The sequence below is a fragment of the Cryptomeria japonica genome, chromosome 2, assembly GCF_030272615.1.
Source record: "Cryptomeria japonica chromosome 2, Sugi_1.0, whole genome shotgun sequence".
Classification (NCBI taxonomy): Eukaryota; Viridiplantae; Streptophyta; class Pinopsida; order Cupressales; family Cupressaceae; genus Cryptomeria; species Cryptomeria japonica.
In genome coordinates, this window is record NC_081406.1 from 673,567,778 (window position 1) to 673,711,956 (window position 144,179).

Below are 144,179 nucleotides of genomic sequence, written 5' to 3' on the forward strand. Positions count from 1 at the left end.
GCCTTCTCCACAACCGCTCCAGCGTGGGTGACACGATTCTAGACTAGAATAACTTTCGAGCTACTTTTTCAACACTCCCTCCTAGTGAGGAAGGTGTTCTCTACGACACCTAACTTGTCCCTGAAGAACACAAATTTTCTTTTCATCAAGGCCTTTGTTAAGATGTTTGCAACCTGTTCATCTATAGATATGTATTGTAGTCGAACTAATCCATGTTGTACACAATCCCTGATAAAGTGATATCTAATGTCAATATGCTTTGACCTATCATGAAACACAAGATTCTCAATGAGTTTTATGCAACTCTGATTATCACAATGAATGATGGTCGATTCTAGCTCCTGACCAAACAGTGCCACTAACAGCTTTTGAAGCCATATAGCCTCACATGTTGCCATGCTCGCTGCCATGTACTCTACTTCCGCAGAGCTTAATGCAACAGACTTCTGCTTCCTGCTGTACCAAGAGACAACCCTTGATCCCACACTGAAACAACACCCCAAAGTGCTTTTCTTGTCTACTGCATTACCTGCCCAATCTGCATTCGTGTAGCCAATCAACTTGATACCATCATCCCGAGTATATCTCAGCCCATACTCAACTGTACCACTTAGATACCTCAGCACATGCTTTGCTGCTGTCCAATGTACTCTCTTTGGTTCTACCATGAACTGACTAAGAGAATTGACTGCAAAGAAAATGTCTGGTCTTGTATTGACCAGATACATCAATGACCCAATAAACTGTCTATACAAGGTGGGGTATACTACTTGCTACTTTGATGCATTGATCTTCTACCAATTTATAACCATCAGTGTAGATATGGGTCTACAATCCAACATTCTGAATCACTTCAAGATCTCCATATCATATTTCCCTCGACCAAGGAAAATCTCTCTCTGTTTGCCACACCTCTAGTCCCAGAAAATAGTGCATCAACCCCAAATCCTTCATCTCGAACTCTGCTGTTGGGTCCCTCTTGCAGTCCTCTATGAGCCTAGGTGAACCTGTCATAAATAAATCATCCACATACAAAACTAGAATGAGTGGTTCACCTGCCACCATGAGAGAGTAAAGTTTGGAGTCCGTCTCACTCTTCACGAATGCCATGCTCTGCAAGTAACTATCTATGCACTCATACCACGCTCTGGGTGCCTGCTTAAGTCCATATAGTGCTTTCTTTAACCTGCAAACATGAGAGTCACTCCCATGCGCCACAAAACCTTTCAGTTGTTCGATGTACACCTCCTCCTCTATGATTCCATTTAGGAATGCCATCTTGACATCCATTTGATGGATCTGTCATCCCATTTATGCTGCTAATGAGATCACAGCTCGTATGGAGGTATAACTGGCCACTGGCTGGAGCGAATATATCGTCATAATCGATTCCCTCCTTCTGAGAGAACCCCTTGGCCACAAACTTGGTTTTGTATTTCTCTATGCTACCATCTACGGCATGCTTGATCTTATAGATCCAGCGAGAACCAACCACTAACTTATCTATAAGCCTTGGCACACTACCTCCCAGACTGATGGAGTTGTATTCCTCCACCATGGTATCTTGTCAAACCTGCTGCTGTGCAACCTCCTGATAACTGGAAGGCTCACTGTCAATGAGCTTGCTCATTAATGGCACATAATCAAAATATTTAGCTGGTGGTCTCCTCTCACTGCCACTCGTTCTAGGAGCTCCCATAAACTCTTGAGTGTCTCGCACAATCTGAGTTTCCACTTGGCTAGTCCTTCTAATTAGAATAATATCTTTCTCTGTGTAATTAATGGTCATTTAAGTTGTTTCTAATTTCACCTCTAGTTAACGATTGTTTCTTTTAGAAACATCCTCTTTGTAATTCTATTTAAAGGAGCTTTGTCTCCTCGATTAGTTGAACAACATTGGTTTTTTGAAATCCATATGCTTTTGCATCTGTATTATGGTATCAGAGCAGAAAGAAAATTTTTGTTTTTTCTAAAAATTTTCGAATGAAATTTTATATCACTGAAAAAACAAATCTAGGGCTTGTGATTTTTTCAGAATTCGAAATTCAATTTTTTTTTTCTAAAGGGTTTTCTTTCAGGCGGTTTTTTCTACTATTCTTCGTGTTTTCTGTGGCTGATTTTTTTAGACCTTCGTCCCGCGACGCCATTAATCCTTTGCACGTGACGCGATTTTTTCCACCTGTAAATTTTTTTTCTACCAGTTTTGGACGGAAATCTGCATTTTCAATTAGGGTTTTTACCCTTCAGATCAAGTCAAAATTTTTATCTGATTGCAGATTCTTGGTGGGTTTTTTGAGAGCTCAACTGGGTTGTTTTCAGAATTTTGTGGGTGCATCGTTTTTCGTGCCTCGAATTTCGTGCCAGTAGATTTCAATTTTGATTTCAGATTCTTTCTGGGTTTTTTGCAAGGATTTCTGGGTTGTCTTTGGATTTTTTGGGGTCAGCCATAAAATTTTCTCGAAATCTGTGCCAGCCGTACTTAATCTGTTTTTTGAAGTTTGTACTTGTATCTGCCTCTATTTTCTGCATTAGAATTTGTGCCTGGACTTGTCTTAGTGCATTGAACCTCGTACCTTAGGTTTTGTGCACTTAGCATCTTCTCAGTACCTTGTTTTTCGTGCCTCAAAAAGCGTGAAGATGGCTTATGGGCATCGATGTTTGTTTCGGTTTTTAATATTTTTTTACTTGAAAAAAATTCTGATGGGTTTTAATATTTTTTTCCCTTAAAAAAGTCTCTGGGTTTTTAAATATTTTTTGTCCTTGTAAAAAAAATCATGGGAGGGTTTATGATTTTTTCCTCAAAAATTGTACTTTGCTGCAGTCTGTTTTTCGTCACACTTGGAGTTGTTGTGCGAACATCTGCACTAGTCTCTTATTTGCAGTCTATTTTCGGGCATCTTGCTCATCTGCAATAGTTTGGAGGGTTTGCCGATTTTTTCTTCAAAATCGTGACACTTGTTCTTGGTGTGTATTTGGTTACAGGGAGGGACAGTTCTCCAACATCAGATTGGATGGTTGGTGTTGTTTTGGGTATCTCCAGAAGTTCTGTAGTTTCTGGGAGGGTCGGTGGCAGACTCATCTCAAGTGGCAGAGTTAGTGGCAGGCTCTTGTCATCTGTTGCAGCGTGTTCTAAGAAGAAGGGGGCAACCTTCTCTATTATTTCTCTTGGTAGTTAGAACAATGACTATTAAGGGAGGGTATTAGAATAATATCTTTCTCTTTGTGTTATTAATGGTCATTTAAGTTGTTTCTAATTTCGACTCTAGTTAACGATTGTTTCTTTTAGAAACATCGTCTTTGTAACTCTATTTAAAGGAGCTTTGTCTCCTCGATTAATTGAACAACATCGATTCTTTGAAATCCATATGCTTTTGGATCTGTATTACTTCTCCTGTCGGTAGGAGATACAAAAATAGGTGGAACTTGCTGCTCCTTATTCTGTTGCTCTAGATCTTGAGGACTGGACTCACCCAAGGTACTTGTATCTACATTTGTTCCTATCACAGTTCCCTGTACCTGAGACTCTTGATCCACTTTTGGAGCTTCAATCTGCTATAATAAACCCCCTTAATTTTTTTTTGATTTTTGCAATAAGATTTACAAAATAAACACAATAACCCGTTAAGGTTAGAGAAATAATCCAAAGCAACTGAAGGGAACCCTTCCACCTTTTGTTCACCGAGAGCCCAATCTGGGAGGGTGAGAGTATACGGTGTTCCGGGGATCGTTAGCAACAAAACCAACTGAAAATTACAATGCACGGGCGGCAAGCCAGCCCCTTCTGCTTATCCAACAGAATAGAAACTAAACTTCTTGGCGGTAAACCAGCCACACAATCACTCCACCGCGTCTTTCAGCGAGAGGATAATACATAAACTAATCACTCTACCGAATATTTTAGCGGGAGGACCATATCACTCAACCACTTATTCAATGGGAGGACAAAAGTACAAACTGAAATTATAAACTCTAAGGCGGTCCAGCCAGCCTCTTCCACTTATGCAGTGGGGATTACAATGAGCACTTCATGTTCAAATAAGAGGTTAGTACTACTAACCAATGATACAAAGATGATTATAGTGAAGTACTACAAGAATACAATGATCAACTACAGCAGATTTTAAGTCACTAACACAAAATTAACCAATCTGATATAAAATGACAGCAACTCCCAAACTGGACCAGCAACACTGAAAATGCCCACAATTCACTCCAAACCACACTGAATCACACCAAAATGGAAGCAAATGAAACTAACAACTAAGGTGAACTAACTCAAACCTCAAACCAGCCCAAAGGAAGCCTCAACTGTGATGCATGCAACCCAATGCACCTCCTTGAATGGTACGGCCTGCTGCAAAATTCGATGTGCCACCAAAAATCCAAAACACCTCGTCCCAATCTGCAATTTGGAGAAGTATATCGCCTTGGGGATTTGGTGAGATAGAACCGATACCCAAAATGCAACGTTCGACAGGCAGGGAGATATGAATGAAATGAAGCTTCAGCCACCACGTCCAGCAGCTCCAACAAATCACAGCAGCAAATAACTTCTTCAAATCCACACCAACACAAACCACATGAACACCAAGCGAACACCAAAAACTAACTACAGCTAGGAGTGATGTTTCACACTCAAAACTGCAAAGGAAAATCTAGGAGGTTTTCACCCTTGAAGAAGTCTCGAGTCATTCCGACAGCATAACATTATAATTTCTCTAGATGCTCAATTGAGGAGCCAAGCACCTATATATATAGATTTCCAAGTCTGAAATTCAAATTCAACTCCCTCCAAATTCACCTCTCAAATTTGCATTTCATTTCAAATGATGGACCCAAGCATGGCACCCCCTTCCTTAGTCAAAAATCGCGCCTAGCAAAGAGGACCACGATTTTGGCATAAAATAAACTTGGCCAAATAAAATAAAGTCTTCTCAATATTCATTTTGGCATCCCCCTTCATCACACCAATAATTCGCCAAGCAGAACTTAGGATAAATCAAAATATGCACAATTCCCAATATCATTAATCAGTAATAGAATAATTAAATATTAAAGCTTGGGATAAGGAAATAATATTTAATTGAATAACTTATAACTCCGATACTGATTACCACAAAATCCAGGATGAAGCTGAGCAATGAAGACCACTGAACTGCACTGAATCAGGACCCTATCTAAGACTGCTAAAAATAGAAATGCCCAATATTGCCACTTACGAAAAAATGGTAAGTCATGAAATACTGCTCCGAAAAGCATGATCTTTGCACCCAGAGAGAGCTTGGGAAGCTCAGCAAAACTGCATCATCCAAACCGCCAAACCCTAACTTACTAGAAATAGTAAGTTCACATTTCACCAAAGAGTCAATTGCATGTTATGCCACACTGGAGTTCATGGAAAACCCAGAAGGAAACCACAAGCAGGACTGAAGAATTCCCTTTTGACTAACCCTAACAAGCTTGTGCAGAACTCCACAAAAGTTGGAAACCCTAATTCTCCTTTCCACATAGCCCACGGGTTTCTAGAATAAGCCAATTGACCACTGAATGCATCATCACTGAGAAGGGGACATTACATCTGTTGACTTTGCTCAACTACTGGCAAATCCTGAGATTTTCTAAAGGCTTTGTCCTCCAAAAACTTCACATCTCGTCTCACTATGATCCTCCTCATCCCTGGAATAAAGATCCTGTATGCCTTGGAGGTTTCACTATATCCAACAAAGAAACCTTTCTCTGCATTTGAATCTAACTTGGTTCGTTTCTTTGATGGTACGTGACAGTATGTTATGCTGCCAAATATCCTAAAATGCCCGACCTCAGGCTTCTTCCCTATAAAGGCTTCTTTTGGTGTCATTTTCCCCGAAATTAGATGAGGTACTCTATTCTGAATATAGACTGTTGTGCTGCAAGCCTCCGCCCAAAGATACTTAGGCAAATCCTGATCAAATAGCATAGCCCTTGTTGCTTCAACAATTGCCCTGTTCTTATGCTTAGCAATCCTGTTTTGTTGTGGGTTGTAGGGAACAGTCCACTCTCTCTTGATTCCTACTCTGGTGCAGAACTCTTGGAAGACTTTTCTTTTATACTCACCCTCGTTGTTTGTTTGAAGAACCTTGATCTTCTTGCCTGTCATATTCTCCACAAAAGCTTTGAATTCTTGGAAGTGACTGAAGACCTCATCTTTGGCCTTCAAGAAATATATCCAGGTCTTCCTAGAGAAATCATCAATGAAGGTTACGTAATACTCATAACCCTTCAAGGACTGAGTAGACATGGGACCACAAATATCAGATGGTATCAAATCAAGAACACCTTTGCTTCTATTGTCACTTCTAGGAAAGGCTGCCTTTGAAAATTTCCTGAGTGCACATCCTTTACACTTGTCACGGTGCTTTGCACTCAACTTTGGAATTCCTATCACGGTTTCTCTGAGCAATTTCAATGCCCCATGGTGTGTATGTCCCATCCGCCTATGCCATAACTCTCCTATTTCCCTGCTGTTGTCATTGCTCATTAGTGCCTTTGGAGTTTCAAACTGCAACTTGTATAAATTGTCACTTCTAACCCCAATCTGCTTCGCCTTCTTGCAACCCTTGTGTTTGAAATACACCTTTTGTCCCTGAAAGAGTATGTTGTACCCTTTGTCTTCAAGAGCAGATACTGAAATCAGATTCATGCACATCCCTGGCACATGCAATACATCTATGATCTTAACTCACTGCTTGACTCCCTCTGAAATGAAATAGTCCCTCTCCCAACTGGAGTGCATGTGGACTTGTTTCCCATTTTTATCTAGAAGCCTATCTCTTCTGCTTTGTAGTTGGAGAAGTGTTCTCTAACTCCTATCATATGGCATGATGCACCACTGTCAATATACCAAATCCCTACAGTGCTTGAGCTAGATAAGCAGTTTACAAGAGCACACTCATTTCTAATCTAGAGGATAGCTCATCAACATCCACTGAAGCTGCCATCTGCTTCTTCTTGTCTCCTTTCTTCCAATTCGGACATTGATTGACATAATGTCCTAGCTTATCACAACCATAACATTTAATTTTGCTCAGGTCATTCTTTTTCTTCTTGTTGCCTTTGGAAGTAGACTCACTGCTTGAGCCTTTCTTGGCTTTGCTTTTGCTTGCAAGAGCAACATTGTCTTCCACCTCACCCTTACGACCACTGCTGTTGCCTCCATTAACATAACTCATTCGTAACACTTCCTGGGTGAAATCAGTCCACCAACAATCCCAATCAAGAATATCTTGCCGTCCGGATACAACTTTGACAAAGATGTCCCATTCTTTTGTGAATCCTGCCAATGCAATCCTGACAACCTCATCATCTGGTATTGCTATCCCGACAGTTACCAACGCATCTTTTACTGTTCTGATCTTGGTAAGATAGTCCACTGCAATCTCCCCTTTGTTCATTCTGGTGTTTCTCAGCTTATCCCTAAGAATCAGCTGCCTGTTCAAATTTGAACTTTGATATAACTTGAGTATGGCATCATACATCTTTTTGCAGGTGTCTAATTCTGCAATATGAGGAACAAGGTGATCCTTGACCCCATCCATAATGATGTGTCTAGCTTTGGCATCTTCTCTCCAGCAGGTCGCTAGTAGCATAGCATCTGTCGGAATAGTAACGGAAGTGGTTACGTATTCCTTCAGACTATTCTACTCCAATAATAGATGAACTCTTGCTTTCCACATGCCAAAGTTTGAAGCCCCCTCAAGTTTGTCTGAATCTCTTAATCCGGTTGCTGCCATTACTGAAACCCTTGAACTTAAACTTCCCTGAACACAAAAAGAAAATCGAAACTTGCACCTATGTGATTAAACCCTAGGTTTCTCTTTCAGAGTATTCGCTCTGATACCATGTGAAAAATACGCCTCCCTTATTGGTGTTGTGAAACCCAGCAATAAATTCACTATTGTTTAAACTCAGATTTGAAAAATAGAAATTAAATGACTGAAACAATGAATCAAAGCATGCACAACACCATTCACTAAAAATACTGAACACAACAGAAGTTAGAGAAAACCAATCACACTTTGACATAGTGATTAACACTAGAAAACCCCTAACTTTGGGGGAAAACCAGCATTCAATGAGAGAGATTTTATTTTAACAGAAAAGAGGAACTTTAAAATAACTGCCAGAACTTGGCATAATCTGATTCTGAGAATTGTCCTGGGTTGAATTGACCAAACCCACAACAATACTGCAATCCCAATCTCCCTTTCTCGTGTCATTCCCTGCAAAAACCTTCAATTTTTCTATTTCCAGCACACACATCAATCTCCTTTTATAACCTCTGATTCACCAGCGGTGGAAGAAGGCAGAGATTAACTTAGAATAAAACAAAGTTGTTTCTGAAAGGAAATTGCCAAACTGGAAAGTGCACAGGAGATCAGGAGGAAAAAACAGGAAATTGGAGATACCTTCTCCACAACTGCTCCAGCTTGGGTGACACGATTCCAGGCTGGAATAACTTCCAAGCTACTTAGCAACAAAAACATCTATTAATATAAAGTTTATAATTTTACATTTAATATATGCACTCTAAAATGCAAAAGGAAATCTAACTTCTTTTCAGTACATCTAATCATAAACAAATTAATTGAAAGTATTTTGTGATCCATGCATCATTTTAACAAGTCAAATTTTGTATGAAAATATTTCTCTTCTTAAACTATATGATAATAAAACACAACTACTCTATATTTTAAATGCAATTTTGTAAAGACATTTTTCACTTAGATTTTAATTTTTGTAGTAAATGATTTGCATATATTTTAAGTCATTTTGAATTTCATAGAATCAAAATGTATGACTTAAAATATTTGCACAAATTTTTATATACTTAACATCAACATATGGTGAAAAAATGTTATTCATGTAATAACTACTTTAAGTTGTCCATTAAAGCTTCTAAATACCTAAACATAAATTGATGAAACCTAAACATGTTTAACATAATGACTACCTAAATTTAGAAAGAAATAATGATCCCTACATGATATAAACATCCAATTCAATTTTTCGGATAGGTACGTTAGACACCTCACCATTAATACAAGATTCCTTCTACTTTTAATGTCTAATTGCATATTATTTCAATATAATGAGTGTGTTTATAAAATGATTCTATACCATTAATACAGGATTCCTTTTAATGTCTATTTGCATATTATTTTAATACAATGAGTGTGTTTATAAGATGATTTTATATTCCCCTTCTATAATAATATGTTCTATACTAAACAAACTTAAATATTTGTTGACAAATAATGAATTAAAAAGAGAAAATCAATATGTTTTGTTTGGTCTAGATTTCCATTTAAAAATGACATTATTTAAATTTTTATTCTATTGTGGTGGGGAATGACTATTCTTTTCACAAAATGTATCATTGACCATCATATATGATCCCTTAAAAAAATCGAAATATTATTTACTTTCAAATAAATGTGAGAAAGTATTGAGTAACATTGCTGTCAATGTAACAAATTAGTTAAGATATTATTGATTGAATGTAGATTATAAAGTCAAATTACAATTGAATAAATGTGTTTTGTAGGGAGAATAGCTGTCTCCTATAATGCCATGTTCCATGCCAAACGAACTTCAATTTCCCCTTTTAAATTATTGTGATAATTAAAAAAGATAAAGCACCTTACCCAAAGCATGGATTTACATTTACAAGCCTGTGAAAGGGCACTGTTTCTTTTTATTTAATAAATTAAATTGATTTTAATTATTTTGTACATATTTTCCATTCAATGAATTATAAAATGAATACTGCCTTTATATGAATTGGCAGATCAGTTTCTTTCAAGCTCAGAAACTATGAGAGCAGTACTGCCTTTAATGCACCTTTTCCGATTTGGCTGGCTATCCATGGATTCCATAGGCTGTTTGGCCTCGTTATTAAAAGCATTCATTCATTCCATAGACGAATAATTCAGGTTCATTAAAGACAGTTCTCAAGGCCTCATAGTTTCTGGTCTTTGAGGGTGGTGTAGAAGTAGGACAGGACTAGGGGTGTGTACTCCATAGTCGTTTTTGCTCTGAGTAACTAGCAATTACAGCAGACTGGGCTTTGTCATTCAACATAGTTGCAAAATGTCGAAAGTAAGCGTCCAAATCAATGTCTTCCACAACATGGATGGAATTGCCCTTGTCATGGTCAAGGACAGTCCATCCATCAGTCGCCACGTCGCCTGTTTCCACCACCTTGACAGGCATTTGTTTGGTCTTTATGATTAGTTCTGGCCCAATCATGGTTGCAGCACCCACCACATCTCCCAAAAACATGTCCTGCAACAATGAGGCAATGGCAATCAATTTAGCTTAGATATTCATGTTCGTGAATGATAAAAATGTTAATTGTTGTTGCTGTTTTTGAATTAGATAGTGTATGTTTATTTGCTTCAACATGTCGGATCACACTCTGTGATCCATCATCTGAAATGAAGTGAAATGATGGAACACCACCCTGAATTGCAATATTAAAAATATGAATTTCAACCCAATTATGAGATAAGCCAAAATTAACTCAGTTTTATCATCGAGTACTATACAATATACATACCAAGTGCTTGTATACATGACTTGTCTGATGTAGATGATCCATATCTGAGAGAAGGTGGCGCACAAACTTCGCTTCAGGTGTCTCCTTGGACGTCTTTAGTTCTTGTAGAATTCGCAAAAACGAAGCCTTGCGTTGGACAGATAGAGGAATTAGGGTTATATTGAGCTTTGTTGCTATAACCTGCTTTGCTGCCTTTGGGTCAAGAAACACATTGAATTCTGCATTTTTGTTTGAGGGCATGGTGAAGACATTTCCATTTGATGACTTGTTGCATTTGTCAATATTGCCACCAACAATGTATATATGCTGCAAAAGTAGGAGAACAGAAAAACAAAGGGAAATTTAGTAGAAAAATGATGGTACAGGTAGAGGCATACAAAAGTTTGCCCTAAAATTTTAGTAAATATTTCATCCAGGCAGGTCTTTAGATTTTGGTTTTCAGGAATTTTTGTTAAAAAGAAACACATCATTAGTAAAAACTAAAAGCCGAGAGAGTACATAGTTATGTTTATGGCTATCACAATGGATTATGTTATAGAGTTATAGGCAAATAGAAACACAGATAGATCAGATATATCTACAAGCTCCATTTGATAATGTATAAGATTACTGAGTAATGTGCTACCATGGCTAATATCAGCTAATGTTTATGAGATTAATCATTCATTTTTAAATGTTTTATTTAAAGCCTATGGATTCTATTACATGTCATTCATATGATAATCCACTAAGATAGCACCACAGACACCATTATTTTTTTCTTATTTCTTTCATTCATGTAAAGTGGCTTGCTGTCAGTTGAAAAACCGAACAAGAAGAGGGCGTTAAACATCAATGAAAATATAAAAACTCAGATTTCCACTTGTGAAAGTAATATGAAATTTTCCCTTTGAGATATGTCATACAGATTAATAATGAAACTTCTTCGTGTTACTACGGAAAGGGACACGGACCTCAATCTTGGAACTTGAATTTGTGTCAGAAGAGAGTAAATTCGCTATGTTTGTTAGCGGACCAGTGGTCAAAATTGTCACTTTTGATCCTGGCTTGAGCTCCTGTGAAACATTCTGCCAAATTTCTTCTGCTTTGGGTTGTCTTAATTCAGGGTGATCAGTATTTCTTGGAGCTCCATACTTCACAGAATTGTGGGCAGTATACCTGCAGTTTTCTTATCAGGAGGAATAATTATCATATAACTCCAAGGCATCTTAAAGATAAATATGAGATTTAAGAATGCATATGTTTCAAGATTGCTCTCAAGTTTATGATATCAATTTGTCAAACAATCCCATAAACAATATCCATCCAAGAAAACTCTCCTTGCAAAATTCAAATGAAATAATTCCTATTGAGTTCAACATCTGCACAAATGGAAAAGTCTTCAATAAGGTTTAACATTGTTCAAGAAAATTTGAAAATTCGTGATAGGGTTACAATACATTTTTAAATATAGTTTCGTGATGAAATAGTTTAATTTAAATCCTATTTAAGTTTTTCTTGAATAAATGGAAAGTCTAATCTACAAAAGCATAGAAACGTGATCATCAAGAAAGAGCTCCTTGAAGATTAATGAGAATAAACTCATAACACTAATACAGTATAGAAACTAAATATTATTAGCTACCCAACAATTATACTCCATGTCATCATATTTCTCCTATTGAGGATATGAAGAGACTGATTTTTGTAAATATGGAACAAGCTCCTCATCACAATTTAGATAAGTTACACTAAAAATTTCAGCTTATTTAGATTTGTTTTGATTAAGTTATTGTCAATAAATATTTTGGTGGCATCATGATAGGACCACAGACAAGAGGCCAAGGAAAGAATTCCTACACCCCAGAAAAAAACTCTTAACAAAAAGGATATAGATTCAATTAGGATCAAATAGGATTTCAAATATGATGTTATTTACATGGGATGATAAAGTGGGTCAGCTTGAAGACGGTATGCACAAGGTGCAAGGAAATTTTGCTAACATACAAGGAGAAATGGCTAAGGTTCAATGAGATTTGGTGGACATCAATATAAAATTGCTCATTATCAAAGATTCTATCCAGCTGCTCGCATTATCACTACAAAGTGCCCAACAACATACATCACCTATTCCTGATATTTCAGTCGATCAAGGTGGATCATCAAGACAATCAAATGCTCGCATGCATTCTAGATCTCGAAATCTACTACCAAAGTAGACATGTGTAAGTTCTAGTCACTTCAAGTAAGCAAATGGAGATTATATTTTTGTATAGATCGGATTCCATGTGGACAAAAGGTTACAGTGGCATTCTTATATCTAGAACCTGAGCAATTCATTTGGTAATAGGTATAGATTGTTGTGTTCTCAAAAGAAAAAGAAAACTCTTAGTGTCACTTGGTCAATTTTTACAAAGGAATTACAAATGCAATATAGCAATAGTGTATTACAGAATTACTTCAGCCCATTAGTAATTGTAATGGTGAACTACGACCTATCCAAGTGAGTAGAAACAATGGAGGAAAATTTGAATGACTTGTTTCTTGGTGGGCTCAAGGATCACATCCAACATGAGGTATGGATGCTTAATCCTCTTACTATATATATTTGAATAATTTATCATGGCTCATAGGGAAGTGGAATTTTTTGGGCTTCTAGAAAACAAAGGATTAGTAGAATGAAAGAGAAGGACTTCCCAACACAACCATTCCCTCAACCTAATAGATTGACTTTTGGACAAATTGAAGAAACAATGGCAAAAAGGGTTATGTTTTTAACTACGAGAGCAAACACAATCTAGTACATATATGTGTTGAAAATTTCTTCTACATTTAAGGGGGCTCGTCAAGAAGAAGATAAAAAAATTATTAGGGATCATTGGTGAGCCATGGGGGGAATCAAGAGACACCCAACCAACTGTTATTTGTCATGCAATTTTAGGAATTAGCATCCCACAAACTGTCAAAGCAGTGAATTTTTTAAGAAAAAAAGAGTAGTAGGCTTGATAGACTTAGGAAGTGCTCACAACTTTATCAACAAGAAGATTGCTTCTTGTCTATATTGTTTTGTCTATCTGGCTCAAAATTTTGGGTTATGGTGTAATGTCCCCTTCTCAGTGATATTTATTCAAGTGGTCCGTTGGCCTATTTCGGAGACTCGTAGGCTATTTGGAAAGGAGAATTAGGGTTTCCAACTTTTGTGGAGTTTAGCACGATCTTTTTAGGGTTTGTCAGGAAGGAATTCTTCAGTTTTGCTTATGGTTTCCTTCTGGGTTTTCCATGAACTTTAGGGTGGCATAACATGCAATTGATTTTACGATGAAGTGTGTACATACTATTTTTAGTAAGTTAAGGTTCGACTGTTTGGATGGCGCAGTTTTACTGAGCTTTCCAAGCTCTTTCTCTGGGTGCAAAGATCATGCTTTTCGAAGCAATATTTCATGACTTACTATTTTTAGTAAGTGGCAGTATTGGCATTTCTATTTTAAGCAGTCTTGGACGGGGTCCTGATCCTACATAGTTCAGTGGTCTTCATTGCTCAACTTCATCTTGGATTTTGTTGATAATCAATATTGGAGTTATAAGTTATTTAATTAAATATTATTTCCTTATCCTAAGGTTTAATATTTAATTATTTAATTATTGATTAATGATATTGGGAATTGTGCATAATATGATTTTTCCTAAGTCTGCTAGGCGAATTATTTGTGTCATGAAGGGGGATGCCAAAATGAATAAGGAGACTTTATTTTATTTGACAAAGTATATTTTATGCCAAAAATTGTGGTCCCCTTTGCTAGGCGTGATTTTGACTTAAGGGGGGACGCCATACTTGGGTCCACTTTGGAAATGAAATGCAAATTGGAGAGGTGAATTTGGAGGCAATTGAATTTGAATTCCAAACTTGGAAATCTATATATACAGGTGCTTGGTTCCTCATTTGATCATCTAGAGAAATTATAATGCTATGTTGTCGGAATGATTCCAGACTTCTTCGAGGGTGAAAAGCTCCTAGATTATCCTTTGCAGTTTCGAGTGTGAGACATCACTCCTAGCTGTGGTTCAATTGTGTGGATTTGGAGAGTTTGGTTTGCTGCTGTGTTTTTTCAGCGTTGCTGGTTTGGTGTGGCTGAAGCAAAGATTCGATCCTACCTCCCTACCTGTGCGACTTATCATTATGGGTATTGGCTCGAACTATTTCTATACTTTGGGCAATATGTTTTGTAAGTTTGTAGCCCCTAATTTGGAGTCTTTGATTTTATAATGCAAATCATACTTTTCCAGCTTAGGCGTGGGTTTTGGGGTGCATTGGGATGCATGCTAGGTGTTTGGGGGTATTTAGAAGCTCATTTTCAGTTTGTTTTTAGTTGCATTGTGCCTAGTGTCAGTTTGGGTGAGTTGTGGGGTATTTTGAGTGAGTTTGGAGCGAGTTGGAAGCATTTTAGTGTGATTTTGTGTTGCTGGTTATGCATTTCCAGCCTGCTGTTATCTATATCAGATTTTAGGAAGTTGGTGTTTGAGCTGGTTTGGTGATAGTTATCTTCTGTGATCAACATTATTCTTTTATTCTATCTTTCCTCTCTTTTGTAAGGTTGAATAGTAGTACTATCAACCATTTATGAATTGTAAGCATACCCCTTGAAAAGTGGAAGAGGCTGGCTTGCCGCCTATATTTGATATTTGTAACTTAGTTCTCTCGCTGCATAAGCGGTTGAGTTGAGCTTAGTTATGTGTGTTCAGTCCTCCCGTTGAAACATTGCGGTGGAGTGATTCGTGCTTTGGAGTGTTTGTTCACTTGACTGGTTTAGCGCCAAGTTCCTTTGTTCACCCGTTGGATAAGCGGAAGTGGTTGGCTTGCCGCCCATTATTGTATTCAGTACTTCAGCAGTTTACTTCTAACGATCCCCTGCTACCGTATGCTCTCACCCTCCCAGTTTGGGCTCTCGGTGATCAAAAGGTGCAGGGTTCCTTCTTGTTGGTTTTGGATTTCTTATTCTAACCCTAACGGGTGTGATTGTGTGTAATCTTGCTAAAAAATAAAAATAAAATTAAGGGGGTTTATTACATATGGTAGATGATAGTGCAATCATTTGTTTAGGGGAATGTCATAGCATTAATCTCTAAGGTAGAAAAACGACTAGATTTCCCTATGTGCAAACACTTGTCATAACCCCACATTTTTGTAATTAATTAATAAAAGAAAACATTTATACCTTCCATTATTATTGTTACCTAATCAGAAATGACTCCTTGTTTTATATTAATATAATGATCATATTTTAATTATTAACTCTTAATTGAACTTTACCATAAAATGTTGTTAATTAAATAAACATAAAACAGATATATAATTATTGATACATAACATAATATTATATTTACCATATAATGTGTTACTAAATAAATATAAACTATAATATTAATATACAATATAAATTATCAAACTTAATACATTATAATTATTATTATGGAATAATATCATATTACCATACAATATTATTAATAGAACCAATATTAATATACAATATAAATTACTTATAATATATTAGAAATCAATACTTTATAATTAACACATCCTAGTTATACCTTAACTACATTAAAAAGGGTGTATCACACCCAGCGATCGCATTGTATGGGATGCGGTGCATGTAGAGGGAGCGGTGACTCCAACAGTCACCACCGCTCACCTCCTCCTTCAGCAACCACGACCCCTGGATGGGTCCGCTCCAACACCCCCCCCCCCGCGTATTAAAGTGCATGCCGTGAGGAGGAAGAGGGCAGAAAAAGAGATACGCAGGAAATAGTGACAGGTTGGAGGGTAGCCAGAGACACAGGTAAGAACCTATACCCACTCGTGTTTACTTTGTAGTAGGAAGTATAGAGATCATGGGAATTCATACGTAAGGATATGTGTATAGATAGATAGTCATTCAATGCATGGGTACAGGAATATATATAGATATTAATTCAATGCATTTATATATATAGAGATTTACTGCAATGTATTTGTATATGAATAAAGATTAATACAATGGATAGCAATATGATACATCGATATATATATATATGTGCGTGTATACGCAGGTGTATAAATGAACCCCCATATGTTCCATTAACCAATGAAAGAATTACAACTATGAGAGATTTAAATGAATGGCATTGTCAATTATAAGAATAGTAGGAATAGGTTAAGATATTAACACAATGATAAATGAGACAATTACATATCCAAACCCAGTGAGACATATGACGAATAGAGCAGCAAGGATAGCAGGAACTAGGCCTCTGTCAGGTAGGCCACCCACTGCGGATGACTTAAGGTCTACCGCAGTTGGGCCGAGGGGGAGTGCACCGCCCTTGGGCCTGATAAGCGCTACGGGCATCCTACTGCATCTAGCCCTCTTGGTCTCATTAGGAACTAAATATGATATTGACTTATTGATAAAACAATAACCTTAAAAGAATTGGCTAAACTATACTCTAGATCAAACCATTCATATCACAAATAAATGTTAAATCGCAATTTTTTTTTATGTTTATAGATTGCGGATTTTTGGAACATTACAATTGGTATCAGAGCCTGATTCTGCCATCCTGTTAAGGGTTGTTAATGCAAACTTATCAAAGGAGAACCAGGGGAAATAGTAACCACATGGGTGAACCATTGGAAAATGAACTTAGAACATTTATGGAAAACAATGATAGAAAAACTCAAGCTTTGATAGAGCAAAATGAAAAAACAAGCCAGACTTTTCTTCAAGCCTTACAAGATATGAATACCACCATGAATAATCTTAGGAATCATTGCAATGGCAGAGAAGAAAACTCTAATCATTCTGAAAACACTCATTCTACATCTTCCAGCTCAAGGATCCAAAAACCCAATTTCCTACCTAGAGAGGGAAACAATAGGGAAGAAACAAACACTAACTCCTCCATGAGTAACACAGAAGAAATGGCCGTGGCCTACGCTAGTTTGGAGCCAGGAGTAAGAGAGGTTGTATCTTTTAGGGAATTTTGTGAAGGAAAGAAAAATGAGACCCCTAAGAGGAAACCAATCGGCAGGGATCTAAAACATAAAGTTAATAAACTATCACTACCTAACTTTGATGGCTCAGGGAAAATATCAGCTCAAGCATGGATCCAAAAACTTAATACATATTTAAATCTCAGCCCCATGACTGAAGTCGATGTAGTTCAATTTGCCATTTTACACCTAGAAGGTTTAGCCCATGAATGGTGGTATCATGGCACCCTCACACAAGGTCATGATGGTATAACAACATATGATGAGTTCACTCAGAAGCTCATTAACAGATTTGAGAGGAAACATCCACAGAAAGATTTCAAAGAATTGACTCTTTTAAGACAAAAGGGAAAAGTGGAAGAATACATTACTGAATTTCAAAAAATTTCTGTAAGGGTCTCAGGAGTGGATGAGGACAGGCTCACCTATCTTTTTGTGGAAGGACTCAAGGAGTCCATTAAAGGATTGATGAGAGCATTGAAACCCCCTACCTTGGATGATGCCATGGATAAAGCTTTGGGCTTAGAAGACACTTCAACTTGGGAGAAACCATCCAAAACATTCACTAAAAATACACATACAAAAGAATGGCCTAGGAAGGGAAACACCTCAAAAGAAAAAGAACTTAAGAGAAAAAACTTATGTTACCATTGTCATGAGAAGTGGGAACGTGGCCACATTTGCAAAGAGGGTAATGAAAGAGATATGCTTAGGAAAAAAAATCTGTGTTTTAAATGCAAAGAAAAGTGGCAGCCGGGTCACATATGTGGGAGGAAGAGCCAAGCACACAACTTGGAAGCCTTATCTAGCGATGAAGAAGAACTTAATGAACCCCCAAGCAAAAAGAAAAAACTTGCCGAAGACGTACAAGTATCATTAGCAGCAATTTCCGTAGCCTCAAAACACCATCCCTTTAGAATCAAAAGTGTGATCAAAGGGCAGAGAGTAATTGCACTACTAGTTAGCGGGGCTACCCACAACTTTATTGATAAAAGTTTGGTTAAGAGATTGAAACTGGCAACACAAGAGTTTAAAGGGTTCCAAGTGGCCCTTGCCGATGGATCCACTTCCTCATGTAACAAAAAATTACTTCAATTAAACATAACAATAGAGAAACATCCCACCAAAGAAGATTTCTATGTGGTCGATTTAGGGGATTCAGATGTAATCCTAGGAATCCCTTGGATACATTCCTTGGGAAGATTCTACCTCGATCACCCCAAACTAGAATTATGTTTCACTCAAAATGGGCAGGAAATGCTAATCAAAGGGTTGCATGATGGCACAACCAGAATGGTAACGTCCAAAAGGATGGACAAGATTTTTAGACGTAATCAAGGAGAGTGGGCTGGCCAATGCATGGTACTGGACAAGAATTCAACCCAAGGGGAAGCCATTCATATTGATATTAAGCCCATTATTAGAAAGCATAAAAAGGTGTTTGAAGACATTCCAAAGGGGCTGCCACCCAAAAGAGGTTTTGAACACACTATTGAACTCGAAGAAGGTGCAAAACCAGTAATCTCCACCCCTTACCGCCATCCAAGGGGCTATAAGGAAGAAATTGAGAAAGCTATCAAAGAGCTTCTAGAAATGGGGCACATTCAACCTAGCTCTAGCCCTTTCGCCTCCTCCGTTGTATTGGTAAAAAAGAAGGATGGACCCATGCAAATGTGCATTGATTATAGAGCACTCAATAAGAAGACTATAAAAAACCGATACCCCATCCCTAGGGTGGATGAACTTATAGATGAATTACATGGAGCAGTATACTTCTCGAAAATAGATTTGAGGTCGGGGTACCATCAAATAAGATTGATGAAGGAAGATGTACTGAGGCACACTCAAGAGTGCATGGTGTGTCAAAGAAATAAAGAAGAACACACTTTCCCTTCAGGATTACTCCAACCACTACCCATCCCAAATAAAAAATGGGAGAGTATATCCATGGACTTCATAACAGGACTTCCAAAGGTACAGAATAAGGACTGCATTTTTGTAGTAGTGGACAGGTTAACGAAATATGCACATTTCATGGCCATTCCTTCAAGTTTCGGAGCCTCACAAGTGGCTGATGTCTTCGTTAAGGAAATCTTCAAGCTACATGGCTTACCCAAGAATATTGTGAGTGACAGAGATAGACGATTTCTTAGCATATTTTGGCAAGAACTATTCAAATTAGCAGGAACAGAGTTAACGCCAAGTACCAGTTATTACGCACAGACCGACGGGCAAACTGAAATTGTCAATAAATGGATAGAAGGTTATCTAAGAAATTATGTTTCAGGTCAGCAGAATGCTTGGGTAAAATGGCTTCATCTTGGAGAGTATTGTTACAACACAACCCATCATATGTCAATTAGAATGAGTCCCTTTAAAGCTCTCTACGGGTATGAAACAACATCCTTTGGGGATCTCATCTGCTCAGAAAGTCATGTACCGGGTGCAAAAGATTTCCTCCAGCAAAACACGGATATCATGAATGCCTTTAAAGATAATCTTCACCAAGCACAAAATCAACAGAAACTGTATGCGGACAAAAAGAGAATTGAAAGATCTTTTGAAGTAGGAGACTTGGTATTTTTAAGACTTCAACCTTATAAGCAGTCATCCATTAAAATCAATGGAGCTGAGAAATTGAAACCGCGATTCTATGGTCCTTATAAAATTTTGAGAAGGATAGGTGAAGTGGCCTATGAATTGGATCTACCTAATCACAGTAAAATACACAATGTATTTCATGTATCCTGACTGAAAAAGGTTTTGGGCCTACACATTTCCCCCTGTACCGAGCTACCTCCAATTGATAATGAAGGGAAGTTGATTTTGGAACCTGAGCTCATTCTTGACAAGCGAGAAAGAGAATTAACGAGGACCATAATGAAGTACTTAGTCAAGTGGAAGAACCTTCCTAGGGAAGATGCCACATGGGAGGGAGATGAGACGATTAATCATCTTAATCCCAGATTGCTTGAGGACAAGCAATTTTGAGTGGGGAGGACTGTCATAACCCCACATTTTTGTAATTAATTAATAAAAGAAAACATTTATACCTTCCATTATTATTGTTACCTAATCAGAAATGACTCCTTGTTTTATATTAATATAATGATCATATTTTAATTATTAACTCTTAATTGAACTTTACCATAAAATGTTGTTAATTGAATAAACATAAAATAGATATATAATTATTGATACATAACATAATATTATATTTACCATATAATGTGTTACTAAATAAATATAAACTATAATATTAATATACAATATAAATTATCAAACTTAATACATTATAATTATTATTATGGAATAATATCATATTACCATACGATATTATTAATAGAACCAATATTAATATACAATATAAATTACTTATAATATATTAGAAATCAATACTTTATAATTAACGCATCCTAGTTATACCTTAACTACATTAAAAAGGGCGTATTACACCCAGCGATCGCATTGTATGGGATGCGGTGCATGTAGACTAAGGCGCCCGAAAGGTAATACTGGTAGATCAGGGAGCGGTGACTCCAACAGTCACCACCGCTCACCTCCTCCTTCAGCAGCCACGACCCCTAGATGGGTCTGCTCCAACACCCCCCCCCCCCCCCCCCCCCTTCCGTTGGTATTAAAGTGCATGCCGTGAGGAGGAAGAGGGCAGAAAAAGAGATACGCAGGAAATAGCGACAGGTTGGAGGGTAGCCAGGGACGCAGGTAAGAACCTATACCCACTCGTGTTTACTTTGTAGTAGGAAGTATAGAGATCATGGGAATTCATACGTAAGGATATGTGTATAGATAGATAGTCATTCAATGCATGGGTACAGGAATATATATAGATATTAATTCAATGCATTTATATATAGAGAGATTTACTGCAATGTATTTGTATATGAATAAAGATTAATACAATGGATAGCAATATGATACATCGATATATATATATATGTGTGTGTGTGTGTGTGTGTATACGCAGGTGTATAAATGAACCCCCATATGTTCCATTAACCAATGAAAGAATTACAACTATTAGAGATTTAAATGAATGGCATTGTCAATTATAAGAATAGTAGGAATAGGTTAAGATATTAACACAATGATAAATGAGACAATTACATATCCAAACCTAGTGAGACATATGGCGAATAGAGCAGAAAGGATAGCAGGAACTAGGCCTCTGTCAGGTAGGCCACCCACTGCGGATGACTTAAGGTTTGCTGCAGTTGGGCCGAGGGGGAGTGCACCGCCCTTGGGCCTGATAAGCGCTATGGGCATCCTACTGCATCTAGCCCTCTTGGTCTCATTAGGAACTAAATATGATATTGACTTATTGATAAAACAATAACCTTAAAAGAATTGGCTAAACTATACTCTAGATCAAACCATTCATATCAAAAATAAATGTTAAATCGCAATTTTTTTTTATGTTTATAGATTGCGGATTTTTTGGGACATTACAACACTATTTTAGGAGTCTATTTTCCCACTATATTGAGAACAGTTGAGATGAAACTCTAGGAGCTATTCATGTGTTATCACTCAAAGGGTGCGACAACTCGAATTGAAATGGTTGCAAGAAAAGTCTTTGTAATTGGTAAAACTCCCATCAAATGGAAAGATGCTTAATACATGGGCAAATGGACTTGTGGTTCAATTGTTTTCATCAAACGCATAACAATCAATGGTTTATGCAGCATCAAAGTTGCAAGCAATTGTTGATAGGCACTAAACTATTTTTAGAGATTTTCCAAAAGGATTTCCTCCCCAAAGAGCTCATGATCATGCCATTTGATTATTACTAGGGAGGCAACTAGCCAACATTAGGCCCTACAACTACCCATATGTACAAACTTGTGAGATTGAGATGATGGTATAAGAGATGCTAGAGATACCTATTACCAAGCATAGTTAGAATGCTTGTTCCTCTCCAGTAATAATGATGTGCAAGAAAGATGACACCTAATAGATGTATCCCAATTATAGAGAGCTGAATAAGTATACCATAAAAGATAAGTTTGCAATTCTAGTTGCTTTGATGTCTTAGATGAGCGAAATGGCGCTATTTATTTTACAGAACTTCATCTTTGCTCTATTTATTATCAAATTAGAATCAAAGGCATCGATATATATATATATATATAAGACAACTTTTATAACACATGAGGGCCACTATGAATTTTGGTGATGCCTTTTGGGATATATATATATATATATATATATATATAAGACAACTTTTATAACACATGAGGGCCACTATGAATTTTGGTGATGCCTTTTGGGCTCACTAATGCACCATCTATATGTCAAAATTTGATGACCTCTATCTTTAGGCCATTTCTATGAAATCATTTTTTGGTATTTTTTATGGCATCTTAATATATAGCAAAACTTGGGAGGAACACTTGCAACAAGTGAAGCAAGTTTTGAACATTTTTGAACAATATTAGCTTTATGCCAAGCCATCCAAGTATGTCTTTAGAGTCAAAGAGAGGGGGAGTACCTAGGTCATATTTTTCCTATGTGAAGGGAGTCAATGTGGACCATCACTACCAAGGCCATTAAAAATTCCTCAACCTACAATTGATTAGAATTGTTAATTTGTAAAAAATTGTGGCAACACAACAACACCACTCCTTTCTTTATTTTTGGGAGAACTAGTAGTTGATTGGATGACCACCCGGAGTACCTCGGAGTAGAGCAGGAGCCTTTTGAGCAGTTTCTGGAGTTTGGAGTGAGATCCCTATTTTTTAGGGCGATTTCCTATTTTTTATGAGGAACTGTTAGCCTGCAGGACTTAGGTGGCATCGGTGACCATAGTGCTTCAAACAAAATTCAGATCTGAGTCTCGGATTACATTTTATGAGTAAATATTTCCTAAGTTATGGATTTAAATAAATTATATCAAAGTGATATTATAATCACTTTATAATAAAATAACTTATAATAAGTTGGCCCCCTTTTTGCTAGGCATTTGAGGCATAAAATGTTGAAATAAAAAGGGGAAAACATTATAATAATAAAATATAATGCCTAAGGGGTTGATTTTTAAAGGAAGACTTGTATTTTTATTAAAAATAATAAAGTGAAATCATAGAAACCCTAAAAGTGATGACCTAGGGTTTGGAGCCTTTTAAAAGGCATTTGGAGGCCATTTTTCATCATTCTTGATTATTTTTCTTCATTGGTAAATCTGAAGCAAAGCTTTGGTTGGGAGATGCAGCAGGATTCATCCTCAGGAACGAAAACTTCTAAGGAAATAGGTTGGACATTCCTCCAATCTGGCTACAAGATATTATTTGGTGACCAATTCAGCTTATAGGAAGCAATTTGGGTCATTTTTGGTGTTGTTTGTTGACTGATATTAGCAGATTAGGTTATGGTAATTATTATTAATGTTGTGGAAGGACAGATCAGTGATAAAAAATGATGAATTCAATTGCAAATCAGCCCAGGCAGGCCGTACACTGTGGAGACTCCTGGGATGCCAAATAAATAAATCAGCAATGATCAGGGTTTGAAATTGATTAGAAATTCATTGTTAGCAGCAGGAATAAGAAAATAAATGTCCTTAGGAATATCACAACACAGGTGGATGATATGAGCAAATCAATGGGAGAATTAGTCAAAATCCAGAGATCTTGCTTGGCAGCTTTTTGGGATTTGTTCCAGATGTACCTATTTCAGAAATAAAAGTGTAAGATAATTGTATTTGATAAGAATTAATCACTTTGGAGCAGTTGAAACCCTCTAGAAGATCCTACATTGCATTATTCATCCATTTAGTCAAATAAAAGTACACCTCCAGGTCAGCGCTGGACTCTTGGTATGCCCATTGTGACTCTGGATGTTATAAATTGTCCATTTCTTGTTATTGGTGTTTGCTGCAATAAAAATCAGAATTCTGATTTCCTGATCATTCTATTATTTTATAATAGAAAAGTCCAAAAACTGTCATTGTTGTGTTTATTTTCCATTTCAAGCATTGTATTACTGTTTGGCATCATAAAACTCAAAATACAAACCAAATCCAAACACTCTCTTCCGCTGGTCAAAGAAAATCAGACAAGAAAACAAACCAAAATCAGAAAATTTCAGCTCAGGGTAGAAAGGGAATCTTACATTTAGAAGTTGCATGGGGCTCCAAAAGTCATAGCAAGTGATAGTGATCCTATATTTACAAGTAAATTTTGGATTGACATTCTCATGTTTGCGAGTTCAACTTGCTCATATCTCATCATATCATCCCCAATCAAACGGATAGATTGAGGTGGTCAACAAGTGCTTTGAGGGCTATCTCCAATGTTTGGCTTCAAATAAACAAGAGAGATGTGTGCAATGGCTACCACTTGCAGAATGGTGGTATTACATTTATTTCCACATTTAATCGAAAATGTCTCCATTTTTGGCACTATATGAGTACCATCTACCATCCATCAAATCTTTATTGTAGGCACATCCAAAGGTTAGAGCAGTTTAAGAACATATTCTACACCAACATTTACTCTGTAGTCTTAGGGAGAATTGAGCAATGGAATAGAATAGAATGAAGTAGCAAGCTGATCAACATTGTAGTGAAAGGAATTTTGAAGTAAGAGACTTGGTCATTATGTGATTACAATTTAAAGCCATATAAGAAAATGTCACTAAAACGAAACAAGAAGGTAACAAGATTGCACCCATTTATTATGACCCTTATAAGTTTCTACAAAAGATTCACAATGTAAAATGTAGATTGGAGTGAACTAAATCAACAAAGACATTTGACCTTTCATGATTCTTGCTTGAAAAGGCTACTGAACAAAGAGTTTCAACCTACTCAAAATTATTAGATCTTGATGAGGAGGGAAAAATGATTTTGGAACCTAAGGAAATCCTTCAAACACATAATAAGAGGTTTTAGTCTTGCGAATGAGGGCAATTACAAAGTATTTGATCAAGTGGAAGCATTCTCTTGTTGAAGATGTTCCGTGGGAAAATGAAAATTTTATGCAAAAGGATCTGTAGTTGATCTGCATTGAGGACAATGTTTCTTTGAATATGGAGGCCATGCTATTCTCTTAGCCTATTGATTGTATTGAGATATGTGTATACGACTTATGGCTAACATAATCCCTTGAATAGGTTATATAGTGCCATCCATGGCATAAGTATGGTGTACATAAAAGGTAATGATTGGTTTATTATCATTTTACTGTGGATTTTGGTCTTATTGGAGACTTTTAGAGGGTTGCATCTTTGGAGTGGTTTATTATTAAGTATTATCAAGCATTTGCATCTTATTTCCTATTCTATTGTTCTCTTGTGCAAGTAATTTCATTATGCTTCATTCAAAGATTAATATGATGAAATATAATTATGTTAATATGCATCCTAACTATGATAAAGGGGCATGGGATCCTAATATTTTGTAACACTATATTCAATAGGTTATATGATGGCATCCGTGGCATAAGTATGGTGTATATAAGAGGTAGTGATTAGTTTATTATCATCATATTGCAGATTTTGGTCTTATTGGAGAATTTTAGAGGATTGCCCCTTTCAAGTGGCTTATTATCATCAAGTATTTGCAACTTATTTCATATTCTATTGTTCTTTTGTGCAAGTAGTTTCATTATACTTCATTCAAAGAGTGATATGATGAAATAAAAATATATGAATATACACGAAGGTAACATGATTACTGGATATTTACCTTCGAGGACTACGTGGCAAATCACGAGCAAGTCCAAATAGAGTGTCACAATCAACGGAACCACCACTTCCATAAGGAATGGCTCTGCTATATTTACAATCACCAACTGAACTGAAATATGAGTATGTCTGGCCAAGTGCAAAGAAGTCCCCAAGGCCAACAGGTATATCATCACGTCCCATCATGTGCAACACATCATATATAATATCTATGGTTGCAGCATTTCCCCAGCCATTACCGTTAACAGTTATTCCCTGCAAATATGGCCTACAAAAGTAAAATACTATAGATGCTATTTATTAAAGTACAAATGCGGTCAATGTTTATTTGCACATGGATGTGTGTTTCCAAGGGGTTGCAGGGCATGAATTTTAAGCACAAGTCCTAGTTTAATTCACGGCTTCAGTTTCTCTTTGCATATAGGCATACTTTACCATATTAAATTTATGAAATATTAAATACTTCTGATTAACTATGTTCTCTTTAAGGTTGGGAACTATATATTGTGACTATCACATATAATGATAATGCACTCTACCTTGATATCAATCAACTCCACAGGCAACTTGAGGAGGTAGAAAAGAGTAATAAAATCTCCTGGGCTCATATCCATGTCAAAAATTATGGGTTTACCCAGTAGCTTGCCCTCTAAATCAGGCTTATATAGGACTTCCTTGTAGTATGGAAACTCAGTCTTCAAATTAAACTTTGCAGTCTGATGTGGAGAGTTTAGAGCCTGCAGTACCGCAAAGGAGTTTCTAATAAGTTATAGATGATGTAAATCCCATTGATTGCAAATAGATATAAAAGAGAGAGTTAAAGAACTTTGATTGAAAATGATATGAAAAGAGAGAGTTTCCAATAGAAATAATTATAAAAAAAAAACATTCACTGTATTTTGACTAAATAAATGATTTAGTCAAATATTTATCTCATAATTTGTGGTGATGCTGTGCAACAACTGTAGATTAAACAAGAATATATAGTTTGTCTTTTATGGAACAACTGTTCCTTTACCATAGTTCCATTAGAATGTGAATCAAACCAAAAACTGACATACAATTCTCAATTCTGTTGCCTTAGTGAACTATCAGAACAACATTTGATACCAACCAAGAGCATATTTCAGCTGGCATTTTGGTTGATTATATCCTTACTATCACATATGTAAATGAATGCTTTATATATTTTCTTTGTTAATTTTAACATGAAAGATCTTACCACCATAATACAGAGAAAAAAGTTGGTAGTTCATTGAGGTATTTTGAATTCCTTCCTATATTCAAGATGTAAGATCATTCAAAATAGAACAATTAAATGTGTATGGCAGGATTGCTAGCCGCTAAAGAACTGGTATTACAACTAATCTGCAAATTTGAAACTGCAAAATTTAAGGCAAGATGAAGTAGAAGAGCTAATCACCTTGGCAGTGGTGATTGTGGAGATACCTTTATTAAAGACACAGAAAATTATTATCACTGGCATACCAAATCATGTTGGAAAACATGGAGCTGCCAATTCGACCAGGAATTTGATATGGAGCCTTTGATCTTCCAAACAATGGTCTTGAGGTAATTCAAAGACAAATAAAATTACTGTTTTAGAGAGGCAACAATTTATCAAGGTTCATTGTTTTGGTTACCACCCACAAATATAGAAATAAGAGGATTGCAGTTTTTCTCTTTAAAGATTCACTTTCTAGGCTGTGGCCAAATTGGTGATTTCCCATTTAATATACTGTGAAAGAAACATAAAAGTTCCCTTTTGGAGAATTCCTTATAATGAAGGGGTGATGCTGGAAAAAGTCTTGAAGTAGGCTAAATATGTAGCCTCAAAAAAGTACTTCACTTCAAAGTTGTTAGTTGAAAGAGTCGGGTTTTTCTATGGTGATTCTATATGCTCAATTTTTGTACGGTCTAGCCTAAGTTGGAACTCAGAGACATAATCCAATAGTTATCTCCGGGATGTTCATGGTTGCTTAGTCAGATAAAGAATTGAGAGTTTAATATACAGAGAATGAAACACAAAGGTTGGAAAAAAAATGCTTTCAATTTCAGATTATATGATCTACAAAAGACATCAATGTGACAAAACAAGTAACTTTGGTCACAAGAAATCTCAATTCTATGTTATTTTCACATAAGCATTACATTTCTAAAGGAACCAAACAATAAAATCAAGAGCTAAAAAGTTAAAATACTTACATCAAGGAAACTCATGTAATATTCCCTGTTGAGAAGGCTATGACTATTGCGATTTGGCTTTGCCTTAGTGGCTAACAATATTCTTACTCCTTCCATTCCAGATACCTCTTTAGTATATCCATCCTGTTTGTATCACATTATGAGGAAATTAAAATATGAATATAATACATTCTTTTTCTTTGGCAAACAAAAATTTTAAATAAAAAATACTACTTGTTTGGTATTGTTTTATAGAAGATTCTAGCTTTTCCTTTTTAACATTTTCACCAGATATTTAGTTTTTTTTTTTAAAGTGTAATATACATATCTTAACTTGAAAAAGAATTTAGGATTTCTCCATGAGCTTCACAGTTTAGAAATTATTTCATGATTAATTTTAGATCTCATTTATAGCATGCACATTGTGTATGAAGATTTAAACGAAACAGTTTTCAGTTGCATTTCAGGATTCTCCGTGAGTGCAAAGTACCATAAAATTATAAATACTGTAGTCTGCTCTCTTCCCAAGAAAATTGGCACTCTTTAAATCTACCTTGTCAGATGCAGATCTACCCTCCATAGATCCGGCTATAGTAAAAATTAAAACTTAGGTAAGAATACGAAATTTGGAGACAATGATGCAGTGGTCGAATTAAGACAGGGGCATACGAGGTCTCTTTATATAGCTCATTTGGACAATCGAATCTTTCTTGTAGAACAATAGAACAGTGTCCCATTTTAGTGGCAGCCATCCTGCTTTGCCATCTGGCACTTCCTACATGAGCTGCCTTGCTAGCCTTGTGTATCTGCAGGTAGATATTCTTGCTAACTGCAATTTAAACATAATACCTATGGAAAACTCAAGTTTTACTGTGGTTCTCTCTTGGCATAGTTTTCCCGCGTTGAGCTATGTTGTATTCGATGTAGCATGTTTAGACACCATTTGTGCTATATCAATTACTCCAACACAATGATATCTTTCCAATTACAAGATTGCTTCTGCCACAGAAAAATATTTGCATTTCTAGTGATATGTTTTTCAAGATCTGTCCTTACACAGACATACAATTCTTTTCAAGGCTTGAGATACATCTTCCATTTCAATCTCCTATGTATATTGCTTATGACAAATTTATTTGGATGATTTCACTAATGACACACAAGCAATAATGTATTTTGAAATTTACATCTAGAGTTAAATAAGTCCATGCCTGCACATAATTTGTTAATTTAGAACATTATTTTGAAATGCATCGATGTCACTAATTTAAAAATTCTACTGCATGGCTGGTAATTGAGTAAAGAATAAATTTTGTAGGGTTGTAAAATTAGAATTTGCCTGGCATTTTCCCTTTCCATTTGGAACAAAACAAAATGGGTCAACAAGACTTGTCTGAACATGACCACTGTGTACTCCTTTGTTAAGATGAAATTTGGGCAAAGTCCGATCATCGAAGAAGGGATTGGAACCATCTTGAACTCCATATGGCTTGTTTGAAGTAACTACAGTAATATTTGCATATTCCAGCTCAGCAAATTCGTTGTCCTCAGTATTGGTATGCCCATTAAGAATGCTTGAGACGACAACACCTGAAGTAAATGAGTCCCACATGAAGTAGCTCTGCATTGATTTCCAATGTTTCAAATCATTAAAAGACAAAAGGAAAGGATCTAATGAAATTATATCTGACAATTAAAAAGAGGGTAATTAAAAAAAATACTAATGTGAGAACTGTACAATATGTAGCATAATTGCAGAAAAACATCACTTCTAGTTTTAACATTATTTCCATATCTCTTTTGAATGTTTAATACCGTGTAAAACTCATCATCAAACCAGGTATCACGGACAAACTTTAATGATTCAAAACAATATTTAGCCTCATATGTATGTTGGCTTTGCTCAAATGCTGTGAAAAACTCTTCATTTATAAGAATTGTGTTTGTTGCATCCAGCGGAACAAGTGTGATGGGAAGACCAGAATGAATAACCTGCAATATATATGGAGATAGTGGTCAAACTTGATTCATATAATTGCACTTTGTTTGCTCTGAGTTGCACAGAAAAACACACAAGAATTATCCTGTCAAGTATGCTGAAATTTGCAAAATAGTGGTTCATGTTCAAAAGAAGTAAAATAGTATATAAATGATTCCCATGAGCCCAGGTTTCTAGGGACATTAATCCAGCTTGAACCCATAATGACTTGCCAAATTTGATGCAAAAGATAAAAAGTTCAAACAATTGCTGCTGAAAATTTGTAGTAATATGATACATCTCACATGATAAGGTCCAACTTCTTAATGTAGCCAGAGTCGTAATGAGCTATCTTGGGGTAAATTTTATTGCATACTCTTTGGTGAAGCGGAGTTTGTTCACTGGAAAAATGTATTGGCGACAAATCTATTATGCATTTCTATCCAAGATTCACTTCACATGCTTGTATTAGTAACATTTGCCGTTGTTACTACAGGAAAATATGGAGACTGATGAGGATAAACTAACAATGCTATTTTTTAATAGAAAAATAACTCTTACAATAAGGACATAATCTTAAATGTGTCACTGTGAATCAATAAAAGTGCCACAGCATTGCATAAAAGTTAAAACATTTAAATTCATTTAGATGTTCTAAACCAATCCTTGTGATAACAACTTTGCATACTTATAATCTCAGTTCTATGCTGATCAGGCATGAAAATGTATTATAGCATCAATGATAATATCACTGAAGTAAATTTCTATTCTACGGATAGAGGAATTATTTGGGAAGGATAGGTTAACACTGTAAACTGTTGAAATTTTCAAGATTCACCACCTAGAGCAGGTGGTGTTTCAGAAGAGCGAGAGAGAGAGAGGGGGGGGGAAGGGGTAACAATAGATTTTAAACATTTGGCTGGCACAAGAACCGAAATGAATGGAATATTCAATGGCATTTTCATGTAAAACATTATTAAACCTTACAAAATTGGATAAATATCATTTGATTCATTTCAATTTTCTCCAATGGAAATAAAAAACAATGGAAAATACATGCACATAATTAGGTCAGAGAACTAAAGCAAACTAGTTCATAATAATTCTTCTTGATTCTAAACAAAGTGTGGATGGATTGGAGACATTGCATTGTGAACATAAGCCTATAACGGTCTATTTATTGAAAAGTGATACTTTTTTACAAATAGCAGCTTAAAATTCCAATCAGCCAAAATCACATTACCTGATATGCAGCAAATGGATCACCAAATATATTGAACTCTGCAAATGGGTTACTATGATAACCAGTGAATAAATTCCCACGATCCCCACACTGTCCCGGTGTGCAAGAGGAGTTTCCATCCTCAGGGCAGCACCCTGTAGGATTTTTCGACCTAACTCCTCCACCCATCACATAAACATGGTCCACATTCTTCAGCAAATGAGGATATGTCTTGAGAAATATTGCAAAGTTTGTATGTGCACCAATAAGGACAACAGTAGTTGGACCTGATGACAATGCTTCAAACATCACTTCTTGTGCAGTTGGTTGTTTGAGTGGTGAATAATGCCGTTCTCCCTGTAATAAGCACAGAATAATTATAACACAATCCAGAACCTTTTAATAGGACAACCGACAAACAAAGCATGTATTTTTCTAGTAAACTAACTTCTGGTCAGAACAGATCTTGCTCCTGTAGTGCCTAATTTCATACTGAACCAAGCAACACTTACAATTTTGTTGTTGGGATAAATTAATGTGGTTGGATTGTTATTTATTGGTTGCATAAGTAACAAAATGTTTCAAATAACCTTCTATGTTAGTTTCAAAGTCACCATTGGATTATAAACAGGCAGTATTTGTAGCCAATGTATATTTCATAGAATAGAAAAAGTGAAGTAACTCCAGTAATTCACTGTATAAAATTTTTGAAATGTGAACTGCTAGAAAAGGAACCAATATCTAATTAAAAAATAAAATACACATTTTTAAAAGAAAACATTCATTTCTTCATATATAGGCCTTGCCAATGTGTAATATCCCCCCCAAAAAATCTAATTTCTTTTTAAATACAGCAGCACACAACAAATCTGAGATAAATTTTTATACTTCAAATCCTCATCAAATAACTTTTGAAAATATAATGAAATACCCACAAAGATTTAGTAATTTTCTCACATATTTGTGCACTTGAATTTAATAATTTTTTAATAGAAACTTCTGAAATTTATTATATTGATGAAACCTGATTTATACACATATAATATGCTGTTACAGCAGCAAAAACCACAGCAATAAAATCAGCAGAAAAATTTGGATGCTCACCAAAGAGAACAACAGCCAAAAACTGCAAAATCACAAAAATGACAACGTTTGCTCCCAAAATATGAATGATCATTACTATTTGTTAATAATCTGATGTGCACACTAATATTGGCTAATATGACAGCCAAAACAACAGCATCTACAGAGGCCACAAAATTTGAAGCTAAGCACTCCTAAAAATCTCACCAAAAAATTGCAAATCACATGACATTGTCAATACTATATTGCTCCATTCTGAAAGATTAAATCCACAACTCCTGAAGCTGATCTCTAGACCCAAGTACAGAAACAAATTGATCTATAACAACCACCCAAAATGCCACATGAACATTGGAAACCAAATTTCATACTTCACCTACAACTTGCAACAACACACACACACACACTGTGAAACTATGACAATCTGCAAATCCTTAAGCTCCAATAGTCAATACAATTCCTGGTTGAAATTGCTCTTTGTACCAAAGGGGTTTTCATCATCTGATTCCAATCTCCAATGAGTTTTCGTCCACACAAGACTCTTTTATGAACACAAGTGTCCAAACAAATTAGTTTAGTTTCTATATTGAAAAATGAGATGATCCCAATGAGAAATAACTTGCAATATATAGATGAATGCATTCCCAACACCCTTTTTTTAATAACATGAATTTCAAACAATAAAATAATAATTATTCTCAACTCCCTCCACAATGCCAGCTAAAAATAGCTTATATCTTGCTCCACCAAGCATTCATGCATTCAGTCATAACCATCATGAATAAATTTGATTCCTTGGAGTTATAAAATTCCTCTAGAAGATCCCACACCCAATTTGGAGGATAAAATGATAATTTTTAGTATTTATATTTAATCATTGAATATTAAAATCTCATGGCACACAATTAAATATTAAATATATTATTTCCTTTCTCCATACCTTAGCCCACCAGAAATAAAGAGATTGGGCCAAATACTCCATTGAATTGAATCTAATTGAAAAAGAACATTACAAGTTTACCCTCTCCAAGATTACTTGTTCTCAAGCAATGCGAATTTAGATGCTCCAAATTCTCAAGCCCTTCCCATGTAGCATCGTTTTTAGGTAGATTCTTCCAACAGATAAGAAATTATGTTATGCTCATATTTCTCAAGTTCCTTAACCCTAGTATCAATCATAACTTTAGTGATCAAAATCAGTCTCCCTTCATCATTTGAAAAAGACAAATCAATTGAAGGAGCAACATGCAAGCCAAGTGCCTTCTTCAAACATGAAACATGGAAGACAATATGATTTTTACCATGTTTAGGAAGTTCTAGCTTATATTTCACTTCTCCCACTTTCCTCGAAATCTTGTATGGCCCATAAAATTTAGGTTGAGCTTTTTAGCAACACTCTTTTTGATGGATGATTATCTATATAGCTGCAACCTTAAGAAAACCATGTCACCCACCTCACAAAATCTGTCCGTATGCTTTCTGTCTACATAATTTTTTTGCTGATTTTGAGCTTGTTGCAAATGATCCTTAAGTGACCTCAATATCTCTTGATGGTGTCCAATCAAATCACCTATTACTCTACTATCTAACAACAACAAATCATCAAAAGAAAGAGCATCATATCCATATAAATCTTTGTATCATAACGTACCAATGGACATATGATGTGAACTGTTGTAGTAATACCCTCCCAATTGCAACCACTTAATCCATGCAAATTGCTGATTTGAAACATAATTCCTCAAGTACCCTTGAATCCATTTGTACACTATCTCTATTTGACCATTTGTTTCTTGGTATGATTTATGTACCTATGAGAAAAATTTCTTGCCAAAAAGAACTAAGGAATCTACTATCCCTGCCATTGGCAATGTTCGTAGGCAACCCATGCAATCTAAATATCTCCTTGAAAAAATAAAAATCTGCTACTTGAGGTGTCATGAAATCTGAAGTGATAAGAAAAAAAGAGTGAATATTTGATCAATCTAGCAATCACAACATAAATGCAATCTCTAACTTGTATATTGGGAAGTTTTGTGATGAAGTTCATATATATACTCTCCCATTTCTACTTAGGAAACAATAGTGGTTGAAGTAGTCTTGCTAGGAAGACTTGCTCCCCCTTTTTTTGTTGGAGAATCATTGTTAGGCGGTAATTAGGAATAAAACTCTTAAGTTATAGTTTATGTTATTTTTGTTATGTGTGGAGTCGGCCGTGTGGGTTCCCGTGTGTCAGTTACGACGGATGGTACCTCGGCCAACTGCCAGGTAGTATATATTGCCATGTAAGGGAACGCCAGCAATGATTATGATGTACTAGTTTTGGAATGCAATATAGGAAACATCTTTCTGCCATATTGTTGTGACTGTTAATGTTAATTTATGTTTTGAATATAATTGAAGTTGTTAGTTATATGTTTTTTGTGTATTTCTTGTTTATTCCGTGAACTTGAACAACTCATTGTAGGGAGTAAACACTTTGGTGCCGTTGCCAATTCGAATTCCGGAGATCAACATGGTGGCAGGTGGTAACCACTAATGGGCCGACCTTTCAAACAACAGTTGATAGTCACTGAAGGTGATACACACAAAGAGGCCACGCAGGCGGAAGTACAGGAGGATCAACTGACGGAGGATTTGGGGGAACTGTGGGACGTTTCCGTCACTTAGTACGTGCAGAGGGAATCTCAGGAGAGAGCGGTCCCTGAGGGCACGGTACGTGAGGAACTCACAGTAAATTCTGCCATTTTTGATCTTCTTGGGAGCCTTCCTAGACTGCTAGCACGGAACCTCATTGAATGGCAAGAGCAGAGGGAAGAAATTAGTTGTGAACGTCGTCGGCAGCAGTACGAAGAAAGGAGTCGTAGGGAGGAAGAAGAGAGGGATACGAGCAAACGTCATACCCCTGTCAATTAATGCCTCTACGTCCCAACAAAGACCGATGATGTGGTGCCAACGGAGAAGTAGGTGAGGGGTTGGTACGAAGGTCCCTACGTATTAGAGAATAAAATGAGTGGAGACGTTGACTAAGGGAGATTGTTGAAGGCCTGGAGAGTCTGAAAAGGCAAAGAAAGAGTCAGAGCCGTAGTTGGGAGAGGTTGGTAGAGGTTGCGAGCAACCTACCACTGTCGGACGTAGCAGAGGGAGATCTCGCCAATCAGGCCGCTCACTTGACGTTGAGTGAAGAAATTGGAACTCAGTCTGAGAGAAATCCGTCGAAGCAATCCGACCGTGACGAAGAGGTCGCATGGGACCTGCAGGGTGAGGTCGCCGAACTCTTTGAAAGTAATCTATATAGAATTGGGAGTTTGTCTCTCGTGGAACAATTAAAAATAGGAGGGCCAGAGCCAAAAAACCCAGGAAGGAGGGATTATAGGAGTGAGGGTGACCAAGGTGCGGCGGATCAATCTGTAAGAACCCTCGACCCCATCCATCCGCTTCACTCCCTGCGGTAGCTCGTGGGCTGTGTGTATTGATCCGGCCGTGTGGTGCGTCCCTTTCCCTGGCTGCGCGGTGATGTGCCTTCGGCCGTGTTCGGTGTCTTTCTTGTTGCGCGGGGTTGTGTGGCGTCTTATCCTTGCGCGACGGTGTCTTCTTTCTATCCTTGGTGTGCGGCGTTTTATCCTTGCGCGGCCTTCGATGGCTCCCACCGCACGGTGGTGCCAACGTCGGTGGTTCCATCGCACGGTGGTGTCACCGTCGGTGGTTTCACCGCACGGTGGTGATTCCACCGCACGGTGGTGCCACCGTCGGTGGTTTCACCGCACGGTGGTGATTCCACCGTCGGTGGTTTCACCGCACGGTGGTGCCACCGTCGGTGGTTCCACCGCACGGTGGTGATTCCACCGCACGGTGGTGATTCCACCGCACGGTGGTTTCACTGCACGGTGGTGGTGCCACCGTCGGTGGTTTCACCGCACGGTGGTCCCACCGTACGGTGGCCATTTTCCTCTCTTTTCTTTTTTTTTAAAAATTTTTTTGACCGTACGGTCACCTGTCATACGACCGTACATTTTTTTTTGGTTTTTTTTTGTTTAGAGAGTCTTCGGCTCGAGTCCCCTGTCTCTGGGATCGCCCTTCATCCTTCTCGGTTTTTCTTGCCCAAAAGTCTCCTGCTTTTGTCCCGTGCCTCTCAAGTTGCTTGCCCGGCCTCTTAGGTCCCCTTCCATCCTCTCGGGTCCCCCTCCGGGCTCTCGAGTGTCTGTCTGGCCTCTCGGGTCCCCTGCGCGCTTCGCGTGGTAAGGTTTCAATTTGTACCCGTTGGTGGCCAATCTATTTTCACTGGTCATTGAAAGACCTGGAACCACAAATTCTACAGGGACCATGACCTCCTTCCCGTACATAAGAAGAAGAAGGATAATAAAGATTTTGAAGGCTGCGGCCTTCCACACAGGGTTCCAATCGGTGCCGACACTCTTCGGATTATTTACGTCGCCAGGGTTTGGGGCGTCTCCCTTCCAATATTCTTTGCATTCCGACAGGTACACCTCTGTTGGTTGCTCTGGTTCCTCTACTTCTAGCCTGTAGCTTTGGAACATTTCGTAATCCTCCATTTGCCAGTGGAAGAGCCTGTTAGTTGAGCATACCTCATCTTCAGAACATCCCTCCAATTCTAGCACCCCTTCACTGTTCGGCTCCATCGCGTTCTTGCCCTTACTTTCATCGGGACCCCCTTCCCCTTTATTAGAGTCCTCTGAGTCGGAAGAGGCGAGCTCTTCGCCGACATTTTGGGTGTGTAGGTCAATGGTATATTTTCGCCCTCCCTTCTCCATGGAAAGTGTATTTTTCTTCCAGTTGTGGTTTACCCTTGCGTTGATCAACCACACTCTCCCCAGGATGGCGTCATAGCCTTTCTTCTTCGAGGGAATAACCACGAAATCTAACAAGAATGGTTGCGTACCAATTGTCACTTGCTGGGCCATCAACAGGCCGAGTGGCTTAATGCCGTGTTGGTCCGCTCCCACCAGGTTGAATGTGGGTGGCCACAGGGTGGGCTTCCCCAGCCGCTTCCATGTTTCTTCTGGTAGTAGAATTCACCCCAGATCCTCCGTCCACAATGGTGTCCTTCAAAATGGTCCCACGGATACGCATTTCTACCACAGCTGGGTGTCTACCACTGCTCATGGCTAGTAACATCGGGTCAGTCGAAGGGCTGATGGAAACCTCCACCTGTGGTGTACTCTTCATAGCGGTGGCGGGAACCCCTACCTGTGGTGCACTCGACGATGCGGTGCTTTGCACATTGGTGAGGATGGCAGTCCTCAATTGTGGCATAGAGTCTAGAAGGTCTTTTACCTTTATCGGCACCTCTATCTGCAAGATTTGCTCAATGATGTTATTTTCCGCTTCCGTACGGAATGATGTACTCGCCACCTCGTTGTCCCGTCGTTCGGTCGTCATCTCACGTTCAATATTGGCCTTTGCCTCCCGTAATTGCTCCTCCTCCGTACGGGGGTCGGGATAAGTGGCTTTTTTCGTCTGGGCGCGGGTGATCGCCATTACTTCTTTCTCACCAGTCTTCTCAGCCTTCTCAATGTTGAGGAGATTAACCCCTGCCTGCGGGCAATTTGCGTCCTCATGGTCGCCTGGCCCACACCAACGGCAGAGGTGCTGAGGGGTGGCTTCCTTCGTGCAATCATGGGCGAAGTGCCCCCACTGATTACAGGCCCTACATTGGATAATCGGGCGTCCTTTCGCATCGTATTGGACCCTGTTTCTAGTGGAATTATTATTATTCCCCCGTCCGCCTTGTCGGTTTCCTCGGTAGCCTCCGGAAGATGCATTATTGTTTGAATCCGATGTGGAGGGCTGCTCCTGGGCAAAGAGCACTTGCTGGTTACATGCCTTCAGATTGTATGGGCATTCCTTCGTAGAATGTCCCATGATCTGGCAGATGTCATAGAATGCCTTCTTGGGACAGACACCCTTTGTGTGGCCGCTCTCCTTACAATCCGTGCACCACAATTCATCATCCTTGCCTGTGGTCCCCTTCATTGTCTTAAACTCTTTTAACATTCGTTCCATATCTTTCTGAAGGGCCGTGACTTTCTTCTTCGGCTTCTCATCACTGCTACTCTCTTCTTCCGACGTATCATCTTCAAAGGATGACGAAGATCTATTCTTCTTCTTTTTGGCCGTCTTATTTTCACTTTCCAAGTCCATGGCCCGATTGTATGCATCATCGTAGGATGTCGGAGGCACAATTTTCATCTTTCGTCGTAGCTTAGGGTTCAGACCCTCGACAAACCACCGCTTCTTCAAGCCATCAGCCGGTTGGCTTTCCATCTTTCCGACTAATTCCTTCAGCCGGCGGCCATATGCCCGTACGGTCTCCTTCTTTCCTTGCTTTGTTCCATAGATTTCCGAGACTATCTCATTATCATCTCGGAGAAGCCGAAATTCCTTCAAGTCTGCCCATGTGCTAATTTTAGCCTTATCCGTATCCGAAAACCAGTCGATGGCTACGCCCCTCAGGGTTGCGGGAAACTGTGTTACCCACTCGTCCTCATCGGTAACACCATTCGTTCCCCAAATTGTTTCACAAGTGCGACAGTGGCGGACAGGGTCTTCTTTCCCATCCCCATGGAACTTTGGAAGTTTTTGTTTTTGTGCCATGCCTTGTCTTTTAACTACTGGTGGCTGTTGTCCTACTCCGGATGGGTCAGATCCTATAAGGGGTGCTTGACCGCCGTGCCCCGGTGTCCCTCCGACACTCCTGGCAGCCTCGGTGTCTTCTCCCTCTCCTGCCTCCTCCCCACTCCTTGGAGTTTTCCTAGCCTCTGGTGTGTGTGGCAAGTCCCTCAAATCCCTCAACTGAGTTTTGGTACACTCTATCCTACGGCGGGTTTCCGCAAGTAACTCCTCCCGACTCCGTGGGTGGCCGCCGGCCTCACTGTCCCCTTCGGAGCGTTCCTCCTCTCTTCGCTTATACCTCTGTCGCCTTTCCGCTTGCAGTTCAAGGATCAAGGCACGTTGGGCTACTGCACGTTCATCTATATATTGTGGCTTATTTTTGTCTTTATTCAGTGTATTGGGCATTAATTCCCAACAGCTTTCTATATACTTAATGACATAAAAAGTAGAACACTTTTATTCATTCATAATGTGGAAGACAAGTTTATGCCAACAATATGACATAATTATTACAATAAGTGTTCTTTATTCCGTCCCGTATGGCTCACGGTTCAAATGCCCCTGACCTGGCGCCATCTCGTTTTGCTTCCCGTTCCTCGTACTGTTGCAAAATTTCTTGGCGTCGCTCCTCCCGGGCAATTTCCTCCACGCGAGCTTGTTGTGCCAACGATGCTTGTGCTAGCAATCGGGGGAGATGGTTCATCAACCGATTTACCTCCGGACTTACTTCCAACGCTGTCCACACGGCACTTAGTGGGACTTCCGCCTCCGCCGCCTCTCGTCGCACGTAGGTCTGAATGGCTACTTGGAGTAGAATTGAAAATTCTCTCGTCGTGGTGTCTTCTCCTACGTAGAGTTCCGTTTGGGCATCGTCGACCTCCGGGTTCACCTCACCAACGGATAGGCCCATTGTGTCTGTGCGCCATCCGTGTCTCCTGTTCCCGAATTCGTGTCGGCAATGGCGCCAAATGTTTACCTCACTGGGTAAACAGGAAGAATACAGAAACTGAACAGCAATGCACAATGCAAATACAAAAGAAGTACCAGAATAAGCTTGCCATTAATGTCAAAGGATGTTCATATTATATCTGTCGTCAATATTACATGTCCTCCAACACCCGGAGGTGGTACAATATATGACAACCGAAGGGGTGCGACACAACCGTCGCGACTCCAACTACCTACCCGTCGGCTAACTAACTGACCGCCGTAACTCATTATTACCGACGACAACATAAACATAATATACCAACATAACATAATGATTATTCCCGTCAACAGTGATATGATGGTAAGATATGATGGTTATAATATGACCATTTCCTTCTCAGCCGCAGAGTTTGCTAGGATATTTGGAATTCCAAACCAGGGTAGTCCGATGATCAAACGAAAGATGACCCTTGAATAGAAACACCAATTGGTAAGGTTGGTCTACTGTGGAGATTTGACTCAAGAAGAACAAGATAGTATCTGGAAATTTGGAAGTAGCCGTGGGGTGAAGCGGACATTTTTGGCGAATGTAGAATGGCGATGTATAATGGATATCATCAAGAGCAGGTTGACAAGAGCCAGTAGAGGGTCCAAAATCGCTGTGTGGATGTTGTACCTAATGAACGAGCTAAGGAATGGCACGGTGTTCAACTAGGCATCCTTCCTCTCTGAGCGTATTCGAGAATGCCTAGAACTCCAGCATAAGGTCCTTTACATGTCGCACCACGCCATTGCTATGTTTTTGGATGTCGTTCATACAGACATACCTGCAGAGAAGAGGGGCGACTTGCAGCCATTGGCACGATTGGAGCCGTACAAGCCACCCATCTTTTTTTGGACACATTTGGATACCATGGCGGTTGGTGGAGAACTGCAGAAGAAGCGATGGCGGTAGGAGGTAGGACATTCTGCAAGTGCAAAAAGTGAGGCCAGTGAAGAGGAAGTCATGGAGGCATCCTCGTCTAATGAGGAGAGTGGCGAAGAGGATTCATTTCGAATGACTCCCGATGGGGCACGCGCAGCCGCCAAAGTGGACATTATTGGAGATAAGCCAGTGGTCGAAGGAGTTGGAGAGAGCAACATGGTGGCAGAGGTAACGGTGGCAGAGAATTCCCCAACGCCGTTGGACATTGGCCAGGGTAGCCAATTAGCCATGCGAGAAAGAGCAAGCAAAGGAAGTGCCATCACATGTGATTGATGTGGTAGAAGTAGAGGATTCACCACCACCACCACCTAGGGCAACATCTGGTTAGGAAGTAGCAGTGACACAGCTCAGCCCCACACGTACCGATCATCAAGAGCAGACCATAGATTCATGGCTGTTGGAGACTCTTGGGGTACAAGTGGAGGAGTTGCAGGATGTGCCACTTTCACTTGGCACGGATGGTGGAATGGGCATTGATGGAGGAGATTTCGAAGGGGGAGAGGATCCGCAGATGCACCAGCAAGCATTGGAGGAGAACAGGACAGTTCAAGAGCATATGAGAGGAGAGGAATCTTCCTCTGCCCATGGAGAGGAATTGGTACTTCAGTTGGCAAAGCCCAACCCAATGGACACACTCGACACCCTGCAACAATGCGTGTCTCAGTTGGAGGGAATGGCGAACTTCTTGAATGATGTTGGCCACATTGTGAAGGATGTGGAGTTGGGGCATGATCCCAGGGTGGCTCGAGTGGCTTACCGACTTTTATCCTTTGTTAGAGGACTATGAGGGAGAATTTTTCAAATGTTTCATAGCCAAAGGATGGCCAGAGCCTGAAACTCTTGAGATGATCAGTGCATGGATGGCCAATGTGATAGTAACTAAGGAGAATGGCATTTTTGGCTCTTTGCATGAGGTGGAGACGACCTTTCGAGACCTAGTCCTGAAGCATTGGAGGATGACAGTAGTGAGGATGGAGGTCGTGATAGCACATCGAGATCAAGCCATACGAGAGGCCGAGGGTGCCAGAAAAACTTTGTCCCATCACATATAGAAGAGCCAGGAGCAGTTGGCTCAGGAACACTCTCGGGTCACATCATTGGAAGAGACTGTGGCTAAGTATATTCAGGACCTGGAGGCAAGTGGCCAGGAGAAGGTCGAGTTGGAGGCCAAGGTGGTGGGAATGGAGGTTAGTCTGGCGGGAAAGGATAAGGAGTTATACGGTCAGGGCAAGGAGGTTCAGAAAGCTCACAACAAAGTACTTGAGGCAGCCCATATGGTGAAGATGGCAAGAGAGCGGGAACTAGCGGCCATCCAACACCTTCAGCAACGGGTCGACACTTCTCATTCGTCTGTACTTCCAAAGATGCCCTCTCATCCCTCTCCACATTAGTTACAGTTTTGCTTCCATCAGCTTCCACTTTGTCACTCGTCTGGAAGACGACTTCTTTTTTGGGGGGGTTGATGTTAGGCAGTAAATAGGAATAAAACTCTTAAGTTATAGTTTATGTTACTTTTGTTATGTGTGGAGTCGGCCGTGTGGGTTCTCGTGTTAGTTACAACGGTTGGTACCTTGGCCAACCGCTAGGTAGTATATATTGCCATGTAAGGGAACCCCAACAATTATTATGATGTACTAGTTTTGGAATGCAATAAAGGAAACATCTTTCTGCCATATTGTTGTGACTGTTAATGTTAATTTATGTTCTGAATATAATTGAAGTTGCTAGTTATATGTTCTGTGTGTATTTCTTGTTTATTCCGTGAACTTGAACAACTCACCATAGGGAGTAAACAATCATGCACTATCTAACATGCTAGTGAACATCATATTTCAATCCTTTCAATGAAAATCTCTCATGGATTCGCTTGTAAGTCTTGTAGTAACCTTGGTGTCCTAGTGAAGTCTCATGAAAAACCCTCAAGATCTTCTCCTTAATTTTGAACTCAAGCACCAAAAAGATTCTATTTTTGCAAAGGATCAGCCCATCCACCATTGTGTACCTATCATCTTTCATCACTTCATCAAGAATATCAACTAGAAATTTACTCTTAGCATACTCAATAATAATGGAAACTTCCCAATCAGCAGAAACAGAGGGAAGAGAACATAGAGTAGGCTTCCTAGAGAGAGCATCAACCATCACATTTTTCTTCCCCTTCATGTACTTTGTAAAAATCGTATACTAGTAGCTTACCCATTTTTCGTTGGCAATCATTCAAATCTTTTTCACTAAAAAAGAATCTCAAACTGTTGTGGTCAGTTTTACTTTTAACAACAAATCTACCACAAATCAAATATTATCTAAATTTTTTCAATGCATGCATGATAGCCAACATTTCCTTCTCATAAATAAAATAGCCTCTTTGCTAATTATTCAATTTATTTCTTTCAAATGTAATGGTATGTCCCTTTTGAGTTAGAACAGCCCCAATAGCTTCCACAAATGCATCACATTCAACAATAAATGGTAATGAAAAATTAAGAATTGCAAGTATGTGACATGATCTCATTACCTCCTTAAGTTTTTAAAAATTTGCTTGTGCTGATTTAGACCATTCAGAAGCTCCTTTCTTTGTCAAATATGTGAGTGGGGCAGCCAACTGATAAAACTTTTCATAAACCTCCTATAGCAATTGCATAACCCTAGAGGACCCTCTCAAATGTGTCAATGTGGTAGGAGGCGGCCAATCTAGAATGGCTTGGATCTTCTATTGATCCACTTGTACACCCTTAGCACTTATGATACGACCCAAATGTAAAATATCCATTAAACCAAACTCACAATTGGACAACTTAGAAAAGAAAGATTGTTATTCCAAAATGCCCAAAACTATGTCCAAGTGCTTCAAATGCTCTTCCCATGTTATACTCTAAATGAAAATGTCATCAAAGAAAACTAGCACAAAATTCCTCAAATGCTTACCAAATACCTCATTCATGCATGATTGAAAGGTTGTTTAAGCATAAGTCCAAAAGGCATAACCAAAAAGTCAAAGTGTCCAATATGACACCTAAAAGTTGTCTTTTGCACATATTTTTCTCTCATGTGAATTTGGTGATATCTTGATCTCAAATCAATCTTGAAAAAGTATATACCTCCATGTGGCTCATCTGTCAACTCATCTATCCTAGAAATAGGGTATCTATTCTTGATGGTCATCTTATTCAATGTTGTCTAATCAATGCACATCCGCATAGTACCATCCTTTTTCACAAGTACCACTAAAGATACAAATGGACTAGATCTAGGCTTGATGTTACAATAATAATATTTAATATTTAATTGTTGAATAGTCAATCTCGTTCTAAATAGTAAATAGACTAATCCTCTTTCATACCTTAGCCCACTAAAAATAAAGGGAATGGACCAAATACTCCATCAACTTGAATCTAACTGAAAGGGGACATTACACGATGCCAACTACATCATGTTACAATATACAATCTTTCACGGGAATAACTTAGTAAATCGAAAGATAAAGACTTTTTTAAATTGTTAGGATTAAATCAGGAATAAATTACGTTACAGCTAGGGAAAAACTTAAAAATTCCACAAATGAAAAAAAAAACCAAAAATAGAGGAAACCAAATTAACTTGCCCTTTGTATCCTAAACAGAAAAAAGGTTGGTTAGCTTCTCCACACAAGAAGCTTCTAGGCTGAGACACAACGACACTAAGATCACAATTGTGTCTCCACCACTAGGATGAGGTGTACTTGTCCCCTTGGATATATAGAAGCAACAAGATGGTTGGCAAGCACCCGAATTGCCTTGAGCATCCTTGGTGGGTGGTCTTGAGGCGTGATGATCCTCCACCTCCACCTCTTAGTGCTGCTTCTTATGCTTAGTTTGTTTTGATTTTCTTGGTGTTTTGAACTCGTATATTATTTTGGGCCATAATACCAACTAGCTTCAAGTTTATCAAAAACCTTCATAAATGTACTTTTGTAAAGATTCATAGTAAATATGATATATTATAAGATTTCACAATAAAAAAACAAAAAATAAAAAATATTCCCAAAACATTGGTGAAAACTTTAATTTAATTGTGGGTTGCAATTAAATTGGGATTTAATTAAAATTAATTTGTCAAGATATCAATAGACTGAGTTTTTCAATATATTGCTATTTTTTAGGGAAGAACTCAACATCATTGGGGAGGAACAAGACATTGCAATTTTTTGTGTTTTTAAAGATTATTGCTTTTACTTTAATTTCAAAGAATTACTTCGTAAACCAAAGGTATTTTAGCCTTATTTGCATCTTAATAATACATAATTTGTAACATGCAATGCCTAAATGTTGCAAGAATCCAATTAGATCAGGAACTTTGAAGAGAAATTAAAGGGAACATATATTGGATTACACCAATATTGATGTAATGTCCCCAATTTTAGCCTCTAGGCTAAAAGGAGTAATAAGGAGAAATTAATTAAATTAATTTCTTATAAAGTCATTAAAATAAAATAATTATTAAAAAGTGACTTTATATTTAATTAATTTAATTAAAAGTGACTAAAGTATTAAAATAAAATATTAATTAAATAGTCACTTATTAAAAATAAATAAAGTATACCTACCCCCTTCTAGAAGGTGTCTCATGACGGGTTATGGAAAAGGTTAAATAGAAGAGGGTAAGAGAAGGAAAGAAGACTGGGATTTGGATTTGATGAATTGATTGGTTTTGTAGAACCTAGTGGGTGTTTGCAGACTAAGGATCCTTGGGAACGATAACTCCCATTGATCGCATAACTAAGAGAGTGAAAGATCTCTCAAGGGGTTTCATTGAGGAGATGATACTTCAGTCATCTCATTGAGATTATTAGAGTTACATATCAGATTTCAGGTGGTTATGCTTCAGACTTCCATATTTGGAGATCACCTTGTTGATGCATTTATTTTGGGCAAAATCAGATTGACGAAATCCTATTGATACTTGGAGGATATCCATTGTTGTTTGGTAGAGGCAGATCAAAGGTTTAAGGGTTTGTCTATATCTCAGTTGCAGACTTCGGACATCACATTTTAACTCACATCTTTTCCAACATACATCGATTTGGTCCTCCATTGGTTCCTAAAGCTATTTGAGGATGAGGTGATGATTTTGTGGTAATCTTTTGGAGTATTTGGTGGCAACATTCTTTTCTATGATGGGCCGAACTCCTGCAGGTCCGTCCCCTCTTACTCCATCGATATTGATTGTATGATGCATAAGATTGCTTGAGATCGCCTAGGTCAAAAGCGATGTCCTCTAGTTGGAAACTGGATCAATTTGGAAGGAGTTCTTGGGCTCATAAATGCAGATTTTAAGTGGTTATCAGACCTGTCCATATCAGATACAGGGGTGGAACATTAGTGGGTTCATTTGGGCTCATTAAACTTGGCATTTGTTTTCCTAACTCTACATAAGGAAGGCGATATATCTCTACACCATAGGCGATCAGTTTGGGATAATATTTGGACACCAGAACGCAGATTTGCAGAGTGTTCTCAGACTTTGGTAACAGCAACAGCAGGGGTGGCATGTCACTTGGTACAACCTCACACTTCGGAGCCCATTATCATTGAGGATGTGTTTGCTTCCTTCACTGATTTGTACCAGGTTCTTCACATTTCATTTTATTGTTTAAATGGAGAAAGTGTGAATTTCTATCAGTCATTAGTCCTCAGAAAGAACTCAGAGATTTGGTCCTTGCAATTAGTCCATGTAATTGATCTTTGACAGCATATTATAAGAAGGGAAGTGAATTTAGTTATGCCAACTGTTTGTCTTAATTACAGTCAGCTGTCATCTTACTTCTTCACACCAAAATTCATTGTCATTGAATCAAACATTAAGTATTATTGTAGCATTATCTCCCTAAACCATTGTTATACGATTAGCAAGTCACTCTTATTGAATAAACGAAGGTTTATAATGTCTTGCCAAATCTGAAATCTTATATCAGTCATTAGCAAAGTGTTTGTCATAATTCCTTCAAAAGGGCAATAGTCTGAAAATCTTCATCAGAATTGGCTAGGGACATTACAATTGAACTAACCTATTACCACTTTTTAATGTGCAAGTATTGGAATACATATTACCAATTATGTTACTTTTTATGGTTTTTCCATATCTCCTTAGAAGTTGCAATCATACATGAACCATGTATGACAAAACAATTATCAATATTTAGTAAGTTGTTTCTGGAGTTAATTGTGTGTATCTTTTTTGCATCAATGTTTCAGATCACACTCTGTGATCCATTTTTGAATTTATTTTTACATCTCTTGACACTCTCTTTCATCCTAATGATGGATCACAGAGTGTGATCCGAAACGTTGATGCAAAAAAGATACACACAAATAAATCCAGAAACAGCTTACTGATTCAGTTATGGATTGTGAAAATTTGATCAAATTAATTATCAATATTGTTAAGGTGATAAATCTTCCATGTCCTAAAAACTTGCTTCTATATGCAAGAATTTTTGGCATTTAGCGCAACATAAATCTTATGTTTTTGGAAAAGAGAGTAAAATTTTGACATTTAGTCACCTAAAGTCAACCTTTAAGGGATCCATCTACAAACAAATTATGTTACTATATTGGCAAAATCTATGAATAAACAGAAATAGCATAGAATCAGCTCAAAGGTCAAGGTAGAATCTTGTATCCACAAAAATAATTTAAAATCATCTTAAAAGTATCTAAAATGCTGATGTTAATAAAGAGAAACAACTATTCTTACTCAACAATTACACTGCAAATAGTGGCCTCCCTTATCCTTCAATGGGGCATCATCAAGTCACATGAGGCAAACACATAACAGAAAGATTGGTACAACCGTTCCACACTTACTATTGATTTGCATCTCTAAGATTATAGTATCTTGTTACCAAGGAATATTTTCATTTGCAGATAATAGCTAATATTCAAGACCTCCAAATGATCACAAGTACATGATATCAAACCATATAATATTTCAAAAATTAAAATAAATGTTTATAATTGCAGCATTGAAATTTATAGCCAAAATATGCCGACAATGTTCAGCTAGAAGGTGAAACCTGCAACCTTCACTCACACTTTTCTATCTTTTGGAGGCAAGCCTGCAGTAACATGTTGCCTATATTGTTTTAGTTTTTTCTTTTAATAATGTGAGTGGTTTCTTACCATTTTTTTAGAGCTTTAGAAAGATTCATGTAGTTTGTTTTATACCCACAAGAGATGTTCAGTTGTGTCAAAAGGTATCTTCTTAATTATCTGTACCATCTTGAGTACAAGACGTGTATATATCATGTGCAAGTCTCAATAGATGCAAGATTCTATTTAAATTCTCTGTTTTGATGGATAGTATAGCATTTAGATATGAGTTTGTGGGGATGATATCTTGTGTTCCAATAGGGATCATAGGGATGATCATTTTATTATTGTGCATGGATTTTCTTGTCTATTTCATCAAATCATTGTTTTCTTAAAGAAGACAAAGATATCATTCGTTTTATTATATTGGTGTTTGTCTTACATATTTTTATGATTCCTTTTTGCACACAAACAATATGCAAGATATCTATTCTTGATAGTGTCGAGAAAATCGGAACCTTTGCATCCCTTCAAATGATTTCACTATCACCCTACATAGATATCAATGTCCCCCAATATCATTGTCCAAGTTTGACTATTGTTACGGTTCTGAAAATTTACTCAAGATAGTTATAACTAAAAATAATAGCATAGGTCAATTTCTTTGAATATACTATTCAATGCATGGAATAGGGAAAAAAATGTCCTTACCAACTCCAAGACATCACTACACACCCAAAACAAATACAAGTCCAAATTAAAGTTTAAAATGGGAACGAACCACATTACCTGTGGTAAAAAGTCTTTACGTATACCATAATTACTATCAGTATCCAGCCGCCCACCAGAGCCAGGGGGAATAGATTGTCGATAACGGCATCCACCTACTGTTGATAGCTCCTATTAAGAAAAAAATGTGATCATAACATTTATAATAATTATTGAGATATTTTGTTTTTTGTCAATTTGAATTTTGTATATCTAACAATCTCTTGCAATAAAAAATAACCAAGTCTCATGTGAAAAAATTAATCTAGGTCTAATATCAAATCCAAGAACTTGAAGGTAGAAGGCCTAAAGCTACAAAAGAAAAAAGAAGTATAGATTTAAATAAGAATGCAATTTTCATAGGGTTGAAAAGTTTTCTTTCTTACTTGCTCAATCAATGGTAAGTATCCACCAACATTTGGAAGGATCTCTCCATTGGGTAATATTCCACCTTCTCCCCCAATTCCAACTGGAATATCGTCACGCCCCATCATATAAAGAATATCATATAGTTGGTTCACAGAATGTCCAACATCAGTCCATGTATTTGCATTGATAGTAATTGCCTGTCACAAGCATTTTCATTTGAGAATGAACCCAAATATTTTGGATAAATAATTTTTCTCACCCATAGAATCACATTCAAACACCAAAACTCTATTATCTGAAAAGAAAGTCTTAAACTTCAACTTTTCTATTTTACTTTCTACTTTTGCCTAAACCATGTTCACTTTTGGAAAAGGGGTACATTAATTCTGAATTTGTAATTATATCTAATATTTTTTATGTACTTATTCATTCTAGTTAAACAATGCATACCAGCATTAAGGAATATGTAATATAAATCTAAGCCAAGACAAGATATTTTTGATAAAAGAAGATAAATATAACATAAAAGACATGATAAAATTTAAGCTAACATAAGAAGTTTGACAATATAGTAGGAGACTCCACATTGCATTCCATACACCCTACTACAAAGCTAGGTTGGCTAATTACAGCTTTAATTGTTGCATGTTTGTAAAGGTCAATGATGCTTTTCATTTGGTTAGGCCACATGTCCAACATTTGCTTTTGTTTACCCAAATTTACTTACTTGTGAACATGAGTTGAAGAAAGCTATAGAAATTTGGTATAAATAAATGATTTGCATAAGTGTAATTAGAGAGTTATGGCTGCAAAAAATAAACAAACTAGATCACGAGGTGCTCACTTCACAAGTAATAAGGAACAAATATTTTCTTTTCTAATGGTTAATGCTTTGAAGACAATTCAAAAGCTCAAGCCACATGGTTTTATTCATAGGCACATGTTCCCAATGAGTCTTTCTAAACAAAGCACATATAATGTTTATACTTAAAAGGAAAAAAATTGGAATGATAGCCATGAATTGCACATTGTTGTGGGGCAGAAAATACTATTGACAAAAGTAAATAAAAAGGTTCCCTGCTGCCTGCAAGCTTTAATGTTACAACATAGTTCTAATGCCCACACACGTTTGTGCTTTCTATGTGGGATGTAGTTTTTTACTGGATATTTATTTGATACTTGGTTTTTTGTATTGCTTCTCAGACACTCATGTTGCATATTTGGATATATATACTTATAGATAAATTATTATTTTGAGAACAAACTTTTATGCTAGATGAGTTGATTTCATGGTTTTATGTATTGCTTTTATAATTGATTTAGTTAAAATATTGCAATCTGGGTTATATATGTTAATTGTTGCTTTGTTTTTAATTGTATGGCCTCCAACAAGTGCCTTAGGCTTTGTATGAAAAGATGGATAGCTTCTTGCTTGCTTCTGACTTCACACACTTCCATTTTGATCCTATGGTTTACACTCAAAGAAAGGTGAAGATCTTTTGAGTCTTGTGTTAGAGTGTCAAGTGAGCATTGATGGAGTGGTTTAATATGACTAATTTTTATCTTCTACATTTCTTCCTTGGACTTTAAGCTCACTAGACTTTTGAGGGGTTTTTTATTTTTTAATAGTAGGCTCTTGATTCGCTTCAAAGATTTGGCAACGGTGATTGTAAATCTACTCCACCATTTCATTGTCTACTAGTTACACTACTCCCATAATCAATGCTACTTTATATCAGCAATTGGTCGGCAATCTTTTGCACTTTATACTTGACAGTTGTCATCACAATATTTCCTTTGTGGTTGGACTTGTCTCCCATTTCTCTTAGGAGCCCCATTAGAACCACTAAAAGGAACCCAAATGTATCTTAAGGTAAATCTAGGGCACATCTCATTTTTGTATTCACTTCATATGAAGAGCTTATAAGGTTGGGGCTTCCCTAACTCAGACTAGGCTGGTGATGTTGATGATTCAAAGTCTACTTTTAGTGTTGTTTCTTGTCTTGGTTCTATTATGATTGCATGGTCTAGCAAGAAGCATATAGTTATTGCATTATCATCAACAAAGGCTGAGCATTGAAGGGCAACTTTGGCAAGCCATGAGATTCTTTGGCTTTGATAGTTGATGACCAAGTTCATATTTCAACTTGGTCATCCCATTACTCTATGTGACAATCAAAGTGTCATTCACATATTATGCAACCCATTGGAGCATCAACAAACTATTCACAGCAAGATCCACATTCACTTCATCAAGTACCTCATTTAGGATAGATTTATAAGGTTGGAGCACTTGCCTACAAAGGTGTAGTTTGCAAAAAAAATTACTAATCCTTTGGCATCACCTCTTAATCTTCAATTATGATCAATTCTTGGGAGTGAAGGAAGTTTTTCTTGGGGTATCTTCTTGAGCCCTCTTTCCTTCACTTTGTCATGTTTTCTTTGTATATTCTCCTATGCAGAGGAGTTTTTTCCTATATATTTTCTCCATTTCACCATTTGTAAGAGATTGTTCATGGGCACATTATTAGGGCATATTGTCAAGAACTATCTTTGCATTTTGTTGTTCCTCTCTAAGTTGCAATTAAGAGGGGTGTTGGAAAGAACAAGGTTTAGCATATAACTAGGACAACAACTATCTTATGCATTGCTTCACCACTAGATCCATTGCTTTAACTACCTATATTCATTCTTCTATCATCTTTAGTTCTCCTAGGTTTGTTGTTCTAGCTTGATATTGCCTAATAAGGTTTAGTTATCCATTGGATCCATTTTATTTGTAAGAAGGTCCTCGACTCGCTAGATCAGTTACTTTCATTATCCACTACTTTGGTGTTGAGTTAATAACTCGTTTTGGCATTGATCAAATCCACACGTAAACTGTAATGGTAATTGTATATTAATAATGAGAACGAAGTTTACAATATATATGCAATTACCTTACGATGTTTCTAAATGAAACCAAACGTAAACAAAAGCAAGAAACTACCTAAACTAACTAAGATGACCATTAGAGAAACATTACATTATTTTAATACCCTCCCTTAATCATCGATCTAAATACCATACAAAAGACAATGGTCACGAATGCATAGAAGGTTGTCCCCTTCTCTTCAGAACACTTTGCAAAATGAGCCTACTCCTGAGACCCTCCTTCATGCTGCAAAATTTCTACAAATGACCAAGATAACGAAAATCCTGCCAACCTGATGTTGGGAAACAAAATTGTCCCTCCCTGAAGCTAGAGATACCAAGAACAACTTCTCAAACTAAAACCACAATTTTGAAGAGAAAATCGCCAAACCCAAACTGCTTCAGAAAAACAACCACAATTTTTTTTTAAAAATGGAAAAAACTTTTGCAAATGAGCACTACATCCCAAAAATCATTTGCAGTAAACCACTTTTTTTGTGGAAACCCACGAAAAACTGCCTGATTTTTTTAGAAGAAAAATCAGAAAACCCAATAGTAATTTTGAGGAAAAAATCATAAAACCTAAGTAATTTTTTGAGGAAAAAATTATAAAAACTAATAATAATTTTTAGAGGAAAAAATTATAAAACCTAACATTAACTTTTTGAGGAAAAAATTATAAAACCCAGAAACGATTTTTGAGGAGAAAATTGAAAAAACCAGACACAATTTTTTGAGGAGAAAAATCGATCAAAACCTAGATGATGAAATATTAGTCAATCTTTTCATGGAAAAAATAAAAAAACCCTCTTACAGAGAAAGATCTCTTGATTTTTGTGTGGAAAAATCGTACAAAAAACGAAAAAACAACCATGATTTTTAGGAGAAAACTGAGATATGATTTTTGAGGAAAACATTATAAAAACCCATGACCACGATCCTTCACGAGCAAGTACAGAGACCGAAAAACCCTAGGTCAAAATTGTAGCAATCATAGATTTTGAGGAAAACCGGAAAACCCTAGCTGCAAAGAAACCATGCAAAACCGACCCATGCTTGGAAAAAAACAGCGAACAAACCTTCAAACAAAGGCTGCAAACAAATCATGGGCCCACACGAACCAAAAGCAAATTTAGACGAGACATGAGCATGACCAAAATACAGTCCTCCATTCGTGCCCAAACACCAAAACGTGGGTCAAAAAATGCCAAAATGCAGGTTAAAAAAAATAGAACACGCCACCAAGAAGGCAAAAAGCCTCGACCCAGGAAGATCATGGCCACCAAGCAGAGAAAACACAGAGAAGACTAGCGTGAACAACAAAATGCAGGCTAAAACCCGAACAAACCCTACCGAAAAAAACTGTGTGGAGGAATAATGCGAAAACACAGAGATCATGGGTGCCAAAATGTGGAAACCAAAGAAAGAAAATGCAGACGAAAAAATGGGTTAAAAAACCCTCGAAAATCAAAGACATTTTTTTCATAAGTAAACGATTAAATTTTTTTTGGAAAAAAATTCCAAGAGGCTGTAGTTTTTATTAAGATATTTGCCAAACTTTATAAAACCCCATCGACTCACTCTAATAACATGTAATGGTAATTGTATATTAATAATGAAAATGGAGTTTACAATATATAGGCAATTACATTACGATGTTTCTTAACGAAACAAACGTAAACAAAAGCCAAAATTAGAAACCACCTAAACTATCTAAGATGACCATTAGAGGAACATTACATTATTTTAATATAAACGACCATTTTGGTTTGATCATATTTTTCTTGTAATTTGTCAGTGGCTCATACATCTACACATTGATTTAAAATTGGTCAGCTAGCTGCCAATATCTTTATGTTATTCCTTTGGCCTCATTCTAATCTCTAGATGCTACCTTGCTCACCTCGAGAACATGATGACTAGAAAGAGAATTCAATTGATCAAAAAAAAATTATATAGATTTGAGCTAATGCCCTACAAGGGTTATTGCAAACTAATCGATGGGCTAAAAATATGCACTTTCAAATTGTTATGACAATAAATAATAGTGAACACAAAATTGCAAACAAATAGAGATGACCATAGGGATAGATTAAATCCCTAATAAGACCATTAAATTGGCAATCTCCTTGTTCTAACACTATCACTGAATGGAATGCAAATTTGTGATGAGTCCTATAATTGCCACTATTTCACCTACTTTATTGCTACTTCTATTAGACTTTTATATGTTTAAACCATATCTTGAACCATACTTTTCACTAGTTATGATATATGACATGTGATTATATGAATATGCTATGTGTATTTCTATGGTTGATATGATGTTAATATGTTGTAAATGATGTTAATGTGAATAAATGCTTGCTTTTGAGAAACTAAGCCACAACTTAAAGATTAACAGTCAGCCTGCAACCAAAGCAGATCATGCTTTGCTACCCACGCAGAAGGAGTCAAAAGGATATCAACTAGAACATGACTGTAACGAAGATGTGCCGACCTTGTCTTGTAGAATAAATGCATGAAGGAATTGTAGGAGTTTGTGGAATTATGAAGTTATGTTTCACTAATCCACATGCATGAATTCTTGCACGTTCTTGTCTTGCTGACTACCATTTTGAATAAGAGTCCAACTTGGATTGGGACTCCTCAGTTAGTTGTTATTTCAGTTTCTTATTTGAATGTGTCATTCTCAATGTTAGGGAGGACTGACACGTGTTCTCAGTAGGTTAGAGAAGTAATTAGTCCACTCGCACAGACTATTTATAAAACTCTAGTTCTATTAATTTAATCAAATTTCCACAATCCATAACTGTATCATTTAGTTGCTTCTAGATTTGATGCAAAATAATTCACACAATCAAATCCAGAAGTAGCTAGATGAGTCCAGTTCTACCTAAGTTGGAAGACCTACTACATGCATATATAATACAAACTAATTTTGTCTAGATTTCAAAGTAATTAGAGAAGTGTTATTTATATTATGCATTGATCAGTATAAATAAAGTATATGATTGATGACATGCTGAGTTGAGAATTATCTTGTGATTCGAGGTTACACCCTCCTCAAGCAAGGGCCATTTGAGGTAGTGTAATCCTCTCATAGTTTAATTGTTTAAAGCATTAGGTAGATTGTCAATACTTTTATACATTCAATGCTATGATTTAATTAGTTCATGCAATTTGTTAATAAGATTGGTATTTAAGATTGGTAGCTAGATTGTAGGTTAGGGATACAACCGAGTCAAAATACTGTTTACCCATAGCAACTACTAAGTCAACTTGCCAATTACCCGCAACAACTACTAGGTAGATAGATTTCCCATTTTCAGTTTTGTTTATGTTTTAGTTAATTGTTATCTCCTTTACGCAACTGACACATAGCTTAGAGAGTCCTTGGTTGCACATATAGTGCCAACAACATCCAAGTATATATGTCCCTAGTCGAGAATTAAATGAGCCTCTACTCTAGGACAATAGGTTATTCCATGTGGGCTTAGTTGCCTAGTCAAGAGAGTCAATAATTAATTGAGCCTCTAGTCTAGGACAATAGGTTATTCCAAGTGGGATTAGTTGCCCAACCAAGAGAGTGCATTGAGTTGTTTGCAACAATCTTTTGTGCTTAGTAGAGACCAGTCAATTTGCATACTCTTCCTAAAAAATTTGACCCATTTTCTCTAGAATAAAAAATGTATTGTGTAATTTTTTTCATTGTGTGCCATGTTGTTTTCTTTACATTTATATTACCAATTCCACACAATTAATATTGTTACAAGTTAGTTAAATTCACTAGGGCAAGTTATTGAAACTAGTATCAAACAAGCTAACTTAGGAGAATTTATTATTGATACAACTCTAAGGTTATCAACCCAAAGATTTATGGATCATTGACCATTTTTATTCACAAGTAACTAACTTTAGGGATTGATTTCTCTATGGTCGTCCCAAATCTACCAAATTGATTATTTCTTTTATCCTACCATAGATGTTGGGCATTAAGTGTCCTTTCAAGACTATTGATTCACGTATAGATAGGAATAGATCAATGTGGTACTAATCTTCCTTGTGATCTACTATCAAATGATTGACCCCTTGACACCCCACCCCAACTCACTCTAGTGGTCATGAATTTATCTCTTCTTGGCATCGAGATCCCTTTCACACCCTTCTTCTACAATACAAATTTTAGGGACAAGCTCACATCACCACTTTCTTTAATACCACTAGTAGTTTTTTGGCTTTGATTGTTAGTAGAGGTTCTAAGAAAAAATGATTGACTCCCAGGATTGTTCAACTTGGATTCCTTTCCCCTACAATTTTCTTGAGGAGAATTCTCATACATGACATTGGTACTTTGACAATAACATTGGGGGCTTTGCTAGCAAGTCACCAAACACTAACACCCAAGGATTTTGTTCTCCACGTAGTTGGTTTTCCTTTGTTTCTACTACTTAGTAGGGTTTTCCCCCCAGTTTCTATTTATAATTGTACTTGTTTGGGGATTACAATCTTTTAGGTTATTCATCATGTTCTAGGTAGTATCACTCTTTCATTTATTTTCTTTCTTCCTTCATGTCTATGGCCCTTCTTTTCCCTAATCCTTTGCTATCATACCTATTGTAATTCCCAACCCCTTACATGTATTTTTGTATTCATGAACATCAATATATATTCTTTCTTTGAGAAAATTGAAAGATAGGGTACCATATAATGGAATTCCAACATTTTATAAGAATCCTTGAGCATATTAGTTAGTGCAAGTTTGTTATCAAATAGTTAAAAGAAATACACATCTCATTATTAAAAGCCAAAGTTGTATGGACACGGATACATATATAGTACCAGATATGGATATGGCCATTTTTAAAGACACCCGATATGGATACAACTAACATTTATAAAAAACACATACACATATTTAACACAATGTTTAAGTTATTAGAGGAGATTTTCACTGCTTTGAAAGCAATATAGATACATAATTTCTACATAAATAATTATAAGCTGATTTAACAATTTGCATATGCAAAAAATAGTAGAGTTGCATTGGAAGATCACCCAAAAAAATTGGGCCGTTGAAAAAGAAAAACATTTCATTTGTCTTCCTCATTTGGTGTAGGTTTTATTTATACCAAAAAAAAAATTGCATGATTGAAGTTTTTTAAAATTAAGTTTAGGAAGATTTACGTAAAAAAATTTAAAAATCAAATCACATGGTATCCACAGTTGGAAAATCAAGGTTTTTGGGGCACGTGTGGGTACGATATCCGACATGTATCAATGTTGTATCGTATCCATATTTGTCTCAGATAGAGGGATACATGCATGCAGGGAGGGATAGAGGCATATCCAAGTCTTATAAAGTAAGGATAAATTTTAATTGGATTCAAAGATAAATTGAAAGATGTGGTTGATGAGAAGAGAATTCCAACAAATTTGATAAGAATCCTTAAGCATATTGGTTGGTACTAGATATGTTATCATATAGCCAATAAAAATATATTTTTCATTATGGAAATAATTTGCCAAGTACTAATTCCAAGTCCAATAGAGCAAGGTTAAATTTTCATTGGATTCAAGGACAAAACTAAAAGATGAGGTATCTTAGAAATGCACAAATTATCAATATAAAACAACTTGGGAAAAATACTACCAAGAAATACTTTCTTCCATTAATGGTGTTTCATCTAGATTTTTGTTTTAAATGACACACATTAATAACAAGCTAAGTTACCAGTTCAGGTATGGGTGCATGTATGGGCACTAGAACCTGATACATGGTGATACAACAAATTGTTTTCCTTGGGTACAGGTATGGGAATCATATAGCCTTTTAGATTTATGTAGTGTCCCCACATTTTTTTAAAATTAATTTTTAGTTACAAAACAACAAGAACCCGTTAAGGATGAGAAATGGAAATACAATAATGTTGTAATTGTAACCCTTCCACTTTCCGGTCACCAAGAGCCCAATATGGGAAGGTGAGAGCATACAATGTTGAGGGGATCGTTAGCTTCAAACAGCTGGAAATATTAAAATGCTGGGCGGCAAGCCATCCCCTTCCGCTTATCCAGCGGGTGATAGAAATGCAGATAACAACTTGCCGGTAAACTAGCCAAGAACAAGCCAAGAACTGAAGCAAACAATCACTCGACCGCTTATGCAGCAGGAGGATTGGAAATGAAATAAACAATCAACTATACCGCTTATGTAGTGGGAGGACAGTAATACAAATAAAGATATAGGCGGCAAGCCAGCCTCTTCCACTTTTCAGTGGGTCAAGATGCACAATCCAGAAAGAAGTTGTTAGTACTACTAGCCAGCTTTTACAATGTAGCGATATGAGATATAGAATAGGAATGATATTATCCACTGCTGATAAGAACTTCTATCCTCAACACACATTGCAAAATCAAACACACCCAAAGATAATTCCCAAACACCAAACTCCAATTTTGATATGTAATTTCCAACAAGCTTAAAACACCAAAACAACCACTACAAACCCCACATAAATACTCACAACTTCCCTGAAACAACACAGAATGACACAAGAATTGAAACAGACAATTGCCAGAGGGAAGGCGACTAGACTAAGAACACCAAACCACCACAAAAATCACCTAAACATATCTGCATGCAACCCAAGGCAGCCTCAGCATGGTATGGCCAAGCATGGGGCAATTTTGCAATATAAAATGTTGTCCTCATTTTTGTTTTAAAAAATGAAGGACCATTACATAAAAATTTTGTCAAAAAATTGAAAATTTTACTCTACGGAATGCTTCCCGAGGCAGAATTTTGCTTCGCCCTTGGACTAGCTTAATCCTGAGTCCATCCTCGAACCATGTTTCAAATTTCATCGCATTCTGGGTTCGTTTGCTATGTCTTTCCTTCAATTTCGGGTTTTTTCTCCCTGACTGCAGGTGGGAAATTTTCCTTAAGTTGCAAGTTTTAATGATTTTCTTTGTTTTTGTCTTTTTAGGGAAATTTTTAGCTAATTACAAGTGCACTTTATGGAAAAAGAACTTGTAACTTACTTTTAATTTCCCCCTTGATGCTTTTTGGCTTTTTGAGTCATAAAAGGAATTTTTTGGATAAGTTACAAGTTAATTTTAAATTGCATATTTAAAAGTCACTTGTAATTCTTTTGTAAAATCCCTATTTTAGTGTTTCTACTTGTAATGGGGATTTTATTCCCCTATTACATGTGTTAAGTTATTAAAACTTGTTGAAGGGATTTTATTTTCCTTTTACTAGTTATTATAACTTGTATGTCTCTCTCAAAAACCCGATTTTGCTTAGAATGAAAATAAAGTGACATTTTAAACTTGCATTTGAGTGTTAAAAACCCGATTTGCTCCATAAAGAGAAAATGAAGGCATTTTAAACTTGCTATTGTGTCTTAAAAACCCGATTTTGCCTTGTTGAAAGAAAAGTGAAATTTTAAAGTTGTAATATGAAAATAAAAACCCGATTTTCACTATTACATGTAAAATGAAACTTGTCATTCACTCCCAAAAATCCGACCAGCTAAGGAAGGCGATTTTGTTGGAGATTTGAAGCAATTTTTGTGGAGATTTTTTGGGAAGAAGAGGCATTTTGGATTCTTGCCTATTTTCATGCATCTTGAAACTCATATCACGCCATTTGGAGTTTATTTTTGCTGGTTTTTGGGTCTAAAACAGCAAACATGTGTTTGCCAAATACCACATTTTGGTGGATCCAAACTCCACTTATCTCTTCTTCCCTAAATCGTTTTGTCTTCCTTCACCTAGGCGTTGAGGTTGGAAGAAGATTTGATCGGTTCTTGTGCCATTATACTTGCATTTTTTGCCACGATTTACTGCTTAAAGAAGTTTTTTCAAAAACGTGGCAAGGGTTTCAAGTTTGTTTCTTGCCTACTTAAGGGATTGTTTTCTTCAATCAAAGATTGATCATCTTTTGAAGAAGCATTTCGGATTGAAGCAAGGTATGATTTCTTTTCTTCTTGTTTCATTTTCTTGTTTTCTTGTTTTCTTGTTTTCTTGTTTTTCCATTCTAGTTGTAAATTTGTGTATATGTTGGTTTCGCCCCAAAAATTGGTTTTTGTGAGAGAGATTTTCCCCTTTGCAAAGCAATTTGTGAATTGCATTGTTCTTCCCCATTTTCCCTCTTTACTTGTATTTGGGATTTTAAATCTCGATTACAAGTTGGATGAAAATAATTGATCTTCCCTTATGGTTATAAGAATTTAACCATCTTTTGTTGAAATTCCAAGTTGCAAAGATGACAAATACCCATCCTTCCAAAATCGGGTTTTTAGAACCTGATTGCATGTCCAAAGTTCTTCCCATTTTCTTGAAAATGACATTCCCAAAACCTTCCTATTTTTATCCATCCATATTGCTTATATCCGTACTTTCCGTTCACGTCATTTCCCACAAGTCTAAATCTCATTTTTCACTCATTTCTTCATTTTCCATTTTACAAGTATACTTGCATTCAGGTTTTAAAAATCCGATTGCATGTTCATTCTTCCCAACTTGTATACTTGTAAAACTTTCCCCAAGATCCGAAATTGGTCGAAGTCAAATTTCCACCATTCCCATTTATTTCCCATCTTTCTCTCACAAATTCGTGAAGTGCAAGGGTTGGAGTTCTTCCCATTTGAAGAAGGAAAAATGTTAGTTGCAGCTGATTATGATGTTGCCTTAACACTTTTAAGTCTTCATCGCAGTATACCAGGTTATCCTTCAATGTCAGATTTACCATTCTCTCCTATTCCAAAGAAGATGAAGTATAAATATGACAAGTACCAGAATGAAGTTTCACCTTCGCAAGTTTCCTCTCCTTTGGATCATATAAAAGACATGTCAGAATTCATCAAGAGAGTGGAGGATCCGTAGGATAGTAATATGCAGCAGTTGTTGGACAGCCATATCCATCACGCATCTTCTTTTCCAGTGGCTGCCCTGGAACCTGAATTTGTTCTCGCTTGCGCCCATCACTTTGACAAGGAGACGAGAACCATTAAAAATGATGATGGTGAGGCAATAATCCGCCTTGATGCAGATAAAATTGAGAAAGTCTTCAAAATACCACCAGCACCTGTTTATATGGAAATTTCAAAGGATAGTGCAGCCGAGTACTATGTAAAGAGGGAAAAGGACTGCAAACGTCATATTAACAGGTGGATTCATGAGCCACGAGCTGCCTTCACAAGGTGGGCTAAGTTGTACTGTTGTGACTTTAAGTGGGAATTGGAGACATCATTACTCTCCTCAACCGGATGATGGGTCTTGAACACTCTAATGTTTTTGAACCCTGGATGTATCAGTTTACCATATTCATAAGGCAATCCCATCATATATCATGGTGAGATATTATCAGTGATTCTTTGTGCGACCAACTTGCAGTAGTCCCTACCACCATGACTTTCTACATGACTTCATACTTAGTGTATTTGGCAGTGTCACTCAGACATTTCCATGGTCTTTCTACCAAGGGTGATCGCTCGCTTATGCCTGTGTGGGAATATTATGATTAGCTGCCTTTGAGACTCAGCATATTACATTTTAGAAGAGTTCAAGATGCATTCTTTGGTTACTTCATGTGCTAGTTTGACAAGACTCTAAAGAACAGAAGGGTGTTAGATGAAGCATGGGAAAGAGTCAATGAGTATGGGTGTTTATTTCTCCAATTCCCAACTTTCACTTGTGTGAGAGTCGGATGCTACAGTGGGCAACCATACATGCTCCTTAGATACCCGACTAATAAGATCATTCTTACGGAGTTGGGAAGACAGATCATGGTTGTGCACGCTCATCAATCTGTCAGACATAAGGTCGGAATGGGGATTTCTACAACAAACCCATTGAAAATTGCCCAGTATTCTCTTGTCACATCCGTCAAAGCTAAAGCTATGGAGACTGAGATGCAAGAGATTAAACTCAAAAGGTTTAAGTCCAGGGCAGATTTTGATTACCGGGGTATGAAGGAAAAGATCAAAAAGTCCTTCGTGCACGTGCATCGTATTGAGGATATCTAGGTAGAACTCCGTATAGAAATGGAGGTTCTTAAGATGGACTACTGTGGGCTTACCGTTGAGCAGGTTATTGATCTGAACCTGGTGGACATTCTACGAGGAATGATCGATGATGGTCATGTGCTTGATCCAGAGTACATTTCACGAAGGGTTGAGGAAGCCCCACTTCCTTTAATCCAATGGTCGCATAAAGAATGCACGTCCATTCTTGAAAGATTTCAGCCTGTCTGGGCTAACACCAACACTTGGCTCAGAGGTAATGGTGTTAGACTCATCAAGATCAAGGTTGGGAAAGAAGATGACTCTACAGGGCCTCTTGGACGTAAGTTTGAGATTCAGATTGACAACAAGGAAGGTGCATCATCTTCAGGCACCAGGATCAAATTGCGGGTTAGTCGGGCAATAGTGCTTCCTCCTGAGGAGGCGACAATTCGTGGAAAGGAAAAGTCCTGGCTTCATGTTCATGTGATCGATCTTGATAATCCAGAAGAAGGATAGCAATCAGATGATGCTCCTAAGTCTCTAGCTTCGGACTCACCTCATGAGATTCCTTCCTCTGTTTCCATTGAGATGCCTCTTTCTCCTCCTGATGTAATAGTGGAAGAGTCTCCTCAGAATGTCGTTCCTATTTCAGCAGTTGAGCCGCCTCCTGATCATCAACAAGAGAGTTCGCTGGAAATTCCTGAGGATACTCCTGCATGTATCCATTTGTTAGAGATTGATACCTCCACTTCTGGCTTTGAAGAATTTATGAGGCAATCTTCATGCCCTTTGGTTACTGAGAAAACCATGGTCGCCATCCAAACAGATACTCCTCCCAGGGTGACCATGACTGTTCAAACAAAAACTACTTCTCCTTCGCCTTCAACAACTACTAGAGGAGAACTAGTCGTTTTATGTCCATGGCTTAGTTTTTTTACCCCAAAGAGGAAGAAGCAAGAAATCTCTCCTGATGTCTTTGACTATCATCAACTCAAACAGTCTAGGCCCAAGGTTGCTAAAAAGGCCAAGATAATCTCAAGAGTAACTGTTGACAGCAATAAGATGAAAGTGGCAGAAATTGTTGAGCCCCTTGCGGATAAGCCACGTGAGGAAATGCTTGTTGTTGATTACAGGGTTACAAGGATAGAATTGGGTAAACAAATGCATGAAGTGGTCAAACATGATGCCCAACAATCCGTAGCCTCACTAGTGCAGCGGTATGATGAACTTCTAGCAAAGAAAGACAAGCTAGAAGAGGAGAATAGGCAACTTGTTGCAGTTGTTCATAAAATTACAAAACCTGCTGGTGAAGGGAGTAATCCTACAAGTGCTTCCAGTTCCCAAGAATCAATTCGGGGAGTTGAAAGAGCTGCTCAGAAAGTACAAGCGTTGGATTCTTGGGTGGATCAACTTCATGATCTGTGTGCACAAGTGCTGAAAGACATTTTCCAAATGATGTCTAAGTTGGAGGCCATTGAAGAAAAAGTGAATCACACCTCTGAGACTTTCAAACAAAATTTGGAAAGGGTTGAAGGTAGTTTGACAATTTGGCGCACAATGCCCCAACATCAGTTGAGTGTTCTTCAGGAGCATGCCATTATTCCTTCCAGGGTCATGTGCTTGGAATTTGAAGAATTTCTGGAGAATAAAGCCCTTGGTCTCAAATCCCTCATTGAGGAGATTGATGATGCAATGAGATTGCGGGTTGAAGTATTCCAAGGTATTGTTTCCCATTGTGAGAAGGCCTCTTGCAACATAATGAGTCAGAATGGAGAGCTAATACCAGAAAAAGAAGTGCTCGCAGATCTACAAATGAGGATTCATAATGAATGGAGGAGCGAACAATTTTCAGTTGTTTCAATTCAGGTTTTGATGAAACATCAAATCTTTTTGCACGAAATCCAGTCCATCTTGGAGAAGAACGACTCTATACTTCTTCAATGCCATGATACCATTGTGAAGACCATGGTTGTTGCCAAGAACACCCACAAACCGAATCTTGTTGAGCTACGAATGATCATCCAGAAGTTCAAAGGATTTATGTCTTCACACACTACAGCTTAAGTGTTTTTCAACACTTAGTTGTATTTTTCCAGATTTGTAATATCTTAGTTGTAGTTTTTCTTTTGACAAGTTGCATGTAAAAATCTTTTGTAAATTGCAAGTTAAGTCTTTACTTGCACTTTTGTAATTACATGTAAGGCAACTACAAGTTGTGTTCAGTTAGGACTCTAGTTGGAATAAGTCATAGTTAGTTATTGAATAAGTCTTGGTGGTTGAGAGAATCTCTCAAGTTAGTTAGGATCCTCCCACCTTTTTCTCAAGACTCCTTTTCTATAAATACTTGAGGGGTCTATTGTAATCTTTATCTTTGGAAAAGCAAGCAAAACTTTGCCAAATTTATAGCAAAGAAGTCTTTGAGCTTTCATACGTGAATTCAAGAATTGAGAGAAATAGAAGGAAATTGCTCAAGCTTTGAGTCTTTGTGCTACATTCTTGAGTTTGTGTTCTATATTATCTTTCTTGCAAGTGTTTCTTCAAAGAACTTAATCGAATTTGATTTGCAGTCTTTGTGCTGCAAGTATTTGAGGTTAATATAAATTAGAATAAATATTCTTTTGAGAGGAGTTGTAAGTCTTTGTGCTTGCACTTGTTCTTAAGAGAGTTTAGAAGCAGATTTTGTGAGAAATAGTTGTGAGTCTTTGAGCTCATACTACTTCCCACTGTTTTATGTAGAAAAGAATAAGATATTTCAGTCTTTGAGCTGTTATAATTTGTTCTTGATAGCGTTAGTATAGAAAAGGGTAGATAGGACTTCATATAATCAAGACTTTGAGCTTGATATTGGTGTCTCGTCCCGAAGAAAGTGACGGAAGTCTTTGAGCTTTCAGGAAACTTCATTTTCTTTCTCTCATTTCATTTCAAAAAGTTGTTACTTTGTTTATGTTAAATTGCTATCACTTTTCTATGAAGAGAAAAGGATATTGGCTTTCTTGAAAGAAGAAGAAAGACTGTTGTCCCATCCCATTTTATTTTTAAAGTTGTAGTTAGATAGGGGCAACCTTCCCTTAATTAGGAGAGTTTTACTCACACACTGTGGTTGAAACCACAATTTTGTATATTTCCCCAAGTGTACAAAATTTTCAACCAACATAAAATTCAAATGACCAAACTAGACTCTGCAAATTGGAGGAAAATATCACCTAGGGTCAAGAAAGATTTAGAGAAAATACCTAGAATGCACAGATGAACACACGATGACTAATGAAGACAAACCTCCTTTAGCACACCCACGCAACCATAAACCTGAACACTTACAAAACACTTCAACACAATTGAAAAATGATGCAAAAAATATGCAACATTATCTTCAATCCACTTCTTTGAATGAAGAGCAGTCTCTAGCTCGACTAGTTGCCGTATTGCAAGCAAGAAATCGAACTATGGCTAGGAGGTAAGCGTTCTCTAAAGCTTCACTTAACATTTTGGCAGCATTTTGTTATGATTTGTGATACGATGTGAGTCCCAACACTCATACTTATAGACTTGGAAGCTCAAATTCAAATCCAAATGGCACCCAAACTCCAACCATTTCATTTCATGTCCCCCTCTAGACTTGGCGCCCAACTTCATGTCTCCTAGGCGTACTTTTTATGGTCACAAAAGTTAGAAAACATTGACATTATAAAGCATAAATAATACTGATTCTTGGCGCCACCAGACTTAGAGAAAAATGAGACTTAGGATAAAATAATATTTTCTCCCTTCCTAAGTCGTCCATCCATAAAATAATTGAATATTAAAATCTCATGTCTAAGGTATTAATATATTAAAAATGCCTTCTTCTCAATTATTGATTATTGCCAAAATGAGCCGGGAATTGAAGTACTAGAAATCACCAAAACCGAACTAGGTTGGAGCATTGAACTAAACTGCTAAAAATAGCACTACCAAACATAATACTTACCAAAAATAGTAAGTCCTGAAAACATCTCCAAAAAGATTGCTCTTTGAACCATGTGGCTGAACTTTGAAAACCCAGAAAAACCCAAAAATCCTGACGGTTGCCACCAATTTACTAAAAATAGTAAGTTCGGAAAATCACTCTGAACTGAATGCATGTCACACCCCCTCGAAGCTCTCAAAAAACCCAGAAGGAATCCACAGTCTGAACTATAAAATTCCAATTAGTCAATCATCAAATAGCTTCTGCAAACCTCCTCAAAAGTTGGAAATCCTAATTTATGCTTCCGGTTAGCCTACGGGTCTTCGAAAGAGGCTAATGGGCAACTGAACTTCTCACCACTGAGAAGAGGACATTACAATTTAGGAGAGTTCTTCATCGTAAGACCTAGCACATAAAATGTTTGGACAAGTATGGAAGCCTATAGCAAAAGGAAATCGAACCCAAAGCTTATTCTTTTCTATGAATTTTCTGTGAATTTCCAAAATCCGCTAAGTGAATTTTAACAATATTAGCTTATCATTACAAAACTTGGGAAGCAAAAATGGGGCTCTTGAGAAACTAGTCATTCTAGTATATGTTGATTTGGAGAATTGAAAAAATCAATGTCCCCCCCATCGAGAGATTAATTATTTGACTTCATCTGATATCTTGATTAAATCATCCCCAGACAACTTATTAATGACTAGATAAATAAAAGCATCATTTATGCTTCTGAAGTGTCTTGGATTCCTTAAATTTAATAGAACATAATGTTCCCACACTCTCTTTTCCCATCCCCTTCGCCGAGAATGCCATCTATAGTCAGACCTAGGAATTTGGCTTGCCTTGTGAGCAAATAGACAACATAAGAAGTCATGTAGAACTTCTTAGTTGTAAGAGCATTGGTGAATTATTCAAGTAAGTTGTCACTTATCATTTATGCACAATCAAAGCATTCTTGATCTTTTAGTAACACATAGATGTATGCATACATCCATGCATGGTAGGTCCAAGGTTTCGGTTTTCCCATAACTCTACTAAGGAGAGTGATGATGTCTCCTATTTCACGTGAGGTTCTTGGGTACCTTTGTGAAGACCTTTCTTGGCTTAGGTCCAAGATTCTAGCTTTCCCATAACTCTACTAAGGAGAGTGATGATGTCTCCTATTTCATGTGAGGCTCCTAGGTACCATTGTGAAGACCTTTCATGGCTTTGCCAACCATGACTTGTTGAGGTGCCTCGTACTCTACTCTTCCTTATCCTCAAAAGATTTTGAGTTAAGTTCTTCATTCCTCCTCCATTGGTTATTGTTTTATCCACAAATAACAAAGAGATAAAGGCCTTTGTTAACTTTGTTATGGATAAGTTCTACAAAGAGAATTTGGGGTATTGAGCTAGGAAGAAATAAACAATACTATATGAATGAGTTCAATCCCACATGTGATCATCTTCAAAAAGTTTACATAGGAGCTAATATCTCATGGAGAGATAAATTATTAATGCTCAGATTAGAACTAACTCTCTTCAACTCCATTGTGAGAGTAGGTGTTGGAAAAGGCCAAAAGAGGCTTGGGAAGAAAGGGTTTGCACTTTTTGCACCTCCCGGAAAGTAGGAACTGGAAAGCATTTTATCTTAGAATGTGATGCCTTCAAGGACAACGGGAATAAGTTTATTAATATCTTAAATGCTAGTTCATGGTATAATTTATTCAGTGAGGAGTATATTGAGAAGTTGGGAGCACTCATCATCAACTTGCATAGGCAAAGAATTGATCTGCAAAAGTCGGTTTTGATTGGACGGGCTGTCCCGTAGACTATCCTTAGCCTCGTGGAAGTTAAAATTGTCTTCTTCTTCTTCTTCTTCCTTTTGAATGGTAGGAATAGTTTTGGTGGAGTATCAAACACTCCCAATATTCTTTACATGTTGTAAACTAATCATAATTTAATTGTAGTGTTAATTTTTTTAAATTTCTAATGTGCCCTTATACTACCCAAATTTTTGGGAATGCCTGCAATTTGATTTTGACAATGGAAAATGGTTTTTGTTCAATTAAACTATAAATTATAAGAGCAGCGATACTCATAATTTCCAATAAATAGAATATGTAAATAATTCATATTCAGAATTTGCAAAAATAAAATACGTGTTGATCAGTCTTATCATGTAGAAGATATACAGATTCAGTATAGATTTACTTGCTGCCCCTATACACAAGTGGTGATAGATGAGGAATATTTTCCTAGTAGGAGTTTACTGATTGTGGGTAACCAATCTGGTGCTTCAAGTCCAGGAACCTTTGTTTGGGGTACTGAAAATGTCATGAACGAATCAGACAATGACCAATTTATGCAGTCAATTATGGAAATAGAACTAATGTATACGTGTTTCTCCTTGTTGAAGCCTCAAGACTCAAAGGATTCTCAACTCTTTCCTAAAATATCCTTCTAGAACTCGAGAAAATTAATCTATTAGTTGAGGAGGAATAAAGAAGAAATGGAAAAACGCTCTAATAGATAAATATGACATAGCTAGTACTCATTACCAAGATTTGAAGGGCTGATATAATAGATCAAATCTGTTCTATTGCCTTATGCAAAATGGTGTATAAAATCATATCTAAAATTTGCGAAAGAAAGCTCAAATGACTTCTTTTGGAACTAATTGGAGACACAATCTGCCTTTGTTCCAGGCATATATGTAACGTGTAACATTTTGGCTTATTAAAAAGTGCTGCATTCTACAAAAATACAAAAATGACCCAGCATCTTCATTAATTTCACTATGTCAAAGGCCTTTGATACATGTAGGTGGAATTTCCTAACTTAGTAGACTCTTCCAATAATTGGTTTTGATAAAATACCAATATGTTGGATCAGTAGCAATGCCACAACAGCTGCATTTTTTGTCCCCATCAATTGTCACATTGTAGTAATGTTCAATACATTTTTTGTCCCCATCAATTATCACATTGTAGTCAAGATCAGTTGTCCCCATTCTAAAAAAACAATATATAAGTAAAATTAAAAAATTGCATATATAAGTATTGGGTACACCCAGGGGTTGCCAGTCCTTATTGGGTATGCCCTAGGTATGGGAATCTGGGTGCCTAGACAGTACCCTAGGCGTACCCAGGGACGAACCCGCACCAAACCTATACCAAAACTGAACCCACATGCGAACTCGGGTGAAAATAAGACCCCATAACATAGATAACAAGGATTAAGGTATTAAGAAAGATTCATCCTTATCCATGTTTTTAAATTACAAAAAATGATTTGTTCCTTACCTAACAATATAGTTAAATAATGCAATTTGTTTTCATGATTAGACAACATGCTAATATTGATAACAAAGAATGTAAATCAACCCTTCCTCTAATGCTTTCAACGTGGAAGCTTGGACTTTTTGAAGCCTCCATGTTCTACAAAGATGAGGAAGAATACACTATGGTACTATTATAAGTTAAATATTTGATGACAAATGACCAACGTTCCTTATAGGAATATATCATACCCTGAAATCACAGAGAAAAGAGTGAGCATTCAAACAAGGTATGGTGAGTTTTCTAAGGTCAAAAGAAAAAGTAGTTGAAAAGTGTAAAATTTAAAAATTCAAGGGAGAATTTTTTCGTATCAAGGAAAATATGTTGGGTAGCAATATTTGCAAAAGTTGGTGACTTGATTATGATCAATCCCACATCAAGAGAAGAAAGCTTTTACAAACCTCTTTGGCAGCTTGCAAGATCTATTGATGACAAAGCACGTCAAGCTACTTGACCAATACAAGCAGTTTGCATACGAAGGATCTTGTTGGGCACCTAAATACGCAAAGAAATATTTGGAAGAGGTGGAGGCTTCATTTATGACTGATCTCACCATCAAGAGGAGATGAGTTTCCAAACCTATTTTAGAACTTGCAAGAGCCATTGATGAGCAAGAATTTCGATCCACTTAAAAACTACAAAACACTTTGTGTAAGAGAAATATTTGTTGGCACAACAATCCCCCTCATTAAGTATCCATTATTACAAAATATATCAACCTCTACACTCTAAATAATGTCGAAAAATCCCTACACAATATGCCAAAAGTGTTGGAATCAACAAAATGTGTGGAACCTTAAGAATGCTACTCAAATTGAACCCAAAAAATGCAACATTTCAACAATTACTTGCAATAAAATTCCTTGATATAGAGATAATTAGACCAAAATTACTGGAGCCATTGAACATACAAATCACGATATCAAAAAGTGCACAGCTAGAAGATTGGAAAAGTACAAAAACATAAAAGCAAGCTAACAAAGATTTCAAACTTTTGAAAAAAGCCATAATTTCGATTGGAATAGTATTGATGTATAAATACGACAAGGTCAATGATATAAGACAAATGAGAACTTTGGAACCTTTAAAATTTGATTCATAATGAGTGAGAGAGAGAGACAGAGACCCCATCGAGGGATTTCATCTAGAAGAAAGGATATATTATCCAGCTTCACTCATGGTAACTCTATGAGGTATAAAACAATTGTGAATTATATCAACAAGAGAATTTCATATCTTTTTGCTATAAGACAATGAATCTCTTTTCTAAAAAGTGTTTGTAGGAATTTGGGCCATATTTTACCATCAACCATTTCAGAATGAATGTACATATACCTAAAGTGAATTCTAAATGAGTTGCATGTGTCTTGACTCTCCATTATTTTGATAGCTAACTAAGATTCCTTGCATCAAAAGGCACTTTAAATTGTACATTTTGCTCTTATAAAAGCATAAGGAAGCACATGATCAATGCTTTTGAACGTGAGCATTACCCTATGCTATTCTCAATGCAAAACTCATCAATAATCTCTAAAGTATATACCCTAGGGCAACTTGAGGTATTCAATTGCAATAGGCCTTGTTAAGAATCTTGCTTGTTTAGTACCCACCCTGTGATAGCTCTAAACTGCATTGGCATTCGGTTGTCAGCTTCAGCACTAAATATGCTCATAGTATTTCAATATATCAAAATATGTGCAATTTTCATTTCTTATGGATGCAACGAAAATCACAAACAGATGTCTTCGGTCAAATGATATATATAAAAAAGGAAAACAGCTTACCTTCAAATTGAACTCTGACCGGTTCTGCTTTAGAAGATATAGAATTGCAAAGAAGTCATCTGTATCGATATCCGAGTCCAAAAGGATTTGATGTGGCACTCCATTCAATGGATAAATAAAATATAGGCAAGCTAATAGAAATGTTTGAAAAAAAGCAATTGTGGATGGCTTCATCTTGATCCTCTATTGGTCTTCCCCTCTGAGATAAAATATAAATCTAACTTCTAATGGCTGAACTGAATATTTTCAATGGCAGCTATACATAAAATCTGAATTGCAATTCAACGTGTCCTCATATTATACAAACCTGCAATTAAATAGAAACAAGATTAAGTTCCATGAAACAAAAAAAAAAACAGATGTCTTGAAATAGTATACATCCAAAAACTTAAATGAGTTTGTCTAAACAGTTACCAGAAAACTAGAGTCATTTAATAGCAGCTTGTTGTGCCATCCTTTGGTAAGAAAAAAATTAGAATCTAGAGAACTTTAATTTGCATTCATGAAAATAATTTTGAAATCATGACCATCAAAGCATTCCAAAAAGTACACAACTGTTATTGATACATATCTCCCAGCTATAAAATTTGCTGCAAGAACCAATGAAAGCAATATCCAAAATTCACACAACTGACCAGGACTTCACCAAGGCATGCTGAATGGTGTAGAAAATCGCACAAAATGGGGAGATTAGGTACAATATTTCTCAGAGAAAAATGAGAAAAAAATACATATGCCAGTGATGACCAGTAGTCTTTTGACCAAAGCAAACCATTGTGATCATAAAGATGGTTTAGATGCAGTGCTTAAATGGTCTTTGAAATGTGAATCTATCTTGTCATCATGGAATTTTCTCTTGATTCACTTACCAAGGATGCTATTATTTCCCACTGATTCAAAGATATAAAAGAACTACATGCAAGAGCTGCCTAGGATCAACAGTTTTGTTCCACAGGTGAAGCAGAACTCCTTGACAATTGTGTCTTTCAATGAGTTTTCCTTCTTTGGATATAATCCCAGTGCTTAACTTCCCAACATGGTGATATGATATGAACTACCCAGTTATGCCTAAAAGCAATTGTAGTCTTCAGATGAGTAAAATAAAAAGGCTTGCATCTTAAAGAAAATGTCTTCCTATGAGATTGAAACAAAACTCAGAAAGTCCTGAAACATATAAACAGGGGAAAAAAGTGGAAAGTATAACTATAAGTTTAGACATTGAATACATCTAAACAAGAACATGTAATCTGAAGGTCAGATTTATTTTTTCAGTACACATTGAAAAATAAATAAATGATTTATAATCACAGGATCAAAATGTAGCCATGATATCAGGTATAATCAGTATCAGTGGTGAAATTATTTTTCCAAACTCTCCAGGCATAAACAATTAATTTCCTTGGGCTACTTGTTTTACTTTGAAATGCATCCACCTGGTAGTTCACATGCATATGAAAGAGGGTGCAAGATCTAATGGTGAAAATTACATACCCAATGCCCCTTTGCCTTAAGTTTTCAGCCCACTTTGATAAAAGTGTCCTTAATGGAATAATTAGCTTACAAGTGGCATTTTTGTGTGGAAATTTGGCTCATTACCTCACATATCTAATTCCAACTCTTGTTGATACCCAATTTTGCATCTCTAATCCCCAGGCACATTATTCATCACCCTGAATCAGATCCAAAGGTGTGGATTTGACATGGTTCACTTTACAATCACAAATCTAATTCTCAAACATTTAAACTTCAAAAGTCAAATTTTGTCCTTGCCGACAATTTCACTAGTAATTGTGCACAAACCTAACTCATTTGTATAGATTGGTGTGCTTGGTTGTTGTATTTAAGGACATTCATTGAAAGAACCTAGAAATCTATTGAATACATCTACATTCAATTTGTGAAAAAAGATAAAAGGAATCTATTAGCGTTACAAAATAATACATAAACACACATCATCCAAGTCTATTGCATTCTTGCTTCTTGTATTTAAATCTTTCATTTGAAGTTGTAAACATAGTCAGTTAGGGGTTTGATTGAAGAGAATTACACCCTTGCAATCTGAGAGATTCTCCAAAGGTGTTTGTAAACATTGTCTATCCTTACACAAATCCAAACACTAGAGTGAACAAGCTATAATCGATAAAAATCAATGAAATTAAGTTTGCAGGTTATAAGTTCAGTTCTACACATGAGGTCAGTTCTACGCTCATAGAGAACACCCACCAAAAATAGCCCCAAATAATGTACAATTGAATTTGCAAGTGAACAACAAAATACAAAGTAGTATTAATCTAATTTATTTAATTTTTATATTTATTTAAACATTAATTATAGCATTTATTTTTATTGTCAATTCTAACTCATAAATTGAGATTAATTATTTAATAAGTTGATAAAGGTCCAATACAATGGTCAAGCCACAACATCGTTGTACCGGCAACCAAGGTTCAAATCTCTATTGGGTAACTAAGTTGGCAAACCATGTGCCTCTGTTGGGCTAACATGGTCGTAAGATGTGTGCCTTCGTTAGACTATTGTGCCGCTGAGATCACAAATTTGAACAAGATGAAACAAGATCCTCAAAGATAAAGTTATTGAAAAAAGATTCCTCCATAAATATTCTCTTTAGAGTTTAGACTTGAACCAAACTAAAACTTTAAATTTCTCAAATAAAAAATTAATCAATAAAATTTATTTATTTAATTAACCTCTATATAACTAAATAAAATTATTTTAATTACAAAATAATAATAATTTAAAGTACACCCCCCAATCCAACAAATCAGAGGACTTCTAGTGCTCTACTAAAGTATTCCTTTTTAAAATGAGTACTTTCTACCAGTCAACTTTTATAAACTTTTCCTTTTAGATGAAAACTACCATCATACGATTTTCACAGCTATTCGAAAGTTCCGAAGTTCCAGCAACTTATTGCCATTCTGATCAAATGGAAAAATGGTGTCCAAAAATAAGCCCATAAAATATATTTTCTGCTGCTTGTAGTCAAAATAGACAGAGATTGGAAAGTGGAAATTATTATATTTTTCCCTGACTTAAAGTCGGTATGGTTGTTGATAAATGGGACGCGCAATAAGCATTTCTACGATATTATAGTCAAATCATCGGATGCGCTTCGCAATGCAGTCGCATTTATTCATTAATTTAATATGCTTCATATTTGTTTGGTTGTCATTTACTTTATATTCTCTTCTAAATATTTATTCCTCCTGTAGGAACCATTTCAATTAACTTTGGCTGTTTTCACTAGGGTTCAACTTAGCAGGTCTAACTATATTTTGGGAGCCCCGGAAAGAACAAATTTTTGTTGTTACAGAGCTTCTTTCTGCCAATAAAAACGTGCTTTATAATTCGTTTTGTTTCTCGCCAAGCTGCAAAATTCATCTTTCAAAACTGCTTCGTGCAAATCAAACATCAAGAAGCAATCAAAGTGCATGCAATTGCACCATCAAAAACAATTACAAACCCCTGCATGGATTTGACTGTGTGGAAATCATTTTCTTGTATTCATTTCCAATGTGAATGTGAAATCCTTGCAAGATGTATTTTGTAACTTGTGATATATCTGTAATATATCCATAGGAAACAGATTTCTTATTTAAAACTACAGATTTCCTTAAACAGAGTGGGCAAGCGTTCGCATCATCTCAACACAATGTAAATTCTTAAACCAATCGAGATCAACGCAATGGAGAAAATTGTTATAACTTCTTTAAAATGTCCATAGTAAGTTAACTTCAACGAAGACAGATTTTCCTTCAGACTAAAACGAAGCCAAGCCAAAATAAAAACAGAGGCTAAATATTGTTACAAACGCGAATAAACTTTAGGCAACACAGACCTACAATACCAAAATGCCTCAAAATATAGAATGATACTGAAAACTACAAGAAAACAAACATATAAAACTATATGCATGTACCTGCAGAAAGGCATACTACTCGAAAGCTGAGAAGGCTACTGCGACCAACTTTATTTACAAAGTTAAATGCAGCTTAAGATCATCTTACTCATGGAGGACACCAAACACAACTTCTGTTCTCTTTTTCACCTTTTCCTCAGATGCGATGCCGACTTATATGCCAATCGAAAGTAGGTAGTTAGGAATGAGAATAATGGCATAGACAAAAACAAAAAAAAGGAGCGATTTAAAAACTCTTGCAAGATCCCGAAATCTAAACGTTAACAGGGAGATCTGCTCTCAGAAGCATTTTCTATGTTACAATTTGACGTGAACTAAATTATCTTCAAAACTTTTACAAATAGTTGACTCCCAAGTTTTAGATTTAAATTTTTCGAAAACTACATTAAATAGATTTTTCTGTACATGCGTTCATGGAAGACGTGAACATGGATGCTCTATTGATTTTCACTTACACCTGTCAAGTGGGTCCCACGGTCCCTATCCCAAACCCAAAATTCTTTTTCCCTGTTCCTTTCAAAGTCTCATAAATGAATATGGCATTTCCTTCCGGTGGAGCCCCACTCTCTATTTGTGGCTTTATGCTTGGCTTGTTTATAAAATTAAAAGTATAATTTTATTGATTCACTGAAGTTAGGTAACCGTACCAGTTATGATCCATGCTCTAATTATTGGTGACTCACTCTTTTGTTTTATTTAATTTTACAATTATTAAAATTAAAGAAATCAAAATGATAATTAAAAATTCATTAATAAATTTTATATGTATTGATAGGTGTCCATTTTAGTTTAGTAAGATTTTTTTTATTTTAATTGAAAGAGTTGTGCAATTTTATTGGTACTCATAGAGCACAACTAATCAGACATTTGTGAATAAGTATTGGTCATTATTTAGGTGGTTGTAGTGCATAGTTATTGGGGCATCTTTAAGTAGGTATCGAGCAACATTCTAAAATGACTACTTTTTGACCCTTGCACACATAATGGATCCTATAGTGTGCGTTGTTACTACCCAAAGCCATAACAATAGAACTATAAGTAGTTAAGTCACATAAGAGACAACCAAAAAAAAATGTCAAAATTTGAGGTATAGTTTAGGATTTGTGGGTGCGTGAAGTTAGCTATAATGACTACTAATATGCTTCCCCTACTTAGATGTAATTGAACTAGAAGAGGACTAACAAATGTATAACACAAATCATTTTATAAATTGACAAATAGGTCGATTTTTATCAAGATTGTTCAAAGTGTGAAACTGGATAACTTGCTTTTTTATTTGCAAAAGTCAGTCTATCGATTTTCCACAATCTATAATAGTTTTTGTTGTTGCTTATGGATTCAACTTTGTGTGTTTTTTTGTATCAATGTTTTGGACCATACCATGTGATCCATCATTAAGATGTTAAAGAGCTCAAAGAGTAGATATTTTTTAGGGTTCCATAAAAAAATTATACGTCTAATACTTAAAATTTTGATCTCTTTAAGACTTAATGTCAAATTTTATTAAAAGACTTAGAATTCAACTTCAAATCTTTGAGAGACCATTACTTGTAGCTCCTTTACTTTTGATAAAATTAAAAAAAATTATTGAATTTTATTTTAATATAATATGTGAATATTTATAATTAAAAAATATATTTTATTTATCTTCATCTAAATGAGTTAATCTAATCTATTAAACTTTAAAATAATATAAATGTAATGTTAAAAAAGTTATTTAAAAATTATTTTATTTTTATTTATTTATTTTATATTTTTAAAATATATTAATTTAATTTTAGTTTTTATAAATGATGTTTTGTGTCTCGTTGTTATTGTTGCTAGTAGTTAAGTTCATGACTAATTATGTTGTCAGTGTTGCTTTGTTGAAACTATTTTGTGTTATAGAGGAGTGTGTAGTCATAATGAGTTAGCTCAACATAGCTAAAATATTGTTCTCTATTGACCACGACTTGTATATCTTGTATCTCTGGCACTTCTCATGCCACTTGGATGTGTTCATAGAACCTAAAGAGGATTTGCTCAAGTTCAATAATTGTGGCAAGGATAGAATACTTTGAACTCAATCCTTATCACCAAGAGAACCTCTTGTAAAAATTATCATTATAGTAGCTAATGTGCATGGAGCCCTAGATAAAATTATTCTCTTGCAAAACATCCACCCACTCATAGCACATCTTCAATTGATTATGTAAGCCTCAAAATGTTTGATTAGAAAAAGAGGCAACCTTAGATATTACCTAAATATTTTAGTTTGTTTCTAAATAGTCAATGTTAATGACATCTCTAATGGCCTTAATAATCTAGATCTAGAAACCAAATAAAAAAATGATTGCTAGGTGGCTACTTTCTATTTGCCCCCTAAAAGCCATTTCTCATCAAAGAGAAAAAGAGAGAGGTTTCATAACAAAAAAAATAACAAAAAAAAACTAGTCAATGTAAAGTTAAAACTACCAACGATCATAATATGTGAAGAACAAAGGCCTAAAAACATTTTAATCTTATCAAGCACATGTGATGCCATGATATGTAATAATTATGGAGATCACATAAATGAAACCCTATGGTTGGGGATGAGGGTGGAAGGAACGAACATATCTCAAAATATAGGGACATGCCATTCAATGATGTTTACATTTATTTCCTCAATCTATGGTGAGTCATATCTCTCAATTGTACCAATATCACTCTTGGCTAGGGAAGATCTCTTTGCACACTCACACAATGATGTAGAAAATTCACCTAAACATTGATCTTGCTCAAGATTAGCCACTTGTCATTACTATTGATAGCCTAATTTCCAAGAAGGTTTGCATGAGTGTTTCATTTTCTATAGAAATGTTGACATACCACCTCATCATTTAAAAAAAAATTCAACCAGTTCCTTGTTGACGAGTGTTGGAAATCCTCTAGTTCTAGAACTTATTACTCTTGAGTGCATTAATTATGAGAAAATCCCTTCCAAGGCAATCTTCCAAGCACCTTGTAAAGTAGTCATTTGAATTGTTGGAGCAACAATCTTTGCTTTGGGGCCTCATTATTAGTTCCTATAATTTCTTGAAGCTACCATATGAAGTTATCATGATGATCACTAACAACACAACCCACCATATATTTACTCAAATTATCTCATGAGGCGTGCCACCAAAATTGATTTTCAAAAACCCTTATCAAGGACGACAAATAACATTTATTTACTTGTTCAACTTGAACAACCCCTTGGATGAGAAAAGGGTTTTAAAGAAAGGTGTATGAATTCATTATCACAATGTCTCACTATGAGACTGAGTTGTTTTATGCACATTTTTCAATGAACTATCAACTACAACAAAATAATAATAATTATGTCCACCTCCTTGATTGAAGTTTCTCATGAGATGGATGTTCTTGACAGATTGCATGGTTCCTCTCTTCACATATGTGTCGAATTATCAAGGATGGGCTAGAGATCCATATACAAGAGACTAGGGCATTCTTTTACAAAACTAACCATGACCAAAAAAATTGAGAGAGTCTAGGAGGGCCTTAGAAAAGTTCAACCTAGCAAAAATCCAAGACCAATATTTGCATGCAAAGGGACAATGGATAACTTGGTGGTTAATTGTTCTCACTTGACTCTAACAAAGTGTGCATTTTAAGAGATTTAATATCCATACTTCTTTAGTTTATCCTATGCAAGAGCTTTCTTATGTGTGGAAAGTCATGCAAAGGCACCACCTTTAGAAGGCATACCTTGTTCCAAAACATTTGGATGACCTGAGATAGATCTAACAAGTCATGATTATAAATAAGGTATATCAATTTAGCCTTGTATCCTCCAAATTTAAAATTTGTCTATTCAAGTCAATCTAGAGAAACTACAATTTTCCTATTATTTAGCCCTCTCCTTAGACTATATTTTATTGTTGGATTAATATTAAGGAAATAAAGATTTTTCGAAGAGGCAAATTGAAATCCGTATTACCTCACACTAGTTCAAATAGTCCTCGATGTTTCTTCCCCATATCTTGATTAAGGTTTCATTGATTCCATCAAATTGGTGATTGTCCATCAAAGACAAGTTGTCACTCCATAAATTATTCCAAAAAATTGTCATCTCTCTTCCTAATTCTAGGTGCATTATTTTATTTTTGCATCTTTTTTGTATCTATTTTACATATTATGTCCTTAAATAGAATAACATTATTCTATTGTTGTGGTCTTTTGATTTTTTTGTGCTTGCATTTAGCTTTCTTGATCTAGGGTGGCTATATTCATAGCCAAATCTTACATGGTATCAAATTGGATATATCCTTTTGTATATATATGTGTGACTTTTTTTATATATGTGTGTATGGCATTTTGGTGGTGTTAAACCAAAAATAATTGATTTTCTAATGTTAAATTAAATCTCATCCCCCTTCCAAATAGATTTTCGACCTTCATGTATTCTCTTTGTGCAATTCAAATGAGATCAACACACAAAAGTAAAAAATAGACTTTTACCAACCCGATACATGCCACAATACAGTGTCCACTTCCAGGACATCTTGATTTTAGCCTAAAATCACATATTTTTTTAGAAAATATAATGATTTACACTTTGAGAGGTTCAATTTTAAAAGGATTTAAATTGAAGAAGGTTAGATCAAACCCACTTGGATAGAACCCCTCTAGTCTTAAATCATACCTACAATGGAGTCTCCTCTACGCCTATCAAAGTGTTCACAAAAAACCACTTTTGCTTTGCATTTTTGGGGATTAAATGAAATCATTTAGATGTCGTATTTTGTAAGTATGCAACCCTTATTATAAGCTTCCAAAAACTATAATTTTGAATATATTTAATTTCTTGTTAATGTAAATTTTTTACCAAAAATTAAGGCCTTCGTTTCACATATGTGAAAAAGTAAAAAATAGAGAAATTTTTTTCTAAAAAATATCTACTCTTTAGGTATTAGTGTCCTCATTTCAACAAAAAAGTAAGTTGTTTCAAATGCATACAAAAAAGGAAGTTGATTCAAATGCATACAAAAAAAGTTATGTGCTACGACATACAACTCTATCCAAATTATAATTACTCTAACTTAAAAAAAAAATTAAAAAATTATGCTACAAAAAATTATGATAAAAATATCCATGCACTAGATATTGGTGTGACAAATCACTATTTTAAAAATTAAAAATGTCTCCTTTCTATAAAAAATGTTATGCATTACGACATAAACATCACTTATTAAAAATGTTGGTTACTATAAAAAAATAAGTTATTAAAAGTTACGTAAGAAGATTTAAAATTTATTTCTATTTTTTTTTAATTAAAATATATTTAGAATCTACACAAGAAATCTCACAAATCATTCGTTTGCATCATCTTCAAATTCAAAATGGTTTAGCCACTATAGGTGTCTAAAAGTGAAGATCTTGTGAACAACGCTAATTTCAATGCCTTGCTTTGACCAAAAAGTGACATTCATTATCGTGGGCTGACCTGTTATATGTTCTCAATTAACTTATTAAAAAAAGTTAGGTAGTTTGATAATATATACTCAATTCTTGCATGCTTTTGAATTAAACAAGATAAACATATTTTCATCAAGAACTTTTTATGGAAAAAGTTTACATAGTTGAATCCATAAACATACAAGATTTAATATTATGAACTGCCAAAATTCAATGTCTTTTTTAAATATAAAAGTTGTCTTGACATGTTTAAAGAAGTTTTATGTCTTAGCATGTCATCCAAATTGGGAGAAGGATTATGATCATTACTTCTTCATTATTTAAAAAAGAATTGTGTGTTCTGCATTCATTCTTATTTAACTCATTCATGCCCCCACTCAAATAATAAGTATGCATACAATCAACCCATATAGATAACCATTTGTTGAATCAAATCATATATTTCGTTGTTATACTGAATAATAGTTTGAATGTTATTTGTGTTCCTTAACTTCTCATAGAAATTATACAAAATAACTAATGATTTCTTGCATTGGCACCATCACCATATCTTAATATGGCATATATGTTATGTTGAGTTGTTGCTCATATGGACTAGCTAGGACTCAAACCTAAGATCCTCTATTTATTGCTAGAGTGCTATAGCAATTGAGCTACTAGCCCCTCTATGGCCAACCCATTGTAAGTTCGAGTGTGGCTTATATTGAACAGCCCCACTTAAATCACACTGCAGGCGCTTGGGCTCCTAGTCTAGCTATGTTACCACATGTTGATTTGCTGCTCATATGCTACCTATGACCTTCCATTTGTTATCAAAGTGCTCTAACAAATGAGTTATTAGCCCCTTAATGGCCAACCCATCATTGGTCCACATGCGACTTATTTCCAACATGTTCAAATATCATCCTAAACATCATTGTTATGATTAACACTTCTCTTGTCTAGCGAAGAGCGTAAAATCTACCATAATCGCTAGAAGTCATTTGTAGGTATTATGCCATTAGCCTAACATCATATTTGTGTCTAGATTTTATATGATATGTTTTTTCTTGAATTGTTTTTTAACTATGATTTACTTTGGTTTTAGCCTCACATATTTATTTATGTGCTTGTGACGCAATCCAAAACTCACTCAATTTTATAAGAAATTTTTTGAATTTTTTTACTATAATATTGAGGTTCCTCCATTCAAAGGGATTGGATATATGGAGTCTATAAATTTTACACTTTTTTTTTATTCACATTGAAGTTATTTCCTTCCAAGTTGTATTTAAGATCTAAAACTCTAGATCTTGCACTATGATGGATTGTTGCGTTGTAATAGTTATGGAATTATTGGAATAGGTTTAACCTTACAAAAAGATCATTTAGTTATATTCTAAGGTTTTTTGATAATTTAGTTTTATCAATCCATAATTTAGTCAAGAAGACATAATTATTTTGGCTTGCAAACAAGCATATTTGATGCCTTTCAGATAGGTTCTTACTTTTCTTTGAACCATTTACTTGCTGACTTGCAAGAAAGGGTTTATGCTAACTTTGGTTATATTTGCAATATGTCCAATATACCACTTTATAATTTTTATTTTTCATGTATTTTATGAGAACTCTATATTTTGATCAAAAGAACACCAAAGAGTGACTAAAAAATATGGTGCACAATTGAATGTCTGAGTTTTGAGTCTCTAGTTTTTTTTGTATTGAACAAGATGAGAAAGATTACAATAAAATGAAAGGTAGCCTAAAGAAGAAGAAACAATAAATAGAACTAATCCTAAACAGTTGAACCAATTAGCTCAACAACATATCAATGAGCTGCCCAAGCATATAAATTAGTTCATCTTTTTGTGCTCTCGGCTAAGAATGGGGACAAGGTTTGTACTCGAGTTAGTAGACAATTGGATTAGATATCAAGTGTACCAAACAGTTTGCACGAGTCTCTACTTTTATTGTTGTGTTGTTGACCTTGAAATATAAAGGTGTCATATATACCCTTTGTGTATAGATGATTGGATATGCTTAAGTTTCGACTCTCTACTTTTATTGTTGTGTTGTTGACCTTGAAAGATAAAGGTGTCCTATATACCCTTTTTGTATAGATGATTGGATATGCCTAAGTTTTGAGTCTCTGTACTTTTATTGTTGTGTTGTTGACCTTGAAATATAGAGGTGTCATATATACCATTTGTGTATAGATGATTGGATATGATTAATATAAGAAACATTAACTAACTACGAGATGAACTTTCACCTTCAATTAATAAAAGAATTATAGTGTACTAATCACAATTACACAAAGGTGGAATGATGGAGGCATCAACACACCCAATAATAATTATTGCAGCTACAAATCTAGTGCAACCATCAACAAACCCCATAATAATAATTGCACCCACAAATCTAAGTGCAACATAATAGAACTCACATGATGTTGACTCTTTTTTTCACAAATAGGGGAGAGGACCAAGTAGTTGTGCACCCTAACTTCGCGCTTCTCAAAATCCTACATGGAAATTTCAAATTACTCCCAATTTTCTACAACAACTTACTTGGCAAGTCCCTTGCTTATAACTAAGGTTTCAGGGCCACATCATCACATATGGTGCCACATCAACATGCTTTTTGTCAAGGTGTCCAAAACAACCCCAAAAAAAGGTGAGACCAATAGGCATGCAAAAGAGGGCCCTATACTTGTGTAGCTGATGTGGCATCACATGATTGCTTGTTTTTTACAACTAATGATACATTTCATAGCAATAACAACTTTAAAGTCACAACTATTGGTGCAATGTATTGTAATTATTAATATATAAACACACAAAAATTGATATTTAATGTTTCAAACAATAGTTTTTATTTATATTATTTATTAAGAAAAAAGTATCAACAACTTTCACAACAATTCATACATACTCAACTAGGGCAATGGCTACACAACGAACAAAATGGCCCACCCATGCCATGCCTTCTCCATGCGCCATGCCATCAGGCCAATCATTCCTAGGCCCGTACAATCTGTCACATCTGTCAGTTAATATTTTTTATCTGTTAAAATCTAAAATATTAGCGGCTCCCTCTGTCTGCCAAATTACTTGCTTTGTGCAATCAGTCCTATCAACGTTTGGATCGAGAGACGTTGGTAGTTGCAGTACGCTGTAAATGTTGCATTTCGCTCTAAGAGTTTTTATTTGGTATAACACTCCAAACCAGATGTAATTTTTTTATAATAATTTATATGTTTAAATTTTTAATTTATTTTAATAGAAAGTATATTACAATATATAATTAATTGTAAGATATATATTATATGTATAAAAAATAATTAAATGATTTTAACATTAAGAAATAATTGGATACTTACTATTGATTTTGATGGTAATATATATCAAACTGCATTTTATAGTTATTTTTTATGTTAAAATAATTTAACTACTTTTTATTTTAAATTTACTTATTTATTTTTTATATTAAAATCTATTAATTATTTTAAATGATTTTAACATAAGAAATAACAATATGATTTTAACGTATATGATTAAAATGACTTAGTTATTTGTTACTTATGGTTAAAATCACTTAGTTATTTTAACGTATATGGTATAAGAAATAACTATATCGTTAAAATGACTTAGTTATCTGTTACTTATATATAAATTTTAATAATATTATTATAAATTTTTAATAATTTAAAAAGTAAATATATTTTAAAAAAATAAACTATTATTTACTTATATAAGTATTTAAATGTTTTTAGAATAATATTATTAAAATTTATATAAAAATAAATTTTATTTTCTATGTTAAAATCACTTTAGGTTAAAATCGTATAGTTATTTCTTATGTTAAAATCATTTAATTATTTTTTATTTTAAAATTACTTATTTATTTCTTATATTAAAATCAATTAATTATTTTAATTTAAAAAGTAAATATATTTAGAAAATATAATTTTAATATAAGAAATAAATAAGTAATTTTAAAATAAAAAATAATTAAATGATTTTAACATAAGAAATAACTATACGATTTTACCGTACATGGTTAAAATCACTTAGTTATTTGTTACTTGTGGTTAAAATCACCTAGTTAATTATGGTTAAAATCACTTAGTTATTTTAAGGTATATGGTATAAGAAGTAACTATATGGTTAAAATCACTTAGTTATTTGTTACTTATATATAAATTTTAATAATACTATTATAAATTTTTAACATAAGAAATAATTAAATTTTAACATATAATTAACATATGATTTTAACATATAATTAAATTTGTTACTTATTTGTTACTTATATATAATTAAATGATTTTAACATAAGAAATAACTATATGATTTTAACGTATGTCACTTGTGGTTAAATCACTTAGTTACTTATGGTTAAAATCACTTAGTTATTTTAACGTATATGGTATAATAAATAACTATATGGTTAAAATCACTTAGTTATTTGTTACTTATATATAAATTTTAATAATATTATTATAAATTTTTAATAATTTAAAAAGTAAATATATTTAGAAATTTTAATAATATTATTTTCAATTTTTTTAAATACTTATATAAGTAAATAATAGTTTACTTTTTCTAAATATATTTACATTTTAAATTAAAATAATTAATTGATTTTAATATAAGAAATAAATAAGTAATTTTAAAATAAAAAATATTTAAATGATTTTAACATAAGAAATAACTATATGATTTTAACCTAACAAATAACTAAGTGATTTTAACATAGAAAATTAAAATTACTTATATGTAAATTTTAATAATATTATTTTAAAAAAATTTAAACATGTATATAAAAGTAAATAATAGTTTATTTTTTCTAAATATATTTACTTTTTAAATTAAAATAATTATTTGATTTTAATATAAGAAATAAATAAGTAATTTTAAAATAAAAAATATCAAACTGCATTTTAACGATACAACCATATAGTTATTTCTTATGTTAAAATAATTTAACTATTTTTTATTTTAAATTTACTTATTTATTTTTATATTAAAATCTATTAGTTATTTTAATTTAAAAAATAAATATATTTAGAAAAAATAAACTATGGATTGGATTTATTGATCTCGATGGGCGAACTTTCGGCTGATGTGGATTGAAACTCCCTGAGGTGGCGGTCGTTTGAGGAGGCCTCCCTCCTCCGCAGGGTTTGAGTGTCCTTCCTTTTTGTTCTCTCCTTTCGTTGCATTTATTTTTGCTTTCTGCGTGCATTTAATTCTCCCCCTGGCCGAATGTGCTTGACCTTTATGGAGGTTGAGACGGATGGCTCGCCCCAAATTTCTCCCCCGCCGCTTGGTCCCCTGCCTTCCACTCCGTCCAAACAGTCCTTCTGCGAGGTCGTTGGTAGGAGTGCTAGTTCGGTGGCGCAAGATGCGAGGTTCGTGGCAATGGACGAGAGCGATGGAGCCAATCCAGAAGGTAAGAACCCTAGGGATGGCTCCACTTCTTTCTCCATTTCTCCGAACGAATCTATGGCTAGTGCTATTGCTAGTGAGAAGTCTAGACTCAAAGATACTGCAATTTTCTTTGCCTACGTTGACATTGATAAATGCCCTCCAAGAAAATTTATGGATGACTGGTTTTACAACTTCTGGAATATTAAACTAGGTTTCCGTATCTCCTTCTGTAGACAATTGCAGAAAGGTTTGTTCATTATATTTTTTAAATCATATGAGACCCAGGTCGAAATTTTGAAAAAGGTCTATTGGAACGTGGGTAAAACCTCATTCCGTGCCCTAGGTTGGTCCCCTGAAGCTAATGCTGAAGAAATTCTAGCTCTGTCTTGCCCCAGGTGGCTTGTGTTGAAGAACATCCCTCCCTTCTTATGGAAGTTTATCCCGCAAATGGTTGAACCGTTGGGTAGATTCATCCGGATGGATGACTCATCTCGGCTTGTTCCGCACCTAGATGCTAGGGTTCTCCTATCTATTAAGCCTGGGATTGATCTGCCCAGTATCCTTAGGCTCAATATTGAGGACGAATCCTTCCCGTGCCCTCTGGAATTCCTAGGAGGCATTAACGCGTGCTTTTTATGCAAAAAGGATGGCCATATCCGAAAAAATTGTCCCATTATATCTAAGAGATCTTCGAACACAAAGAGGAACCAGGATAATGGAGCTAATCCCAAGCCCCCAATTGTGAACTCCTCCTCCGCTCCTGAACAGGGATTACCCATTTCAGAGACATGCCTATCTGCCCCTCCCCCCCACCCTGTTCCTCCTTCTACTTCTGCTAACCCAACCCTGGAAGATTATATTGAGGACGGGTTCCGTTTGGTCTCCTCCAAAATCAAAAAGCGTAGAAGGTTTGTGAAATCCCCCGTCTCAGATGGTCCCGTCTCAGATGGACCTATAGTTGATCATGGTCACTCTGATCGACAGGTTCCCACTCCAACTCCCGCCTCTACCTCTAAGGATCGACCTTCTGACTTTAAAAACAGCTTTGACGCCCTTGCTATGATCAGTATTGATACTACAATTGTCGATGAAGTTGTGCCCTCCCTGAGGGATAACCCTCTCTACGTTGACCTCGGATCTCACCGGCTCTCATAGTATCATTACTGAACATAGTGAGGGTAATCCATCGATTGTCCCCAGGGAGCTTGGCAGTGATGATGTGTTTCGTGCTATCGCTGCTGACTCTGGTGTTGATCTAAACTCTTCTTTTGTTCCCACACATGTACCCTGGATCGACATGAAAGCTGCCCCCATTGACTCTCCCATTGGGATGTCTACGCAGGGTGAGATTGAATCTGGGGATGATATTGATACCCCAAATAGTATCAGTGCTAAGGTTAACAGGCGGGGTCGACCCGTGGGTTCCAAGAATAAATCCACCTCGAATAAGAAAAAAGATGGCAAGGCGACGCCTACCATTGGCAGTTGCCTTCATGCTACTAAGGATGTGTAACTCCTCGCCATTGTTAGCCATGAAGTGCATCTCGTGGAATGTAAGAGGGCTGGAAGCCCCTGACAGAAAATATGTTGTTAAACGCTTCCTTGACTCTCATAAGGAAATTGATCTTCTAATGTTGCAATAAATAAAATCCATTAACTTCACTTTTGAAGCAAACCTAAACTACATTTGGAAAAACTCTATAAAGGTTTGCTCAAAGCACTGCAAAGGCAGGGGCGGTGTTGGGCTGCTTATCAATTCTAGATTAGCCAGTCAAATCATTGATAAAGGGTGTTCCCCTTGCAACAGGGTTGTCTGGGCCACCCTTAGCATTGACAACACCCTCTTTGGAGTCTGTTCCATATATGCTCCGAATGACTATAAAGGCAAAATTACTTTATGGGAATGGCTCACCTCCTTACCGGACATCCCTTGGATCCTAGGAGGGGACTTTAACATGGTTGAGGATTGTGAAGATAAATTGGGGGGCAACCCCTTTGAGTGGAAAGGCCCGGAGAAGTCTTCCTGGGACAGAATGAAAGCCTCTAAAAACCTTCTTGACCCTTTGCTTGGGAATAAGGTTGAATCCAAAGGTCTTTGGAATACATGGTGCAACTACCAAAAAGGTGGGCACAGGATTTACTGCCGGCTTGACCACTTTTATGCTGAAAAAGATACTTTCTCCTTTTCCCCCTCTGACCATTGCAACCCTGTGGTTGTCTGCCCCTTCACCCTCTCTGACCACCACCCCATCTCTGCTGATATTAGACTTTCTGGCTCCCCCCCTGCAGCCAAGACCAGGAAATTCATCCTTAACTGTGATTTGCTGCGTGACTCCGACACCCTCATGGCGATTAGGCTCATCAACCTTTTTAATAAAACCAATAATCACTCGGCCTCCCAGATTGACAATTGGAATCTTAATGTTAGTTCCTGGCAAAAGCTCCTTCAAACTATTGGACAACAAAGAGACAAGGATTATAGATTTGAAGAAAAATCTCTCATCTCTGAGCTGACCCGGCTGGAAAATGACCTCCAATCTAATCCCTCCTGCCCATCTCTAGCCACCCTGGTGTCTAATGCCAGAACTGCTCTCTGCTCCCATCAACATGTCAAGATCAAAGGTGCTAAGATCAGAGCCCGCGCCCATTGGCTACAACAGGGGGACAAGGGCTCCAAATTCTTCTTTAATCTCCTAAAGATTAAACATGCGAGAGAAAGGATTGGTAGACTTATCATTAATGGGAGTGAAGTTACGAACCCTGGGGATATTATGGAGGCCTTTGCCCACTTTTACCAAGCCCTCTTCACCTCTGAGGACTCTGCTTTAGCTAGAGAGAACAGGTCTAAGTTTAGAGCTATCATCCCTAATATGATCTCTGAAGAAGAATCCACCCAGCTTAAGTGCCCTCTTACCCTTGAGGATATTCAATCTGCTATCAACTCCCTTCTCCCCGACAAGGCCCCGGGGCCTGATGGGCTCCCCATCGAGTTCTACAAGGCTAATAGTGAGTGGGTTTCCCGTGATCTGCTGGACCTGTACAGAGAGGCTATCTCTAAGGGTTCCCTTGGCTCCTGTATTAATAGGGGCATCATAAAGCTTATCCCCAAGGATGGGGACAAGGCTCTCATTAAGAATTGGCGCCCTATTACTCTCCTCAATGTCTCCTATAAAATATTGGCTAAAATTCTTGCTACTAGGCTGGAAAAACTTCTCCCGAGGTTTATCTGCCCTACCCAAACTGGGTTTATCAAGGGAAGATACATCCTTGAGAATCTCATCACCAGTTGGGAAGCCATGGAGTGGGCTAGGACATCTAACCAAGATGCTGCCATGTTCCTCCTGGACTATGAGAAGGCCTACGATAGGGTGGAGTGGGATTTTATCATCATGATGCTTGAATCCTTCGGCTTCCCGGGTGAGTTTTGTCAAATTGTGAAAGTTCTCTTGCATGATGCCTCTGCTCAAATCGATATTAATGGATCCCTTTCTCCCCCTATCATGCTCTCTCGATCCATTAGACAAGGGTGTCCCCTTGCTCCCTCTCTGTTCGTCATTGCTTCCGATGCCCTCTTTTACCTTCTCAGAGACAATACTATTTCCCCTAAGGTGGAAGGTATTAGACTCCCTGATAATAATGAGCTCCTAAACATCCAGTTCACTGATGACACTGCCCTCTTCCTCAACCTCTCCAAGCATAACTTAGACAATCTGAACTTGAAGGCTCAGTTCTTCAGCTCCATCTCTGGAGCCAAGATCTCCCAGACCAAGTCCACCTTCCTTAGCTGGAGCACCCAACCTCCTGACTAGTTTGATAGGTCCAACTACCAATGGGGAGGGCCCAACAAAATTGTTCGGTACCTTGGTGTTCCCTTCTCTGTCTCCCCGTCGCTCAAAGATATGTGGCTCTGGGTTAAAGGGAAAATCGACTATAAGATCAATAAGTGGAACAATAGGTTCCTCTCACTGGCTGGAAGAATACAAGTCTGCCAAAAAATCCTCTCTACCTATAGTATCTACTACTCTTCCACCTGGATGTTTAGCAACTACCAGATCCTGGAAATCCAAAAGGGTATCAGGCAATTTCTTTGGTCTTATGGCAAAGGAAATAGTAAGGCCCATTTTGTTAGATGGAATTGGTGCCATGCTAAAAAGGAGCTTGGGGGTCTAGGCCTCAAAGATCTCAAAACTCAAGGCATTGCCCTGGCGGCTAAATGGATTTTTCATGCCCTTGATGGGCATGAGCCTTGGAAAGTGCTTGTCAGAAATAACATCGAGAGGGTTGTCCCTCAGAGGGCTAAGTCTTGGAAAGGTCTGCCTCTTACCGACTTGGTGGCTGGAAGCTTCCCAGTGTCCGTCCAGGGTTCATGTGTGTTCAGATCCATCTGGAAGGCTTGGGAACATATTAGAAGGTTCCTGGTCAACACCAGGGTCAGCAACGATGGTCATATTCAGGGTGAAAGATCCCTGTGGTGGAACTTGACCCATCATGGTAAACCCCTGGCTTTGATTAGGGGGTGCTCGGCTAGATCTTGGGACAGCAAGGGGGTAAAACGCATGGCCGATATTCTTGAGCATGGTTCCCTTATTTCATGGGAGGATCTCAGCGCTAGGTTCAATACCCCCCCCCGCCCAAAAAAGAACGTATAACCTAATCATGCATGCCTGCACATTGCTCGGCCTACCGAAGGACTGCGATATTGACTCACATAGGTTCCTGGCCTTTAGGTGGGCGGATGGCACTCTTCTAACCAAAACCAAAGCCCGTAATATTTATTCTCTCCCGGCCTATGATACTTCTATTATTTCTCATGTGAATAAGATCTGGTATTCTAACTTCTCTGTTTTGCAGTGGAAGAAAAACTTTAGCAGGTTATGGAAGAACGCTATTGATCCCAAAGTCAAGTGCTTCAAATGGTTGCTCACTCTTAACAGACTCCCTTTAAAGGGGAACTATGACTCGCATGATATTTGTGCCATATGTAAAATGCTTGAGACTGGCAGGCATATCTTCTTTGAGTGCTCTGTTGCTAGGGAAGTATGGCTGATGTTTGGTGTTTCCTCTCCCCACTTGGTTAATATTATGGAAATTATTTCTGGTTATGTTCAGGGACTGAAGAAAGATGCTAATATTTAATGGTTTATTTTATTTGCTTACATCTTATGGTTCATTTGGAAAATTAGAAATGTTGATAGATTCTGTGGCCAGTCCAGGGCTCTTACTGAGTCTTTTCGAAGACTTACATTTTATAATATTGCCACGCAGGTCTCGGTCGTGCTGAATGTGGAAAGGAACAAACTCAGAAGATTCCTGCGGGATGGCCATGCTACCATGTTTGTCTATGAGGTTAAAGGCGGACTAGATTGGAGACGCAATCTTGATGACCTTTCCTCTTTTGAGCACGCCCTGAGAATGTTGAACAATGAAATCAGGGACAACAGGCAGCCGTCCGCTGAGCATTTGGAGATGTTGAGTCAGATCCAGAGCCGTAAGATCATCGTCTGGATGGAGGGACCCCAGGGATGGACCGCCTGGGTGGAGCATTATGATAACATTCTCAGCTAGTGCATTCTATTTTGCTTTTCTTTTGTGGTTCCCTTTTGTTGTACTCTCCGCTACTGTTTAGACTCATTTTTTACTGAACTCGGGGTAGGCCCGTGGTGGTGCCTGCTGCTCCTTCTTTGTTGTTGAGGCTCTGCCTCTGTATTTCTGCTCTCTCTATCTTTAATATAAAAAAAAAAAAAAAAACTATTATTTACTTATATCACTATTTAATTTTTTTTAAATAATATTATTAAAATTTACATATAATATATATATTACAATTAATTATATATTGTAATATACTTTCTATTAAAATAAATTAAAAATTTAAACATATAAATTATTATAAAAAAATTACATCTGATTTGAGTGTTATACCAAAGTAAAAACTCACCGAGATGCAACATTTACTGTGTCCTGCAACTACCAACGTCTCTCGATCCAAACGTTGACAGGACAAAGCAAGTAATCTGGCGGACAGAGGGAAAAATTAACTGACGGATGTGAAGGATTGTACGGGCCGGAGAATGATTGGCCTGATGGCATGGGGCATGGAGAAGGCATGGCATGGGCGGGCCATTTTGTCCGCTGCGTAGCCATTGCCCTCAACTAGCGGTACTCTTCCCCTTTTAGAGTTTCCCTTTACTATATTAATTAAAAATAATTAGCATGTGTCTAACCTATGTCTAGACAAACAAGATGCTATTTGGTATACAACATTCTCTCCCTCTTCAGATCCTTTGTCCCTAAGGCTAGAAAATAGTTTATTTTGCTGACAAATGTCACATTCAACTAGGTATTTGACACATTTAATATGCCACCAAAAGAACCTAGGCCCTCATAGGATTTTAGAAAACCCCCACATGCCCAACAATGGGCGATGAATGCCATGTCAAGGCTCATCATGTGAGAGGCGATCTGATTCAGAGGTATATCCAATCTCCAAAGATTTGCTTTTATGTCATTATACTAACCGATCCCTTTTCTTGCCCTTAATAAAATCGTGTGTGAATTTGAACTGTAACACTGTTGTAGCCTTGAAGAACGTTTTGCCAACCAGCGAGGTTGGCTTATAGTGATGGCATTAAATATAAAAGTCTGCAGCTGCCAAAAGCAAGTGTAACTTCAAGTCAGCTTTCACACTCAGCTGGTGTCAGTACAGCACAAGAAAAAAGGCCCCTAAAGTTTAAATATTTTAGCTTATAAATATTTCTCACATGTGACTTTCATAGTGTGAAATATTTTGACGATTCAAAGTGGAGCCCTCAGGGCCTCATTTGACGGCTACAGTTTGAAAGGAATGGAATAATGATTCTTTCTCTTGTATAGCTGTCTACAAATAATTGCGTTGAATAATGTTTCTTGTATAGCTGTCTACAAATAATTGCGTTGAATAATGTTTCTTGTATAGCTGTCTACATATAATTATATTGAAATAAGTGAACCCTTCACTACTAAAGTACTAAATTCCGGCTTGACACGATTACATTTTTCTTTTCAGACCTTGCTGTCGTACTTTTCTGCTCATTTTAACTGTATATACCTCTTTTCCGAATCTTTTTTCTTTTTTAATTGAAGCCATCTTTTTCGAATCTTATCCTTGTATCTAAACCTGAGCACTCGTCTTATTGCACGCAAAGACCCAAATTCCATTTTGTTGTTGATTTTATCGCAATGGAAGCTCCTAGTTCTTAGGGGAAGGGTACCAGTAGTGGATATAGCTAACTTCGTGCATATAGAACTTTCAAATCGTACGTCGGATTTTAATTTAATTTTTTTGTTGTCTCCGTATACAATTTAATTGCTTATAACTAAGGATCCGGCTTCTGGGTAGTGACAATGCACATTGTGGAAATCATTGTGCCGAAAGGTCAAAAAGTGGTCATTTCAAAGTGTCTACCCCATACATGAACTCCTTTGCACCAATAGTAGATAACTCATAATTGCCAGTAGTAGTCCAGTAGTAATGGATACATGCCCCAGTAGTTTTGCACAAATGTCGAGTAGTGGTACACAAATGAGCTAATAAAGGGCAAAAAAGTTGAAAAATTATCCACTATTGGTACATGTGATATTCACTATTGGTGCACTATTGTTACATTTTTGGGCTTCCTTTACAATCTACTATCGGGAAGTTGGGTTGACAAAAAGGTGTCCACTATTAGAACTATGTCCACTACTGGTACCCTTCCCCTAGTTATAATTTTACAAATTTGCAATTTCTTTTTGTCTTTAACAGTAGCCATTTTCTTATTACAATGAATGGTCTAAGGTTTTATTTCAATTTTAAATTCAAAATAGAAATTTTTTAAAATACAAAGTCAAACCTTCTTTAGATTAAGAGTAGTATTAAAGCAATATTTTGTCATTAAATATATGGATATATATTAGGTGTATTGTATGTGTGTTTTGTCTCTTAATTTTGTGAAATTAATAAATAGGTTTGATTCAAAGTTTAATATTTTTTATACTTCAACTTTCTTACAATAAATTTCTTAATGTACATCAATATCTTTACGAGTATAAATTTTTTTATATTTTATAATAGCAAAAGCATAATTACTATAAGATAGTTCAAATTGGGTCACCCAAATGAAATTATGTAAAATTACATCCACAAATTTAAGCAATCATCAAAAGAAGGTCAACAACAAAGTCTTTAGTTAAGATCTAAACCAAAAATCTTGATCCAATCATTGAGTGCATCACTTAATCAAATCGATGTCATTGACATCTCAACGCTGACAAAGAGCCAATCATTTTTTGTCTTCTTATTTATTGACTTTATCTTGTCAATATTAGCTTGTTATCAAATTAATTTAGCACACCTTATCATTTCCTTATTTCTATTCATATACATTATACCCTTACAAACTCTCCTCAACCTCATTCTCCATCGCATTCTCCCTGTTGGCATAACTGATGGTGTTGGCACAACCGGTTCATCAGTTAGTATTGCCATTGATGACAAACACTTACCAATGAATAAGGCCAAACTCATAGGCAAGGAGGTGTGGTAAACCTCAATGGTTTACTCATGGCTGCAATCAGTATGGAGGATTCAGTGGTTCCCTAATATACATTATTGACACACTTAAGCAGTGTGTTGGTCGAAGAACTAATCGGTTGAAAGATATACAGAGTAGCTGACTGGTCAGTTAAGCATCAGATAGGTGTTGAGATTAGTTTCTTACACTATCAGTTGAAATGATGATGCGGTCACGGGAGGTGACTCAGATTGCAGTTGAGTAGTCTTATGTATAACCGGAACATTCTGGACAGACATGCACGATCAATCTACTTGATGATCAGCGACTCGTGGCAAAAGATGAAATTTACACCAGTGATATAGGTTGAAAGATGTTTTCCACCAAGAATCTTGGAGCGATGACCGGTAAGTTGGATGCGATGACCAAAGGTGAGTTAGTCAGGGAGAGATATCCTCAAACAAACCGTTAGTGAAGTTTATAGCAGTTAACAACTAGTTAAGGTGAGATTTGTGCGGATTTTCCGGTTCGCATTAAAAAAAAAAGTTAGAACACGACTCAGAAGTTGCTAAAATTATGAGTTGCGGTGGTAGATAAGGATGAGTTGCTGGCGAGAATGATGGAGAGTGCGCAAAGAAAGTGCAGGAAGAATTAAATTTAAAATATACCGAGTTTTGGGCTTGAACTCATTTAGGAAACAACAGTTGTGTGTTGGCAAAATATGGTATAAAGGTTTTTGGTGAAAACCAAAAAGTTTTGATTGTAAAATTGCTAAGTGCAATCAAGAAGAGAGGCGATCCAACAAGGTGAGAAGAAGTGTAGAACTACTAAGTGAATAGTAGAGTGGTGAAGAGAGTGTGGAGAGATCGAATAGTGTAAAGAGTGGAGAAGGAGTGCAGAGCACCAACAGAGTGTAGAGCAAGCATAACCGGTGGTCAAAACCAAGAGTTTAAATTGGATCTGATTAAGCTAAGAGTAGTTGTTTTAGAAGATCATTCTCTCTGTTGTTTTCTAATAACTACAACAGTAAAATCCCTTAACCGGGTGAACTTTAACAAGTTCCTTTGTAAAATCCCTTAATTGGATGACATCTTAATTGATGATTCTAAGTCCTTTAGCAAGGCTACCTCTAACAAGGTAAAGGTTCTAACAGGCCTTGAAGAAAATCCCTTAACCAGGTGGCATCTAACAGTGTCTTTGTAATCTCCTAACAGGGATGGCTCCTCACCAGGCGTACTCCAGAAGAGTGCAGATTTTGTGAGTTTCTACTCACACCGTGGTTTTCTCCCATTTGGGTTTCCACGAGATAAACCTTGGTGTTCATGTGTGATTAACTTTATGTGTGAATTTTTCTTATTAATGTTGCTTATTTTGATAAGTGTTAAGTTTGAGTAGAAACTTTGATTAAAGGTTAAAATGAATTAACCGGTATAGTGTTGATTCACCCCTCCCCTCTCAGCACTGGTTGGGTCTAACAATGGGTATCAGAGCCCTGGTCGATTCAAAAGAGCTTAACAACTTAAGGAAAGATCCAATATGATGCAAAAGGAAGGCCCCAAGTTCTCTAAGGAGAATTACACATTATGGTGTGGTAGAATGAAGCTCTACCTAAGAACCCTAGGAGATCAATACTGGAATCATGTAAGCATAGAGTACAATGAACCTACAGGGGTTCTCACTACAGATCAGATCAAAGAGAGGCAAGATAACATCACAACTATGGATGCGATTGCCAATACTCTATTTGATAACGAGTATGCTGAGGTTCAAAATCTGAAAATAGCCTATGAGATGTGGAATAAGCTAAAGACTATTTATTGAGGAGATCCTTATGTACAAAAGGCTAAGGTGGACAGTTTAAGAGGCAAATTTGATGAGATGAGAATGCAAGAAGGAGAGAATATAGAACAATACAACAAAAGAATAAAGGATGTGGCAAATTCCATCAGAAGTGCTGGAGGAAAACTTGAAGAAGATGATGTGGTCAACAAAATCTTGAGAACCTTGCTACCACAATATGTCATAAGGGTTTCCGCAATTCAGGAACTTGGATCTTTGGGAATAGTTAATGTTACACTTGACTCCCTGATCGGTAAGTTGACTGCCTTTGAACTGAGCAACTATGATAACAGTATGCCAAAGATTGGTGTTGCCTTCAAAGCTTCTTTGACACCTACACCAACAAGGAGAAGAAAAGAAACTGGAAGCAATTCTACTACAAGAACCGGTCATTCTCATTCTCATGACAACCTGTTATCTGAAGAACATGAACAAGATGAGCTTGAAGCTCTAATAACAAGAAGGTTGCCAAGAGGAAAAGGGAAGTACAAAGGTAAACTACCCCTGAAGTGTTTGTCTTGTAAAAAAATAGATCATATTGCATCCAGATGTCCTGACAATGATAGGAAGGATAACTCTAGAAGATACAAAGAGAAGATCAAGAAGGAGTGCTATCTTGCAAAAGGAGTTATCGATGAAGAATCAGAAGGATCTGATGAAGATGGAATTACATTTGTAGTGGTAAAGGAAGATAGCACAGAGGAAAGTGAGATGGCATTGATCTCCGGTTCAAACCCATGTGGAGACTGGGTAATTAACAGTGGTTGCACTCACCACATGACCGGTGATAGGAACAAATTCCTCAGCATGGAGGAGTATGATGGAGGATCAGTGAGATTCGACAATGATGCTCTTTGTGCAGTAAAAGGTAAGGGATCTATATTCCTAAATGATAAAACCAATTGTGAAGATGTTTATTGGGTAGAAGGGCTAAAGTATAGTTTGTTAAGTATTGCACAACTTAACAATAAGGGTTACCGGTTAGAGTTTGATGAAGGAATATGCAAAATAAGTGATAAATCAGGAGGTCTAATTGCTATTGGTAAATAAACTAGAGGTAATTTGTTCTACCTAGACACCATTGTAGGAAGTTGCGTAATGGCAAAGGTAGAAGATAGTTGGTTGTGGCACAAAATATTGTGTCATGTAAATTTTGATAACATAGCAAAGGTTAGTAAAATGAAGTTTGTCAAAGGTATGCCTGACATTATGAAACCTGAGAATGCTATGTGTAAAGAATGTCAACTAGGAAAGTTGACCAGATCTAGCTTTAGCAACAAATCCTATTCATCTGAGAATGTGTTGGACTTAGTGCATACAGACTTGTGTGGTCCTATTAGAACTAAGAGTTTCTATGGGGACCGGTACTTCATGTTATTTGTAGATGATTTGTCAAGAATGATGTGGGTTGTATTCTTGAAAGAAAAATTTGAAGCCTTTCATATGTTTAAGGTTTTCAAGGCTCGAGTGGAGAGAGGAACCGGTAAGAGTCTGAAATGTTTGAGATCGGATAGAGAAGGAGAGTTCACCTCTCAAGAGTTCATAAATTACTGTGAAGAACAGGGGATTATGAGGTAGATGTCTGCACCCAGAACACCTCAGCAGAATGGAGTTGCTGAAAGAAAAAACATAACTCTAATTGATTGTGCAAGGACTCTAATGATACAGAATGATATTCCACATGTCTTCTGGAGAGAAGCAGTGAGTACTGTTGTGTATACCTTGAACTGGATACAGGTGAAGAAGGGGACAAATAAGACTTTCTATGAATTATGGTGTGGATACTCACAAAATGTGAGTTACTTCAAGGTATTTGGAAGTGGGTGCTACATTAAGAGGGATGAGTACTTTGGAAAGTTTGATCCTAAGAGTGATGAAGGAACCTTCTTAGGTTACTCCACAAAGAGTAAAACATACATGTTTTTGAACAAAAGGACCAGTAAGATTGTGGAGAGTGCAAATGCCAGAGTAGATGAGTTCTTTGAGAAAAATAAACAGGACAACAAGAGTGAACCAGAGGACTATCAAGGATTCGATTACACTGTACTGGTCGAACTTGCTGCAGAGAAACCTAATGTAGCTGCAAATGAGGAAACACATGAAGTAGAACCTGCAGAACTGGTAGAAGAAGCTCCAAGAAATGAACTGGTACAACCAAGGTATGTTAGAAACAATCATCCTGCTGACAATTTTATTCGTGACAAAAATGCAGGAGTATTGACTAGAAGAAAAGCAAGCAAGAGTACCTGTCTGCTCTCTAAAATTGAGCCCAAAACAACAAAAGAGGCTCTAAAAGATGAAGACTTGATCAAATCTATGGAGGAAGAACTGGAGAAAATTGAGAAAAATGAAACTTGGACCCTTGTGCCCAGACCAGAGAACAAAAATGTGATAGGCACCAAGTGGGTGTTTAGAAACAAAATGGATAAAATAGGTCAAGTAGTAAGAAAGAAAGCAAGGTTAGTCTACAAAGGGTATGCACATGAAGAAGGTTTGGACTATGGAGAGACCTTTGCACCGGTGGCCAGATTGTAAGGAGTTAGAATCTTGCCATCTTATGCTTCCTACAGGAAGTTCAAGGTCTACCAAATGGATGTCAAATCGACATTCTTGAATGGTGTTCTAGAGGAAGAAGTGTACATTGAATAACCAGAAGGGTTTGCTTCACTAGATGGAAGAGATATGGTATGTAAGTTGAAAAAGGCTCTGTATGGGCTAAAACAAGCACCAAGAGCTTGGTATGAGAGGTTGCACTCATACCTGATAAGTATAGGGTTCATGAGAACCACTGACAATAGTAACTTGTATTTAAAGACTGGACAAGAAGGAAAACATCTGATTGTAACAGTAACTTGTCTTTTACCCTGTTAAAGGTATCTCTTTCAACTTCACAATATTACAATAAAATTATTACAAATATCTGCAACTTTACATCTGAAATGTTATAGCAGATTCTATGTGCTCAGAATAAGATTACCTAGCTTATAGCATACCTCGGTAACCCATATTGTAACTCAGTAAACCCTTCTGTTTACTCTGTTCTTCGATTGTTCACTGATAACCTTCTCGGTGAGATCTCTGTGTCTCTATAACAGTCTTCCTTCATACATACATACTTCTCTCTTCCCATGATGTATAAATAGATCTCTTAAAGCGGTGATCTAATTCATTGCTTCGATCTTACAAACAAGATTCCTCGAATGAATAACTAAACAAAATATTTCATTGGTTAGATTGACCTTGCAATCATACACAATCTTCTAGTGCAATTTCCAATATAATAACGGTTAGATGTGCCTCGATCTTGTAACACGTTTTCATGTGCATGTCCAGGTTCAATGTATCTGGTAATACATTTCACTTGGTGAATATCAACTTGGTGAGTTAACTTTACTGCTCAGTAGCCATGAAACAATACTCGATAAACAGCTCGGTGAATACTGCGTTCTGTGACTGCTTTCTTTTGTAACCGACTAGTCTGTTCATACCGACTTCTCTGTGTGTACCGACTGCATGATTCGGTAATACTAACCGACTAGAATATATAGTATGACTTTGAATATAAAAACTAATGGCAATTTGATAAGTAGTAACATTTTGTAGATGACATCACCTTTGGAGGAGATGATGAAATGAGAAGAGGTTTTGCAGAAGAAATGAAGAAAGAATTTGAAATGTCCATGATTGGTGAAATAAAATTCTTCATTAGTCTATGAGTATCTTAGCTAAAGAATGGTATATTCATTAGCCAGACCAAATATATAAGGGAAATATTGAAGACCTTTGGAATGGAAGATTCCAAACCTGTTGGAGCTCCGATGGTTACATGTTGCAATCTCTCTAAAGACGATGAGGCTAATGGAGTGAATGAGACACTATATCGATCCATGATCGGTAAGTTGTAGTATGCAGTGCACAGTAGACCGGATATAGCACAAGTAGTTGGCTTGGTTGCTAGATTTGCTGCAAATCCAAAAGAGACTCATATGGTGGCCGTTAAGAGGATATTTAGATATCTTAAGGGGACTGATGAGTATGGTCTCTGGTATCCACATAAGGGAGATTTCAACTTAAGTGTCTTCACCAATGCAAAATGAGCAGGGAACATTGATGACAGAAAGAGCACTAGTGGAGGTGCATTCTTTCTTGGAGACAGGATTGTGTCATGGACAAGCAAGAAACAAAATTGCATCTCTCAATCCACAGCTGAGGCTGAGTATGTGGCTGTTGCAATCAACTGTACACAGGTAGTATGGATTAAGCAGGTCTTGGAAGGTATCCAAGAAAAAGTGACAAAACCTGTGGTGATACACTATGACAATACCAATGCCATCAACATATCAAAAAACTGGGTAATGCACTCTAAAACCAAGCATATTGCAATAAAATATCATTATCTTAGGGAATAGGTGCTGGACAAAGAAGTTAGATTGGAATATGTACCAACCAAGGAGCAAGTTATAGACATATTCACCAAGTCGCTAAAAAAGGATACTTTTGAGTATCTCAGAGGTAAGCTAAGGGTAATTCCCCTGCATACTCTAAGGTGAGTGAAGATCGAAATAACATCAATCTGGTATGATTTTCCTGAAAATTCTTTGTATTTGGATTGATGATTATGGACTACTCCTATTAGGGGCAGCAGTCATTGCAGTATGTGAAATAGGATGTCTAAGACTACACCTTTGGCATTACTGTCAAAGGGGGAGATTGGTAATTGTTGGCATAACTGACAGTGTTGGCACAACCGGTTCATCATGAATGGAAGCCAATGAAAAGGGGGAGTGTGATCAAGATCAATCAGAGCAACTGATTGGTACATTAGAAGCAGAAGTGACTAGTTGCTAAAGAGAAGTTTGAAGTGTTGCCATCAATGCCAAAGGGGGAGATTGTTGGCATAACTAATGGTGTTGGCACAACCGGTTCATCAGTTAGTATTGTCATTGATGACAAACACTTACTGGTGAGTAAGGCCAAACTCATAGGCAAGGAGGTGTGGTAAACCTCAATGGTTTACTCATGGTTGCAATCAGTATGGAGGATTCAGTGCTTCCCTAACATGCATTATTGACACACTTAAGCAGTGTATTGGTCGAAGAACTAATCGGTTGAAGGATATACAGAGTAGCTGACCATTCAGTCAAGCATCCAATAGGTGTTGAGATTAGTTTCTCAAATTGTTAGTTGAAATGATGATGCAGTCATGGGAGGTGACTCAGATTGCAATTGAGTAGTCTTATGTATAACTGGAACATTTTGGACAGACAGGTGATCAATATGCTTGATGATCAACGATTGGTGGCAAAAGATGAAAATTACACCAGTGATACAGGTTGAAAGATGTTTTCCATCGAGAATCTTGAAGCAGTGATCGGTAAGTTGGATGTGATGACCAAAGGTGAGTTAGTCAGGGAGAGATATCCTCAAACAAACCACTAGTGAAGTTTACAGCAGTTAACAACCAGTTAAGGCGAGATTTGTGCGGATTTTTCGATTTGCATTAAAAAAAAATCCAGAACACGACTTAGAAGTTGCTAAAATTATGAGTTGCGGTGGCAGATAAGGATGAGTTGCTGACGAGAATGATGGAGAGCATGCAGAGAAAGTGCAGGAAGATTTGAATTTAAAATATACCAAGTTTTAGGCTCGAACTCATTTAGGAAACAACAGTTGTGTGTTGGCAAAATATGGTATAAAGGTTTTTGGTGAAAACCAAAAAGTTTTGATCGTAAAATTGCTAAGTGCAATCAAGAAGAGAGGCGATCCAGCAAGATGAGATTGTTGAACTGCTAAGTGAATACCAAAGTGGTGAAGAGAGTGTGCAAAGATCGAATAGTGTAAAGAGTGGAGAAGGAGTGCAGAGCACCAACAGAGTGCAGAGCAAGCATAACCGATGGTCAAAACCAAGAGCTTAAATTGGATTTGATTAAGCTAAGAGTAGTTGTTTTAACAAATCATTCTCTCTGTTGTTTTCTAATAACTACAACAGTAAAATCCCTTAACCGAGTGGACTTTAACAGGTTCCTTTGTAAAATCCCTTAACCGAGTGACATCTTAATTGATGATTCTAAGTCCTTTAGCAAGGCTACCTCTAATAGGGTAAAGGTTCCAACAGGCCTTGAAGAAAATCCCTTAACTGGGTGGCATCTAACAGTGTCTTTGTAATCTCCTAACATGGATGGCTCCTCATCGGGTGTACTCCAGAAGAGTGCAGATTTTATGAGTTTCTACTCACTGTGGTTTTCTCCTATTTGGGTTTCCACGAGATAAACCTTGGTGTTCATGTGTGATTGACTTTTTGTGTGCATGCTTCTTATTAATGCTACTTATTCTGATAAGTGTTAAGTTTGAGTAAATTTTTTGATTAAAGGTTAAATCTGAATTAACCGGTATAGTGTTGATTCACCCCTCCCCTCTCAGCATCAGTTGGGTCTAACACTACCAATCTATCTCAACACATGATTTGTAGAACCCTTGAGATACTGTTCTAGATTTCATCACCTAAAAATATCCTTAGTGGATAACTCATTGAATACCTTCAAACACTATAAATTCACCTTAAAAATAGATGTGATTTCAATTATGCATTTATTTGTTATGTAACTCAAAAGAAAATAAAACATATATGGTGTCAAGAAAAGAACACACACATAATAACCAAGACAATGTATATACCTTGGAGAAACCATTCAATAGGTAGAAACTCGAACAAGAGTAAGCAAATGCGCCACATTTCACTATCATGGACAAATTACATAGATATTGTCATTTCAAGAGACTTGACAACGTTTATAAAGCACTCCTTGTTAGGAATTTTAAATCTGATAGTGCCAAAATATTCTTGAGTCCCAGCTCCTTGATGCTTTAGCCTTTTGATTATACCTTTGATGTTGTTCTTACTCTTTATCATTTTCATATGTCTCTTTATCTCTTATGCACTAATAACACTTGTCATTGTCACCCACTACCTTGTTTGGCTTCCCACTTGGGAGCATTTCTTCATGCCATCTTTTAGGCAAGAAAAAATATTTACTATCCTTTTGCATAAAATGATAATGTTATGTTACCATATTTTTACTTAATCACATTTTGCATGGTCTATTTGTTTACATTTATTACTAATGAAAAACTTTATGACACTAAACTATGACACTATATGTGATATCTTTACCTATTGGATTTAAGTCATTTTTCACACTTAAGTTATACATGTACTTAACATTTATTCTTTTAGTAACATTCTTTATCTTTCATATGACAATCGTCCTCTTACTTGGGGGAAAATCCAAGGGATATGTTTTGTTCCCCTTTACATCATCTTTGATGCTTTATCATTTGTTTCACTTGACATATATAGATAGGTTACACTCCCCTCTCTTGAAATTGAATCCACAATATTTATGCATCCAATTTGAGTGTGGGATCATGCATAGATTTGGTTAACATGACACCTCATGGATTAGGTACTAGCATTAATACTTTTTTTTCAAATTAAAGTGTTCCTTCATGGGTTCGATGCCATATTATACAAATAATTGCTAAAAATGACTCCTTTATGGATAAGTGGTTAATGTGATCCTCCATGCATTCTACACTAGACTTAAAAAAAAATCAATTTGTACATCCCATATTTTTTTTACAATTGACCAATAACACGAAATACAAAAAAGACAATCTGACTACAATTTTCATGTGATATTGATATTTGTTGCAAATGCAACTAATGCTTTGTCATATTCATGTTTGTGGGTTTGGAGATGCAAATCTACTAAGAACATGAAGAAATTTGCGATGCATAATATATCCTTTTTTAATTTGTTCATAATTTCAGTTATTGCCTTCACACATGCACACCAAAGTAAAATGTAGAGAAGGAAAAAAAAAACGTACTTTTCCTTTTTCCTCACTTGTTTTACACTCTAATTGGGTCTTATTCTAAGATACACTATCTTGGTACTTATTTTGATATATTTTGGCATAAGTTAATGAAATCTAAAAGAAAATCATTTGTGTTGAGTCTTTTAGCTCTACTATTTTATACTTGTTATGTTTCTTACATGTTTCCTCATCCCCAACTCAATAATAGGTGTGATTTCTATCCCTTAGATAGAATTGCATCTATGATTGCATCCTCCAAATTAAACACATTGTTCACTTATCATGAAGTAACTCTTTGTCCAAATTGGATCCTTTCTTATTAGTTTTCGCAACAAAATATTCAAGTTTAGTGCCTAGGATGTCACTTAAAGACAAGCCTAAGAACACTAAAAAATATTCATGTACATCCTACACATCTAGTAATCATCCGAGGATCAAGAGAAACATTGCCACATATAGTATTGCACCCACTTCATCAATAGTTACTACACATAGGCATATTGCACCTATATATTGTGTGTCATCTAATCTTGTGCAACTGATAAAGAGATTTGATTTGCAATTGAGAAAGTTTTATACTTCAACCCTTTTACAACAAAATCTCTAAGATACCTTTTAACATCTACAAGTCCTAAAAACATATAGATATTCGCAAATATATAGATTTCAATCATTTACAACAATAAAAAACAAGATCACAAAAAAAAAGTTATAAGTATATTAATCCAAAGAAAAAAAATACAAATAACAACATCCATTAACACAACAAACAACGAAAATAAATTAACAATAGAGCCATGTCAAAAAAATGTTTAGATCTTTAGTATTGGTATTGATTATGTAACACAAATCAAAGATGTTAAAAGGTAAGGTACTCCTTTGCAACAGTAAAAGGTGCATTCATGGTTTATTTGTCATGAGAAGAATAATGTTTTACAACCCATGGTTCTAGATGTTTTCGGCTATGAGAAAATGAATGAAGAAGGTGCTCTTGGTGAATACCTTTGTTTATCAAGTTGGAAGTAACCCATCACTTGTCAGCATTTTACACAAAAAGCAGGCAAATTTGCAGAAATCGGTTAGATTTGATGTGCTGTCCCATAGACTTTGTTAAGTCTCGTAGACATTAAAATTATTTCTTCTTCTTCACAGACAAGAAAGAGGAAACTTGGAAAGGAGTGGAATATGTACTATTGCATTGATAATGGATTGTTAGTATAATAGGCTTTGCTAATGTGCATGTGTATCTAAATGAGTCGAAAAATTGCAATAAGAAAGACTAACCATTGATAAGTAATGTAATATTTAAAGATTCTTTCATAAAAACTGATGTAACTTTGTTTTTGTCGTGTGTTCATCCTCAATGTCACCAAACTTACCATGCTTCAAAGTTTTGTCCCTTTGAAATGTTATGATTGTTGTATGATCAATTCTTGTTTTGTATTGTTCCTCTACAATACACTTTTTAGTTCCATTTTTTATATCATAACGCGAGAAGAATATCATACAAAAACAAGAATAATGTGGTGATTAGGTGTAGAAATTGACAAATTTTGTGGGGGGCACCACTAAGATGACAAAATGTCCTGAATTCTTTCATTTTATTCAACGTCTTTTGGCGGTGGGGGGAAAGTATTTGATAAAATATGTGGACATCATGTGGCCACCTGACGTGGATGTGTTTGCGACGTAGGCATGGGCAATATTCTAAGATTAAGACAGGGGAGGCCCGCAACCGACAACATCATCTAAATTGATCAAATATTCCTTAGGTAACTTCTTCCGTTTGCCTCTCTTCTTATGGAGGGAGAATTTGGTTGTCAAAGGTTCACTATTTTCTTTCTAACACGGTTGTACATTCTTTGTGAGGACGTATCCTTTTTATTTTATTAGTGATTGATTAGGAAACAAAATAAATTATTTGAGATTTTTTCAAAAGAGAATATAGTTTATTTATTTATTTTGATGATGTAATATTTATTTTAAATTCGATATAATTTTTATTAAAAATATTGTAATTTATTTATATGAAATATAGAAATATCATATCTATAATATAATCATTTTGGTTTTTATGTTCTATGTTTTCAAAAAGTAAATTTGAAGTTAAATTCTAAGTCTTCTTCTTTCCCTAATTCGACAAAGTTTAGGATCTATTTCTTTTAATTTTAGTTGATTGAAAAGAAAGAATGTAAAATTTGTATCTTAATTTGAGACATTTATTTATTTCTAGATAACGACCATCTTGAAAGTTATTAACATAGTATCATTTTATCTCAAACTCTTTAAAATGCAATATAAACATTTTCTTATTCTCTATATTTTTTGTATTGATTGGTCTATTAACTATATTAGAACAATTTTTAATAAAATAATCCCTCACTTATTTATCCAAGTGACCTTTAAATCTATTTTACTCTTACATCATTTAAGTCATTCTATTGTTCTTTATTCTTGTCTTTTTCTTCAAGTATCCTAGTAAACAATTCATATTTGGGAACTCTCAAGTTTGAAAGTGACTCTATTATTCTTCATTTAGGATCCCAAACATTGTTTGCCCAAAGTTCAAATTATATACCACTACAAGCATAATGAATAACACAAACAAGACAATAGTGTTCTTCCAAACTTATATCGAATCCTACAAGTATGCATCTTTGCATTAGATATATATTGCATAATATGATTTCTAACCTATTATAAATATGTGTCTCACGTTTTGACCTAAGTGAGCCAATCAAAGTTCAAGAGTATGTGGTGTCCACATGTGGTCAATTTTTAAGGGATCTAAAGTAGCCTACTTCCACCCAATTTTGAATTAGTCCAAGGATTTGATCGAGATAGAATCCAAAAATAGCTTTAAGACCCCTTTTATTCTATAAATACAAATTGCAAGCCCAACTCCAGAACTTGTAGAAGATAAGAAGTGGCTTGAATCAATAATTTTTGTCTAACAAAAACCTAACACGTGGAATGTATGTAGTCACTTGCCACTCAAAAATTGTCAATTGAAGGTCATGTGACATTATATATAATGAAATGGTTATGGTTAAAACATTAACCATACATCTAAGGTTTTTCTCCAATCAAAAGTAACATCTCCAATAAAAGTCAAGTGTAACTAGTATCCATGTTTGGTCAATTTTTAAGGGCTCCAAATTTGTGATTTTGGAAGTGGCCCACATGTAAGATATAACTTTATGCTTATGCACAATATTGATCAGCCTTGGGATTTGGCTAATGTAGATCCCAGAAAGTATTTAGGACCACTTTTCCCCTTCAAATAAAAATTGCAACTCTCGCTCCAAAATTTATAAAGGATGTTATTATGTTTAGGGAGACACTACAATACCTAAAAGAAAACTAGCGTGCCTAAAGAGACAATATTACACCATAGAATATGCCAACACAACAAAAACACACCCCTGATCATATAAAATCATATTTTTTCATTAATTGATTTTGAATACTCTAGAAACTCCTCATACCTTCTTCCTAATCATATGCAACTCTTACAATCATCAAATTAAATACAATCCCTCCCTACTCCTATTTCCATTTCCAACTTAAAATAATTATAAACACCTCAACTCCTTATTTATTTATCTAATATAAATATAAAATCCATTTAAATATTTTGTCTAATTTAAAAAAATAAACCTAAACTTCTTCCTAAAATACATTATAATACTTTGTTTCGTGTTTTGAATCAAATTTAGATGCATAAAGGTAATGCTAATTAAAAGAAAACCTAGAGAAAGTTACGATCTTCATAGTGAATAGGGACAAGAATGAGCAATGCGGCTGTTACTGTATTTCTCCATTTTTCATAACCAGTAAGTGAAGATATATATCTTCACTTAAAAATCATGCTTAGCTCACCCTCGCTGAAAAATAGGGTTGGAGAAAGTCTCATAAATAGGAGTTTCGAGAAATTACTGAAGTTATGTTTCTCAAAGAATTGGATAACCTAAAAGCAAACATCTAGATAAGATTAGAAATTGCTTTTGTGATCATGACAATATGAAATTTATGAACCTTGGACTTTGTGTCACAATGAAACATACGACTAACTTAATATTATGTTAAATCATTATGTTTTTTTGGCTAACTTAATATTATGTTAAATCATTATGTTTTTTCCGGCACTGTTTTTCCTTGGCATTGTTTGCCCCGAAGCTTGCCGATGATGGTACTTATAAAATTTCACTTATAAATGAAAATTTAATAAGTTTTATAGAAAGTTTAATGAGTTTCATAGGTTTTATAAATTTAATAAAGTTTTATAAGTGAAAGTTTAGTAGTTTTTGAATTATATTAGACTTATAAGTGCAAGTTAATTGGCTTGTAAAGTTTATTAACTTTTGAATAAACTTTATAATTGAACATTTATTCACTTTAGAGTTTATTTAATTTTATAAAATTAAATATAGAGATATTATTCACCCCACTATTACAAACTAGTATATACATCCTAAATATTTATTAATAGATATAAGGATGGTCTTATTTAAACTTTAGACTTATTTAATATTTTTTTCAATATATTTTAATTATATATATATTTTTTTGATCGGTAATTTTGGATATATTAATTTTCAAGAAAAAAGTTACAATCTACAGGGCCAAAGATATCAACATCAACCCAAATTCAGTTCAAACCTACTATGCAGAGTTCCCACAAAAACAGAAAAAGAAGTAACACAGTACTATGCATTCATGCACAACATATTACAGTAATCCATAAAAGTTTTTGTTTTTGAAAAACCAACAACGCTTAAAGCAAAAAACACATATTTTTGCACCATGACCGCTCAATCCGAGTCGCTCTGGTTCGGCATCTTCCTCTCCTCATCATTGATATCCGCCAAGGCTTTCCCTTTGGCCGCTTCAGTCTTCATCTTCGGAATACAGTCCAAGTTCCCGAAGTCTGGGTCACCTTCCAGGCTAGCTAGAAATTGGACTGCTCTCCCCTCCTCGAATCGGTCCTGGAGCTCTCTTCCCACCTCCATGCACGCCACCACCTTAAGTGCCTTAAGGACCTCATCTGTTTGTATCAACTTGACACAGAACTTCATGGCTTCCCAGCCAATGCAAGCTCGTTCCCTGCATTGCTCCTTTAATCGACTCTTTGGTCCCCTGACAAACGATAGTATCTCCTCCTCTGCTTTGCCTTCCCAGATGCGAATTCCTGTCTGGGGGATCACCCATTCCAGGATGGAATCTAGATTAATTAAGTAATCCCCATCAACAAGCTTTTTCATTGTTAGCTTGACTTTCTCTACTTCGGGCTCGAATTCACACGCCCAGGCCATTATCAAAGAGTAGACCTCCATATTTGTTCTGTACCGGAAATGGATATGCACCAATTCCTCCCCCAGCATTAACCGAGCAGCACTCCACAACTTCTCTTCCTTGTATTTGAAAAGACCTTGCAGACGCTTGTCCGAAACCGTTCCCAGGAAAGGGACCAATTTCTTCTCTGTTCAGAGCGTGAAATTAGCCTCCATTGAACCTGCTCGCAACCTGTTAAACCAGAAAAACTAAACAACAAAGACACAAACAACCTTCATTAACCCAGTTTTTAGCGAATACATTGCACAACTTTCAAATTAATTATAAGTCCATCGTCGTTTGTGGCTAGGTATAAATGCATGATTTGTGAAATAAATGGAAAGAGATTTCACAGCAGATTTCCTACCCACCGCCATTGTCTCGAACCAAGACTCTATGCTTGTGAACTGCCACATTAATTATTATGCCAGTGATAGTGATTACTCGTCCTTACGAGCCGTCTATTGTGCTTACTAGTTTGTAGCTTCACGAACTGCATTAATACCACTTCCATACACTACCATTACCCTTCCACCACTTGGCCACTTGGCATGTCATATCACATCCAACATTTGAGAGAAGGTCCACCACTGCGTTAGCGCTTCTCCTGACATGGGAAACCCGAAAATCTTCAAAGGAGGTGAGTTTTTCGTGTATTATCTCCACCCAATGAGATAGTTTCCATGAGGGGATGCTACCTTTTACTATTGCGTTGATAACCACTTGGGAATCCCCTTCCAAATGTAATTTTGACACTTTCATGTTTATGGCCAATTTCGTAGCCATTAGTGCCGCCTGTGCTTCCGCTTCATTATTTGTCCCATTCTGTAGTCTTAGAGCCCCCTTGAATAGGATAACCCCTTTATCATCTCTTGCAACTACTCCCAATCCTGAGATACCCGAATTCCCCCTAGAGGCCCCATCAAAATTAATTTTAATCCACTCCTTTGCTAGCAGTTCCCATTTAACCTCGTCTTTTGTTGGTTTCGAAAGGGGACTAACCCTCCAGGACCCATTAACGGGTTGGCTATTAATTATATTTTTAGTATAAGTTAAAAAATTAGTATAAATCAAATATATTAAAAAAATTAAAAAATATAATATAAATAAAATATATTAAAAAATTAAAAAATAAAATATAGAAAAAAATTTAATATATTAAAAAATAAAAAATAAAAAATAAATAAAATATATTAAAAAAATATAATTTTTTTTTTTTAAAGGGAGCGTTGGGCCCGCAGCCTTCTAGTGGGGCCCTTGGCTTCCCCTACGAGAATGAGATTCAATTGCCTTCCATTTAATGACAACAAGGCATACTTTTTTTTCGGTGAGGGAGAAGGTTGCACATACGTGAGATTGTTTTCCTCGAGGCCTGCCGACGGATGGTACTTACTGTAGAAGCATAAGGACATGCCTAGGCTATGCACTACCTTTTTAAGGGCTGCATAGCCAGTGCCATGAGACTTTGAGAACAAATAATTTGTAAAAACAATTTAAATTATTTAAAAAGGATAATGCAAATTTTGGGTAAAGTTTTTATTTTACCCATCCTTGCACTTATTGTCACACATTCATTCCCTATTTCAAGATTCACATTTTTCTATCTCAAGTCAATATCATGACATGCAAGTTCACTCCCACACAATGTGGACTTGACTCTTGACTTTAAAATTTTGCCCATTCCCACCTATTTCAGTCACTATTATGAGTTGGCTTGGTACACATTTATAGAATTAGTTGCTACGTCTTAATATTTAAAGGTATTTAACATGCATTAGTTTAGATCAATGATCCAGTTTATATCCAAAAATCTTGTGCATTGAAGAAAATAATTATTCTAGGAACACTTGATTTTGAAACACTAAAAATAATCTAGTCTGCATCAAAATCATCTAGGACACTTACATGTCTAATTGTTGTCTTTACTATTCTTACATGACTGTAAAGTTGGTCCAAACAAGAGGTCAATGTAAGAAAACATAATCCTCACAATCCAACATGATCTCTCCCCAAAATATTTTTCAATATTTCTAGTCCTTATATACCAACAAATATTAAAGTTTTAGGCGACCCGATCAATTTTTGTAGTCTACAATCAATAAAATTAGTCTTGTAGGTTTTGTATCACTTTTGTATGTCAATTCAATACCACAAAAGACTAAAACATGGCATGGATTCAACCCACAAAAAAATTCAAAACTATTCAATGTCCAATACATTTCCCAAAAAAAGAGCATCCATTTTAATATGACTAAGATACTCAAATTTTGTATTATATCAAACTTTTTTTCCATCATAATTTTCATATCTGTATGTTACGTCCTTTATAATTTATTTTGCAAATAGTATTTTCAATTATCAATTTTTTATTAAAATTAATTAACCATTTGTTATATATATATTTAATTAATCTAAATTAAGAAACAAAAATTAACTAATAATTATCTATCTTAAATATTGAAACTTGTGGAAGGGTCCTTCGTTTACTAGTGAAGTTGAATAATTTTGAACGAGTCTATCAAGGATTAAGTCACATTGAGTACATGGCCACAACACCATAAACGATGAGGTTGGGATCATGCCCTATGTGACTTTGGCAAAATCAATAGTTTTGAGTTCTTCACTCTTGATCAAAGAGATTGATAGAATGAATACTTCTCAATCCATCACTTATAATCTAAGAGATTTCAACCTAAGATTCATAATCTTGTATCAAATAACTAAACGATTTTATGGATTTGATACAATACCTTAAATATATACATATTTATTTATTTTTGTAGAGATTTCATACTCTCACTCGATTATTCAAACCTTCTCTTGTTAAAGTTGAAAATCAAAAGACAAAAACCTTCTTTTTAGTATTCTAATGCTTTACCCTAACATAGTTTTTAAGGTTGCCTTTTTGTTGTCATGGCTTCTAGATTTGTCCAAAAAGAATGCTCCGGCCATGGTACAACTTCAACAAATTCAAGATCAAGCAAATCAACTTCAGAATAATTGCAATATGAACCTATACAATGTTTACCTCGCGGGGTGTGTTATTAATATTGCATATCAGTAGTCAGATGATAACCATAGGATAGAATAGTAACTAGAAACTCAGAGCAATGCTTTCATTAATGCCAAAATGTCTAATAAAATAATCATTCTCTGCATCAGTGTATCCAACAACAAGTACAAGAGCATATATAAAGACACGGTCGAGGGTTGCAGTTACCACCCGTGGGGAACCGTCGTGCAACAGACAACTACCCTCGACGACACTAACATACTTAACCAACATAGCTTAACAAGTAGTACAAAGCCCATTTTACGACCAACATGCAAAGTGTTTCATCATGTTTCCTCTTTGTAATGCATGTTGGTACGTTGTAATTGGTTGTAAATTACAAATGTTTTTTCATGTCTTTTCAAACAATTCCACTTATTGACTTGTTGTATTTGTTCTTAATTTGTAAAAATAATCATTCTCTGCATCAATGTATCCAACAACAAGTACAAGAGCATATATAAAGACACGGTCGAGGGTTGCAGTTACCACCCATGGGGAATTGTCGTGCAATAGACAACTACCCTCGACAACGCTAACATACTTAACCAACGTAGCTTAACAAGTAGTACAAAGCCCATTTTACGACCAACATGCAAAGTGTTTCATCATGTTTCCTCTTTGTAATGCATGTTGGTACGTTGTAATTGGTTGTAAATTACAAATGTTTTTTCATGTCTTTTCAAACAATGCCACTTATTGACTTGTTGCATTTGTTCTTAATTTGTAAAAATAATCATTCTCTGCATCAGTGTATCCAACAACAAGTACAAGAGCATATATAAAGACACGGTCGAGGGTTGCAGTTACCACCCGCGGGGAACCGTCGTGCAACAGACAACTACCCCCCTCGACGACACTAACATACTTAACCAACGTAGCTTAACAAGTAGTACAAAGCCCATTTTACGACCAACATGCAAAGTGTTTCATCATGTTTCCTCTTTGCAATGCATGTTGGTACGTTGTAATTGGTTGTAAATTACAAATGTTTTTTCATGTCTTTTCAAACAATGCCACTTATTGACTTGTTGTATTTGTTCTTAATTTGTAAAAATAATCATTCTCTGCATCAGTGTATCCAACAACAAGTACAAGAGCATATATAAAGACACGGTCGAGGGTTGCAGTTACCACCCGTGGGGAACCGTCGTGCAACAGACAACTACCCTCGACGACACTAACATACTTAACCAACGTAGCTTAACAAGTAGTACAAAGCCCATTTTACGACCAACATGCAAAGTGTTTCATCATGTTTCCTCTTTGTAATGCATGTTGGTACGTTGTAATTGGTTGTAAATTACAAATGTTTTTTCATGTCTTTTCAAACAATGCCACTTATTGACTTGTTGTATTTGTTCTTAATTTGTAAATTCTATTACTACTTGTGTGATATAATTTAATGTTTTTTTCTTTTAACTACAACACTAATAACTACTATTCTTTACAATTTTACCTTGATTCTATATTATATATTTAAAAAAAAAATTAAAAAAAAAAATTGAAAGTCAAATTTCCATAACAATTTTTTTTTTTTCACTAACCATTCAATTAAAAGTAACTCGACTGCTAAGATAAATGAAAAATGAAAATTCTACAATCTTGTGAACATTTTATAGTCCTAAAATCTGCCCCTCAAAATTACTTTACAATGAAAAAGCTCAAAACAATCATACCTACTACCGTCAAATTAAACCCTCGTTACTTATTTGCTCCATGTGACTAAGTTTCGATTAACGATGTTACCGTCATTAGAGATTCCTTGTGATTTTTTTCCAAAAAGGGTCACAACTAAATGTTTATAAAAGGAATATGCTAAGCTCATGATTTCCTTCCGTCGAAACATGATGAGAGAGGCCTCGCACTCTTGTTTTTTTTAATGGTACATAGAGATTTCAATAACGTTTGTGATATCAAAAAGAAAAGGTTCTAATACATAGCATAAGAAAACAAAGAAAGTATAAATATAAATAATAAAATAATGTATAAAAGGCTTTCTATTAATTAAATTGGTTTAATATAATAAAAAAATATTACTGTATTTAAATTAAGTTTTATTTGTATTCATTCATTATAATATAGTTACAAGTTGGATTAATTTTGTTATTAGATATTAATATAAATTATATTAAATTATTGGAGCTGCGATTAATAAGATTATTAGTAAAAAATATATGGATGGTTGAGTTTGTTGAAATATGTGTTGTGTGATATATATGTAAAAAATTGTATCAATTTATTTGTTTGCGAAGAAAAATTGGGTTTGGTTTATAGAAAAATGGAAAACTTTCTTAGGAATGTTGTTCTTGATTGGGCTACCAACTAAGGGGTTTGTTAAGGCCTCACAAAGAAAGATCATAGGTATATAAACAACATCCAAGTTCTTTTAGGAAATGATATATAATACATATATGACTCTTATTTGTTTATAAATAGGTTGGTTTAATTCTTTTTCTTTCAATTATTTATTGATAACATCTATTCGTTGTAAATTGCTCTGTTCAATATCTATTAAAAAAGAACATATGGTACACATAAGTAAGATGAGTCTATCAAAAGATGCGTGGTCAAACACCAAACAAATTTTCATTGATAATATTGTTTGTTTCTAAATATGAAACTCTCAAAGCTTTAATTAAGAGATATGTATTATATATATTTATTTAATAATAATTTTGTATTAGTAGACATAAACCTCTTGAATTTAAATATTCAAGCGATCATATATACTAATTTAATACCATTTACAAGAAAAGAGTTTTTGAAAAAAATTGATGGAGGATTTTTCATCGATAAAATTGTTTTAGATACTCAATACAATAGCATGAGCCTTAGGCTAAAACCTCTTTGGAGCTAAAAGCTCAGGAGTGTCCATTCCACCAAATTTGTTGAGGGCATGATCTCGGCCTCATCCCTTATGAGGTAAAAGCCTTACATTCAACAAGACTTGATTCCTAGTCAGCTCGTTAAGAATAACAATGTTATACAATTCACATGATGCACCTTTGACCATATTTATTATTTAATTAAAAATCAAAATTCAATAATTTTTAATTAATTAATAAATACAGTCAAAGATACATCTATAAACTTTATAGATTCAACTAAACAATAAATGAGAGGCTCATGGACAACTGGCTCATTGACTATATAAACATGTTGAGCACTAATAAATATTATCTTGTATGCCCGTACTTGTTGGAGTGAAGTATGTACCGGTATTTCCCAGTACAAAATAACATTTTTTACTCGCATTGTCCTCAAAATTTGGAATCAGAACATTAGTTTTAATTGCCATTAATTAGCATGAGAGACAGTCAGTGACGCAAACTGCTCCTAAAATTTAACCGCAGCTCAGGCTAAGAAAACTTAGGAGCATCGATTTTCATAAAACCAGTCCAGTCACATTAGCTTTCCAGATTCATTAGCATAAGACTAAGCCGTTCAATAAGATCACCTACAGAATCAATTTTGTACACAATAGTGCAGCGCCTTAAGCAATTGGATTACGCGAACAGGAATTGAGGTTTTCACTATATTGGAATAACCAGAGATTGCAGTTAAACATGTCAAATTACCGCCGCTTCAAAATTAATATGAGTTTAGATAATACAATTGTTTAAGCAGCAAAATTTGTTCTGAATTGTTATTGTATGTAGAGAAATTATTTTTCTCTGATGACTGAGTCCTGTAATTTGGCTCAAAGCACACTCTATTGAAATTGAAGCTCATAAATTTGATTCTCGGAAAGATTAGAAAAGATCATTTCTAGAAATTCATCGCATAACCTAGTCGAATACAACATTATAGACCTGCATGCCGAAAAATTTCCGACTCTATTCGTTTAAGGGATGAATTCAATTACCGTCCACACCAATGCATCCTTTATCTAATCAAACAAATTTCATTTACAAGGAGAACAAACTGTCTATTACAATAATTTTCATTTAAAAGCTGTAACAGTCAACTAAATCCTCAACCAATAGACCATATTTTCATCAAACAAACGTTTCACAGACAAATATTCAGCTATGAAACAGAATTATTTCATGAAACAAACGTTTCACAGATAAGATCATTTCTACGCGGTTAATTCCAGAAATACATCACACAACCTAGTCAAAGACAATATTATTGATCTGCATGCCAAAAAAGTTTTTTTTGACTCTATTCGTTTTGAGGGATAAATTCAAGTTCCGTCCACACCAATGCATCCTTTCTCTCATCAAACAAATTTCATTTGCAAGGAGAACAAATTGCCTATTACAATAATTTTCATTTAAAAGCTTTAACATTCAATTAAATCCTCAGCCAACAGACATCATTTTCATCAAACAAACGTTCCACAGAAAAATATTCAGCTATGAAACAGAATTATTTTATGAAACAAACGTTTCACAGAAAAGATCATTTCTGCGCAGTGAATTCCAGGAATTCATCACACAACCTAGTCAAATACAATATTATTGATATTATTGACCTGCATGCCAGATTTCTTTCGACTCTATTCGTTTTGAGGGATAAATTCAAGTACCCTCCACACCAATGCATCCTTTCTCTAATCAAACAAATTTCATTTGCAAGGAGAACAAATTGTCTATTACAATACTTTTCACGAAAAAGCTTAAACAGTAAACTAAATCCTCAACCAACAGACAACATTTTCATCAAACAATGGTTTCACGGACAAATATTCAGCTCTGAAACAGAATTATTTCATGAAACAAACGTTTCACAGAAAAGATCATTTCTGCGCAGTTAATTCTAGAAATTCATTACACAACCTAGTCAAATACAATGATACTGACCTGCATGCCAAATTTCTTTCAACTCTGTTCGTTTTGAGGGATAAATTCAAGTACCGTCCACACCAATGCATCCTTTCTCTAATCAAACAAATTTCATTTGCAAGGAGAACAAATTGTGTATTATAATAATCTTCATTTAAAAGCTTTAACAGTCAACTAAATCAAACAAATTTCATTTGCAAGGAGAATAAATTGTCTATTGCAACAATTTCATTTAAAAGCTTTAACAGCTAACTAAATCCAACAAATTTCATTTGCAAGGAGGACAAATTATCTATTACAATAATTTCATGAAAAAGCTTTATCAGTCAACTAAATCCTCAACCAACAGACAACATTTTCATCAAACAAGAGTTTCACAGACAAATATTCAGCTCTGAAACAGAATTATTTCATCAAACAAATGTTTAACAGACAAATATTCAGCTCTGAAACAGAACTATTTAATCAAACAAGAGTTTCACAGACAAATATTCAGCTCTGAAAAAGAATTATTTCATCAAACAAATGTTTAACAGACAAATATTCAGCTTTGAAACAGAATTATTTCATCAAACAAGAGTTTCACAGACAAATATTCAGCTATGAAACAGAATTATTTCATCAAACAAACTTTTCACAGGCAAATTTTTAGCTCTGAAACAGAATTATTTCATGAAACAAACTTTTCACAGGCAAATTTTTAGCTCTGAAACAGAATTATTTCATGAAACAAACTTTTCACAGGCAAATTTTTAGCTCTGAAACAGAATTATTTCATGAAACAAACTTTTCACAGGCAAATTTTTAGCTCTGAAACAGAATTATTTCATGAAACAAACTTTTCACAGGCAAATTTTCAGTTCTGAAACAGAATTACCAACAGAAATCTCAAAGAACAAGCAACATAACAGAAAAGCAAATAAAGAACTATAATTCGGTGAGTAGCATGTACCTTGCAAAAAGGCTTCAGGCGAGGTGTAAAGAAATCGACCAGTGATGGAGAGGGGAGCGGAAAGGGGTATTTTGACTGTTCCTGCAAAACAGAAAGAAGACTATTAAACTTTCGGACTGCGGGGGAAGTAGTTGCCAACACATTTAAAATCTTCAAATAAAATAATAATAAGAATAAAAAAATTGAATGTGACGGCACGCTTATGTAGTTTGCAAGTGGCAGTGGTGGTCCTCATCCCGCACTTTCGAAGAAATTAATTATTCCCCTCAAATTTACTTGGCTTTTTGTAAAAAGACGATGCGACTATGTGAGGAGCAGGAGTGGGGACAAATTCCTAATTTCGATCGAGTTTGATTTAATGCCGGTGTTTGGGGTTGTTTGGATTTCCACGTTTTCTCCATCCTTCTCCATGCGCCTTTACATCTCTTAGCTTTTTTGGGGTTTTGGCTTGCCTCACTTGGAATAAAGATGAGATGGCCCACCATTAAATAGAGATACCACATCTCGAGGTCTTTTAAATTTTTGATGAGTATTGTTTTTTCTTGAAAGAGAGGTCACAAGTTCAAATCTTATAAGGGTTAGAGTATGTACGCCTCATTTGTAGTGTAGTTAGGTGCCTCCTGCAAGAAGTACGGGGTAGTCCCATATTACTCTAACCAATCTGTAGACTTATATATAGATTGTTGGCATAGTGGATTATAAAAGATCCTTTCCTTTCCTTTCCTTTCCTTTCTTGTCCTAACTGGTATGTTTCGAGGAGGTCAAAACTCCTTTAGAGTTAGGGGAAGAGTACCAATGACCGTTTATGTTCCAATAACCATTCACTCCTTGCACACCTAACCACCTAGTTACTAACTTAAAAAAAATAAAAAACAAATAACTAAAAGTGTATTAATAAATTTCACGTGTACCAATAGCCACTCATTTGTTCGCATTTTTGGATCATAATTGGCCATTTGTGCACCTTTATTGGTACCCATAGTGCACGACTACTGGAGCATTTGTGCATAAGTATTGGCAATTTTAAGTGCACGATTATTGGGACATCTTTAATTAGGTATCAGGCGACACTTTGAAAAGTGTACTTTTTGACCCTTGCGTGCATAATGGATCTCACGATGTGCATCGTTACTATTCAGAAGCCAAAACAATAGCTATAACCAGTTAAGTTGCATGCAGAGACCACAAAAAAAATCGTCAAAATCCGATACACCATTTAGAATCTGTGAGTGCGTGAAGTTAGCTATAACGACTACCGATACGCTTCCCCTATGTGTTTTTTAAAGTAGGTATCTATTTGTCAAATCGGTCATGTGTACTTCTAGTTATTTGATACAAATTAGGGAAAAAGGTCTTTTTGAAACTCATTTTTATGGGTATAAATTAAAGAGATGCGTTTTTAAAAATATCTTTTGTCAAATTGATTCTAGACCTCTAGCTATTTGATACAAATTGAGGGTGGGGAGTCTTTGGAACTCATTGTATGGGTATAAATTGAAGATGTGTGTTTTTTAAGTATCTATGTGGACCCCTAGCTATTTAATACAAATTGGGAAGTAGGGTCTTTATGGGTTTCGGCTTGCTTCCACTTGGAATAGAGATGAGAGGCCCACTTCCTAAAGTGGATAGAGACAACACATCCCAAAGTCTTGATAAAGTTTTGATGAGTATTGTCTTCACTTTTCATCTATGGATATGGTAACAAGTATGTTTTGGGGAGGTGAAAACCCTTGAAAATTTAGGCGTTTTCTTTAGAATTTTCTTGCCAAATTGGCTCTGGACCCCTATCCATTTGCCTCAAATTGGGGAGTAGGGTCCTTTTAAAACTCATTTTTATGGGTGAAAATTGAAGAGATGTGTTTCTTTAAGTATTTGCTTAACAAGTTGGTCTTGTGGACAAGTAGGGTCTTTTTGGAATTCCTTTTTATGAGCATAAATTGAGAATGCATGGTCTTTCTATGATTTGTTACAAATTGATGATGTATGGTCCTTTTAGAATTCATTTATGTGGGCCATAAATTGGGGATACCCGGTCTTTCTAGAACTCATTTATGTGGGGACATAAGTTGGGGATACATGGTCTTCTAAAACTTCTTTTTGTAGGACACGTGAAGATCTATGGAGAAGTTTCACAATTTTGGGAACAAGAATCAATTTGTGGGACCAATCTCATAATTTTTTAGGATATATTGAGATTTGTGTAGAAATTTACATGTAGGAAACTCACTTTTTTAGGACATAATTTGGACTTTATATAGGGAACTCACTTTCTCATGATATACTTTGGATTTTATATAAGAATTTGGATTTTATGTAGTAAACTCACTTTTTCATGGTATACATTGAATTTTATATGACAAACCTTTTTTTTGATGACGCAATATGGACTTTCTCTAAGAAACCCACTTTGTTGGGACATAATTTTGGACTATATGGAAACTCCACTTTCATGACACAAATGAAGGGCCCATGTGTAATTTTGTAAGAATCTATATTTTTTAGATGTTATAAAATAAATTTGAACTTAGTTCTAGCTATTCAATTATATTTATTGACTAGTAATTGGAAATGGACAAGTTCTTGATAGTTTTCTCATTACATCAAAATTTTATTAAAGATGGATAATTTCCTCATGTCGAATTCTTAAGCATACGAAAGATGATATAAAATATATGTAATTTATTGTATCATAGAATTAAAATTATTATAATATTTTATGTTGCAAGGTGGAAAATAAATAAATCCATATAAAAATAAATTTGATGCTTATAACAAGCAACAAAAAATATTGATTTTCTATGTTCTAGAAAATAATTTTAAAAAAAATTAATCTTTTGAAAACCAAGATTTTTTTTCTCATTTTAGAAGTAAAGCTAAAATACAAATGCAAAATCAAATTTCATACACATATAGTAATTAATTTTTCAATAATTATTTGTAGACTTTTTAAAAAATAATCTTCCTCTTGCTTTCATAAGTTTGTATACATGTGCTTATTGTTGGAATGATAATACAAGAGATATTTGTTGATTTCACAATATACAATCTCTCAACATTATTGTGAAGGTAAGTACTCGCTAACCCATGTTCCCAATGTCTATCGTTGCTCTATTTATAATTAAATACTCTTCTTTATAGATTGTTAGTGCCTAAGCTATTTGGGGGAAGGGAAGATTTATTGTAAGCCACCACATGTGACTAGAGCAATTGAAACCATTAATTAGTGTTTCTTTTTTGTTATATATAAGTCCAATATAATGTTGACAATTCACAACAAGAGAGGTGGATTATGTGACTTGCTTAAATTTTTGTGGAATCACTTTGCCAAGCACACAATTGCTAAGTCTAATACACAAAGTTATATTTAACATTTATAACTTCTTGTTTGACGCGCAATACCATCTTTTGTTTGTTAATGTTTATTTTTTGCTTGGCAATGCAACATGCTACTAATGTGCTCATTGACTTTAACCTTTATTTTTGTGTCACAAATAGATTTATTAACAAACATATCATTTTCATTCGCAAATAGGCTTGAATTGGTGTGTGATATGAGGAGTTTCCAATCTATATGTGTTAATTTCAAAAGTCCACATTATTTTAAGAAGGATATAAATATTGATTTAGGCAGGTTTATCCAAATTTTGTTAGAAAGTGTGTCTAGAATGTGATCATTATTTTACATCTTCTCTAAAGTGTTATCCTACACAAAAATCCAACATACATTAGAAAGTCTCATAATAGTTGTAGTTATGTTAGGTCACAAACAAAAACAACAAGGTGACCACCAAACAAGCTTTGATTGTGATAAAGAAATACCTAACACAACTTATTATTAATATTTTTTAACAACAGTTTCGAATATAAATCATTTCATTAATTATAATGTAATGAATGAAATGCATGTTTTCTTGAAAACTTGATAAATCTTGACCTTTAAGAAGGTTCACATCTTTTATTTATATGCAAAGTGATAAAATAATTATTAATATATTGATGTTGAAAGTGTTGAAACTCAAAAAGATGAATGCAAAAATAACCTAGATACTAACTCCTTGGTGCATTTGGCCTTATGCTAATCACCTATAACTAATCTAAGAAAACTTTAAATGGGTCTTCCTTGGTCAAACTACCTTAATATTGTCCCTCGTCATTGTCCATGTTGTTATTAGATGCTAGAAGTTTCAAAAAGCTAAGAAAATTGTAAGTCTAGAAAGGTTTTGGTCTTTTTCCTCACTTTTTGTTAAGTTGCAATCTTTTGGTGAACAAACAAACTTCTTTCATTTTTTTGACTTGATATACTAACTATTAGTCCTACATAGAAGTTGCATCAAATCTATCAAGTACCTTATTTCTGGAAAATTTCCTTATTTCATCTAGTTGTGAGTTTTTAATGGGTGTCTATAATTTTTCTTTCTCGTAATCTCGTGTCTTCTTTTGCATCATTATATTCTCTTATTCTCTGGCCCCTTTCCCATTTTTCCTTTTCTAAAGATAGAGATTTCATCTATACTTCTTCTTGTTCCCTTCTTCCTCTTGACCTTCAATCCTTATCCACTCCTAATTCTTGCAACTTTTGATCCCTTCATTGTTTATTTTTTGTATACTTGTATATGTTATCCAAAAATATTACAATCCTTGTCCATCTCTAGATCTCTTGACCTCCCATCCCACTCTCCACCCTCACAATCTTCCATTCCCTCTACTTTGGATACACATACAATTCAAATGGACTTCTTGCATTTCTACTCCACCTTCAAACATCTAGACCTTTGATTCCTTGAATATTTCCCACAGTCCTTCTAGTTCCCCTTTCTCGCAAAATCTTATTATACTTTTAAACATTAGAATTCCTCCACTTTCAATTACTATTTCCACATCGAATTCCCATAAAAGTGCATGATGGATCTATCAGTTATTTCCACCTATCATGTGGATTTCCTTTGGAATTTCATATGTTCTTACTTCTAGTTCTACATCCTTTCCATGCATGTTTGAGTCACTTATTTCCATCCATTTGTAGAGTTTTGATGGAATTCTAGAGTTTAATCTTCATGTTCATTTCTCACCTCAAATATTCTAACAAAATACCCCACATCTCTTGTCTTTTCATCTTTTCCCACATACACTTTGATCATTTTTCATGTGACTTCCAATGGACTTTTGGACTTCAATTCCAATGCCTTGTCTTGACCTCGAGTTTTGCAAGGATATCTTACCAAATGTTCTAATGCCTTTGCTAATCATTTCATCCTATGTTTAGTTCAAGTTGACTTCCAATCTTCCATACCAACACTCTTACCTAACCTCCAATTTTGTATATTTCCTCCCATTTCTTCCAAATTGCTTAATTTTCTCACTTCATCATACTATAAATTTTTGATGGAATTTTGAAATTTCACCCTCATGTGTAGTCATAACCTTCAGTCCCACAATAAAACCTTACATCCCTCATATGTAGAAAATCTAATATGGGAAACCCCGAGACATAATTTGGACTTTATATATAGGGAATTCGCCTTTTCATGGATACTTTGGATTTTTTTATGGGAAACTCATTTTTTGAGGATAGAGTATGGACTTTATATAGAAAACCCACTTTGTTGGGACATGAATTTGGATTATATGTGAACCTCACTTTTTAGAATACAAATGGAGGGACATAATTTTATAACACATATGGAGGGCTAGTGTGTAATTTTCTAAGAATTTGTATTTTTGGGATAAATATGGGATGGTTTAATTATATCTATTAACAAGAAATTAGAAATGTGTATGTTCTTGATAGTTCTCCTTACATCAAAATTTTGTTAAAGGTAGATAAATTTCCCACTTCAAATTCTTAAGCATATAAAAGATAATATAAACTATATAAGTCGTTAAATGGATTGTTTGTAGAATGGAATTTATCGTAATAATTTTATTGTAAAGTGGAAAAAAGAAAAGAATTAAAATTCATATAGAAACAAATCTAATGCTTATAAAAAGTAACAAACATAATGATTTTTCTTCATTTTAGACAATAATTTACTGAATAATCCATAAAATTTTACAAAATTAGTTTTCCAAAACATGTGTGTACATACATACATACATACATACATACATGCATACATATACATATATGTGTATAGGTATGTATATGTTTATGTATCTATATGTATATTTATGTATATATGTATATATTTATGTATGTATGTATGTATATGTTTATGTATCTATATGTATATTTATGTATCTATATATATACATGTATATATATATATATATATATATATATATATATATATATATACACATAGTTATACATATACATATACATACATACATACATACATACACACACACACACATACACACACACACATATACATACATACATACATACATACATATATATATATATATATATATATATATATATATGTATACATATATACATGTATATGTATACATGTATATACATGCATATATGTATATATATATATATATATATACATGTATATGTATATATGTATATATGTATATGTATACATGTATACATGTATATATGTATACATATATGTATATGTATACATGTATTTATATATGTATATGTATATATGTATATATGTATATGTATACATGTATATATATACATATATACATATATATATATACATGTATATATATATATACATATATATATGTATACATATATGTATATATATATCTATATATATATATATATGTATATATATACATGTATATATATACATATATACATGTATATATATACATATATGTATACATATATACATGTATATATATATATATGTATATGTATATATATATATATATATGTATGTATGTATGTATATACATATGTATACATGTATATATGTATATACATATGTATACATGTATATATGTATATATGTATACATGTATACATGTATATATGTATATGTATACATACATATATATACATACATACACACACACACACACACACACACACACACACACACACACACACACACACACACACACACACACACACACACACACATGACTATTTGTAAACTTCTTTTTTATGGAAATCCTTTTCTTGCTTACATAATATTACAAACATATTTTTTTATGTGTGCATACCTTTGGAATGAGAATATAGGAGATATTTGTCAATTTGACAATCTTCAATCTCTCAACATTATTGTAAAGGTAAGTCCTTGACAACCCATGTTTCTAAGGTCCATTTTTGGTCTATTTATGGTAAGCCATGGAATAGGGTTTTAATTTAATAATGTTAATCAATTGTTTTTGTTTCATATTTTTTGGCATATACTTGGCAATGTATTTGAGCACTACATGGTAAGATAGAACATGTTGGCAATCAACATTTACATACCAAATTAAGAGAATCGTTAGGTTATGGATGTTCACCCTATCATCATATTAGTCAACTAGGAATATTTTGTAGCATAAGATAGAACATGTTGGCAATCAACATTTACATACCAAATTAAGAGAATCGTGAGGTTATGGATGTTCACCCTATCATCATTTTAGTCAACTAGGAATATTTTGTAGCCTATATCATTTACAACCAAGTAGATGATGTATAAAAATCCCAAGAGCTTTGTAAAAGCACATCAATGATGACCGCTTTTTGTGAAAGCTTATTTGTTTGCTGGATTTTTTGTTATTGAACATGGTTTACTAACTCTGTGTAACCTACATAGGGATTGGATGTAATGATTGTTGAAGTGTCTAGCAAGAAAGGGTCATCAAGGATGGAGTGATGCACCAATTATTCCATATGGCTATTTACTTATGGGTTCCATGTTGAAATATACCTATTGATGTATTTTACAATGTAGTAGACTATTTTTGGACTATTTAAATCCATGCTTAGCAACCAAGACATCCATGAATATGTGTAAATTCTCTATGTTACCACTCATATAATCAAGATAGCATGAAATTTATAATAAATAAGTACATCTAACTATTTATAATATGAGCAAATGTAAATTAAGATGAATCTCACTCAACTATACTAATAGCCTTTGATAATTAAAAGACTTTCCAAGATCTCCTCAATAAATTTGTAAACCTATTACACATGTAGACTATAGCTAGATGTGGATTGTTAATTATTATTTTTATCCTCCATTGGTAGAAATTTCCTAGTATAGTGGCTGGTATGTTAGGCATGACAATATATGCAAATCTACCCAATTAGTATCTATTATGTTAAGTTTAAAGAACAAAGTTGAACAACCATCTTGACTTATCATATTTGGTAGCTTTCCTCTACACCTTGTCCAAAAGGGCATTCTTCCATAAATTTTAGCCAAAACACATAAGGTATTCAACAAGATTGGCATCAATAATATTCTATATAGAGGCATAGTTCAACAAATATCCATGAATACATCATTACAAACATATTTTTACTTAGCTTCTATGTCACATTATAGTATTTAATAAGAATTAGAAAATATGTGTTTGTTGACCAAATTTATTATCAAGGTATCACATAAGATGTAGGGCATATTCATGCTTTTCAAAATATTTGATGCATGTTAATTCAAAATTTACCACACCATTAGGGAAGAGATCTTAGGGAATGTCATTGCAAGAGATCCCTCTATGTATACTCGTTAATTGGTAAAAAATTAATAAGAGATCATTCTATGACATCTATAGGGTGAACTTGGTTAAGTTGTAAGAAGGTACATATCTAAAATATTCTCTTTATATCTACAAAATAAGAGTTTTCAATTAATTCTTATCCAATATTGTTATATTCTTAAATATTTGTCAATGTGGAGTGAGCTATATGTTTTATAATATTTGTGGATTACTGGTGAAGCATGTCTAACACATTTGTAGGAGCAAAAACAAAACTCAATAGTATCACTTTATCAAGTTGGGCATCCTTTAATATGGATCAATTACAATCTTGTACTTGAAATTATTGAGAACCCATGAGAGATAATCTAGAAGGAAAACTCAATATCGTAGATTTATTTATTTGAACATCCCTGTAGTATGTTTTAGTTTTAACCTTGTACTCTAGGTTCTTTAAGAACTCATCAAAGACTAATATAAATCATAGTTCCTAGTTGGACTGAAGTTTGTTGTATATTTTTTGCTTTAGTCCCTTCATTTTGCGTGTCTAATTGAAGCATGATAATCGACTAACAACCAATCTATTTTATTATGTTATGCCTATGAATGTTGTGTTGCCCCATATTTGTGTTAATCAATTACCCATGTTGAAAACCCTAAAAATATGTTGTCTTAATAGATTCCTAATTGGTATGAAAGCACCAACAAAGGAAGCAACTAACTGCAATGTTTATTTGCAATGTGTAGGAGAACCCTGTTTTGGCACATGACATGCATCAAGCTTTTGAATTAACCCCTAATAGTTTTAGTACTTGTTGTGGGTTTCTAAATTTTAATGCCTATTTCCTTCCCAAGGCTAGTTTGGTAGGGTTGTGGAAATTTTAATGTATCCTCTCTATTATGCAGTAGGCTTAATGTTTGGACCCCAGTAAGACATGTGGCTCATGATACTTCATTCCAATGCACACATCTATAATTTTAGGGTTTTGATTTACATTGATTCTTGCTCCTTTGTTTGTGTTTTTGTGCTTTTAATATTTTCTACACCAAGTGTGATATTTTTTCTTTTTGAGAATATTTTGGGAACCAAATGCCAATGTGTTCATTTTGATTTCAACTAGCACCATGGTGTCATCCTCACCCAACTACTAAAATTAATTGTCATCCCCTTGTTTCAGTCTACATCACCCATTTTGGGTGTGATTATATCTTAGTCATGGATTTAAATATTGCTACAATGGAGTGATTTAGGGTTTGACATGGTTGTGTGTTTTACTTGGTTATATCCCTCATTTTTAATTCATTGGATAGTTCATGCAAGACAAATCTCAATAGAAGATCAATTGTAGGAAGACAAAGAATGTTTTAGATTGCAGAAAGAATGTTTTAGATTGCAGAAAGAAATGTTAGAGCACCATTTTTTAATTTTATACGTCCATTATTATATGTACAAAATCAAAAATATATAATGTTGGAATATCTTATTTATCATATTTATTGTTGTGAGTGTAAACAACATTAGAAAAACTTGACAAGGTTTGAAATCTATTACATGTGTTTTGATAGCTCTTTCATTTGATTGCACATTATTTTGGACGTTTCAATGGTGAATTACTAAGTAGATGAAGTTGATAATGGTATTTATTGATGTTTAATTAGCAAATCAATTTCATTTTTCTATTTTCTCTTGCCAGTTCTCCTTGTTGATCATGAATCTACTACCCTAGGATAGATATTGGCTTGTTTGTATGTGTCCAATCATCTCACATCAAAATGAATCATTTTAGTTTTTGGCTCATAATACCACTGTGTGCATGGAGTTAAGAAAAAATTGTGAATTGTGGAGCTCACCCAACCTTACATTTGGTTCCAAGGTGTTTCATCAATTATATAGGTATAAGAGACAATTGGTTTACTAAGTCTAATAACAAAATTTGGAGTTGAGTAAAGAAGTTGGGTTTAATTGTCATCATATTTTTATTTCTCATCAGAAAGTGATTCCAATACCTATTTAGGTATACCTGTAGGAATACCCTTCCCAGTTCAAATTAAGCTCAAAGTATAGGATAGAAAACTCACTCTTATAGAGTTAGCTCAAAGCCCTCCATGATTTTGTAGACGAATTGATTTTCTCACTTGTTGAAAACCATAGCCTTATGAGTGAGTTCTAGTTCTAGGAAATAGAGTAGTGATTTTGAGATCTGGTTGTGTGCAACAAAATGATGGACCAAACTAGGCCTTTAGGTGGTGATGAAAATTTAGAAAAACAAAGCTTGACAACTTGACATAAAAATTCAAGAATGGGTTATCAACATAATTTCAAAATACGTAAGAACAAAATTTGTAGCAAATTGAATGTAGTTTCTAAGCTACTAGTTCTTTGTAAAAAAAAAGTAAGTATATTTGTTGAAAATTTGAAATTTCAATGAAATAGTACTAAATTTTTAAGAAAAAGCTAAAAAGCGGGTGTACGTTTGACCAACCTAAGTACAAACAAAACATAATTTTTTTAATGAAAATTTAAATATAAGTACGTAATGCATGCCTGAACGTGCAACATATTTTTTGTATTTTTTCAATTAATAATTAGTTATAAATTTATTACTATTTTTTTTAAATAAAATAAAAACCTGTATGTCTAACCATCATAACTTGGTCAAATCTCTATGAATTTTTTTTTTTTATCCTATAGTATGTGAAACATAGAATGTGTCGCATTTCAAATTCAAAATGTGAAATTGCTTTGAAAGTTATAGATATTTTTAAATCAACTTGTCAATCAAAACTTTAGTCATAATGCATGTAGAAAATCAATAATAATTAACTATTAAATTCCAAAATAAGACATCTTATATTGGTGGAAACATGATGTTTTTCAATCAACGTATCAATCAAAACTTTAGTCATAATGCATGAAGAAAATCAATAATAATTAACTATTTAATTCAAAATAAGATATATCATATATTGGTGGAAAGATAACAATTTACCTAATAAACCCTTTTTGTTTCATCAAATTTGTATAATTGTAAAGTCATTAGCCACAAAGGAGAAGTCTGGAAAACCAAGAAAAAATTGTAAACACATTTTTGTTGTTGGATTTTTAGGTTTTGCACCCCCAAGCCAAATCTCAAAGCAACCCTAAGGGAAATCAAAGCCTACAAATTTTGTCAAAAAAATAGATATATGTTATCTACATATATCTATTTCAGACGAATATTTGTTACTTCAATGTGTGTTTTTAAATTAATTTTTTATTAAGCGTAAAGCAGGTTTTTAAGGGACCCAAAACCCTATATACAAAACATTTCCATAAGGATACACAAAACCTACCAACAACAAAAATATTTAAAAAAACATGCAAAAACTACACCAAACTAGAATAGAGATAAAACAAGGAACAAATAACTAAGGCTCTAATGAAGATTCTTCAGAGTCTCTGCAACCTCAGCCTCAATTTGATCCAAGTTCTGAGCCAAGTTTTGCATATCCTTGAAGTCAACATTAGCCTAATCCACAAACTTTTTAAGGTTTCCCTGAGTACAAAAACAAGGGCCCTTATCATCCATCGCCTACTTACCCTAATAAAAGTATTTTTGAAAGACATAAAAGACTTAATTTTTTGCCACTTATCCACCAAAACTTGATAGTCTCAACACTGCTATAGATAGTCCTATAACTTCTGTTAACAAGATTGATGAGAATATCATTACTCTTCTTCATATTCACCTTGATATCATCAATGCAACCTTCATAACCAGTCTTCAAAATATTAACATCCTTAGCCACATTCTCTAGGATTGCAAGCATTTTCTTCTCATCTTCCTCCAATCTAGACTTACCATCACCTTTTTCAAGGGCAACAATTTTTCTCTTCAACGAGCGGATGTTAAACTTACCCTTTTCCTTTTCGTAATCTTTGTTGGTATTATGGATGTGTTGCATTGGTTTTGTCATTGATGTCAACACTTGTCAAACACTTGTTAGCACCTATCCTTTTGGAGATCTTTGGTTATGTTCACCGACACGTTCAGTGACTTATGCACAGTCATCGGTATTTGGTTCACCGACAGGTTATATTGTTCACCGACACAGAGAATGACTTGTTATCATCTGGAGATTACTTGGTTATGTCAAAGACATGGTTTGGACACTTGGTTTTGGTGATTTGGTTATTGGTCTAATCGAGTTTGCATATTTGTTGTTACCAACAAATTGGTCTAGGTTATGGACCATCATGCATCATCTATCCCAGATCAGCATAACATGTTATGGAGATGATTTATTGATAATTGGTTATTATTGTAAATGCATTAAGCCAACATGATGCATCACATATTGATTCATTTGTAATTGATTTAATTGTAATATTCTTAGTGAGCCGACCTACACATTTGGTCTTAGGTTTTGGTATATATGTAAGATCTCATTTGTGAGATTATGTAATAGTGTGGAAGAGGAATGTAATAAGGTATATGCAAAGCTACTCACGCAGACATCATTTGAAGATTCAAGGAAGGTATGAAGAAGACAATCAGAGCTTAACCGGTACTGAATCCAGCATATGAAGATGCTACTTTGAGCAGTACATTATCATTGGATTTAACCATCCAATTGTAGTCAGTGTGACTCTCATTTTGTGATTGAGCAGTGAGCTCTAGGCAGTTGGCCTTTCTACATGTGCAGACCCCATTTGTAAACACATACTATCTGCAGTAGTATCATCTGATTGTGGGTAAGGTTTCCCACCGTGGTTTTTCCCTTTACAGGGTTTCCACGTACAAATATCTATGTTATGTGTTGTGGATGTTATTTTTCTTTCTATTTCATGCATTAAACTTTACCGGTATTGGTATTAACTGTTAAATTGTCAACCGACATTAAGTTTGGTTTACCGGTATTATGAATCAAGTTTGATTAAGTTATATTTGGGTGAAATTAATAGACAATTGATTCACCCCCCCTCTCAGTTGCCTCTGAGTCCTAACAATTGGTATGAGAGCTAAGTCCTCTTCTTGCAAAAGTTTAACAGCTTGAGGAGATTCTATGGCAACTAACTATTTCAGGAAGGACAGTCTGAAGCTTGATAGAACTAACTATGGTATATGGAAGATTAGAATGGAGACACATCTGAATTGCATTGGAAGAGACATATGGGATGTTATAAAGAATGGCTATGTTGGTCCTACACAGAGTCAACCTAATCCACCAAACTTGGCTAAAGATCAGGATAATGATTGCAAAGCAAGAGAAGCACTTTTGAGCGTATTGTCAGATCAACAAATCATGGGATTATTAGACCGATCTACTGCTAAAGCTATTTGGGATAAATTGGATACATTGAATGAAGGTGATACCACTGTCAAAATTGCAAAACTGGAATGCTTCCGAGTCAGGTATGAAAATCTGAAAATGGAAGAAGATGAAATAATTTATGCTTTTATGGAAAGAGTTAATGAAATTGTTTTGGGTATACAATGTTGTGGAGGATCCTTAAGTGAAGATGAAATTGTTTCTAAAGTTTTGAGAGCATTGCCACCGGCATACAAAATGAAAGTAACTACTATAAATGAATTGAGAACAATGCCTAATACATCAATATCTAGAGATACCTTGGTTGGAAAACTTTCATCTTTTGAACTCGAGGAATTTGGTCCTATTGCTACAATTAAAACAGATTTAGCTTTCAAAGCATCATCATCATTTGCACCATCATCATCGTCATCATCTGAGAAATCTGATTAGAAAGCACTTTATGCAAGAGAACTTGAAGACATCAGAAGAGAGAATGAAGAATTGGAAGATCTTGAAGCACTATTTGCAAGGAAAATGCCTAAAGGTCCAGTTGGAAGTAAGTATGAAGGTAAAGCACCCTTTAAATGTTTTAACTGCAATAAAATTGGTCATGTGGCATCTAGGTGTCCTGATAGACATGCAAGATTGAAAGAAGAAGCTAAAATAACATATAAGCCTAACCCTGAGTATCAGAGATACAGATTTAAGAAGAATAGATTTAAGAAGAATAGAGACAAATGATGTTACAATGGTGATGAAGGAGTTACTGATGATTCTGATGAGGAACCGACAAACAATGGATGGGATTTTGTTGCAATAATAGAAGATCAACCGGCACCTACTGTACAATTGGTAGAGCAGGCCTTGGCAGCTAAAATTGAAGAAAAGGATGAATGGATCATTGATTCCAGATGTTCACATCATATGACTGGTGATAAAAGTAAATTGTTAACTTTTCAGGAATACAATGGAGGTCTAGTAAGATTTGGGGATGATAAAGCTTGTTTTATCAGAGGAAAAGGCACTATATCTTTTGATGGTAAGCACAATACTGACAACGTTTATTATGTTGAAGGTTTGAAGCATAATCTTTTGAGTGTTGGTCAATTAGTTGAAAAGGGATTTCAGTTGTAATTCAAAAATGGTAAATGCAAAATCATGAATAGAACTAGTTTGGAAATTGCAACCGGTAATCAAACTAGAGGTAATGTCTTTCACTTGAACAACAATGAGAAGACATGCTTAATTGCACATATTGATGAAAGTTGGTTATGGCATAAAAGAATTTGTCATGTGAATTTTGATTGCATTGTAAAGATCAGTACAACTAAGGCAGTAAGGGATTTACCTATGTGTGAGCTTGAATTTCATCCTCAGAATGTTACCTGTAATAAGTTAGTTTCACAAAATACAATGAAAATGCATACAGGAAATCCAAAATCCACCAATGAAACTACATGAAATACATAAGAATGGACTGATAACTTGTAGTTAACTGATAGTATGATATGCAAAGCTACATGATTATGCTAAAATGATAATGCTATATGATTATATTGCTAAAATGATATTTTCTATTTGCTAATTGCTTCAAAAACTCACGGATGCATATGATTGATTGAAAACTATTTTGAAGACTAACTCTCTCAACTGAAGCTCTTGATTTTATAGACTTTGAGAGGATATGATGATGTGACTCAAATCAACGGTCATGATCAGATCTACAGATTTGAATGGCTATGAGCAAAGGTGAAGGTTGAGAGAAAGGGGGAAGGAGAAGACAAGTGTTACTCATCTCACCTTGACTGGGTTGCTGACTAAGAGAATCTAGGGATGGTTGGAGGAAATTTAGGCATGAGAGGACAAGTGGACTCAAGTCCTTCCTAAGATGTAGAGGGTGTTGGAGAGAATATAGGAAATGGTTATGAAATATGTGTATGTGCACAATTTTCATTAAGTTTGGAAGTTGGAGATAAATGATAAATTAATATTTAAGAAATATTAATTTCCTTAGCCACATGTTTGATGAGTTTGCAAAGGGAAGATGAAGTGGAGATGGAAGAATGAGTTGGATAAGGGATTAAAAAATTTAGGAATTATTTAATATTTGAGACTATAGGATAGGAGAATAACTATTAAATATTAGATATTTAATTGTTTGGAGGAGATAATTAAATATTAGATATTTAATTAACTTGGTTAGAGGAATAATTAAATATTAGATATTTAATTAATTAGAAGAATAGGATAATTAAATATTAGATATTTAATTAATTAGAAGAATATGATAGATGAATTAATTAATTAAATATTAATTAATAGAAAGACACAAAAATGAATTAAATAAATTAATCTTTTCAAATTAACTATTTAATAGAAGAATAACTATTATTATTTTTTTTTGATAAAAGTGGGCAAGCCACTAAACTATATTTTATTAATTTTGAATTTTGAAAAGACAAACGGGTTCAAAGGGCATACCAGCAGGAAAGAACCTAGAAGAAAACCTCTGGTTGTGGCCCAAAAAAGTAAATTTAAAATCCCATAAACCCAATTACATATCTGATTATGATCCCCCTCCCATTACATAGCTTTTCAAAGATATACATATCATTATCCAAAAAACCCCATATACCCAATTACATATTTGAAATTGATCACCCTCCCATTACATGGCTTATTGAAGATATACATATCATTATCCAAAAAAATTATGAGGAGTAATCTGTAGAGTAAGCTTGCCATGAAGATATATCAACCGATCAGAACCCTGCATCAAAAAAGACATCAACATATCTGCACACATAGTTAGTTCTGAAACCAAGAGCTTGAGCTCTCAATAGGGGGCTCTCTATCCATGATCAAAGGAGGAATTCTCTACAAGGGAGATTTTAACCGCGGAGGAGCTAAAGCCAAAAAACCAAAAGATAGCAGAGAATGTAAACCCGTAAGCACCACTAAGGCTTTATCCATAAACTATGAGGGAACCGATTCTAGGAAGGATTCAAAAGCATGCAATGTGTCCCCCAATCTATCACATAATAACCCCATTCTCAACTCAAACAATAAAACTCCATAGCTCCCATTATCCAGCAGATCAGAGCGAGGAAGAAAACCCCCGTAATAAAAAGAGCCCAACTCAAAATGATAATTATCCAATGCAGAACTAACAAGCTCCCAGGACCAAATCGAGGGAGAGATAAACGTATGAACCAAGAGGTGGAGTAAATCCTTATCAAGCAAAATATCATAGGAAATAGTAAGAAATTGAGACAAAATCTCAGAGCCAGAAAAGGAAAGACCAGACTGCAACTAGAGAGATCGCAGCAACCTGCGAACCTCAAAATCCACATGAGGAGTAAGAAAACAGAACACTTCCCCAAGCATTTCATAATTATTACTGGGAGCCTCATTTTCCCTCTCAATTAGGCATTCGACAATGACCCTTTATCTTGCAAGAGAAAAAGCACTCGACATATGAAATAGAGCTCGAACAAGAATAATCCAAGCATTTACTATTGTATTGAGAATGAAATCAGCTTTTAAAGACCAGTCGCCACCAAAAACATGAACCGAGATAATCATGGTACTTCAAAAATATAAATAAAGCCAATTGAAGCAAGATTAAAGCTCATACAAGGTAAACCATAAATAATGGACTTCACACGAGGGTGGCGGCTGAAACAAGTACTTCATATCCCAACTGATGCCACATAACAAGCTACACACTCCTTATCATAATAGCTTCATAAAAAGCCATGGATGATTACCAAAACACATTCCCTTCATACATCATAAAACAGTAAAGCTTTTAAAACACATGAGCGAGGATAAAGAAGATCAAAAAATACCAAATCATAACCGCGAAACCAATCTACTGATAGGGCGCCACCTTAATACCATAACAAGTACCACCCTTGCTGCTTATGACAAATCATAAGCATACTCAATAGCCAACTAGGAATTGCCTACTAAGCATGCTTACCACCTGCGCATAAACCTCAAACATGCTACCTTCTTAAGGCATAAGGGCACTGAAGGACTTTTTATGAGAAAACCAAGAAGATTTAATGCAAATGTTTCAGAAGGGAAGGCGGGAACTCATCCATACTTATATCCTGCAAGTTTGTGTTAGTGTCAATGGCTAAATTTGCCAAAAAATCCGCTATTATATTAATTTCTCTGAAGCAATGGGTTATAAAAAAGGAATAAAAAAAAGCCAACTGTTGTAAAATTAACTCCAGAACATATTGTAATTTCCAACAATTAGATTTCTTCTTCATAACACATTGGATGGTTACCATCGAATCCCCTTTAATTACAAGATCCTTGATACCCAAGGATATAGCCATGTCCAAACCCAGTGACAGGGCCTTAAATTCTACGAAATTATTGGACTTATACCCAACAGCATGACATTTAGCCTGGACAATATTCGCATGATGATCAAAAATCACCATACCTACCCCTGCCAAACCAGGATTTCCATGAGAAGCACCATCAAAATTTAATTTAAAATGCGTATTAGGAGGGGGCTTCCAAATAGCTAAATGTCTTTTGGTTAAAGCATTACTCTTTCTCAAAATGGAACCATGAGAAGGCAAGATAGATAATAGCTTCTAGACCCTAGTCACCCTACTATCTCAGTGCGAAAAAGAAAAGAGATTTTCGAGGTTCTTAAAGATATAAGACAAGACAACTTCTGAAATAGAGGATTCAATTTTTAGTAAAACCTCCTCAAGAGAAGAGCTATTCTTTTTAAAGATCCTATTATTCCTTTCTAGCCAAATGTTCCATATTAATATGGAAGGGGAAGCAATCCAAAGACAAGCATAGAAGGATGAAGCAAATAGAAGAGGCCAAGCTCTGAAGTGTGAAATAAGATCTTTCCCTATTACAAAAGATAGGTTCAATTTGCCAAAAAGCCACTGCCAACATTGAAATGCAAAATCACAGTGAAGGAAGAGATGAGAGGAGGTTTCCAATTTCTTTTTGCATAACACACAAGAAAAAACATTAGTGATACCAAGTCTATCCAAGTGCATGCCTGTAAGAACCCTATCCTAGACTGCTAACCAGGTGAAAGCACCAGCTTTCAGAAGACAGGCCGAATGCCAAAAAAGCTTATGTGGCCAAGAGGAAGAGTTATTGGCCGACACAAGAGAGTTATATCCATCCTTAACGATATATTTGCCCAAGATGTTCCTAGTCCATACAAGCTTATCTTCAGAGTCAGATAGGATAATCGTTCTTTCTTCCAAAAGCTTTGCAAAATGCAGCTTGAGATCATTCTCCACATCCAAGAATTCAATGGATTTCCATTTTGCCAATTTCAGATCACCATTATGAATTACCCCAAAGTAATCTGCCACAAAACCCCCCAAAGGGAAGAAAGGATAGATATCAAAGGGGACCAGTCCCTTATATTATGTAAGGGTGTATGACCATTCCACATTTCATCCCAAAATATAACCCTTTTCCCATTATGAACAATCCAAGAAAGATGTGGCAAGATAACGTTCTGACATTTGCAAATAAAATTCCACATAGCCGAACCTAAAGGTAGATTAGATATTTGAAAGACATACTCCCTAGGTCCATTATTCAAGTATTTTGCAAACATTATTTGTGCCCAAAAAGAATTAGGTTTCTCATACAACTTCCAGACCAATTTAGCTCCCAGAGCCAGATTCTGTTTATTCAAATTTCTAATACCTGTACCTCCCTGTTCCTTGGGAAAACAGACTTTATCCCAAGCTACTAAGGGCAGTTTATTCTTCCCATCTTTATTACTATTCCAAAGAAAAGACCTAAGAGTGTCCTGCAGACTTACTAACACCGATTTTGGGGTGCTTACTACTTACATAAGATAAATAGGGACCAAATTCAACACAGATTTAATCAGTACAAGTTTTCCTGCAAGGCTTAACCATTTATGGCTCTAGGATAAAATCCTCTTTGAGATGACCAAAATGAGCTTTTCCCAAAAGGATAGATTATTATTTTTAATGAAAAAAGGTATACCCAGATACTTACAAGGAAGAATACTAGGATCAAAACCCCAAAAGGTCTGCAATCTCTGCTGGACTAATTGTGATGTGTTAAATAAATATAAAATATTTATTTAATTGCTCATAGCCAATTTTAGGTGTACAACCTAAGATTGTAAAACCTCACAATCCGATTTGTAAGGAATGTAAATTTGGAAAGCAAGTTAGAACAACTTTCAAGAGTATTGAAGAGAAATCCAATATTTTTTATGTGGTCCGGCAAGAACTAGAAGTCTACAAGGAGATAGATATTTTATGCTAATCATTGATGATTATTCTAGAATGTGTTGGGTTACTTTTATCAGGGAGAAATCAAAAGCTTTTGGGAAATTCAAACTATTCAAGGCAATGGTAGAGAATGAAACCAGTAAAAAAATCAAATATTTAACATCAGATCAAGGAGGTGAATTCGCATCTAAGGAATTTAATACATTCTGTGAAGTGAATGGAATCAGAAGACAATTATCAACACCTCAAACACCCCAACAAAATGGAGTTGTGGAAAGGAAGAACATAACTATTATGGATGCAGCTAGAAGCATGATATGAGAAGCAAACCTATCTCATGTGTATTGGAGAGAAGCAGTGAATACAACGGTTTACACATTCAACAGAGTTCACATCAAAGGTGAAACTGGTAAGACCCCTCATAAACTATGGTTTGTTAATACTCCTACACTTAAATATTTCAGAATATTTGGAAGCAAATGTTATATTAGGAGAGATGATTATATTGGTAAATTTGATCCTAGAAGTGATGAAGGAATATTTCTTGGTTATTCATCTAAGAGCAAGGCATATAGATGGTTTAATAAGAGATTGCATAAAATCATTGAGAGTGCAAATGTGAAGATTGATGAACAGTTTAGAGGTAATTCAAGGTCCATGGACTCTAAACCAACAGTTGAAATAATCACAAATGAACCTACACTGAATACACCGATACAACATGTTGGTCCAGTCACACCGACATCATCTGAGAATTCAACAGTGGCTGAAGAGCATCAACAAGTGAATACACCCAGGTATGTAAGATTGAATCACTTTGAAAGTCAGATAATTGGGAATAAGTATCAAGGTGTAATGACTAGAGGAAGACTGGCAAATGAAGAGGTATGTCTAAATTCTTAAATTGAACCAGCATCAGTTAATGAGGCATGTGAAGATAAACATTGAATTAAAGCTATGGAAGATGAATTGGAACAAATTGAAAAGAATAACACATGGACATTGGTTCCCCGACCTAAAAACAAAAATATAATTGGAACTAAATGGGTATTAAGAAATAAACTTAATGAAGATGGTAAGGTAATCAGAAACAAAGCAAGATTAGTATGTAAGGGATATTCACAGAAAGAGGGAATTGATTACAATGAAACCTTTGCACCGGTAACTATAATTGAGGCAGTCAAACTATTTCTAGCATTTGCAGCACACAAGAACTATAAAGTATATCAAGTGGATGTTAAATGTGCATTTTCAAATGGTGATCTTGAAGAGGAATTTTACATTGAACAACCTAATGGATTTTCTTTAACAAATGACAAAGATATGGTTTGCAGGTTAAGGAAAGCTTTATATGGATTGAAGCAAGCTCTTAGAGCTTGGTATGCTAGATTGGACAAATATCTTTTGAAGCTTAGTTACACTAAAGGTAATGCTAACAACAACTTATATTTCAAAGTGACTAATGATGACATCTTGGTTATTGAAGTTTTTGTTGATGATATAATTTTTGGAGGAGAAGATGGATTGTGTAAAGACTTTTCTAATAAGATGCAGGAAGAATTTGAAATATCTATGGTTGGGGAGATAAAATTCTTTTTAGGATTGCAAATTTCATAGATTGATAAAGGTATATTCATAGGTCAATCTAAGTACTTGAAGGAAGTACTAAAGAAATTTGGTATGGAAAACTCTAAACCAGTAAGTACTCCTATGACTACAACAGACAAACTATCATTGAAGGATGATACAACACCTGTGAATCCAACAAGATATAAATCTATGATTGGAGGTTTACTGTATTTGACACAAATAAGACTTGATATTATGAATGCAGTATGTATTGTTTCAAGATTTCAGAGTAATCCTAAGGAAAATCATGAATCAATAGTGAAAAGGATTTTCCGATATCTACAAGGCACAACAAATCTTGGTTTATGGTATCCTAAAGATGAAAATTTTGATTTATGTGCATACATAGATGCAAATTGGGCAGGAGATGTAGATGACAGAAAGAGCACCATCGACGGAGCATTCTTTCTTGGTAGTAGATTGATTTCATGGTTGAGCAAGAAACAGAGTTGTACATCATTATCAACAACAGAATTAGAATATGTTGCAGCAACAACTAATTGTACTAAGGTATTATGGATTGAGAAAATGTTGAAGGACATAAAGGTAAAATGCCAAGAACCTATAATCATTTACTGTGATAATATGGCAGCAATTGATATATCCAAGAATCCGGTATTTCACTCTAAAACTAAACATGTTTCTATCAAATTCAATTTTCTGAAAGAGAATGTTGAAGCAAAAGAAGTGAAATTGGTTTATGTGAATACTAAAGAGAAGATTGCAAATATCTTTACCAAGCCTTTGCCTAAGGAAACTTTTGAATATCTCAGAGAGCAGCTTGGGATTATACCCTCACAGGTAGAGACTTAGATAGTTGGAGATTGGCATCAAACTGACAGAATTAACAATGAAACCTTTTTTCTGGCTTTGATGAAGGAGAGCTACTTCTCAGGTGGAGTAGTTGGTTATAAGTTGGTATTTGTAATTAGTTATATGAACTGGTTATATCTGGTTTTTGTATTGCTTTGGCATTTGATGTCAAAGGGGGAGAGATATCTATGGAAAAACACATTATCTTATGGGGAGAGATTATTCATTGGGGGAGAAATATTATGTATTTTGATTTTTGGTAATTGATCTCTTTGGGAGATTGTTGGTTTTTGGTTTTTGGCATTTTTGCTTTGGCACTTAGATGGTTTTTCCATTTTGTGTTGCCATCAATGCCAAAGGGGGAGATTGTTGGCATTATGGATGTGTTGCATTGGTTTTGTCATTGATGTCAACACTTGTCAAACAATTTTCAACACCTATCCTTCTAGATATCTTTGGTTATGTTCACCGACATGTTCAGTGACTTATGCATAGTCACCGGTATTTGGTTCACTGACAGGTTATATTGTTTACTAGAACAGAGGATGACTTGTTATCATTTGGAGATTACTTGGTTATGTCGAAGACATGGTTTGGACACTTGGTTTTGGTGATTTGGTTATTGGTCTAATTGAGTTTGCATATTTTTTTGTTACCGACAAATTGGTCTAGGTTATGGACCGACATGCGTTATCTATGAACCAGATCAACATGACATGTTATGGAGATGATTTATTGATTGGTTATTATTGTAAATGCATTAAGCTGACATGATGCATTGCATATTGATTCATTTTTAATTGATTTAATTGTAATAGTCTTAGTGAGCCGACCTACATATTTGGTCTTAGGTTTTGGTATATATGTAAGATCTCATTTGTGAGATTATGTAATAGTGTGGAAGAGGAATGTAATAAGGTATATGTAGAGCTACTCATGCAAACATCATTTGAAGATTCAAGAAAGGTATGAAGAAGACAATTAGAGCTTAACCGGTACTGAATCCAACATATGAAGATCCTACTTTGAGTAGTACATTATCATTGGATTTAACCATCCAATTGTAGTCAGTGTGACTCTCATTTTGTGATTGAGCAGTGAGCTCTAGGCAGATGGCCTTTCTATATGTGCAGACCCCATTTGTAAACACATACTATCTTCAGTAGTATCATTTGATTGTGGTTAAGGTTTCCCACCGTGTTTTTTCCCCTTACAGGGTTTCCACATACAAATATATGTGTTATGTGTTGTGGATGTTATTTGTATTTTTGTTTCATGCATTAAACTTTATCAGTAATGATATTAACTGCTAAACTGTCAACCGACATTAAGTTTGGTTTATCGGTATTATGCCTCAAGTTTGATTAAGTTATATTTGGGTTAAAATTAATAGACAATTGATTCATGCCCCCCTCTCAGTTGCCTCTGGGTCCTTACAAGCTTTTCCTTTTCATCTTGAGAAGGAGTGTTTGCTTTCTCATGAGTATAAGTAATTAGATCCTCTATATACTACTCACCTTTAGTAGATACATCCTCCCCTAAGTCTATGTCCATGTCATCCTCAGAATTTGACTTTCACCCCACAGAAACATCCAAGGAGGGAGAGACCTACTTCTATCCTTTCTCCTTGGAAGTAGATGAAAGGGACTTTGACATGTTCAAGAATTAGGAGGATTAACCCTAATGGATAATTGGGTTCTTCTCATTCTTTTTGTGTTCCTTAATACCTAATTCTAGGGTGGAAAGCAAGTAGTAGGGAAAACACACCTTTTCATTGTGTCTGAAATGGTTTAACATTGTAAAATGATAACCAAAGACGATAGTATGTCTTCCTTCAAGTGTAAAGTACTAAATTATTATGTTAACCAAAGCCTCCAAGAAAGGTTTGAACAATTTGACCTGGTATCCACCATTTTCCTTCTTCACTAACTTCTTTCCCTCCTTCCCTTTAAGAAAAATTTGCATCATATTTTCATAAGACTTATTCTCATGAAAAAAAAATATTTCCTCCATGGGAAGCCCTATTATCTCCACAATGAATTCCTCTGTGATATCAACACTCTTTCCATAAACAATGAGATTACGGTTTTTCCACCCCTTACAAAAAAGTTCAGATGCTTTAGTGTCCAATCCATGAAGTCATTTCAAGTAAGGAGTCACCCCACCCTTCTTCAAGACCCTCCAAACTTTCACATTTCCCTTAAAATTGTCACCAATAATAGGTTCTATCCTATTCCTTTTATTACTAATTGTGAGAAAAAACCAAAACAACACAATCTAAAGCCTGCCTCACCTCCTCATAGTCAACTTCTCTCTAAAAACCTTCTTTCGGTTATTGCAAAAAGAAAACTAGAGAATGGCCATAATCAGTGTGGTAATCATGAAATGGCAAGGTATGAAGTGGTGTTGTATCCATTTTTTATTATTGATTAAATGCAACATCCATTCACCAATGAGGACCTCGAAAAAGGCACAACAATTTTGAAACATCATATCATCGACTATGTCACATATCCAAGTTAATAATATCTTGAACGTTAGGAGGAAAGGGGTCATTTTGATTTCCAAAAGAATCATCTCTCCTCAACCCACCCATATTAGCAAAAGAGTCTGCTAAAGCATTCTCCTCCCTAAAGATATGAGAAATAAAAACATCTTCAAATAACCAATGAGATTAAGAGAATCATTGATCAAGTTCTCAATAGACCAAGAGAATCGTTTATATTTTTTAATTGTTTGTTAGTTTATTTGTTATAATTAATTTGTTAGTCTATAATATATAATATATTATAATCTCTTTTATAGTTATATATAACATTTAATGTCAATATATATTATATATTTTATTTAATATATATTAATAATTTAT

The 144,179-nt window shown here is 35.4% G+C and overlaps 1 protein-coding gene across 5 annotated transcripts; it reads right to left on the reverse strand.

The window, feature by feature from the left end:
* Positions 1 to 9,500: 9,500 nt before the first annotated feature.
* Positions 9,501 to 119,100, reverse strand: LOC131060608 (nucleoside hydrolase 3). Of its 5 annotated transcripts, none has more exons than XM_057993912.2 (15): positions 118,875 to 119,100; positions 118,677 to 118,757; positions 117,743 to 117,820; positions 71,502 to 71,808; positions 49,543 to 49,722; positions 49,178 to 49,288; positions 31,712 to 32,047; positions 30,306 to 30,482; positions 29,830 to 30,111; positions 28,512 to 28,634; positions 26,846 to 27,043; positions 26,308 to 26,561; positions 11,551 to 11,755; positions 10,598 to 10,903; positions 9,501 to 10,323 (listed from the first exon to the last, which is right to left on the reverse strand). In XM_057993912.2, exons 4-15 carry the CDS (start codon positions 71,673 to 71,675, stop codon positions 10,042 to 10,044), a joined length of 2,628 nt encoding a protein of 875 aa, XP_057849895.1. In that variant the 5' UTR covers positions 71,676 to 71,808; positions 117,743 to 117,820; positions 118,677 to 118,757; positions 118,875 to 119,100; the 3' UTR covers positions 9,501 to 10,041. The 5 variants fall into 5 exon arrangements, with proteins under 5 accessions (XP_057849895.1, XP_057849893.1, XP_057849896.1 ...); XM_057993910.2 differs by lacking the exon at positions 118,875 to 119,100 and adding an exon at positions 75,442 to 75,593 and having other exon boundaries at positions 118,677 to 118,841; XM_057993913.2 differs by lacking the exon at positions 118,875 to 119,100 and having other exon boundaries at positions 71,502 to 71,700; positions 118,677 to 118,841.
* Between the last annotated feature and the right edge of the window lie 25,079 nt (positions 119,101 to 144,179).

Coding starts and splice junctions, on each gene's coding strand:
- LOC131060608 (XM_057993912.2), bottom strand. CDS start 71,675: ATGAAGCCATCCACAATTGCTTTTTTTCAAACATTTCTATTAGCTTGC. Junction 30,483..31,711: donor ATCCATTTGCTGCATATCAG/GTAATGTGATTT, acceptor TATATATTGCAG/GTTATTCATTCTGGTCTTCC. Junction 26,562..26,845: donor TGGAGTTGATTGATATCAAG/GTAGAGTGCATT, acceptor CCATATTTGCAG/GGAATAACTGTTAACGGTAA.